Source organism: Podarcis erhardii, assembly GCF_964252035.2.
Source record: "Podarcis erhardii genome assembly, chromosome: 13".
Lineage (NCBI taxonomy): Eukaryota > Metazoa > Chordata > Lepidosauria > Squamata > Lacertidae > Podarcis > Podarcis erhardii.
Window position 1 is genome coordinate 6,388,848 of NC_138502.1, and position 144,179 is coordinate 6,533,026.

A 144,179-nucleotide genomic window follows, 5' to 3' on the forward strand; every position below is an offset into this window, starting at 1 on the left:
GCTGAAAATAAGTCAATATTGTCTTTTGCAATAAATAAATAAATGAATAAATAAATAAATAAATAAATAAATAAAAATGTCTGAACTGCTACTCCACTTTTTTTTTTTTTTACAAAGCTTTGTATATAAATATGTTATGTATTGCACATTCTGGCCTGGAAATACATTGTCTCGTCAATGTATAATGTAGGTTTTTATCTTCTATGGAAAATAGTTGATTTTTCACTTTTGTGTTTCTATATCACGGCATTACATTCAAAATCTTAATTCCCCCCACCCTTGTTTTTTAATCTTTCAATCAGCTCCACATTTACCTTCATGGCATTTCCTTTAACAATTCAGCTGGAGAAACACTGTCCTTTACTGCTAAAAAGGAAATAGGCGGTGGATTTGACATCATGAATATGGTCATATTCCCAAACAAGTCATTCCTTCGAGTCAAAGTTGGCGAGGTGGATGATAATGCTTGTGAAGAAAATAAATTCATCATTTATGAAGACATGATAGTGTGGCACCCAGGTTTTAACCAGGTCAGGATCCTAACAGTGTTTCTTGGGTTTTGGGGGGTCTGCTGTAACCTACAAATATGTCCTGCCAGAAATTTTTGTTTTTTCTGCAAACCATCTATCTTCCTATTGAAAACTTCAATAATGCTGCTGTCTAGCAGAATGAAAGCCTAGGCACAACAATGAGTTGAAAAGCAAAGTTGTATTTTCTGTCATGTTATATGTGCGTCAGGCTCTTAAAGACCCAGATAACTAGCACATTGAAAGTCAAGCTGAAACACTGAACCACCAGCAATCAGTGGTATATTTGTTGCAGATTAAAGCCTCATCTGAGGGATCTAAATGAAATGTTTAGTGAGCCAGCATTGGGTTATCTCTGTCTCCATTGCATAAATCTCAGTTGAATAAAATCTTCCTTAAAATGTGAAGTCCTGTCTGCCAATCCTTTGCATCTCTAAATACGAATAGAAAACATTAAAAACAACTTATGATAATGTTAGAAAGCAAGAGGACTTGGAGGTTGGACTGCAGATAAAGCTAGATTCTATGCAAAAATTCATTTTATAAGAAATTCAGTAAGAAAACTTCTCCAACCTGAAATTCCTTTCCTATTTGTGGATAGGTGATGCCCATTTCTGTGTGCAATGAGCACTGCCCCCCTGGTCATCAGAAGAAAAGGAAGGAAGGTGAAAAATTTTGCTGCTATGATTGTGCTGCATGTCCAGAAGGCAAGATTTCAGACAAGAATGGTACATGAGAAAGAAATCATTTTTATTTTCATCACAAAGTATTGTTACTATTCTGCTTAAGAACTAATTAGAAATGTTTACTTATGGGTTCATTGCGGTCCGTAACCCGGAAATGCACAACAGTGTTCGTAACCAGAGCTATGACTGGATGTTTATTTGCCATGCTGTGCATGTAAATAAGCTATCCTGCTCGGTATGAAGTGCAAATATATCTCTGCTGACTTCCAGTGCTTAGTAAAACCAATATTTCTTGTGCAATGCTATCTGTATGGTTTGTCAGTAAGCCTCAATGAAGACCAAATTATTTAGTTGACCATATCCAAAAAAGTAGACATATAGAAACAGTTTAAGCAAGACTATTATAACCTCAACAGACAAGTGATAATAGAAATGATGATTGTGATGACTAATTCAATCTGGTCAGATGTGAGATCTAAACTTCATTATATGCCGCAGGTTCTGGGTCTGATAGCTGTTTCACCCCAGTTCCTTCTGAAGCAGATGCCACATTAAGCACATATCAGCACAAATAATATTTAAGAGTCAAGGATAGGTCTTTGGCATATATGTAGAGAAAATAAAATTAATGTACTCAACAGAACTTTTTGACATTTATGGATGAGAAGATAAATTAGGTTAAGGAACAAGAACAGCAAAATCTAACTTACAGAAGGATAATTTAGAAACTGTAGTGAAATCATAACTACTTGGATCAGTAAGGGTAAGACTGGTAACCATGCAATGAACATCCCAAAGTTAGACCAATTAGATTCCCAAAGATGGGATAGCTATACTACATTTACTTTGAAAAATACAAATGTATATTATATAATTGCTAATTCTCTTAAATCCTCAATGTTCAGTGAAACACTATATTATTGTAACTTAACAAACCTCCCACTAACAAAAACTTTCTTCATAAGACAATATTGCTATACTTTATTTTTGCATCACATCTTTTTCAGAATGGTATGTGATTGGTTCATATAAGATGCATAATTTCAAAGATACGGGAGTATCTGTCAGTGTGATGCAGATGTTGAGTCACATGGTACATTTTATTGTAGGTGTGGATTGATTAATTCAATTTTTTAAAAATAATGCTGTGAAGTCAGTTATATCCTATTAATAATCTTAAATGCATGAGAGATTGATGTTAGTTCAAGATAGGAAATGTTTCAGTGATGATGTATGATATATCACTGAAGGACATAAAAAAAAGCAAAAAGTTTCCTTTGACCAAGTTTGATGAATTTTAAAGTGGTGCATTGGGTTATGGTAAAATAATGAAAGATATAATTAGCTGTGGGGCCTCATCCATTATCCCTTCAACAAACCTAAATTGGTGCAGCAGCAAGAATATTTGGCACATAATGGTACTGATAATAGCAATATTGAGCCTGGTGCTCTGTCAAAATACAATATTACATTGACACCTACTCACTAAGAATCAGCATGCTTATATGGAAGGCAAAAAAAGCTTATGAATTGTCTTTCGAATCTGACCTACTTCTATTCTTTTCAGACATGGATGACTGTTTCAGATGCCCAGAAGATCAATATCCAAACAAAATGAGAAGCCAATGCATCCTCAAAACTCTGAGCTTTCTTTCCTATAAAGAGCCTTTTGGGATCAGCTTAGCTTCCGTAGCTCTTTCTTTTTCTCTTCTCACAACTCTGGTGTTAGGCACTTTTGTGAAGCACAAGGATACCCCCATAGTCAAAGCCAACAACCGAGCCCTCACCTACACTCTTCTGATCTCTCTTCTGCTTTGCTTCCTATCTTCTTTGTTGTTCCTCGGCAAACCTGGGAAAGTGACATGTATTCTCAGACAACCTGCTTTTGGCATGATCTTCTCTATGGCTGTTTCTTGCATGTTGGCCAAAACAATCACTGTAGTTGTAGCTTTCATGGCCACCAAGCCAGGCTCCAGCATGAGGAAGTGGGTAGGGCAAAGACTGACCTACTCTGTTGTAATTTCCTGTTCTTTTATTCAATCTATTGTTTGTACTTTGTGGTTGATGACATCTCCCCCATTCCCTGATGTAGATATGCGCTCTGTAACCACAGAAATCATTGTGCAATGTAATGAAGGGTCCGTGATCCTGTTTTACTGTGTCCTGGGCTACATGGGCCTCCTGGCCGTTGCCAGCTTCATTGTGGCATTTCTGGCCCGCAGATTACCTGACAGTTTTAATGAAGCCAAATTCATTACCTTCAGCATGTTGCTGTTTTGCAGTGTTTGGCTTTCTTTTGTTCCAACTTATCTGAGCACCAAAGGGAAATACATGGTAGTGGTGGAGATCATCTCCATCTTGGCCTCCAGTGCTGGGATATTAGGCTGCATCTTTGCTCCTAAATGCTACATCATTGTCTTGAGGCCAAAGCTGAACAACAGAGAGCAACTAATAAGGAGAACTCATTAAAGACTCTTTGTAATGTGCCCTCATTGCTGCATTATATATGCAGCCCTATTGTTTAAGACCAAATATATGTTTCCTACCTGCCTTCTTATTGTTCCTGTTGCTGCTCCAGGTCTACTTCAACCGCATAAAATTGCCACCAGATATTATCCAATTAAATAAACCAGTTTGGGAAGTGATGGGTTGTCATGCATTCTGAGCATTTAAATCAAAAAATTTGGGGAGATTTTACACTCTGTCTCTCTCCTCCTCTCCCTTTCCTATGCTGTGTCAAAGCAACATTAGAACCATGTTATATAGTGTTTTCAAATACATCACAAAACATCGTAAAATGGCGAGTGGGAATTGTCCATCAACATTCCATATCCCTCACTAGGAAAATGATCCATGTGGTATCTGGCTTTGAGGGATTGTTTGCGGTGTTGGGTCAGAGAGAGAGAAAAGGGATGTCTAACCCACTGCTCTGCAATCCTGTATAAATGTGCCAACAGAGGTAATCTTGCATGTGGTGTTGGAGAACCCTCACACTTTGATGTTGGGGGATGTCAAAGAAGGACATCATGACCTTCATGATAACCATGGGGCTGTCTCATTACATCAGTGGTCCAACACATGTAGCTGAGCATGCCCTCAACCTGGTCTTCACCTCACCCATTGATTTACAAGCTAACTGTGAGTCTATTGCCATGAATAGATGATTGCCAGCTGAGGTATGGGCTTACTGCAGACCCTCCAAGTGTCCCTAGTTTCCAGGGAAAGTTCCAGATTTACATAAGTCATCCTGGTTTCTTATATGGAACTTGGAATGTTCCATTTTTCCTTAGGCTGACCCTATTTTGATTGCTGGATGGAGATAGCTCAGTCATATTTCAAAAAGTGAAAATCTGGACATAAAAGCTCTTTACCTTTTTTTTAATCTGAAGGGGCGGGAAGGTTTGGGCCAAAGTTTTTAAAGGAATTTTGCCAAATTCTACACTTCCGACATGGGTTGCCATACATGATAAGAGTGTCCTAGGGCTGAAACCCAGCTATGCCTGGGAAATTCTGGATGTATGTCAACCTTAGCTCAGTCAGTAGGGCATGAAAATCTCTAAATCTCTTAAGCTCTCAGGGTTGTGCATCCCAGCTCCTCACTGGGCAAAGGGGGTTCGACTAAATGACCCTGGGGTGTCCCTTCCAACTTTACAAGTTTATCATTCCATGGCAGGATGTCCCTCTTTTCATTGGAGTAATATTGGATGGTATGAAGTTATGTGACCCCTGAGACAAGGCGATATGTAACCATACAACATTTAGGAGACATCTGAAGGCAGCCCTGTATAATTTTATTATTATACCTTTATATATGTTGGAAGCTGCCCAGAGTGGCTGGGGCAACCCAGTAAGATGGGAGGGGTATAAATGATAAAATTATTATTATTATTATGGAATAGGACATCCCTATTTTCATCAGAGAAATGTTGGAGGGCATGTTAATGTAGCTACCCTACTCTAAAAGGGTGGGGGACCGATTGAGTTGGTCACTCTTGGAGAGTGAAATAAATTCCTGAATTCCTGGATGCAGTGACTGATTTTTCTGGCTGACATGCCTAGCACTCGTTTCAGGCTCTTACCTCATTATTTGATGGTGAGATGGACAGAACCATTGAAACAATGGAGATTCTGAGTATCCTCAACATCATTGTGGAGGATTATTATACCTGAATATAACACTAGCATCACCACCTACATTTATTTTGGGATATGTCTGGGTTGAGTAAGTACCTGGCTCAACTTGGGGCAGGTTAGCCTGGCACCCTGCCCCCTGAATCATAACCACATGCAGATTGGGGGTGGTGTTAGCTGTTCACAACCCTACTGATGATCTTTCAGTGCCCTGGAAGTTGTGCAGGGATCCCCCTATTGATGTAAGTGATAGGAATCCCCACCGCCGGGTTGACCCTGATGTTACTTCCAGGAATAAATACCTCCCCAATGCCTGTGCCAAACTGGTCCATCTGTAGTCAGTAAAACTGGGGCCTGATTCAATTCCATTCAACTGTGTGGTCTCCTTTATTGGTAGCTCACCTGAGCAGAGAAGGGGGAGTGCACAGGCAAGTGATTATGATGGTAAATTGTGTCCTCTTCACGGAGAGCGTGTGTTGGGGTGAGATCACCAAAATTGCTGGGGTGCGTACGTTTGGATGGTGCGTTTGGATGGTGCGTACGATCATGGTTGCTGGGGTGCGTACGTTTGGATGGCCACAACTACCTGATTGTTCCCTTGGTTGCTGGGGCAGATTCTGGCCAATGGGAATTCACAAATAGCAGCCAGGGATCTTTTACCGGATTTTTTGCTCTTTAAGACTCACTTTTTCCCTCCTAAAAAGTAAGGGGAAATGTGTGTGCATCTTATGGAGCTAATGCAGGCTGCTCAGTTATCACAGAACAGCAAGAGGGATTGTTGCTTTCACTGTGCAGCGATCCCTCTTGCTGTTCTGGCTTCTGAGATTCAGATTCCCCCCCCTTGTTTTCCTCCTCCAGAAACTTGGTGCATCTTGTGGTCTGGTGCGTCTGGTATATCCCGCTGCATGTTGCATTGAGCTTCCTCTTTTTCGCATTGTGCACCAGATCACCCTCCCACCCACCCTATATTTAAGATATTTCTGACCTTGTTATGCCATTTGGTGTCGCCTGTTTTGGAGGAGGGGCATGGGAAGAATTTTGCCATTTGGCTGATTGGCTGTTGCCTCTTGGTTTTTGCCTACCGCCTAGCAAATCATCACAACTTTGTAAGGTTTGAGTTTAGGCATTGGTTCAAGGTGTTCTTGAAGGCAAAAAGGCCTGCCCCTCCAATTCTTGCAGTGTGGGGTATTCCGTTAAAGGAATCCAGGGGCTTGCCTTTCTTTGTCTGACCTCCGAAAAGGGGATAGGGCCACACGAGAGCCCCTGGGAGCATTTTGGAGTGATCTTGGGACTGCTCCCAGACCAATCAATCCCTCAGGGTATTTACCCATGTTGACCTCTGTGCTGGCAGTTGTCAGTTCTGCTCCTGTCCTGGACAGGTTCAGATAGTTTGGAACCAATGCCTAAGCAAACCATTCACAGCCTGTAATCAAAAAAGTTGTGGCCAAAATTAAGCCAAAAACCTTAAACTAAAATCTGTGTCTATTGTGTTTTTAATTGGGGTGGTTTTGGGGGTCTTAACATGCAACAATTATGGTAGTGGTGACTAATTCATTCTGTTCAGATGTGAGATCTAAAACTTATTATATGCCACAGGTTCTGGGTCTGACAGTTATGTTTTACCCCAGTTCCCTCTGCAACATAAGCCACATTAAGAAGGAGGGTTTGCCCCATTCCATATCAGCACAAATAAAATTTAGAAGTCAATGAGAAGTCTTTGGCATATATGCTGAGAAAATAAAATTAATTTATGAAACAGATCTTCACTGACCTTTATGGATGAGAAGATAACTGACATTAAGGAATAATGACAACAAAAGATATATTACAAGATCACATTACAAACTTAAATTACTGATGAAGCATTTAGAAACCTTAGCGAAATCATACGGCTGATAGCTCACCAAGCAATGAGTCTCCCAAGGAGAAGATGACCCAAAGGAAGGGGGAGATATATGTTAATTCAAGATAGGGAATTGTTGATGATATCTGATTTATAACTGAAAGACATCAGAAACCCAAAAAGATTCCTTTTATCCCTGTTTGACAAATTGAAATGTGCGGCATTGGGTAATAATAAACTAATGAATAATATATTTAGCTATGTGGTTTAATTCATTATCTCTGCAGCCAGCACAAACAGGTGCAGGAGTTGGAACACTGGGCACATACTGGTAGTGATAATAATAATATTGAGCCTGGTTTGTTATCAAAATGCACTGTTGCATTACCATGTACTTATTAAGAATAAGCAAGCTTATTTTGAAGGTTAAAAAAGCACATTAATTGTCCCTGAGATTTGACCCACTTATATTTTTTAGATATGCATGACTGCTTCAGATGCCCAGAAGATCAATATCCAAACAAGAAGAAAAACCAATGCATCTCCAAAGTTCTGAGCTTTCTTTCCTATGAAGAACCTTTCGGGATCAGCTTAGCTTCCATTGCTCTTTCTTTTTCCCTTCTCACAACTTTGTGAAGCACAAAGATACCCCCATTGTCAAAGCCAACAACCGAGCCCTCACCTACACTCGTCTGATCTCTCTTCTGCTCTGCTTCCTATCTTCTTTGCTATTTATTGGCAAACCTGGGAAAGTGACCTGTCTTCTTAGGCAACCAGCTTTTGGCATGATCTTCTCTATGGCTGTTTCTTGCATGCTGGCCAAAACAATCACTGTAGTTGTAGCTTTCATGGCCACCAAGCCAGGCTCTAGCATGAGGAAGTGGGTAGGGAAAAGACTGGCCTACTCAGTTGTAATTTCCTGTTCTTTTATTCAATCTATTGTTTGTGCTTTGTGGTTGATGACATCTCCCACATTCCCTGATTTAGATATGCACTGTCTAACCACAGAAATCATTGTGCAATGCAATGAAGGGTCTGTGACCCTATTTTATTGTGTCCTGGGCTTCATGGGCCTCCTGGCCATTGCCAGCTTCACTGTGGCATTTCTGGACCGCAGATTACCTGACAGTTTTAATGAAGCCAAATTCATTACCTTCAGCATGTTGCTGTTTTGCAGTGTTTGGCTTTCTTTTCTTCCAACTTATCTGAGCACCAAAGGGAAATACATGGTAGTGGTGGAGATCATCTGCATCTTGGCCTCCAGTGCTGGGATATTGGGCTGCATCTTTCCTCCAAAATGCTACATCATTGCCTTGAGGCCCGAGCTGAACAATAGAGAGCAACTAATAGGGAGAAAGAATTAAATAGAACATTTGTGATTTTCCTCCATGCTTTTGTTATATATGAAAGGTCATTTTACTACAGCCTCCCCATAGTGGACCTGCTGCTATTCCAATGCCAATCCAAGTTCATGTAACTGGCTCAAGTCCTGTGATAGATCCTGGGCATGGAAACTAGCAAAAAGGAAGAACTGTATTGTGATGCAATTTGAGCAGTAAAAATTGAGCAGTTTCCAAAATATCATCAAGTTTAGAAAGATCATCTATGGTTGACCTGGTATGAAGAAAACTGAGAAATTATGTTATACAAGGAGATGGCAAAAAACAAAATGAAATGTTTATCTTTCTGGCTCTGTGGAAATTTGTTTTAGTTTTCTTTCATAAAATATACTGATTGATTGTAGCATATCTCAAAGTGTGTAGAAAACCTCAAAATGTGTGCATGCAGACAATGGTCCTTTCCATTTGACTTATATTTGCAGTTCTCGTGAAGGCAAAATGGAAAATAAATCCTCTCTTACTTCACAGGTTTATCTTAGAGTGCTGTTCGACTGACAGTGAAGATTTGGTCTCTAGGAAACTAGAATGCTGATGATGTGTAGTTTGGCAAATAAAAGCAAGGATAATAATAATTATTTTATTATTTAAATGCCACCAATCTAACTGGGCTGATATGCTCTGATATAGAGACATATTTAAGGAATTATTTCAAAGCAGTCTGTTCTTGTTTGTATTGTGCTAAATATGTAGACAAGCATATTAGATGAGTATTAGGGTGTGAGAGGGTGTGCCTGGAATGTTGGAAGTGAATAGTGATTGAATAAGAGCTAAGGAAGTTGGAGTTGGATGTGGGAGAGGGTGTCCAGTCAGTGACAGGGTGAAATAGGTTGAGAAGGATCAGAACCATTCTAGGATATGGTTTTGGGATATATGGTGAGGGACAGGGGTACCAAATATGGGGGGCAGAAAGGGCTTCAGCCCTCTCAATATTTCTGGACAGGGGGTTACGCATCCCCCAATATTGAGGCAGGCCGCCATCCCTCTCCACCCCCAAGTCAGTAATGGTATGTCTGGGTGGAGGCAGGACGGGTCATGTGACTCCAGGCCCCCTCTATGTGGGGAGAAAATTGGTGCCCCTGGTGAGGATGGATTTAGCTTCGTAGCTAAAATGCTTATGTTAACCAAAGTTATTATCTAAGATTTAACATTGTTGAAACCATGTACTTCTGTGCAGTGAATTATTGTGCATGCTTTTGCTACTTCTGTTATCAATAAAGATTTCGTATCACACAAACCTTTCTCTTGACTGGCTATACTAGAGGTGGGCTTATTTTCCTTTTGCTAGGGTTTGGGCAGCTCTGCCAACAGTAGTCAAGCTCTGAGTTTGCATCTAGTGTACTTTATCCCTGTGTGATTTAATTTTACATCAGCTTATTTTGTGTATGATTGCCCTGTAGGTCCTCTCACCTTTATGACACAACTGTATTGTGCTTCATGTCTATTCTCCTGAGAAATGTGAGCTGTCCAGTGTTTGGTAAACCTGGAATTTGGCGGTGATCTTTAATTTGGGATTTGTTGTTTTGTAATGCCCAAGAAATTTATTTCATTTTGACCTTCCCTGTGGTTTTTGCTTCCCATGGAAACTGTAAACAAATTGGCACTTTTTGTGCCACTAAGGAACAGAGGTAACATGTGCACAGACTTCAGAAAAACACACAACCCAGTGTTTTTTACAAAAAGAAATGCCCCTTTGAGTTGAAGCATTGAAGAAGTTCTCTTTCTTTGCAGTTCTCCAAATCACTATAATTTGTCCACCAATGGATGAAGCAATTAGAAATCAGACAATGAGCAAGCCTGAAATGATTATAATAAATAAGTCTCTGTACCATGAAGGGTAGGGGCAAGAGAAAGGAAGGGCTCTATCAATTTTATATGTTTCTCCTCCCTTATTTGTTGGCCAGAATTGAAATAAGAGTGTTAGCATTTTTAGGTGACATTTAAGGAATGTGTCTATAATGCTTTGGTTCTAAAATAAGACTTGTGGATTTTCCTTATGCTGCTGTATTGGCAGAGCCAGGCATCATCCACTTCAATCTGTTTAAGTCAGTCAGCTGTCACTGATAGACAAAGGGGAATCTGGATGTGGAAAGAAAATAGGCTGCCAGGATGTGGTGGCTATTGGTCTTTCTGTTTCTGTTGTTTCCTGCTATGGGAAAAGTAGATACTATGAAGTGCCCCATTCACAATCCATTTCCAATTCCACACGAGTGGTATCAGCCAGGTGACTTCATTATTGGTGGGATTGCCTCTCAGATCTGTTATACTTTCTATGAAGAGTTCTTCAAGGTTCACCCTTCAGAGAATATGTTTGAATTACCACAGTAAGCGTTTGCGCTTGCCGTCTGCGTCCTTCCATATTCCCTCAATTTTTCTGTCATGTCTTCTAAATTGTAAAGCCAGCAATAGGGAATTTCTTATCATTGACACCTAGGAGCTTGTGTAGGAAACTTTGTTTTTCTCTAAAGAGTTGTAAAATCAAAACAAAATCTTCCATGAATCTCCAATTTCACTATTCATTGTAGAATTTGGTAAGTGAACCAAAATTTCCTCATAGTTGTTCTATCTGCCTTTTTGATTACCAAAGATGAAAAAAAGTATCCTATTAAAAGAGAAAGTATTATTATTAATAATAATCAAATGGGCTGCAAAAGTCAATCAGGAGATTAACAGCAGGTATATTAGAATACAGTGTGGTATACAACTGTCCTATGGAAACACACATTTGCCATTGACAGTTTGTAGTTCCATAGCTTGGGGGGGGGGGAATATACACAATGATTCCATTTCAATCTGAAATAGTTTGAGATAGAAATGACCAATATTGATGTAGGTTGACTGGTATTGTACAGTTCTCATCTGAATTTCTCAAATTATTCACTTTATGTGCAGTATGATGACAAAATTCTACCAGCATGTCCTTGCCTTATCATTTGCTGTAGAAGAGGTAAACGAGAACCCCAAGATAATGCCCAATATCACTCTTGGGTTCCATATCTATGACAGCTACTATGATGCAAAGATGACCTATCGTACCACACTTGACTTGCTCTTCAAATCACATCATTTCATCCTGAACTACAAATGTGACACTCAGAAAAACCTCATAGCCATCATCGGTGGTCTTAGCTATGACACTTCTTTCCATATGGCTGACACCATATCCCTCTACAAGATTCCACAGGTGGGGTTTGTGAATGTGGTGACATGATGATTTCCACAATCTATACTTCTCCTGTCCATTTATGAGTTCATTTATGGGTCCAATTCATTTGTGAGTCCAATTCAAGATGCTCATTTTAGTGTCTAAGGCCTGGACAATTTTAAGCCCTGAACAACACAATATATCTAAAAGACTACACCATTCACTACAGATCGCCTCAAATGTTAAGATAGTTCCCATTTTCTGTAGTGAAAGGTGGGTCAACCTGGGAAAGGGATTTTCATAACTGTAGAAAAATTTACTAGCAAGGATGCTGGATTTAATTCACACAGAAACTACCAATTGCTTCAACTATTTGTTGAATAAACAAGCATGTGCTCACAAAGAATTCTCCTGTTTTACTTCTGTAATATCTGTACAATTTCCTTTAGCTCACTTATGGTTCATTTCCCACTGAAGAGGACAGTGATACAAGTCGCATCATTTCCTTCTACCGCACAGTGCCTAATGAAGCCCACCAATACATGGGGATTATCAACCTGCTTAAGTATTTTGGGTGGACATGGGTTGGACTCTTTGTTGTGGATGATGAGAGTGGACAAAATTTCTTGCAGACTATCGAACCTTTGCTTTCCCAAAATGGAATGTGTTCAGCCTTCACACAAAGTCTCCCAAAATTACCCCGTTTTGATATGTGGAGTGAATTGTGTGATGCATTGTCGAGTCATTATACAGATCTTACTGATGACAAGGCCAATACAATCATCATCTATGGAGAATCTATGGCAACTATATGGCTGACAGCTAATGTCATTCTGCGAGATCCTGAAAATGTGAACAGATCATCACTTAGAAAGGTTTGGATCATAACAACTCAGGTAGATTTCATATTGTTGGGGATTCAAAGGACCTGGGATCTTGATCTCTTCCAAGGTGCCATTTGCTTCACAATTCACTCAAAAACAATTATAGGGTTCAAGGAATTTCTTCAGAGCATAAAAATGGATGGTAGAGATGGAGATGGTTTTCTGAAGGATTTCTGGGAGCAAGCATTTGACTGTACTTTTCCAAACCCCAGTGTCCTCGTGGACATCAGTGAACAATGTACTGGTGAGGAGCGGCTGGAGAGCCTTCCCGATCCTCTTTTTGAAAAGCGCATGACTGGTCACAGCTACAGTATCTACAATGCTGTGCATGTGGTGGCTCATGCTTTACATGACATTTATTTAACTAGGTCCAGGCACAGAACAAGGAGGGGTCATAAAATGTTCAAACTTCAAGACCTTCAGGCTTGGCAGGTAATGTATTTTTTTAAAAAAAAAAAAAATAGCACATTGCGTCCATTAGTATAATATAAGACAATTTCCAGGTTCTCATCTGGAATGGTATGTTTTATTCACTGAAAACATCTTGCACATCCCCCCCCCCATGTTGATCTTTATTATTTTTTAAAAATATACATTTATACAACATTTATACAACACTCTGTTTTTGTTTGTAACAAAAAAGAAAATGATGGCAACTGAAGCAAAAATACCTTGTACACCTCACAATACACATAACAATGCAATTTATGAAGAAGAAGAAAACAGAATAGAAAAGACAAGAAAAGACAAGAAAAGAAAGGAAAGGAAAGGAAAGGAAAGGAAAGGAAAGGAAAGGAAAGGAAAGGAAAGGAAAGGAAAGGAAAAGGAGAATATGAAGAAAAAGTAGTTGAGGTTTTAAAATGATTTCCAAACATTCTCATTGTATGTTATCTGTTTTCATTTTTTTCCCATTACATTTCATTACATTTATTGGGATATTTAACTCTTATTTTTTATTTTTTATTGGCAATTGTAATGGTTCTAAGGGGTTGCTCGTGCGTAAGTCAGCGCCACGCTTGGATGGGGTACCTGGGTGAACCCTTTCTGTCCGGACAGCCACTAGCCCGTGGCTGTCTCAATCACTGGCAGAATCCGTCAGTGGGCGTTTCTTGAACTCCTTCCAGCAAAGAAGTTCTCTGATGCCAAGTCTCCGCCTACTCTCCCTGTGTGGAAGTCTTCTACGCAGGGAGGGTGTGGGCAGCGGAGGACCCGTGCTCTCCCCGCTGGTCTCTGGTGAGGAGTCCAGGGGCCTTTTCTCCGATTCCCCCATCTGCCCCCCTTCTCCACTGGTGCTACGCTGATTTCCTTCCCCAGCAGATGGGCTGCCTCTCTCCCTCGAGGGACCCTCTCTGGCATCCCTTTGGAGCCCTCTCTCCTCCTCTGGCTCTGATGGCAGTTCCCTGACAACAACTATTTGATTTCTTTTTAGATATTGTTCTATATCTTTATTTTCTTCTTTTTTTCTTATATAACTCTTAATAATATTTCACAAATTCCTTCATTATTGTCTTTGCGTCATCTATATATTTTTCTCCTATTTTTAGCCTATTTATCAATTTTTCGTTTTTTTGTTTTCTTTAATTTCCAAGCCAAATATTCCAAGCCTCCGCTGTGTCTTCTGTTCTTCAAAGGGACACAGACTCTGTGTGGGCACCTGAGATCCCATGCACTTTTGGCACAGCTTGGCAAAGAGAGAAACAGGTGTTGGGCTTCTGTAACAATATCAACTATAGCAGAATTGATTATTTTTCATTCTTGGTTATTGAGAAACAATACTAGTAAACAATACTAGTAAAGAACTGTGTTTCAAAATCATGGCATTATGTGCAAAATCTGCTTTACTTCCTCTCATTTCGTCTTTTTATCCTTCAATTAGCTTCATCCTTTTCTTGGTGCTATTTCCTTTAACAACTCAGCTGGAGAATCCATGACCTTCACTGCTAAAAGGGAAATGGAAGGTGGATTTGACATCATGAACATGGTCACATTCCCAAACAGGTCCTTCCTCCGAATTAAAGCTGGGCAGGTGGATGACAATGCTCATGAAGGAAAGAAATTCATCATTCATGAGGACATGATCATGTGGCACAAAGGTTTTAACCAGGTCCAGAACCTTGGTCATTCTTGTTACCCCCTGCATTAGCTACATAGATGTGGCCTGGCAGAATAATCACTTCTTTTTTACGTACAATCTGTCTTTTTTGGACAGGGTCATGGGAATAATGTGGCCATTTACTACACTGAAGGATTAGGTGCATGTAGTTGTTATCTGTACCTCATTTATATATGGCATTTCAAAATGTATTAGTGAGCCAGTAGTGGGTAGTCTCTATTTGCATTGCATAAATGGCAAATCATCCCACCCCCGCAAATTTAAATACCACATATAAAAAGTCTTTTTAAAAAATGAAGAAAGAAAATAAGAAAAGGAGAAAGGTGAACGGGGGTATAGTAAATCACTATAACAATTGTTTACAGTTAAGCAACTGCATTTTTAAAGGGGGGAGGGGATATAATGGATAATTACAACACGTTTAGTTCCACGTTTAATTACAGGTGTCTATTTAAAGTCGACATCTAGAAACAATCCACTCATACATGGTAGGCATAGTTAGGTCTTCTGTCCATTTAATAAATGGAGTCTTACATTAATCTTTCCAATGCAACAATATTCGTCTTTCGGCCATAGGAAGGGTAAGGATAATCCATTCATGTTGTCTACTTGTCAAATTCTATACACTATGCATGCAGTTAGTTCAAAATAATAGTATTCTCTGATTTTTATTGTAATTTTTTCACAATTACATTTATATAATCCAGTACTTTCTCCCAAAATCTATTAATTATAGGACATTGTAAAACCATGTGTTTTAAAGAAGCGTTATCCTTATTACACAAAATGCTGTCTTAGACAATATTTTTCTACACAAACATAAAGACAATTTAGTGTGGGAATAGGGGTCAAATATTTTTCTAGTTTGACATTGCATTACATAACTTTCTAACTGACATAATTGTTTCCAGAGATACCAGTGTTCTGGTGTATTTTGATCCTAATACTGTCCATCAAACAGAAAAGCCTCAACTCAGACTCCTTTCTTGTATATGGATAGGTGACTCCTATTTCTCTTTGCAATGAGCACTGCCTCCCTGGTTATCAGAAGAAAAGGAAGGAAGGCCAAAAATTTTGCTGTTATGATTGTGCCGCATGTCCAGAAGGCAAGATTTCAAACCAAAATGGTATATGACAATGAAATCATATTTTCTTTTTGTTAGAAAGTGTTAATATGGCTTGTTTTCTAATACTGTATTTACAAATGTTATATATATATATATATATATATATATATATATATATATATATATATATTACAGTGGTACCTTGGTTCTCAAACTTAATCCATTCCAGAAGTCCGTTCCAAAACCAAAGCATTCCAAAACCAAGGCACACTTTCCCATAGAAAGTAATGCAAAATGGATTAATCCACTCCAGACTTTTAAAAACAACTCTAAAACAGGAATTTAACATGAATTTTACTACCTCTATTGTTGTTCTGTTAATGGTTCTCTTGACTTTGCAGCTTTTATCCATTTCCACAGTCACACATGCAATAAATCAATCAGTAGCTGTACTGGGTTCTACACAGTCACAAAAACAAATGAAACGGGAAAACCACACAAACAAAAATGCAAATAAATAAATAAATAGCAAAAACAGTAGCACCAAATATAAGCTCCAAATATCTAATCAGAAGCGGGGGGCTCAAATCAGAAATGCAACACTCCAACTGGAAGAGGAACACTCTAATCGGAAGCAGAGGACTAAAAATGTAGCATGTTTGGCTTTCGAAAAAAAGTTCGCAAACCGGAACAGTTACTTCCAGGTTTGCAGCATTTGGGTTCAAAGTTGTTTGAGAACTAAGCTGTTCAAAAAACAAGGTACCACTGTACTTTGCTTGGAATGATTTTCAAATGTTTCTCTGCTGACACCATTATCCTCTCAAGAATAATTGGTTAAACAAATACTCCTGGTGCAATACTTTCTACATAGATTTGAGAGTAAGCCCCAATGAAGATAGAATAATTTAGTTTCACATTAAAGGTAAAGGTGAAGGTACCCCTGACCGTTAGGTCCAGTCGCGGATGACTCTGGGGTTGTGAGCTCATCTCGCTCTTTAGGGAGTAGGCGTTTGTCAGAAGACAGCTTCCGGGTCATCTGGCCAGCATGACTAAGCCATTTCTGGCGAACCAGAGCAGCGCACAGAAACACCGTTTACCTTTCCACCAGAGTGGAACCTATTTATCTACTTGCACTTTGACGTGCTTTCGAACTGCTAGGTTGGCAGGAGCTGGGACTGAGCAACGGGAGGTCACCCCATCATGGGGATTCGAACCGCCGTCCTTCTGATCAGCAAGCCCTAGGCTCTGTGGTTTAGACCACAGTGCCACCCATGTCCCAGTTTCACATTAAGATAACCTAAAAAGGAGAAATATTAAAGTGATTAAACTGTTATATACTCAGCAAACTCAGCATAATATAATATTGTCTTTGGAATCTGACCTACCTCTGTTTTTCAGATATGGATGACTGTTTCAGATGCCCAGAAGATCAATATCCCAACAAGAACAAAAATGGATGCATCTCCAAAACTCTAAACTTCATTTCAAATGAAGAACCATTAGGGATCAGTTTAGCCTCAACTGTTTTGTTTTTTTTCCATTGTTACAACTTTAGTGTTTAGTACTTTTGTGAAGCACAAAGATACTCCCATTGTGAAAGCCAACAACCGAGACCTCACCTACACTCTCCTCATCTCCCTTCTGTTCTGCTTTCTCTCTTCTTTTCTATTCCTTGGAAAACCTGGGATAGCGACTTGCCTTCTGAGACAAACTACCTTTGGCATGATCTTCTCTGTGGCAGTTTCCTGCATCTTGGCCAAAACTGTCACTGTTGTTGTAGTTTTCATGGCCACTAAGCCAGGGTCAAACATAAAGAAATGGGTGGGGAAAAGGTTGGCCTACTCCATTGTCCTTTCCTCTTGTCTTATTCAAGCAAATATTTGTACTTTGTGGTTGGCAACTACTCCCCCATATCCTGATTTAGATATGCACTCTGTGACCACAGAAATCATTGTGCAATGTAACGAAGGATCTGTTGCCATGTTTTATTGTGTCCTGGGCTACATGGGCCTCCTGGCCATTGCCAGCTTCATTGTGGCATTTGCAGCTCGCAAATTACCGGACAGTTTTAATGAAGCCAAGTTTATTACCTTCAGCATGTTGCTGTTCTGCAGTGTTTGGCTTTCTTTTGTTCCAACCTATCTGAGCACCAAAGGAAAATCCATGGTGCTGGTGGAGATCTTCTCCATCTTGGCCTCCAGTGCTGGGTTATTGGGCTGCATCTTTGCTCCCAAATGCTACATCATTTTGCTGAGGCCTCAGCTAAACAGTAGAGAACAACTAATAAGGAAAAGGATGTAAAAATTTCTTTTATTTCCCCCTATTTTTTAATGAAATTTTTATTCCTGCATGAATCCAAGGCTGTGGTTATGGGAGAAGCGACACTGGATTCAGTGGTGGGATATTTGTTAACTTGAGGAGGACCTGTGAGCAAGGTGTACCTAATCAAAGCCAGAGATGTTTTTTCGAAGGCACTAGAAGAGTAAAAAAACCAAGTCTGAAAGCCATTAAAAATAATCTCAAATGCCTTAGATAGCTGGAAATAGGAGCAGAGACAGCCAATTATACCTCATCAGTTTCATTTCTGACCTCCCCCACCCCCGGTATTCACCAGAATTTAAATCAGAGTTTAAGCACTCTCATCTACTATTAATAACATGTTTTTGTAATCTTTCGATTCTCAAAAAGAGTTCACAGGGGTCTCTTGTAGAGCTGTATTGGCATCACCAATAATAGCCAGCTCTAGCTCAGGATAAGCACAGGAAGATCTGCATTTTTAGAAAAGCTGGGAGGCTATGATGTTGTGGCTATTGATATTTCTGAAATCCCCGGTTGACTGCACAGAAGATACTTTGAGGTGCTCAGTGAACAATCCATTTCTTTTTCCACATGAGTGATACCAGCCAGGTGGCCTCATCATTGGTGGGATAGCTTCCCAGCTCTTTTATGTATTTTATGAAGTTTTCTTCAAAGAGCACACATCACAGAATATTTGAGGTTCCACAGAAAGAGTGTTTCCCTCTCTACATTCCTCCAAATCCCATTTCCTTTTGTGTTATGATCGCAAACCTCAGAGAAGGGAGTGTCACATTTTTAATATTTATCTGCTGGTGCGGGAGGTCTGTTTAGGTGGAGAGAGAGAGAGAGAGAGAGAGAGAGAGAGAGAGAGAGAGAGAAATGCTTGAATCTATAAATATCTGAGTTGTTAAAAAACCATCCTGGTTCACTCTGGGCACTCCTCTTTCTCAATCACATTCTTAGTCTTGTGCATTATTGGAAGCATTAGATATGCCTGTTAATCATCATCACCACCATCATCCTTTCAATGTATTCCCTGGCATCCACATCCCTCCAAATCTCCTTTCTCATTTTTAAAGGTATTTTAGTTTGTGAACCCTAGGCTTGACCCTAGATTATCACTGACATAAACTGATCTGTGAGATTTCTTTTGGCTGAAGAGTCAGATCAAAATGTGCTTCAAGAAAATAAATTTGTTGGTTCACACAGAATCATTTAAATAATAGATTAAAAAATCTTTTTAGTTCTATTTAATCACTTCCGGACTCTTGCATTTTTGGAAAATTACAGACTGTAAATATGGAGGTTAGTCTCCCATAGCGAGAATGCACAGTGATAACTAGTGCTGTGCCAAAGCCTGTCTTCCAGTTTCTAAAAGATTTTCTTCCCTTGTGGATACATATTGTTTCCTTTTATGATGATGATGATTAAAATTAAAATTAAAATAACAAACCCTGCACTGATTCATTTCATAGCAAAATGTGATGGACTTTCAAACTCCAGAATTCATGCCATCCAGAATTCCATCCAGAATTCATGCCATCCAGAATGCCATCCAGAATTCATGCCATCAGGTGCTGGGGATAAGCATTAGGGAAATAGAAAGACTTCTGAAAAAAATCTGCATTACAGAGGAGGCTTCATTGTGCACGTTGTTTCAATGGCATTTTGTTCCAAAACACTTTACCCTTTACACTGTTCCTATTAAAAATATCCCTGCTTAAATGTACTACTAGTCTCTCAAGTTCAATGGAACTTATTTGAAGTTCAGAGTGTACAGAGTTGCAGTTTTCATAGGTCTGGATACACTGATGATGAACCTAAAGAGAAAAACAACTAGCAGACTTTTAGAAGACATCTGAAGGCAGCCTTGTTTAGGGAAGCTTTTAAAGTTTAATAGACTAATGTATTTTAATATTCTGTTGGCTGCCTTCAGGTGTTGTTGTTGTTGTTGTTGTTGTTGTTGTTGTTGTTGTTGTTGTTGTAAATATGAGGATTTGAACAATTCTTAAATCAAGTGAAGTGAAAAGAAAGTTAATATACTTGAAGATATATAAATCTGAGACATGATGCCACCAATGATGAAGTCCCCAGACTGATAATATTGGTGCAGAATTGGAAGTGGATCCATAATAGAACACTGAGCAATAGGAAACTTGCACATTATCATTTAAGTATTCTTGATGAGGAAAGTCTCACTGAAATGCATGTGAAAATGTGGTCCACTTAGGGTAAGGAAATCAGTGATCAGTCTGAGAGAGCCTTGGATCCAGCATGAGCTGTGAATGGTACAGGGTCTGGAGATTGCTTCCTCCAGTTTTGCTTCAGAGTTTGCATGTGGCTATTTTCACTCCCCTGGGATGGAGAAGAGAAGCAGAAATGTTTATGATTAATTTGATGATTACACAAGAGATAATTGCCAGTTATAAGATGAAGTCTTTCTCTCAGATGGCAAAAGAAAATCATGTTTACCTTATCACAGCCAAAGTTTCATCTGGTCCTACTTAGTAGGGGGGGGGGGAGTTTTTTTTTTTTTAAATAATTTTTATTAATTTTCATAAACAAAAACACACAAAAACACATACACAAACAACACATGACTTCCCCATACCTCCCCTTCACTGCACCCTTGTTTACAATTTTTTAGCAATCCTTCATTCCATTTTTATATTTAACTTCCCTCAGGTTTTCTTAACTTAAACATTTACAGCTGTAATTCTCTGTTTCTTACCCCTTGACATTTTATCAGTCTGGAATTTTACAACAGTTCTTAAGATATATTTTGAATTTTTTCCAGTCCTCTTCCACTGTCTCTCTCCTCTGGTCACGGATTCTGCCGGTCATCTCTGCCAGTCCCATAAATTCAGTCACCTTCGTCTGCCATTCTTCCAGAGTAGGTAGTTCTTGCATCTTCCAATACTTTGCCAAAAGGATTCTTGCTGCTGTAGTTGCATACATAAAAAATGTCCTATCTTTCTTTGGTACCAATTGGCCGACCATGCCCAGGAGAAAAGCCTCCGGTTTCTTTGCAAATGTCCACTTAAGGATTTTCTTAATTTCATTATAGATCATTTCCCAGTAGGCCTTAATCTTTGGGCAGGTCCACCAAAGGTGATAGAAAGTTCCTTCACATTCGTTACATTTCCAGCATTTATTATTGGGCAAATGATATATCTTTGCAAGCTTGACTGGGGTCATGTACCACCTATAGATCATTTTCATTATGTTTTCTTTCAAGGCACTACATGCCGTAAATTTAAGTCCTGTGGTCCATAACTGTTCCCAGTCAGCAAACATAATATCATGACCTAAGTCTTGTGCCCATTTGATCATAGCTGATTTAACCGTTTCATCCTGTGTATTCCATTTCAGCAACAAGTTATACATTTTAGAAAGATTCTTAGTATTGGTCTCTAACAGTTCTGTTTCCAATTTTGACCTCTCCTTCTGAAATCCTAGTTTCCTGTCCTGCTTAAAAGTCTCGTTTATCTGATGATAGTGTAACCAATCTCGAACCTTGGATTTTAGTTTCTCAAAGCTCTGTAATTTAACCTTCTCACCATCATATTCTATAATTTCACAATATTTTGGCCAATTAGAGTCCATGTTAAGTTTTTTCACCGCTCTAGCTTCCATTGGTGACAACCATCTGGGTGTTTTACTTTCCAACAAATCCTTATATCGATTCCAAACATTATACAAAGCTTTCCTGACAATATGATTTTTAAAGCCTTTATAAACCTTTGCCTTGTCATACCATAAATATGCATGCCAGCCAAAATTATTATCATACCCTTCCAGATCCAAAATGTCTGTATCCTCAAGAAGTAGCCATTGCTTCAACCAGCAGAAAGCTGCTGCTTCATAGTAAAGTCTTAAGTCCGGCAGAGCAAAACCCCCCCTATCTTTTGCATCAGTCAAAATCTTAAATTTTATTCTGGGCTTTTTGCCCTGCCAGACAAATTTGGATATATCTTTCTGCCACTTCTTGAAACAGTCCATCTTGTCCAGGGAGGGGGGGGGAGTTTTATTGGGTCTCAGCATAGAAAAAAGCACGTTAAATAAAATAAGCCAGCCAGCAAACTGAGTCTGTGAAAATAAAATATATAACCAAAAGTGACTTATTGGAGGTAATTGTTCTTGTATGTGGAATAATATTTGCACAATTTAAAGATAGATAGTAATCCATTGTTTGGGAGTTATCAAAGATTTCTAATATTCATTTCCCTTTACAGAGATCTGCCATGAGGCCCACAAAAAATGAAACTTCTGCAAATGAACAGGAGTGTCACTGTGGACCTCTGGAAAGTGACAACCACTTGTCTATTTGGCCTACAAATTGACACAGCAGATTGTGTCAGATTGGTGGGGGTGGGAGTCCAATAAACTCTTTATGACTACAGTGGTGCCTCGCAAGATGAAAATAATCCGTTCCGCTAGTCTCTTCATCTAGCGGTTTCTTCGTCTTGCGAAGCAACCCTATTAGCGGCTTAGCAGCTTAGCGCTATTAGCGGCTTAGCGGCTTAGCGGCTATTAAAGGCTTAGCGGCTTAGCGGCTAAGAGGCTACTAGCGGCTTAGAAAAAGGGGGGAAGCAAAAAAAATCGCAAGACTCGCAAGACATTTTCGTCTTGCGAAGCAAGCCCATAGGGAAGTTCGTCTTGCGAAAACCCTTTCGTCTAGCGGGTTTTTCGTCTTGCAAGGCATTCGTTTTGCGGGGCACCAATGTAGCTGCTTTGCTTTCTTTCATTAACTCTAAGCCAGAGGAACATAGTCTGCTTGCTAGTCACCTTTTCCAAGCTGCATTTGATGGTGGTATTTGAAACCCAGTCAGATGGGCAGGGTATAAATAATAAATTATTATTATTATTATTATTATTATTATTATTATTATTATTATTATTGATTAATTCCTTCATGGTGCTCACTTCTGAGTGTGATAGTCTTCATCTTTCAAATGTGCATAGATTCAGCTCTTCAAGGGCAAGGGGGACATCCAGCTCTTCCAAGACAGAGTCTAGATGTTTTCAATTGCTGTGTGAGAGACTTTGTTTTCCCATGAGGAAGTACAGTTTCTGATAGATCTCTGCCCATCTCTTCATCTGCTTGCTGCAGTCTGTGATGATCTCTCTAGGCAAGGTTTTCAGTGGTGCAGTTTTCCTATTGCTTCTAATGCTGATTCAGTTCCTTTCTATGACAGTGTTGCCTCTCAACAGTGTTGTCCCTGTTGAGTTGAAGACTCTGACACAGCTTTAACCAGTAGTCATTGGAACGTTATCTTGCATTCTGCTAGGCATTGATCCTTTTCTTTCCCAGTACACACTTGCAGTTCATAAGAACCTTGCACTTTGCAGCGAAAACAAGCTCCATATTCTTAATGCCAGCCACAAACCAGTTAGGGATCTGCTGCTCTTTTTTGCTGACATAGATGTGTTGTTGGTTGCCTCTCTGATGTAGTTTCACCTTGCTTCAATGCACATTAATAGTGCCTGTTGAATGGAATCCCAGAAGCATTAACAAAATTCTCTGGCAGCAACCTGAAATCTACCTCAACTCCCATGTACCACCTTCTCTAGCTCTCAGACAGCTGGGTCCCCATATGTTGTTGGACCACAACTTCCATCATTCCTGACCACTGGTCCAGCTAGCTAGGGATGATGGGAGTTGTAGTTCAACAACACCCAGGAAGAAAGCCTTTCTAAGGTGTATAGCCCTGATCTGGGTTTTTATTAGGGATTTTAAAGTGTGCATGAATAAACATTGTTCTGGAACAAAAATATTGGTACAGTGGTACCTCGGGTTACAAATGCTTCGGGTTACAAATGCTTCAGGTTACAGACTCCACTAACCCAGAAATAGTACCTTGGGTTAAGAACTTTACTTCAAAATGAGAACAAAAATCACGTGGTGGCGGCAAGGCGGCAGTGGGAGGCCCCATTAGCTAAAGTGGTGCTTCAGGGTAAGAACAGTTTCAGGTTAAGAACGGATCTCTGGAACGAATTAAGTTCTTAACCCGAGGTACCACTGTATGTAATGAGTGAAGTTTTGTAGGGTGAAAGAAATGAAGAAATGTTCTGGAACAAGATGGAGACAGAATAAAATCGCAGAGTTTTGAAAAATTGAAAAATAAAGTGCGAGATTGGCTCCATTATTACCAAATAATGGAGGCATACAATTTGGACAAAAAAGTTGGGTTCCAGGTGGAAAAATCAAAATTGGAAACAGAATTGTTAGATTCAAAAATCAAGAATTTGTCAAGAATGTATAACTTGCTGTTAAAATGGAATACTCAGGATGAAATGGTGAAATCAGCTATGATTAAATGGGCACAAGATGTTGGACATATAATGATGGCTGACTGGGAACAGTTATGGACCACAGGTATGAAATTTACGGCATGTAATGTCCTAAGAGAATATTTAATGAAAATGATTTATAGGTGGTACATGACACCAGTCAAGCTTGCGAAAATTTACCATTTGCCCGACAATAAATGTTGGAAATGTAATGAGACTGAAGGTACATTCTTTCAACTTTGGTGGACATGCCCAAGGATTAAGGCATTCTGGGAGATGATTTATAATGAAATGAAAAAGGTATTCAAATATACCTTACTGAAGAAGCCAGAGGCCTTTCTCCTGGGCATGGTCGGTCAATTGGTGCCAAAGAAGGATAGAACTTTTTCATGTATGCAACAGCAGCAGCAAGAATACTCATCGCGAAGTATTGGAAGACACAAGATTTACCCACCCGGGAAGAATGGCAGGTGAAGTTGATGGACTATATGGAACTGGTGGAAATGACTGGCAGAATTCGAGACCAGGGAGAAGAGTTGGTGGAAGAAGACTGGAAAAGGTTTAAAGATTATTTATGGAAATACTGTAAAATTAATGAACGCTAGAAAAATGTTGGGATGAAGTTATATGACTTTAGTAGAAACGTTATAAGGAATTAAGTACAAATAGATTAATAGAGTATTAAAGGGGGGGGAAGTTAGAATGTGCTAAGTAATTATAGGATAGAAAACAGAGGAAGATGGAAAGGAATTGCTGAAACAATTGACAGAAGTGGAATACAAAAAGGGAAGTGTGAGGAGGTCGTGGAAATAAGTGATGAAAGATAAGATATTGAAATTATTTGATGTGTTTTAAATTGTTTTTGTTTTGTTTTGTTTGTTCAATGTGTTAGTGTTATGTAGTGTTTTTGTATTGTATTGTATTGTTTTTCTTTTTTTGTAGTGTTTAAATTGTTGGAAAAGTAATAAATATTATTTTTTAAAAAAGAAAGAAATGAAGAAAAGGTTGTAATAGGTACAAAGCTAGAAGTAATATAAATATAACACAACAATTAAAAAGATTGAAAATTTGAAGTCCCAAAACAGTGGAAGGAAGTCAAAATCTATGTATGTTTTGTTATGTATTGTGAATATTATGGGTGTTTTTGTTTTTTTCCTTTTCCTTTTTGGTTTTATATGTATAATTTATGTTGTACATAATTTTGCATTGGGGGAAAAAAGGAAATCCCATTATTATTTTTTAATTTGGAATGTATAATTGGCTTTATTGTTTGCATTAAGATGTGGCCTGATTTAATTTGATTTGATTTGTTACCAATTGGAATGTTATTAATGAAAAATTATATATATATATATATATATATATATATATATATATATATATATATATGCTTTCGTAGATTTTCACGGGTACAGGAATGCAGGTTTTGGTGTCCTCGGGTGTCTTCCCGTGTAAAAGTTGGGGTGTCTAGGCGACGTTTCGACGAGGTCTCACTCGTCATCTTCAGGCTGGTGCTTTCGGCTTCTTGTTACTGGAACAGAGCAGGATCTCAGTGTTTGAGTTCCTATAAATACTGTAGAGGGGGTGTGGTGTATAGCCTCCAATGTTCTGGGCAGAGAGGGAACTTCCTCTCTGCCCAGAACATTGGAGGCTATACACCACACCCCCTCTACAGTATTTATAGGAACTCAAACACTGAGATCCTGCTCTGTTCCAGTAACAAGAAGCCGAAAGCACCAGCCTGAAGATGACGAGTGAGACCTCGTCGAAACGTCGCCTAGACACCCCAACTTTTACACGGGAAGACACCCGAGGACACCAAAACCTGCATATATATATATATATATATATATATATATATATATATATATATATAGTTTATCCATTTTTTTCTACGAAACACCAAACAAACAAGTTCAAACCAAGTTTGTCCCTTTGTTCCCATGGATTACACCCAGTTTCTCCATCCCTCTGCTTTTAAAGATGTGGTGCTTATGATTAAAAACAGCAATAACTGGGTGTTGGATTGCTTCCATGGTTGTCTCCTCACAAAGCATTGAATTAGCATGCAATAGTGATTTGATGGCTGTCCAGCAAAGCAGTCAAACAAATATTTGACGTTCTCTATTGCTTTCCTTCCTCACCAATTTATTTATATTTATTTTACTTGTCAGATTTCTATGCCACGCAGCCGAGGATCACAGGGTGGTTTACAATGTAAAAACACATACATGCATAACATGGTAACAAACAAAAATAATACCCCCCACCCATAGTTTGCTTAATTAGTCAAAGGCCTCAGCAAAATGATGAACAACAACCAGCGTTGCCCTGCCAATGACCTTTGAATTACTCCTGTGGAGAAGAATTTGGTACAAATTATGTTCTAAATCATGAGTGCAGGTTTAGACTAATATAGAAACTCTTCAGTCAGCAAGTGGCAGCACTATTCTTGGTGGATTTAGATTTAAAAGAAAATGGCATGTTATACATCACAGCAAGCTCTTTGAAACCCTTTTATTTGTCATAAATAGATGTGTATATGTCTGTGTGCACATTGTGATTTTGATTGGAGCCAAACTACATGGGAAGGGAGTAAACTCTTTCATCAGCCCATGGTGATCATATCTGTCTACCCAGGCAGTTTCCCACTCATGCATGTGCTGATTTGATAGCCTTCTGGCCACTGCTTACAAGTGGGTTTCTAACACAGCATTTGCTTGTTTGTTTGCATTCTGTATATGTCTTGATAAAACAAATTGGTCACTCAGTGTTTCATTTATTTATTTTTAATAAGTTAGAAATGACAATGAAATAAATTTCATCGGTGCTCAATGTTAAGCCAACCCTAGACATTCTTTGAGATTAAATCTACAATTTTACCCCTATAGTCAATTCCATACTTTTTTTAGCCATTGATTTATTGCATGGATAAATTGTAGCTGCACATGGCTTTGGCAGTACAGTGGTACCTCGGGTTACAGATGCTTCAGGTTACAGATGCTTCAGGTTACAGACTCTGCTAACCCAGAAATAGGGTTAAGAACTTTGCTTCAGGATGAGAACAGAAATTGCGCAGTGGCGGCGTGGTGGCAGCAGTGGGAGGCCCCATTAGCTAAAGTAGTACCTCAGGTTAAGAACAGTTTCAGGTTAAGAATGGACCTCCAGAACGAATTAAGTTCTTAACCCGAGGTACCACTGTAGACATTATTTTTAGCATTTAGCAATGCTTTGTTTTTCCAAAGAAAATGGCCTCACTCTGACTTTCCCTTTGGCATTTGCCCTTTGGAGAAAATTGTAACCAATCCACAACTTTTTGTGCCACTGAAGAACAGAGGTAGCATATGGACCAACATGTTTTCTATCAAAAGGCCACTCAGGATCCAATCTCTGAATAAGTGATTTTCTCCCCCTGCAATTATCTAAATCACAAAAAAATGGGCACTGCCCAGAGACTGCCCAGAAGGCATCATGAAACAATCAACAAGTAAGCCTGAAAGTGCTTATAAATAATCCCCCTTGGACATAAGAGCATAAGGCAGACAGAGCTTTGTTAGCAGCCTTCCTGATGTTTCTTCTGCCCACCCCTATAATACTGGTCAGATGTCATATCAAAGTGTTTGTAATCTCAGCAGTTAATCAAGATGTTCAGAGTCAATCATTTAATAGTAAAAATACAACTGATAAATTATTCTTCTGCAGCTGTATTGACACAGTCAGACATCATTCAACAAAACCTATTTAACTAAGGCAGGTGGTATGGATGGGGAAAAGAAGGACTGTATTTAGAATGAAACTTTGTTGACAGTATGTTGCCACTATTGGTGTTGCTGTTTCTGCTTCCTCCCATGGTGTGCAGGCTAGATGATGTGACCAATCTTCTCCTTGTTCCCCATGAGTGGTACCAGCCAGGTGACCTCATCATTGGTGCAATTACTTCTCAGATATTTTACGTTTTCTCTGAAATTCTTTTCAAGGAGCACCCTTCGCAGAAAATGTTTGAGGTTCCACAGTAAGGATCAATCCCCACTCTCCATCTTCTGGGCTTGGTCAGTTCACAGGGGAATTGTCTTGGTAACTGACAGAAATCCTGTTGGCCAGCTCCTCATTCTCAATCACATTTTGAATTTTGTGCATTCTGCTAAGCTTTCAGGCAGTACATATGGACTTTATTTCAGTATATTCTCAGGCATTTAGTGTATTTATACTGCTGATATTTCATTGTTGTTGTTGTGTTTATTGAGCCTAATTGCTTTTTTTAGTGTACTGTGTTATGCTTTGAAAGTCAACTAGAAGCTGATTTTTTGTAGTAAACTAAAACAAGGAGAGATATCTGAGAGTAACACTTCTTGGAACTAATGAAATTGATTGTAATCAACAAAAGCGTATCCATATTAGGTTCATTAGTCTTCAAGGTGACAGTAGACACTTCATTTCTGTGTGTGTGTGTGTGTGTGTGTGTGTGCGCACACACACACACACACACTGATTTTTGTGCATCATTCTTAGATATTTTGCAGGATGCTTATTTGTTGCACACACACAGACACACACTTCATGTTTCTTCAACCCAAGCAGCTAGTAACAAAAAAATTAAGGCAGAAACATAAGCACTGGGTGGTATTCAGAGTAGAACCATTGAAATTAATTGCTATCACTCAATAGCCAATCATTAACCAAAAACAAGGGAAGAACCTTCTGGTACCTTAAAGATTAAGAATTGTATTCAGACTAAAACTGCCATCTTACATATTACTCATCCATGATCATAGGTCATCTGATTTAAAATTAATAGGCTTGCACTGTAAGTTTCCACCCACTAAAATGAATGGATCTTTTTAAAAAGTCAGATTAATTTATTGGGAATAAATGGGAATAAGTGTAACAAATATGATGCAGTTCCATATATGCCTGTTCCTAAGTAAACCCCACTTGTTTCCAGGGGATTGTGGTTTGCAGCAGAAAGTCAGACTCCAAGAGGTGTCAAAATACTATGCAGAATATAAATGCACTCATGCAGCCTATATTATATGTGTTCTAAGGAGGAAGGTGTCTGTTAGCTCATAAATAATACATTTATTTCCTGCATTGTAAACTTTTCTTCTGAAATGGTAAATTAATTTGCTTTGTTTGCAGAATGCTGACAAAATTCTACCAGCACACCATAGCTGTGGCATTTGCTGTGAGGGAGATCAATGAGAATCCAAAGATCTTACCCAATGTCACACTTGGGTTCCATATCCATGACAGCTACTATGATGCAAGGATGACCTATTGTAGCACTCTAGGTCTGCTCTTTAAGTTGCATAGATTTGTCCCCAACTACAAATGTGACACCCAGAAAAACCTCATAGCCATCATTGGAGGACTTGGCTCTGACACGTCTTTCCATATGGCAGACATCTTAGACTTGTACAGCATTCCACAGGTAGGATGTATTGGAGACATGGGAATTTCCATTGATAACACTGTTCCTTTGTCATTTGTCTGCCATTCCTATGCTGCAGATGGAAGCAAAAAAAGGTTCATATTGAGGGACTCTGGGGGTTTGGGGTTCCATTGATCCCTGAATACAATATTTGAACAACTGTTGATAAAAAGTGGAATTGAAGAAACCACTCCCTCTACAATTCCTGAGGGATGACAATTCCTAGAAATCGTATACTGTTTCCATATCTCTAGAAAGTTTAGCTGAAATACTCCTAGTATAATACTCACAGAACCTACAAACAACTTCAGGAAATATTTCATGGACAAACAAGCACATTCTCACATATAAACAGCCCTAACACATCTCTACCCTATTTCGTCATTTATTTTTAGCTGACATATGGTTCATTTCCTTCAGAGGAGAGCAATAAAAGACAGGTTACGTCTTTGTACCACATGGTGCCCAATGAAACCCAAGAGTACATGGGGATTATCACATTGTTGAAGCATTTTGGATGGACATGGATTGGACTCTTTACTGTGAATGATAACAGTGGAGAACATTTCTTGCGGACAATGGAGTCCTTGTTTTACCAGAATGGTATCTGCTCAGCCTTCACACGGCAAATCCCACACATACCCCATTTCAATGAAATTGGTGATGTTCTTGACCTAGCCTCAAATATTTATATACCATTCACAGATGATAAAGCCAGTACATTTATCATCTATGGAGAATCTTTGACACTGACGTGGCTGACAGTAATTATAGTTATGCGGGATCCTATAAATAATGAAATCATGTCGTTAAGAAAAGTGTGGATCTTGACAACCCAGACTGATTTTGTATTAGTAGGCTTTCAAAGAGGATGGGATCTCCAGTTCTTTCAAGGCACCATTGCGTTCTCAAGTCATTCAAAAGAACTTACAGGGTTCAAGCATTTTCTTCAAGTTGCAAAGCCTTACTGGACCTCAGGAAATGGTTTCCTCAAGGACTTCTGGGAGCAAGCATTTGACTGTACATTTCCGACTCTTTATGAGCCAGCCAAAGTAAATGAAACATGTACTGGTGAGGAGAGATTGGGGAGCCTTCCTGAGCCACTGTTTGAAATGAGTGTGGCTGGCCACAGCTACAGTATCTACAATGCTGTCTACGTTGTGGCTCATGCTTTGCAAGCCATTTACTCTACTAGAATGAAGGACCGGATAATGTTGCGCTATAAAAGATTTGAACTTCAAGAGCCACAGCCTTGGCAGGTAATGTCATGGAAAGGAAACCTTATTTCAATGAAATAATTTGTGCAAGGCGCTACTACATATGGATAGCCACTCACAACTAACTAATGTAATAATAATAATAATAATAATAATAATAATAATAATAATAATAATGGATTTGTGCCCTGCCTTCCCAAGATGATCATTAAAAAAAAAAAGCTACAATGATTTTTAAATTAGAAGAAGAAAAACAGAGTTAAGGCTTAAAAACAACAGAAAATGAACACCTAGGCAGAGATCTTTTCATCAATCTGGAAAATCACATGGAAAATAAGAATGCCTTGACTCATTTCCAGAAAGTACAGATAATGGATGCTTGTAACTTAACAATAATATTGTTGTACAGAACACGGGGAGCCCCAATGAAGTCCTACTCTGAGTTATTGTGAGCATCTGATATTTTGGAATTGTCCTACTCAAAGTAGACCCAGTAAAGTTAACAAAATTAATTTAGTTATGTCCATTAAATTCAAGAGTTCTACTATGAGTAGAACTAGTACTGAATGCCCGCAATAGTGTTGTATTTTTCATTCACAGATGAAGTTTTCTGAGTATATTGGGCCTGGATTTTTAATTTTAATTTTTAGTTTTCAACCAATGTTTAAAACATTTTACATTTGCAGCATATATTTTTCCTTGGTCTTTGCAAAATAGCTCTTTTTATGTATTGATCTTTGTTGGATGAAGCTATTTAAACAATATTGGTTAAGGTGGGTTTTTGTAAATGTTCACTATGTTATTATGCTGTGTCTCTTTCTCTTTCAATTAGCTCCACTCTTTTCTTCAAAGAATTTATTTTAATAACTCAGCTGGAGAAACAGTTTCATTTAATGATAAAAGAGAAATGGGGGGTGGATTTGACATCATGAATTTTTTCACATCCCCAAACAAGTCCTTCCGTCAAGTGAAAGTTGGATGGGTGGATTCTGAAGCTCTTGAAGGAAAAGAATTCATCATTCATGAGGACATGATTGTGTGGTACAATGGTATTCACCAGGTTTGGATTCTAGGGTATTCTTTGGCTTCCCTTCATTTTCCAGATGTGTCATTTGGATACATGAAAATCCCCTTTTCTGTACAATCATTTCTGTTTCTACTGGATAGGACCATAGAGAATATGAAAGGGGACGTAGGCAGCACTGTGGTCTGAACCACTGAGCCTCTTGGGCTTGCCAGTTGGAAGGTGGGCAGTTTGAATCCCCGTGACGGCGTGAGCTCCCGTTGCTCCGTCCCAGCTGCTGCCAACCTAGCAGTTCGAAAGCATCCCAGTGCAATAGATAAATAGGTGAAAAGGTAAGGATAAAGGACCCCTGGGAGGTTGAGTCCAGTCAAAAGCATATACAGGGTGCGGCACTCATCTTGATTCAGGCCAAGGGAGCCAGAGTTTGTCCAAAGACAGCTTTCTGACTCATTTGGCCAGCATGACTAAACTGCTACAGGCACATGGAGGACCGTGACAAGTGTCAGAGCACACGGAAATGCTGTTCACCTTCCCACCACAGCAGTACCTATTTATTTACTTGCACTGGTATGCTTTCGAACTGCTAGGTTGGAAGAAGCTGAGACAAAGCAATGGGAGCTCACCCCATCACATGGATTTGAACTGCCAACTTCCTGATTAGCAAGCCCAAGAGGCTCTTTGGTTTAGACAACAGCACCACCTGCATCCCTGGATAAATAGGTACCACTGTGACGGGAAGGTAAACGACGCTTCCATGTGCTCCGAAGTGAGATGACCGCTGCACGCCATAGGCACCTTTGACTGAACTTAACCAACCAGGTGTCCTTTACCTTTACCTAGAGAATCTCACTGCCCTCCACATCCAAAATTCAGATGCAACATTTTGCTTTGCCAAAACAATGCTGTATTTTTGGCAGGTGACGTGTTCGTGTTGTGTCTTTCTTAAATATGGGAGGGTTCTCTGAAATTCAGAACAAAGTTGTTCTGATGCCACAAGTTGGCCATCACAATTTTTACTGGGTTGTGGTCACCAGAACAAATGCTTTGAATGGGAAAAGAATGTCAATCCCTTGCATATCCAGGGCTTGAAGCTACACTTTCTGACTTTGTGTGTGGAGAACCTCAGTACCAGAGGCTAATGCAGACCAGATCTGTTTGGTCCTCAAATACCTACCAGGCCATGCCCCCTCTCCTTGGTGTATGCATGTGTACTTAGCTGGACCGCAAGTTACAAAGGTAAGCGTTACAATTTTGCAGTTAGTATGAAAGTCCCACATTTTTACATATGACTGCTGGAAAAAAATTCCTTACCCCTGAAGAGGAACAGGGCAATATCAAGGCTATATCCTGATGATGATGATGATGATGATGATGATGATGATAATAATAATAATAATAATAATAATAATAATAATAATAATAATAATTTATTATTTATAGCCTGCCCATCCGGCTATAAATGGCTGGGAGCTGCCCATTTTCCCAGCCACTCTGGGCAGCTCCCAGCAGATTAAAAGCAGAATAAAACATCAAACATTAAAAACTTCCCTAAACAGGGCTGCCTTCAGATTTCTTCTAAAAGTCAGATAGTTGCTAATTTCCTTGACATCTGATGGGAGGGCGTGCCACAGGGCAGGCGCCACCACTGAGAAGACCCTCAGCCTGGTTCCCTTTAACCTCAGTTCTCGCAGGAAGGGAACCGCCAGAAGACCCTCGGTGCTGGACCTCAGTGTCCGGGCAGAACAATGCAGGTGGAGAAGCTCCTTCAGGTATACTGGACTGATGCCGTTTAGGGTGCATTACTGACCTGAGTATTCAATTTCTTTGTTTGAACAGCAGAACTTTTTATATTATTATTTTAAAAAATCTTCTCTGTTTGTGGACAGGTGGTACCTATTTCTGTGTGCAATGACTACTGTCACCCTGGCAATCAGAAGAAAAGGAAGGAAGAGGAAAAATTTTGCTGCTATGATTGTGTCCCATGCCCAGAAGGGAAGATTTCAAACCAGAGTGGTATGTTATGAACATAAAGAAAGAATAAATGTCTGTTAGGCAATGAAGTTATTCATCACCTTTCGATATGTTGATTTTTGCCTAATTTCATGGTTGGAGTGCCAGAATGCACCAAAAAGGATGTTATGCAGCTTCCCGTCACTCCCAGTATTCCATTTGTTAATACAACTCTTACATGCTGTACATCACTATAATAGATACATTCTATTCCAATACGCTAACCCTTGAACAAATGGATTCAAATTAATAGGAGCAGTAGCTACCATGTGAGAGGCAGAGAAATTCACCATGAATCTTAAATAAATTGCCACTGGAATGTGAACTTGTTCTATTTTTTCCCCCTTTCAGATATGGACGACTGTTTCATGTGCCCAGAAGATCAGTATCCAAACAAGAACAAAAACAGATGTGTTGCCAAAACTCTGAACTTTCTTTCTTATGAAGAACCATTAGGGATCAGCTTAGCCTCAATTGCTATTTCTTTTTCTCTAGTCACAACTTTTGTGCTAGCAATATTCATTAAGCATAGAAACACCCCCATTGTCAAAGCAAACAACCGGGACCTCACGTACACTCTCCTTGTCTCCCTCCTACTCTGCTTTCTCTCTTCTTTCCTATTCTTTGGCCAACCTGGCAAAGTGACTTGCTTGCTCCGACAACCAACTTTTGGCATCATCTTCTCAGTGGCCATTTCTTGTGTGTTGGCCAAAACCAACACTGTGGTTGTAGCTTTCATGGCCACCGAACCAGGTTCCAGTATGAGGAAGTGGGTAGGGAAAAGACTGTCTCATTCCATTGTCCTTTTCTGTTGTGTTATCCAAGTAAGTATTTGTATTGTGTGGTTAGCAACCTCGCCCTCATTCCCTGATTTAGACATGCACTCAGTAACTGAAGAAATCATTCTGCAATGTAATGAGGGGTCCATTGCGATGTTTTATTGTGGCCTGGGATACATGGGTCTCCTGGCTTTTACCAGCTTCATTGTGGCCTTTATAGCCCGCAGGCTACCTGATAGCTTTAATGAAGCCAAGTTTATTACTTTCAGCATGTTGCTATTTTGCAGTGTTTGGTTGTCCTTTATCCCAACTTTTCTGAGCACAAAAGGGAAATACATGGTGGCTGTGGAGATCTTCTCCATCTTGGTCTCCAGTGCTGGGTTATTGGGTTGCATCTTTGCCCCTAAATGCTATATCATTGTTCTGAAGCCAGAACTGAACAGCAGAGAACAACTAAGGAGAAGAAAGAATTAAAGTTAACTCTTGATTCTCCCACCTTTTGTATTGTTTGTGTTGTTTCATATGAAGGGTACTGATTTTGGGAAGGGCTTTTGGTTGGTTGTCCAGCCAGAACTTGCCAGAACTCAGTTTGGGCACCTCCCTGGTGGGTGCCATTGCCATTGTAAGGAAACAACAGAGGCATTTATGGTGTGTTCCAGCACCTCTTTTCTAGAAAAATAACACTAAATTTAGGAGAAAATAGATTAATATTAATCAGTGAAATTTATTTAAATGGTCTACTTTGGGTGCCTTCAAGCAAAGTGGTTATTGAGAATTCGTTCTTCACCAAGCTTGTGGAGAGGTTATATAATGCCCTTTGTTTATTGAGCATTCACCCTTATTTGCTTGGAGAGAGATTTTATGATTTACCAGCAATTATGACTAGCAATTATTATTCCACGCGTTTGAATGTATCCCCCCCCCCACACACTCCTTATTCCATTTTTTTAATTCACTTTAATTTCAAATAGCTAAATTTGCCAGTATGGAATTTATTCCCTTCTTCAAAATAGCAACAGTCTGGAGGGGACTCTGGGCTTTCCATCATTTCTTTTGCTGTTCCCATTCCCTCTCAGCCAGCTTATGAACTGCTAGGTAAAAGCCACAAAGCCTGGCTTCCTGTTTCTGGCGGTGAGAAATGGCTTACTCCCACACAATCGGACCCCAGCTGTGCCGGTAATTCAGGGTTGATATGGGGGTAATTAGCCCTGGCAGACTCCCCAGGCTGGGGGAGGACTGTCTTGTAGACCTGCAGATTGTCTAAGATTGTCAGCTTGCATCAAGGTGCAAGTGGCAGGACGCTGGGTCCCAGAGCACAAATCAGTTGGCACTCTCCGAAGTCACTCTCATAAGCCGGAAATATCTGTTTGATAAAATAATTAGATTTGGACAATAAACAGACATAGTCTGGACTGAAGAAGACTGAGAAAAAACCAGAAAACGGCACATTCCCTGGTGTATAAGCTCAGACTTCAAAAGAGATTTTCATCATGGTGTTTGGATTACGGAGGTGATTGATATGTCCTTTTTTTTCTCTTCTTAATATCTACAATTGTTTTTCTATGCCAAGGCTCACCAAGAAACCTATTTTTTTGAAAAGTACAGATGGACTTCTATTTATAATTAAGTACTCAATTGTGCCGCTTTACTCAGACTTGAAAGACTTGATAAAGATAAAAGAAGAAACAAGATGGCGCTTGTTAATACGACGCAGCATGGAAAAATGAGAATTCCTCCCTTTTTCGAGGGAAGTGGGAAATACCTGCTAGCTGACTTTATAATGACTTGAGACAACAATTTGGAATAACAGACAGTGCATCTGTTTGCAGAATTTCTTCATTATGAGCGAGAGAGAAAGCTAAATGGATGTCTAGCAACCCCGCTTCTAGGGCCTGGGGGGGATTGTGTGGTTTCTGGGAAGGCTGATTGATCGCCAAATAACTTATTCTGTGGAATACAGTTCATTTACATTGCAATATTGCAAACAGTATGCTTAACAATTTGACAATGGGAAATCATTGAGTACAGCAACAATTTAACAACGTATAAATTTCAAACGACAAGCTTGGATAACAGATCGGATTGGAATGATTTAACTACTTGTTGATGTGTCATTAAAATTCAAATGATAGACTTGGACAACAGCCTGGATTGGAATATTGGAATAAAGACAGGAAAAGCTGCACTGGGAAATAGAGAGTTGAATACACACACACACACACACACACACACACACACACACACACACAAATAAAGCTGTATTCGATGGATGAAAGGATATATGATTTCTGACATGATTGAGAATTGCACAGCCAGGGATGGGGAACCTTAAAGCAATAAGATCGGAATGTGGAAAATATGAGAACAACAAGAAGAAGGCAGGCATGAAGATATTGGAGATATACTTCAGAGGTCCAGACTATGGGAAACCCGGAAAAATTAATAATTTGGACTGCAATTTGGTTGTTTTTTTATCTTAGTTTATTTTTAATTGGGTTATGATTATGGATATGTTAATTGGCTGTTTTATTGGAAACTGATAAAAATGATCTAAAACCAAAACAAATGACAAAGCCCAGGCTCCATGATGGATTCTGCAAATTTCCAGTGTAATATGTTCAGTGTTCTGTGTCACACCCTCAAGTTTATCGTTAATAAAGTAGTGACAGTTTATGTCTCATGAGACTCATTTCCAGGTGTGCTGGCAATATGCATAACTTTTTACTAAGAGATTGCTATTGATAACATTGATAAAGGTTATCCTATTTTCCTGTCAGCCACAATCTCAGTTTGCATTAAAGGAGCTTGTACTAGATGACTCTTGAGGTCTCTCCCAACTCTAAAATTCTACGATGCCCAAGAATGGAAGCCAGCTTCTCCATTTGCTGCTTTTAAAGGGGTCCATATTACAAAAAAAAAAAAGGCACACTAGAGTAGTTTTTAAAAAATAAATATAATAATAATAATAATAATAATAATAATAATAATAATAATAATAATAATAATACGAATAGATACTCTATCTGGAACATGACTGATGGCATTCCTTAAAATTAAAATTTATTATTGCCCCTCATTTACTCTCTCCCTCAGATTTATTTCTTGGAGGAGAGATAAGGAAATTACCCCCCCCCCCAAAAAAATCAGCCACTCCCAACATGGTCAGTGGTGGGAAATGGTGTAAGCTGTATCCCAGCAGCACCTGGAACCCCACAGGCTCTCCATTCTTGGCAAAAAGAAATTGTAGCTTCACGTTTCTTTGATAAAACTGCAGTTGACCAGCCTCTTTTCATCAAAGCCAAAAGTTTCACTCTCAATTTTCCTTTGTTGTTTGCTCACCATGGAAAATTGTATATGTCACTTTTTCTGCCCCTACGGAGCAGATGATGGAAGGGAGGGGGGCAGTTCAGCATGTTTGTTAGCAAAACTGCTACTTACAGCCAAAGCAATGAAAACGTAATTATCTCACCCAGCAATTATCCAAATCACTATACTTTGTTCACCTCTCTGAACCTTTCCAGGCTTTCTCAACAAGCAAACCTCAAAGTGGTTATAAAGAAACCCCGTGCTATTGGGAGTAGGAAATTGGAATAAGAGGCAGTAAAGGTTCTGTCTGCTCATGTGTCGTCTTTATATATATATATAAAATATTGATCAGATTTAGCATCACAGTGTTGGCAGTCTCCGCTAATAGGGTATATAGTTGCAACCCTTTGATTCTCAAATGCTGGTTGTAAACCATTCTTCTAAAGCTGTATTGACAGAGCTAGGAGTTACCCAATGTAGCCTGATCAAGTCATGCAGCTGCTCTGAATGGAAACAGGAGGTGTGTGCTTAGAGAAAAGTCTGACCACGAGGATGCTGTGGCTATTGATGTTATCTCTTCTCCCTTCTGCTGTGTGCAAAGTAGATACTCTTAGGTGTCCCATGAATTACCCATTCCCTGCTCCACATCAGTGGTACCAACCAGGTGGCTTCATCATCGGTGGGATTGCTTCTCAGATCTTTTATGTCTTCTATGAAGTTTTCTTCAAGGAGCACCCTTCACAGAATATGTTTGATGTTCCATAGTAAGAGCCTTCCCCCTCTTTGCATCTTTCCAAATCTCCTTTGCTTTTCTGTCATGCTTTTTATATTGCAAACCTGAAGATAGATATTGTCTTAGATATTTTTTTCAGGTGCTGTGGTAGATGTGTAGCTGAAGAGAGGCATTTAAAAATGCTTGAATCAATACATCTATCATTCCTTAAGGAATCATTTTTAATTATTGACAAAATCTTTTGGACAAGCCCCTGGGATTGGTAATCCTGATTTACTTTATAAAGGAATGTCCTTCATTTTGCCTAAATTAAAAATTCCTCCCCTTTAGAGAAATAAATAAAAAGACTTTAAAATATGTAACAATTGATAGCTTTCAGGATTAGAGTGTCTCCCAAGATTCTGACTGGGGAACCAAGAGAAATGAGAGGGTCAAGAAAAAGATTAATAGCAGGTGATTCAAATCTTAGGCATGCCCTGAGAGAGCATAATTTTTATATGAAGTGAACTGAGTTAATTAGCTTAGAAACATCAATGAAAAGTAAAATAATTTCATGTCAATCTAAATCAATTTGATCTAAAAAAGGCTTTGTGGCATGTTGATTTCCTATTCCAAAGTTGTTCATTTATGAACTTTGCTTGCAGTGTGGTAACAAAATTCTACCAGCACATTCTTGCCTTGGCATTTGCCGTGAAAGAGATAAACGAGAACCCCAAGTTTTGCCCAAATATCACTCTTGGCTTCCACATCTATGACAGCTACTATGATGCCAGAATGACCTATCGTACCACTCTTGACCTGCTCTTCAAATCACATCGATTTGTTCCCAACTACAAATGTGACACCCAGAAAAATCTCATAGCCATCATTGGGGGACTTAGCGCTGACACCTCCTTCCATATGGCTGACACATTAGGCCTCTACAAGATTCCACAGGTAGGATCTATGAAAGGGTATCTCAAAATAAACTTACCTTTCTGGGAGACATTATGAACTTCTGAAAGAGGAAGAGTTTATGACTGACATTTAAATCTGAAGAAGTAGTAGTAGTAGTTGTTGTTGTTACAAACCGCAGTGTGTTAAGCTGAGCTGAGCTCTCTGCAACTCTTCCCCATCTGGTTTAAAGCTGGCCTAGTACATCTCTGTACATCCTCCTACAAGAGCCATTTCCCTGGCATTCCATTTCTAACAAATCCATTCTCATCTTCATGTTGGTCATAAGGAGGACACAGTCAAGCCACCCCCAACATGCTTGCTCCTTGAACAAACCTTCTCACAGCCTTCTAACATCCTTCTGTCACATGCACTTCCTATCTCAATTATTTCAAAGTCCTTGCTGCTTCTTCAATATCATCCCTGGCACTTTCCCCCTTCCTTCTCTGCTAATATCCCTTCCTCGTCTACTTTAGTTGTCTGTCTTTCTTCATTCATTTGTATTTTCAATTCCACCTTTTCCTTTCAGTTACAAAAACCTTGTGGTAGGGAGGTCATTGTTTTGTTTTGTTTTGTTTTGTTTTGTTATTGTTATTGTTTATATAATGTGTTTTTATTTGACATTTTTATGCTGAGAACACCCCAAAATATTTAGATGAAGGGCAACATACAAATTAAACAAATAGATACATACATACTTGGATTTAATTCATAAGTTGCTTAAACAAGTGTTTCTTGAATAAACAGGCATCTGCTGCTAACCAATCTCTTTAATGTATGTACATTTTCTTTTAGCTCACATATGGATCATTTCCCCCAGATAAAAATTATGGAAGCCAAGTACCTTCATTTTACCGCATGGTGCCCAATGAAGCCCATCAGCATATGGGGATTATCAGTTTGATTAAGCATTTTGGATGGACTTGGGTTGGGCTCTTCACTGTCGATGATAATAGTGGAGAACATTTCTTGCAGACCCTGGAGCCATTACTTTCCCATAATGGAATCTGTTTAGCCTTCACACAAAGAATCAAACAAACAGCCCGTTTTGATAACTTGGATGGATTTCATGATATAGTCTTAAATATTTATGTTCATTTAACAGATGACAAAGCCAATGCTTTTATGATGTATGGAGAATCTATGCTAATTATATGGCTCAGAAGTATTATATTTCTAAGAGATCCTGAAAATAGGGAAATATCATCATTTAAAAAGGTGTGGATTGTAACAACTCAGATTGATTTCATATTAACAGGATTTCAAAGGAGTTGGGGCCTTCAGATCTTCCAAGGTGCTATTTCCTTCACAATTCATTCACAAAATCTCCCACAGTTCCAAGAATTTCTTCAGGGAATAAAACTTTACTGGACGCAGGGAGATGGGTTTTTCAAGGACTTTTGGGAGCAAGCATTTGATTGTACATTTCCAAATCCCAGTGTGACAACGGAGGTCAATGACATGTGTACTGGGGAAGAGAGCTTGCAGAGTCTTCCAGGGTCTCTATTTGAACTGAGCATGACTGGCCACAGCTACAGCATCTACAAGGCTGTTTATGTTGTGGCTCGTGTTTTGCAACACATATACTTGACTAGTTTCAAGAAAAGAGCTACAGGAAACAGTGGAATATTAAAATTTCAGGATCTGCAGCCTTGGCAGGTAATGCATTGCAATTGAAGAGTAGCAAAATATAGGACAATTTCAATGAACAGATTAGTAAAAAGTAAATGGTTGATCACAATTGCCAGAAACAAGTAGCCGCTGAAATGCTATTGCATCTCTAATTCACTGAAAAATATTTAATATCAAACAACTGATTCATGCTTGGTCTTTGTTAGATGATGCTACATAAGTATAGGTAAATAATACACCTAAAGAATGGTGGCAGAAAATCATGGCATTTTATCAAAAACTCTGTTGTGTTATTTTCCATTCATGTATTTCGTCTCTTTCCTTAGCTGCACCATTTTTTGCATGACATTTCATTTAACAACTCAGCTGGAGAAACAGTATCATTTACTGATAAGAGAGAAATGCGAGGTGGATTTGACATTATGAACATGGTCACATTCCCAAATAAGTCTTTCATTCAATTGAAAATAGGATCGGTGAATCCCTATGCTCTTGATGGAAAAGAATTCATTATTCTTGAGGACAAGATTATGTGGCACAAAGGTTTTAAACAGGTCTGGTATCTGGGGTCATTCAGGTGTCTTCAGATGGGTCATTCAGGTGTCTCAACATAAGCATCACTGATTTCTTTCATAAACGCATGAAAATAATTTTGGTACTAGCTGGATGCAATTATGAGCTTCCAAAACAAAACTAATCTTTTGTTTTAATAGTGTTTACTATGCCACATTTATACATGGCAGTGCTTACATTAGATAGACAAAAAAAAAAAAAAAAGAGGCGAAAATAGTTGATATCCCTTTTAAATGGTAAGTGGGCATAGCACTTTGGAAGGGCACGTTTTAATATCTAGGTAGTGCTGTAACTTTCCATTGGTTTGACTTCACCCCGAAGGTCCACTCTTCCATTGTCTCCTGACACAGATCAGTGCTGAAAAAACCCTAACCATTTCTGTATTGCTAAAGTGTTATTACCGCTCACCTAGTCTGGCTTAGAAAAGTGACTTGGGCTATGTTTTCGATGTGTATCAGCATTAGAGATGCACTGCCATATAATGTAGATTGTCTATCATTTGCCCCCATCCTTCTTCTTCACCATATGCATTTTTAGGTAAAGTGATCACCATTGTTTAGGCCAAGTAGGTTTTTTCTCTCCTATGATTGTCTTCATGGTTTGGGTGGGGGAGGGATTTTCCAACTTCATTGGAAACCTTACAAGCAGAACTGAAAAGCTGCAGTTAGTTGAGGCAGTCTGGTAAGTGCTTCTCAGATGAATTCTGGTTCCAGAGACTTTTCCAAAGGCTCTGTGACCTGTGTGGATGACTTTTACATTAACTCGTATCATTAGCTTGTTGGTGTTAGCCTCAAAGGGTCTGTGAAACATGAATTCCTCACTCTATCATGACAGGCTTAGGAGCTTGATGAAAATTTTAAATATTTCCCACACATGGTCTTTTCTCTATGCAATTTTCTCTGTGCCAAAACTCTTCCTGGGTCTTATAGATATACAGTTAGAAAATGACCATGGAACTTTGCTACAATATGGGATTATGGCTGCAAGACTTTTATATGGACAAAGACGGTATGATCCATTATTCTAACAATGAAATAGCTGTTAAAACTAATTATAACATTTTGATTTGAGGATAGAAGTTAATGTTTGTGTACAGAAAGTGGCTTTCTAGGTGTTTTATTGGAGTGGATAAAGTGAATATTGTTTATTTATAGCAGACAGAGGAGGAACCAGAAGTCACTTACATACTGAATTTTATTTCTCTCTCTCGTTTAACCTCTTTTTAATTTCTTTTTCTTTGTTTCTCTCTTTCTCTTTCTTTATCCCTTTCTTCCTCCCACACCTCTTTATGTTTTTACTGTATTCAGATCAAAGTCTTAGTTTGGACAAAAAAAGAGAGGAAAATATTTGATATTAAGTTTTGTATTTTTATCTATAAACCCTCATAAAGTTCATTTAAAAACCCCTCTCCAAAAAAATAAGATAATTTCCTGTTGACAGGTAGTGCCTGTTTCTGCGTGCAATGACTACTGCCACCCTGGTAATCAGAAGAAAAGGAAGGAAGGGCAGAAATTTTGCTGCTACGATTGTGTTCCATGTCCAGAAGGGAAGATTTCAAATCAGAAGGGTAAATGACATTTTTCATCGTATAAGACTAGTAATGATTAAAGAGTCATATTGATTTAAAAGAACTTACATACTATTTTATTTATGCATGTAGCCACGCTATCCTTAGAGTGGCATGAACATTTTTTCTGCTGCCTTCCAGAAAGTTTATAAAACCTTTCAAAAATGAATATTAATCAAAATGTTTTAAGCAAGGCTACAATATGTTCAGCTCAAAAGGTAATTCAGATAATATTACATGACCACCAATTACCTTGATTTCGGATGATTGAGATAAACAGGTGCAGGGACTGGACTGAAGGGAACGATATTGAGGAGGAGGAAAATGGTGGAAGTTGCCCTCCCTTCTCCTGAAACTTCCAGAGGAGAGGAAGGCAGTACAGTGGTACCTCAAGTTACAGACACTTCAGGTTACAGACTCCACTAACCCAGAAATAGTACCTCGGGTTAAGAACTTTGCTTCAGGATGAGAACAGAAATTGCACAGCAGCCACAAGGCAGCAGCAGGAGGCCCCATTAGCTAAAGTGGTACCTCAGGTTAAAAACAGTTTCAGGTTAAGAATGGACCTCCAGAATGAATTAAGTTCTTAACTAGAGGTCCCACTGTATTGAATAACACTGGTTGGTTTAGGGAAGTCACACCTCAGAGACAGATGAACAGAAGACTTGGGAGCTGTTGGGAGAAGAGCCAGGCGAGACAGAGCAGCCAGCTGACACGTCATCACTGGAGAGCATTTCTGACCCTCTTATCCAAGAACTCAGTGTTCACTGGGGGTGCAAGAGCAAAGGACTCAGAGACAGCTAGCTCCTGGCAGCTACCATGAGGGGACGTGCTGTTGCTAGGAAGGGAGGCAGGAAGAGCTCATTCGGAGCAACACCATTAATGGGGAGGCAGACTGATTCCTTTGTCTCGCGCTGTGATGATTTAACAAACTCATTAGTAAGAACTCTTTCTTGCCTTTCTCTGATCCTTGCATCCACTGGAGGAGGGAGAGAATTACCTGGATTCTGAGAAAAGGATGATTACTTAGATGTAGGAGGCAAAGGACACTCATGAAAACAATAGGAGTTTGGCCTTATGCTATTTTTCAGATATGGATGACTGCTTCAGATGCCCAGAAGACCAGTATGCAAACAAGAACAAAAATGGATGCATTCCCAAGTTAATAACCTTTCTTTCTTATAAGGAACCTTTAGGGATTGGCTTAACATCAGTTGCTGTTCTTTTTGCCCTAATTACAGTTTTGGTGCTGGGAACTTTTATTAAACACAAAGACACTCCCATTGTCAAAGCCAACAACAGGGATCTCACCTATGCTCTTCTCATTGCCCTCCTACTCTGCTTCCTCTCATCCTTTCTATTCATTGGACATCCGGGCAAAATGACCTGCCTTCTTCGACAACCCACTTTTGGCATCATTTTCTCTGTGGCTGTTTCTTGTGTGTTGGCCAAAACCATCACTGTAGTTGCAGCTTTCATGGCCACCAAGCCTGGGACCAAGATGAGGAAGTGGGTGGGAAAAAGACTGAGCAACTGCGTTGTCCTTTCCGGCTCACTCATTCAAGTGAGTATTTGTACTGGGTGGTTGATGACCTCTCCCCCATTCCCTGCTCTAGACATGCACTCACTAACAGAAGAAACCATTGTGCAATGTAATGAAGGCTCAGTGACCATGTTTTACTGTGTCCTGGGTTACATGGGCCTCCTGGCCATTGCCAGCTTCATTGTGGCATTTGCAGCTCGCAAATTACCTGACAGTTTTAATGAAGCCAAGTTTATTACCTTCAGCATGTTGCTGTTCTGCAGTGTTTGGCTTTCTTTTGTTCCAACCTATCTGAGCACCAAAGGAAAATCCATGGTGGTGGTGGAGATCTTCTCTATCTTGTCCTCCAGTGCTGGACTGCTGGGATGCATCTTTGTCCCCAAATGGTACATCATTGTTCTGAAGCCTGAGCTGAACAGCAGGGAGCAACTAATAAGGAGAAAGATGTAAAGATTTCTCCTCAAGATTGCATCTTAGTTCTTCATTCTATTGTACTCTTATATATTAAGGAGTTTAGTATAAAGTTGTTACTATAGGTACCTCTGGTCTCTAACTCTTTTGTGGGAGAAGTACAAGCATGTACTAAAAAGTTCAGATTTGTGAAATTAAATGTTACAACAACCTAGCACAGGGGAAGGGAACCTCTGGCTGGTGGGCCAAATTTCTTCTAGGAATGATTCTCATTGCTGGACCATTCCTGACCATCAACAACCATTTACCCCTCATCTGACTATATCATTGACAGTAAGTGTGGCAAAGGTACCAGTTATTTCAGGGGAATATCCAGGAGCTTAAATGAGTTCCTGATTGTGCATTTGCCGTAAGTAGCAGCAACTGCTAGAGAGATGGATGCAAAGGCACAATTTTGCTGTGGAAGACACTATCTGCTCCAAGAGAATGCATCTGTGGAAATGTGCCTTCAAAAAGACTCATCGCCTGGCATTGCGACACCAAGTGATTGAAAGGTGGAGCCCTCCAGATGCTGATAAACTACAACTCCTTTTATCTCCAGCAGGTCTGGCTAGTGGCTAGGGACCATGGGAGTTATAGGTCAGCAAAATTTGGAGGGTCAAATGTTCCCCTCCACCTGCATTATATAACACATAAATGATATTTAGATTAAAACACCTGCATTTAGAATATTTATTTTAGCATTGTTGTTTAATTTATTGTTCAGTGTTCTATGTCACACCCTCAAGTTTATTGTTAATAAAGTTCAGACAGTTTATGTCTCATGAAATTCATTTCCAGGTGTGCTGGCAATATGCGTAACTTTTTTTAAAAAAATAAATATGTTATTGATAACATTGACAAAGGTTATGCTATATTCCTGTTAGCCACAATCTCAGTTTGCATTAAAGGAGGTTGTACTAAATGACTCTTGAGGTCTCTCCCAACTCTAGAATTCTGTGATGCCCAAGAATGGAAGGCAGCTTCTCCATTTCCTGCTTTTAAATGGGTCCAAATCAAACCAATGGAGACCAGTTGTTTCCGCCTCAAAACATATTGTCCATAGCAAGACATTTTGGTTTGTTGGTTGACCAGCAAAGTGGTCAAACTTGTGGTTTCCTCTATAGTTCTCCTCTAGCCACCTTCCCACAGCTGAACTACCAAACACATTTTAATTACCACTGTGGGGAATTAGGTAGGATATACATTTTAAATGATGGTTGCAGCTTTAGTTTACAGATTAAAGAGATTTACTATTCATTCATATATATTTATACCCCACTCTCCCTCCCAGAGCAGCAAATAAGCAAGAACAACATCTTGAAAACATTTCTGGGCAATTGTAAACTGATTCTATTAATTTATAGATGTCGTACATAGAGAAACCGCTTTGTGGCATCAAGTGAGGAACAAACTGCCCATTACACATGAATACAAAATCCCTGAAACTTTTTCTTATTGTTATAAAAACAGTGGTACCTCTGGTTACGTACTTCATTTGTTCCGGATGTCCGTACTTCACCTGAAACTGTTCTTAACCTGAAGCACCACTTTAGCAAATGGGGCCTCCTGTTGCCGCCGTGCCGCAGGAGCACGATTTCTGTTCTCTTCCTAAAGCAAAGTTCTTAACCTGAAGCACTATTTCTGGGTTAGCAGAGTCTGTAACCTGAAGCGTATGTAACCTGAAGCATCTGTAACCCGAGGTAGCACTGAGGCTCTGAAAAAATAGCATAAGGCCAAACTCCAGTTGAAATTCATGTGTGTTCTTTGCCTCTTACATCTAAGTTATCATTCCTCTTGTCAGAATCCAGGTAATTCTCTCCCTCCTCTGGTGGATGCAAGGAGCAGAGAAAAACAAGATAGAGTTCTTACTAATGAGTTTGTTAAATCATCACAGCATGAGACAAAGGAATCAGTCTGGCTCCCGATTAATGGTTTTTCTCCAAATGAGCTCCTCCTGCCTCCCTTCCTAGCAACAGCACTTCCCCTGCCAGGAGCTGTCCCTGAGTCCTTTGCTCTTGCACACTCAATGAACGCTGAGCTCTTGGAGAAGAGGGGCAGAAATGCTCTCCAGTGATGACATGTCAGTTGGCTGCTCTGTCTCACCTGGCTCTTCCCCCAACAGCTCCCAAGTCTTCTGTTCATCTGTCTCTGAGCTGTTACTTTCCAAAACTAACAATTGTTATTCAATACAGTGGTACCTCGGGTTAAGAACTTAATTCATTCTGGAGGTCCATTCTTAACCTGAAACTGTTCTTAACTTTAGCTAATGGGGCTTGCTGGTGGTGGTGCACCACCACTGCATGATTTCTGTTCTCATCCTGAGGCAAAGTTCTTAACTCGAGGTACTATTCCTGGGTTAATGGAGTCTGTAACCTGAAGTGTCTGTAACCTGAGGTACCACTGTACTGCCTTCCTCTCCACTGGAAGCTTCAGGAGAAGGGAGGGCAACCTCCACTATTTCCCTCAATCTTGTTCCCTCAAACAGCCCCTGCACCTGTTTATCTCAATCTTCTGAAATTAAGGAAATTGGTGGTCATGTAATATTATCTGAATTACCTTTTGAGCTGAACATATTGTAGCATTTTGTAAAACATTTTAATTAATATTCATTTTTGAAAGTTTTTATAAACTTTCTGGAAGGCATCAGAAAAAATGTTCATGCCACTCTAAGGAGGATAGTGGCTACATGCACAACATAGTATGTAAGTTCTTTTAAGTCAATATGACTCATTAATCATTACTAGTCTTGTACGATGAAAAATGTCATTTACCCTTCTGGTTTGAAATCTTCCCTTCTGGAAGGCCAAATGTTCCCCACCACCTGCTTTATATAACAAATAAATGATATTTAGTTGAAAACACTTGCATTTATTTTAACATTATTGTTTAATTTATTGTTCAGTGTTCTATGTCACAACCTCCAGTTTATTGCTAATAAAGTGGCAGGTTATGTCTCATGAGATTCATTTCCAGGTGTGCTGGCAATATGCGTAACTTTTTTTTTAAAAAAAAAATGTTATTGATAACATTGATAAAGGTTATCCTATTTTCCTGTCAGCCACAATCTCAGTTTGCATTAAAGAAGCTTGTACTAGATGACACTTGAGGTCTGTCCCAACTCTAGAATTCTATGATGCCCAAGAATGGAAGGCAGCTTCTCCATTTCCTGCTTTTAACGGGGTCCAAATCAAACAAATGGAGACCGGGTGTTTCCTCCTCAAAACGTATTATCCATAGCAAGTCATATTGGTTTGTCGGTTGAAAGGCAAAGTTGTCAAACTTGTGGTTTCCTCTATAGGTTTTCTTCCACACTGAGTCACCTCCAGCCACCTTCCCACAGCTGAACTGCCAAACACATTTAAGCAAGAAAACATATTGAAAACACTTCTGGGAAATCGTAAACTGATTCCATTAATTTAGAAATGCCGCACTAGAGAAACCGCTTTGTGGCATCTTGAGGGTTTCAGCAGAGGATCAAAGTGCACGTTACACATCAATTCAGAATCCTTGAAACCATTTTTATTGTTATAAATAGCTCTGTGAGAGATGGGTGGACATTTGGATTGGGAACACGCTTCACAGAAAGGGAGTAAACTCTTTTGTCAACCCATGATGATGATGCCAGTATATTGGGGCAATTTCCCATTCAGATATATTATTATTATTATTATTATGTATTTTATTTTTATACCGCCCTATACCCGAAGGTCCTAGGGTGGTTCACATTAAGTCACTTACATAAAATCAAAATAGAAAGCAGATTTACTCCATCACCACCCATGAAAAAGTCAGCATTTTAAAAAGGGTATAGGTCAGGCAAAAGCCTGGTTGAAGAGGAAAAGGCCCCTTCTTGTTTTGCCACACTCCTGACCTATTGAGGAGGACGCACATGAAGAAAGGCCTCAGAGGATTATCTCAGGGTCCGGGTAGGTTCATATGGGAAGAGGCGTTCCTTAAGGTATTTTGGTCCTGTGCCATTTAAGGCTTTATAGGTCACTTTGAATGGGGCCCAGAAACTAATCGGTAGCCAGTGCAGTTGGAGCAGGATCAGTGTAATATGGTCAAACCGTCTAGTTCTGGTGATCAACCTGGCTGCTGAGTTCTGCACCAGTTGGAGTTTCCGAACCATCTTCAGAGGCAACCCTACGTATTGCAGTAATCTAACGTTGGGATTACCAGGGCATAGACAACAGTAGTTAGGTGATCCCTGTCCAGAAAGGGGTGTAGTTGGGCTACCAGCCAAAGCTGATGGAAGGCACTCTGGGCCATTGGGGCCACCTGGGCCTCAAGTGACAGCAAGGGATCCAGGAATACCCACAAGCTACGAACTTGCTCCTTCAGAAGAAGTGCATCCTCATCAAGAGCAGGGAATCTCCCACCCATCTGGTCTGAGTAATAACACTTTAGGAATCAGCCCCTGCCTACATGGTCTGTGGTCGGAAATGATGGAAGCTGTATTCCAGCAGGACCTGGAACCCCACGGGCTCTCCATTCTTGGCAAAAAGAAATTGTAGCTTCACATTTCTTTGAAAAAACTGCAGTTGTCCAGCCTCCTTTCATTTCAGGATCATCTACTACAGTACTTCTCTGAGTCATCAAAGTCGAAAGTTTCAGTCTTACTTTTCTTTTGGTGTTTGCTCACCATGGAAAATTGTATTTGTCACTTTTTCTGCCCCTAAGGAGCAGATGATAGAAGGGGGGGGGGCAGTTCGGCATGTTTGTTAGCATAACTGATACTTACAGCCAAAGCAATGTAAATGTTATTATCTCACCCAGCAATTATCCAAATCACTATAATTTGCTCACTTCTCTGAACCTTCCCAGGCTTTCTAGGACGCAAGAAATCAGTCAATAAGCAAATCTCAAAGTGGTTATAAAGAAACCACATGCTATTGAAAGCAGGAAATAGGGATAATGCTCATGTGTCTCACACACACACACACACACACACACACACACACACATATAATATTGATCAGATTTAGCATCAAAGTGCTGGCAATCTTGGCTAATAGGGTATATAGTTGTAACCCTTTGATTCTCAAATGCTGGTTGTGAACCATTCTTCTAAAGCTGTAATGACAGAGTTAGGAATTACCCAATGTAGCCTGATCAAGTCATGCAGCTGCTCTGAATGGAAACAGGAGGTGTGTGTTTAGAGAAGAGTCTGACCACTAGGATGCTGTGGCTATTGATGTTATCTCTTCTCCTTCCTGCTGTGAGCAAAGTAGATACTCTTAGGTGTCCCATGAATTATCCATTCCCTCCTCCACATCAGTGGTACCAATCGGGTGACCTCATCATTGGTGGGATTGCTTCTCAGGTCTATTATGTCTTCTTTGAAGTTTCCTTCAGGGAGCACCCTTCACAGAATATGTTTGATGTTCCATAGTAAGAGCCTTCCACCTCTTTGCTTCATTCCAAATCTCATTTGCTTTTGTGTCATGTGTTTTAGATTGCAAATCTGAAGATAGAGAATGTCTTAGTTATTTTTTCAGGTGCTGTGGGAGAGAGCTGATGAGAGCCACTAAAAATGCTTGAATCAATACATCTACCATTCCTCAAGGAGTCATTTATAATTATTGATAGAAAATCTTTTGAACAAGCCCCTGGGATTGGTGATCCTGATTTCTTTATAAAGGAATGTCCTTCATTTTGCCTAAATAAAAATTGAGAGAAAATCTCTTGGACAAGCCCTGTGATTGCTGGTCTTCCTGATTTACTTTATAAAGGAAGGTCCTTCATTTTGCCTAAATAAACAATTTCCCCCCTTTAGAGAAATAAAGAAAAAGACTTTTAAATATGTAACAGTCGACAGCTTTCAGGAGTATAGTAGACTGTATCCCAAGATTCCCTCTGATGAACCAAGAGAACTGAGGTCAAGAAAGAAATTGATAGCATGTGTTTCAAAGTGTTAGGCATGCCATGAGAGAGGATAATCTTTATATGAACTGCACTGAGCTTAATCGCTTAGAAACATCAATGACATTTAAAATAATTTCACGTCAATCTAAATCAATTTGAGCTAAAAATGACATTGTTGCATGTTTATTTTCACATTCCAAAGTTGTACATGAATTATCTTTGCTTACAGTGTAGTAACAAAATTCTACCAGCACATTCTTGCCTTGGCATTTGCCGTGAAAGAGATAAACGAGAACTCCAAGTTTTGTCCTAATATCACTCTCGGCTTCCACATCTATGACAGCTACTATGATGCCAGAATGACCTATCGTACCACTCTTGACCTGCTCTTCAAATCACATCGATTTGTTCCCAACTACAAATGTGACACCCAGAAAAATCTCATAGCCATCATTGGGGGACTTAGCGCTGACACCTCCTTCCATATGGCAGACACAATAAGCCTCTACAAGATTCCACAGGTAGGATCTCTGAAAAATTATCACAAAATATACTCTTGCCTTACCATTTTGGGAGTCATTTTGAACTTTAGAAAAAGGAAGTATTTTTGACTGACATTTAAATCTGATTTTTTTTAACTGACATTATGGTGGTTGTTGTTGTTGTTGTTGTTGTTGTTATAACAGATTGCAGTGCTTTAAGTTGACCTGAGCTTTCTGCAACTTCACCCCATCTGGTTTAAAGTGGGTCAAGTACATCTCTGTGCATTCCCCTTCAAGCGCCATTTCCCTAGCATTTCCTTTCTAGCCAATGCATTTCCCATCTCCATTTCAGCCATAAGGAGGACACTTGCCTGCTCCATGAACAAACCTGGGCCTGGAAATTACAGCTCCCAACCTCACTCCCTGCCAAACTCACTGAAACAAAAGGGAAATCACTGCCTTCTAACATCCTTCTGTCACATGCACTTACTACCTCAATTCTTTCAAAGTTGTTGCTCCTTCAACTTCATCCCAAGCATCCTGGCCCTTTTTTCCTTCCTGGCCTTTGGCCCTTCCTTGTCAACTCCTGTTATCTGTCTGCCTCCATTCATTTATTTTTCAATTTCCCTTTCCTTTCACTTATAAAACCTTTTGGGAGTGAGTAGGGGCCATTGTTTTGTTCTTGTTCTTGTTCTTGTTCTTGTTTATATTTGCTATTTTGTGTCCCCCCCCCCCACATTTCTATGCTGAAAACACCCCAAGATCCTCAGATGAAGGACAATACGCTAACTAACTACCTAACTACCTAACTACCTAACTACCTAACTTACTAACTTATTGGATTTAACCCATAAATTCCTTAAAATGTATTTTTTTTAATAAACAGGCATCTGCTGCTAACCAATATCTATAATGTACTTACATTTTCTTTTAGCTCACATATGGATCATTTCCCACAGACAAAAAATATGGAAGCCAAGTACCATTTTACCGCATGGTGCCCAATGAAGCCCATCAGCATATGGGGATTATCAGTTTGCTTAGTGGAGAACATTTCTTGCAGACCCTGGAGCCATTACTTTCCCATAATGGAATCTGTTTAGCCTTCACACAAAGAATCCCACAAATACCCCGTTTTGATGACTTGGAGGAAGTTCGTGATATAGTCTTAAATATTTATGTTCATTTAACAGATGACAAAGCCAATGCATTTATGATGTATGGAGAATCTATGACAATTATATGGCTCAGAAGTATTCTATTTCTAAGCGATCCTGAAAATAGGGAAATATCATCATTTAAAAAGGTGTGGATTATAACAACTCAGATTGATTTCATATCAACAGGATTTCAAAGGAGTTGGGGCCTTCAGATCTTTCAAGGTGCTATTTCCTTCACAATTCATTCACAAAATCTCCCACAGTTCCAAGAATTTCTTCAGGGAATAAAAATTTTCTGGACACAGGGAGATGGGTTTTTCAAGGACTTCTGGGAGCAAGCATTTGATTGTACATTTCCAAATCCCGGTGTGCCAATAGAGGTCAATGACATGTGTACTGGGGAGGAAAGGTTGCAGGGTCTTCCAGGGTCTGTATTTGAAATGAGCATGACCGGCCACAGCTACAGTATCTACCAGGCTGTTTACATTGTGGCTCATGTTTTGCAACACATATACTTGACTAGCTTAAAGAAAAGAGCAACAGGAAACAGTGGAATATTAAATTTTCAAGATCTGAAGCCTTGGAAGGTAATGTGTTGCAATTGAAGAGTATCAAAATATTGTACAATTTCAATGAACAGATTAGTAAAAAGTAAAAGGTTGATCACAATTGCCAGAAACAAGTAGATGCCGAAATGTTATTGAATGTATCATTCACTGAAAAATATTTAATATCAAACAACTGATTCATGCTTGGTCTTTGTTAGAAGATGCTACATAAGTATAGGTAAATAATATCCCTAAAGAATGGTGGCAGAAAATCATTGCATTTTATCAAAAACTCTGTTGTGTTATTTTCCATTCATGTGTTTTGTCTCTTTCCGTAGCTGCACCATTTTTTCCATGACATTTCATTTAACAACTCAGCTGGAGAAACAGTAACATTTACTGATAAGAGAGAAATGCGAGGTGGATTTGACATAATGAACATGGTCACATTTCCAAATAAGTCCTTCATTCAATTAAAAATAGGATCGGTGAATCCCTATGCTCTTGATGGAAAGGAATTCATCATTCATGAGGACATGATTATGTGGCCCAAAGGTTTTAAACAGGTCTGGCATCTGGGGTCATTCAGATGTCGTCAGATGGGTTATTCAGGTGTCTCAACATAACCATTACTGATTTCTTTCATAAACACATGAAAGTAATTTTGGTACCAGCTGGATGCAATTATGAACTTCCCAAACAAAACTAATATTTTGTTTTAATAATGTTTACTATGCCTCATTTATACATGGCAGTGCTTACATTAGATAGATAAAAAAAGAGAGGCAAAAATAGGTGATATCCCTTTTAAATGGTAAGTGGGCATAGCACTTTGGAAGGGCACGTTTTAATATCTAGGTAGTGCTGTAACTTTCCATTAGTTTGACTTCATCCCGAAGGTCCACTCTTCCAATGTCTCCTGAGACAGATCTGTGCTGACAAAACCCTAACCATTCCTGTATTCCTAAAGTGTTATTACCGATCCCCCAGACTTGCTTAGAAAAGTCACTTGGGCTATGTTTTTGATGTTTACCAGCATTAGAGATGCACTGCCATATAATGTAGATTGTCTATCATTTGCCTCCCCCCCCCCATCCTTCTTCTTCACCATATGCAATTTGAGGTAAAGTTTAGGCCAAGTAGGTTTTCTCTCTCCTATGATTGTCTCGATGGTTTGGGTGGGGGAGGGATTTTCCAACTTCATTGGAAACCTTACAAGCAGAACTGAAAAGCTGCAGTTAGTGGAGGCAGTCTGGTAAGTGCTTCTCAGATGAATTCTGGTTCCAGAGAATTTTCCAAAGGCTCTGTGACCTGTGAGGATGACTTTTACATTAACTCGTGCCATTAGCTTGCTGGTGTTGGCCTCAAAGGGTGTGTGAATCATTAATTGTGGTTGTTTAGTCGTTTAGTCGTTTAGTCTTTTCCGACTATTCGTGACCCCCATGGACCAGAGAACGCCAGGCACTCCGGTTTTCCCTTGCCTCCCACGGTTTGGTTATGTTGGTAGCTTCGAAAACACTGTCCAACCATCTTGTCCTCTGTCCCCTTTTCCTTGTGCCCTTCATCTTTCCCAACATCAGGGTCTTTTCCAGGGAGTTTTCTCTTCTCATGAGGTGGCCAAAGTATTGGAGCCTCAGCCTCAGGATCTCTCCTTCCAGTGACCACTCAGGGCTGATTTCCTTAAGAATGGATAGGTTTGTTCTTCTTGCAGTCCATGGGACTCTCAAGAGTCTCCTCCAGCACCATAATTCAAAAGCATCAGTTCTTCGCCGATCAGCCTTCTTTATGGTCCTGCTCTCACTTCCATACATCACTACTGGGAAAACCATAGCTTTAACTATACAGACCTTTGTCAGCAAGGTGATGTCTCTGCTTTTTAAGATGCTGCCTAGGTTTGTCATTGCTTTTCTCCCAAGAAGCAGACGTCTTTTAATTTCATGAATCATGAATACCTCACCCTATCATGACAGGCTTAGGAGCTTATGAATTTTTTAAATATTTCCTACACATGGTCTTTTCTCTATGCAATTTTCTCTGTGCCAGAACTCTTCCTGGGTCTTTGGACATACAATTAGAAAATGACTATGGAACTTTGCTACAATATAGGATTATGGCTGCAAGACTTTTATTTGGACAAAGATGGAAGATCCTTTATTCTAACAATGGAATAGGTGTTAAAACTTATGGACCTAGCTGAGATGGCAAAATTGACATGTTTGTTCAGAGAAAAGTCATTCTTAAAATTTGTTGAAGACTGGAACCCTCTCATAGAAACTTTGCGTGAAAAAGAAAAAGAAATAATTACACTTTGATTTGAGGACTGAAGATAATGTTTTTGTATAGAACGTGGCTTTCTGGGTGTTATATTGGAGTGGATAAAGTGAATATTGTTTATTTATAGCAGACAGAGGAAGAACCAGAAGTCAGTTACATTCTGAATTTTATTTCTCTCTTTCGTTTAACCTCTTTTCTATTTCTTTTTCTTTGTTTCTTTCTTTATCCCTTTTTTCCTCCCATATCTCTTTATGTTTTTATTGTATTCAGATCAAAGTCTTAGTTTGGACAAAACAAAGAGGGAAAATATTTGATATTAAGTTTTGTATTTTTATCTATAAACCCTCATAAAGTGTATTCAAAAACCCCTCTCCCAAAAAATAAGATAATTTCCTGTTGACAGGTGCTGCCTATTTCTGTGTGCAATAACTACTGCCACCCCGGTAATCGGAAGAAAAGGAAGGAAGGGCAGAAATTTTGCTGCTACGATTGTGTTCCATGTCCAGAAGGGAAGATTTCAAATCAGAATGGTAAATGACGTTTTTCATCGTACAAGACTAGTAATGATTAATGAGTCCTATTGATTTAAAAGAACTTAAATACTATGTTGTGCATGTGGCCACACTATCCTCCTTGTTGTTGTTGTTTAGTCATTTCGTTGTGTCCGACTCTTCGTGACCCCATGGACCAGAGCACGCCAGGCACTGCTGTCTTCCACTGGATCCCACAGTTTGGTCAAACGCATATTAGTAGCTTCGAGAATACTGTCCAGCCATCTCGTCTTCTGTTCCCTTTTCCTTGTGCCCGCCATCTTTCCCAACATCAGGGTCTTTTTCAGGGAGTCTTCTCTTCTCATGAGGTGGCCAAAGTATTGGAGCCTCAGCTTCACGATCTGTCCTTCCAGTGACCACTCAGGGCTGATTTCCTTAAGAATGGATAGGTTTGTTCTTCTTGCAGTCCCTGGGACTCTAAAGAGTCTCCTCCAGCTCCATAATTCAAAAGCATCAATTCTTCGGCGATTAGCCTTCTTTATGGTCCAGCTCTCACTTCCATACATCACTACTGGGAAAACCATAGCTTTAACTATATGGACCTTTGTTGGCAAGGTGATGTCTCTGCTTTTTAAGATGCTGTCTAGGTTTGTTCTTGGTATGAGCTTTCGTGTGCATGCACACTTCTTCAGATACGAAGAAGTATCTGAAGAAGTGTGCATGCACACGAAAGCTCATACCAAGAACTGACTTAGTTGGTCTTTAAGGTGCTACTGGAAGGAATTTGATTTGTTTTGACTATGGCAGACCAACACGGCTACCTATCTGTAACTGTCTAGGTTTGTCATTGCTTTTCTCCCAAGAAGCTGGTGTCTTTTAATTTCGTGACTGCTGTCAGCATCTGCAGTGATCATGGCACCCAAGAAAGTAAAATCTTTTACAGCCTCCATTTATTCCCCTTCTATTTGCCAGGAGATGATGGGCCCAGTGGCCCTGATCTTCATTTTTTTGATGTTGAGCTTCAGACCATATTTTACACTCTCCTCTTTCCTCCTCATTAAAAGGTTCTTTAATTCCCCCTCCCTTTCTGCCATCAAGGTTGTGTCATCTGCATATCTGAGGTTGTTGATATTTCTTGTGGTTTGGTTGAGTTCTTAATTCCGGCTTGGGATTCATCCAGCCCAGCCTTTCACATGATGAATTCTGCATATAAGTTAAATAAGCAGGGAGACAATATACAGCCTTGATGTACTCTTTTCCCAAATTTGAACCAATCAGTTGTTCCACATCCAGTTCTAACTGTAGCTTCTTGTCCCACAGAGAGATTTCTCAGGAGACAGATGAGGTGATCAGACACTCCCATTTCTTTAAGAAGTTGCCATAGTTTGCTGTGGTCGACAAAGTCAAAGGCTTTTGCATAGTCAATGAAGCAGAAGTAGATATCTTTCTGGAACTCTCTAGCTTTATCCATAATCCAGTGCATGTTTGCAATTTGGTCTCTGGTTCCTCTGCCTCTTCAAAATCCAGCTTGCACTTCTGGGAGTTCTCGGTCCACATACTGCTTAAGTCTGCCTTGTAGAATTTTAAGCATAACCTTGCTAGCGTGTGAAATGAGTGCAATTGTGCAGTAGTTGAAGCATTCTTTGGCACTGCCCTTCTTTGGGATTGGGATGTAGACTGATCTTCTCCAATCCTCTGGCCACTGCTGAGTTTTCCACATTTGCTGGCATTTTGAGTGTAGCACCTTAACAGTATCATCTTTTTAAATTTTAAATAGTTCAGCTGGAATATCATCACTTCCACTGGCCTTGTTATTAGCAGGTCTTTCTAAGGCCCGTTTGACTTCACTCTCCAGGATGTCTGGATCAAGGTCAGCAACCACACTACCTGGGGTGTAGTATCCTTCTTAGAGTGGCAGGAAGATTTTTTCTGCTGCCTTCCAGTAAGTTCTTATAAAAACTTTCAAAAATGAATATTAATTAAAATGTTTTAAACAAGGCTATAATATCAGCTCAAAAGGTAATTCAGATAATATTACATGACCACCAATTACCTTGATTTCGGATGATTGAGATAAACAGGTGCAGGGACTGGACTGAAGGGAACGATATTGAGGAGGAGGAAAATGGTGGAAGTTGCCCTCCCTTCTCCTGAAGCTTCCAGAGGAGAAGAAGGCAGTATAGTAGTACCTCGGGTTACAGACACTTCAGGTTACAGGCGCTTCATGTTACAGACTCCACTAACCCAGAAATAGTACCTTGGGTAAGAACTTTGCTTCAGGATGAGAACAGAAATCATGCAGTGGTGATGCACCACCAGCAGCAAGCCCCATTAGCTAAAGTTAAGAACAGTTTCAGGTTAAGAATGGACCTCCAGAACGAATTAAGTTCTTAACCCGAGGTACCACTGTATTGAATAACACTTGTTGGTTTAGGAAAGCCACAGCTCAGAGACAGATGAACAGAAGACTTGGGAGCTGTAGGGAGAAGAGACGGGAGAGACAGCGTCATCACTGGAGAGCATTTCTGACTCTCTTCTGCAAGAACTCAGAGTTCATTGAGGGTGCAAGAGCAAAGAACTCAGAGACAGTTCGCTCCTGACAGCCACCATCAGGGGAAGTGCTCTTGCTATGAGGGGAGGCAAGAGGAGCTCATTTGGAGCAACATTATTAATCAGGAGGCAGACTGATTCCTTTGTCTCGTGCTGTGATGATTTAACAAACTCATTAGTAAGAACTCTTTCTTGTTTTTCTATGCTCCTTGTGGTCACCGGGGGAGGGAAAGAATTGCCCGGAGTCTGACAAGAGGAATGATAACTTATATGTAAGAGGCAAAGAACACTCATGAATTGCAACTGGAGTTTGGCTTTATGCTATTTTTTCAGATATGGACGACTGCTTCAGATGCCCAGAAGATCAGTATGCAAACAAGAACAAAAATGGATGCATTCCCAAGTTAATAACCTTTCTTTCCTATAAGGAACCTGTAGGGATCGGCTTAACATCAGTTGCTGTTCTTTTTGCCCTAATTACAATTCTGGTGCTGGGAACTTTTATTAAACACAAAGACACTCCCATTGTCAAAGCCAACAACAGGGATCTCACCTATGCTCTTCTCATTGCCCTCCTGCTCTGCTTCCTCTCATCGTTTCTATTCATTGGACACCCTGGCAAAATGACCTGCCTTCTTCGACAACCCACTTTTGGCATCATCTTCTCCATGGCTGTTTCTTGTGTGTTGGCCAAAACCATCACTGTAGTTGCAGCTTTCATGGCCACCAAGCCTGGGTCCAAGATGAGGAAGTGGGTGGGGAAAAGACTGAGCAACTGCGTTGTCCTTTCCGGCTCACTCATTCAAGCGAGTATTTGTACTGGGTGGTTGATGACCTCCCCCCCATTCCCTGATCTAGACATGAACTCAGTAACAGAGGAAACCATTGTGCAATGTAATGAAGGCTCAGTGACCATGTTTTACTGTGTCCTGGGCTACATGGGCCTCCTGGCTATTGCCAGCTTCATTGTGGCATTTGCAGCTCGCAAATTACCTGACAGTTTTAATGAAGCCAAGTTCATTACCTTCAGCATGTTGCTGTTCTGCAGTGTTTGGCTTTCTTTTGTTCCAACCTATCTGAGCACCAAAGGAAAATCCATGGTGCTGGTGGAGATCTTCTCCATCTTGTCCTCCAGTGCTGGACTGCTGGGCTGCATCTTTGCCCCAAAATGCTACATCATTGTTCTGAAGCCTGAGCTGAACAGCAGGGAGCAACTAATAAGGAGAAAGATGTAAAGATTTCTTCTAAAGATTGCATCTTAGTTCTTTATTTTATTGTGATCTTACATATTAAGGAGTTTAGTGTAAAGTTGTTTCTATAAGTACCTCTGGTCTCTAACTCTTTTGTGGAAGCAGTACATCATGTACTAAAAAGTTCGGATTTGTGAAATTAAAGTGGATTAAATGTTATGTCAACCTAGCACAAGCGTAGGGGACCTCTGACTGGTGGGCCAAATTTAATCTAGGAATGATTCCAATTGCCAGATCATTCCTGACAATCCACACTCATCTGACTATACAGTTGACAGTATGTGTATCACAGGTACCAATGTTTTCAGAGGAACAATCCGGAGCTTAAAGTGAGTTCCTGATTGTGCATTTGCCATAAGAAGCAGCAACTGCTAGAAAGATGGATGCAAAGACTCAGTTCTGCAGTGGAAGACACTATCTGCTCCAAGAGGATGCATCTGTGGAAATGTGCATTCAAATAGACTCATTGCTGGGCATTGCGACACCAAGTGATTGAAAGGTGCAGCCCTCCAGATGCTGATAAACTACAACTCCTTTTATCTCAAGCAGGTCTGGCTAGTGGCTAGGGGTGAGGGAAGTTATAGGTCAGCATAATTTGGAGGGCCAAATGTTCCCCACAACCTGCATTATATAATACATAAATGATATTTAGATTATAACACCTGCATTTAGAATATTTATTTTAACATTATTGTTTAATTTATTGTTCAGTGCTCTATGTCACACCCTCAAGTTTATTGTTAATAAAGTGACAGTTTATGTCTCATGAGATTCATTTCCATGTTTGCTGTCAATATGCGTAACTTTTTTTTAAAAAATGTTATTGATAACATTGATAAAGGTTATCCTATTTTCCTGTCAGCCACAATCTCAGTTTGCATTAAAGAAGCTTGTACTAGATGATTCTTGAGGACTTTCCCAACTCTAGAATTCTATGATGCCCAAGAATGGAAGGCAGCTTTGTCACGCTGGCCACGTGACCCGGAAGTGTCTCCGGACAGCGCTGGCCCCCAGCCTCTTGAGTGAGATGGGCGCATCAACCCCAGAGTCTGTCAAGACTGGCCCGCACGGGCAGGGGTACCTTTACCTTTACTAAATCCAACAAATGGAGACCGGGTGTTTCCTCCTCAAAAAATATTATCCATAGCAAGGCATATTGGTTTGTCGGTTGACAGGCAATGTGGTTAAACTTGTGGTTTCCTCTATAGGTCCCCTCTGGCCACCTTCCCACAGCTGAACTGCCAAACACATTTTAATTACTACTGTGGTAAATTAGGTAGGATATACATTTTAAATGATGGATGCAGATTTAGTTTACAGATTAAAGAGATTTACTATTCATTCATATATATTTATACCCAACTCTTCCTCCAAGAGCAGCAAATAAGCAAGAACAACATCTTGAAAACACTTCTGGGCAATTGTAAACTGATTCTATCAATTTAGAAATGCCGCACATAGAGAAACCGCTTTGTGGCATCTTGAGGGTTTCAAGTGAGGAACAAACTGCACATTACACATCAATACAAAATCCTTGAAACCTTTTTATTGTTATAAATAGCTCGGTGAGAGATGGGTGGACATTTGGATTGGGAACACGCTGCACAGAAAACGAGTAAACTCTTTGTCAGCCCATGATGCTGCTGCTAGTATAGTGGGTCAGTTTCCCATTCAGATATATTATTATTATTATTATTATTATTATTTATTTTATTTCTAAATCGCCCTATACCTAAGGGTATCAGGGTGGTTCACATTAAAAATCACTTACATAAAATCAAAGCAGAAAGCAGTTTTACTTCCCCACCTCCCGTGAAAAGAGCCAGCATTTTAAAAAGGGTATAGAATGTCTGGTCAGGCAAAGGCCTGGTTGAAGAGGAATGTTTTTGCCTGATGCCTAAAGATGTAGAGTAAAGGTGCAAGGTGAATTTCCCTGGGGAGAGCATTCCACAGATGGGGAACCACCACAGAAAAGGCTCCTTCTTGTGTTGCCACCCTCCTAACCTCTCGAGGAGGAGGCACATGAAGAAGGGCCTCAGAGGATGGTCTCAGGGCCCGGGCAGGTTCATATGGGGAGAGGCGGTCCTTAAGGTATTGTGGTCCTGAGCTGTTTAAGGCTTCATAGGTCAATTGAATTGGGACCAGAACATATCAGTAGACAGTGCAGTTGTACCAGGATCAGTGTAATATGCTCAAACCGTTTAGTTCCAGTGAGCAACCCGGCCACTGAGTTCTGCACCAGTTGAAGTTTCCAAACCATCTTCAGAGGCAACCCTGCATATAACACATTATAACACATTGCAGTAATCTAATTTTGAGATTACCAGAGCATAGACGACAGTAGTTGGGTGAACCCTGTCCAGATAGGGCCGTAGCTGGGCTACCAGCCGAAGCTGATGGAAGGCACTCTGGGCCATTGGGGCCACCTGGGCCTCAAGTGACAGCAAGGGATCCAGGAATACCCCCAAGCTACGAACTTGCTCCTTCAGAAGAAGCGCATCCTCATCAAGAGCAGGGAATCTCCCACCCATCTGGTCTGAGTAATAACACTTTAGGAATCAGCCCCTGCCTACATGGTCAGTGGTCGGAAATGATGGAAGCTGTATTCCAGCAGCACCTGGAACCCCACAGGTTCTCCATTCTTGGAGCTTTACATTTATCTGATAAAACTGCAGTTGACCAGCCGCCTTTCATTTCAGGATCATCTACTACTTCTCTGAGTCATCAAAGCTGAAAGTTTCAGTCTTACTTTTTTTTTGGTGTTTGCTCACCATGGAAAATTGTATTTGTCACCTTTTCTGCCCCTAAGGAGCAAATGATTGAAAGTGGGGGCAGTTCAGCATGTTTGTTAGCAAAACTTCTACTTACAGCCAAAGCAATGAAAAAGTAACCATCTCACCCAGCAATTATCCAAATCACTATAATTTGCTCACTTCTCTGAACCTTTTGAGGCTTCCTAGAACTCAAGAAATCAGTCAATAAACAAACCTCAAAGTGGTTATAAAGAAACGGCATACTATTGGGAGCAGGAAACAGGGATAAGAAGCAGTCAGGGTTCTGTCGGTTTCAATGCTCACGTGTCACACACACACACACACACACACACACACACACACAATATTGATCAGATTTAGCATCACAGTGTTGGCAATATTGGCTAATAAGGTATACAGTTGTAACCCTTTGATTCTCAAATGCTGGTTGTAAACCATTCTTCTAAAGCTGTATTGAAAGAGCTAGGAATTACCCAATGTAACCTGTTCAAGTCGTGCAGCTACGCTGAATGGAAACAGGAGATGTGTGTTTAGAGAAAAGTCTGACCGCAAGGATGCTGTGGTGGCTGATGTTGTCTCTTCTCCCTCCTGCTGTGTGCAAAGTAGATACACTTAGGTGTCCCATGAATTATCCATTCCCTGCTCCACATCAGTGGTACCAACCAGGTGGCTTCATCATTGGTGGGATTGCTTCTCAGGTCTATTATGTCTTCTATGAAGTTTCCTTCAAGGAGCACCCTTCACAGAATATGTTTGATGTTCCATAGTAAGAGCCTTCCCCCTCTTTGCATCATTCTAAATCTCCTTTGCTTTTGTGTCATGTGTTTTAGATTGCAAATCTGAAGATAGAGATTGTCTTAGTTATTTTTTCAGGTGCTGTGGGAGACTTGTAGCTGAAGAGAGGCAATTAAACCATGCTTGAATCAATACATCTACCATTCCTCAAGGAGTCATTTTTAATTATTGACAGAAAATCTTTTGGACAATTTCTGGCCACTCCTCATTCTCTGTCACATTATTTATCTTGGGCAATGTAGACAATAGTAGTTTGGTTTACCATATTGAGAATGCTTTCCATTCTGTAAAGCAAAATGAGGAAAAGGATTTTGATTTTTTGTTGCAAACAATTATTGCACCAAACAATTGAAATTGTTCTACCATTCAGACATTTATGAGGATAAAGTTGAAAATGTGTGTGTGGGGGGGGGGGTAAATCTGGGGAAGAAATTCAAATGATAAGACTAGAGTCATGTCTAAAATTGTCTTTCAATTTCTCAAATGTTTTGTTCCCACATTAAAGAATCCTGAGTATTTCTGCATTTGCAGGGAACTTTAGTAATTTTTCAAGGTATGAGTTGAAGCTTATTTCATTTTTGTGCAGTGGACGATATGGGTGTATATATTTTACTTACAAAACTATTTTAAATATATAACTATATATCATTCTTTTATATAAAAAAAATCAAAGTAGCTTACATCAGAAATACATAAAACCAAGCCGTAAACCAAGTTAAAAGCCATATTAAAAAGCTAAAAATGTGCATGTTTTTCTTTCAATTAAACATTTATACAATGCTTTCAAATTGCCTCCTCTGTGGAAGGAGATAACTCATTTTGCACTTCCCTGAGTTTTAATATAAATGTTGGGAGATAGTAAGTCTGGCTGGTAAGCCCCTGCGATTAGTGGTCTGGCTGATTTTCTTTATAAAGGAATGTCCTTCATTTTGCCTAAATAAAAAAATTCTCCCCTTTAGAAAAATAAAGAAAAGGACTTTAAAATGTGTAGCAATTGACAACTTTCAGGAGTATAGTAGACTGTATCCCAAGATTCCCTCTGGGGAATCAAGAGAACTGAGAAGGCCAAGAAAAAAATTGATAGCATGTGTTTCAAAGTGTTAGGCATGCCATGAGAGAGGATAATCTTTATATGAACTGCACTGAGTTTAACAGCTTAGAAAAATCAATGACATTTAAAATAATGTTATGTCAATCTTAATCAGTTTGAGCTAAAAATGACATTGTTGCATGTTTATTTTCACATTCCAAAGTTGTACATTAATTATCTTTGCTTACAGTGTAGTAACAAAATTCTACCAGCACATTCTTGCCTTGGCATTTGCCGTGAAAGAGATAAACGAGAACTCCAAGTTTTGTCCTAATATCACTCTCGGCTTCCACATCTATGACAGCTACTATGATGCCAGAATGACCTATCGTACCACTCTTGACCTGCTCTTCAAATCACATCGATTTGTTCCCAACTACAAATGTGACACCCAGAAAAATCTCATAGCCATCATTGGGGGACTTAGCGCTGACACCTCCTTCCATATGGCTGACACAATCGGCCTCTACAAGATTCCACAGGTAGGATCTCTGAAAAGGTATCACAAAATACACTCTTGCCTTACCATTTTGGGAGTCATTTTGAACTTTAGAAAAAGGAAGGGTTTTTGACTGATATTTAAATCTGATTTATTTTTAAAAAATTGACGCTACGGTTATTATTATTATTATTATTATTATTATTATTATTACTACTACTACTACTACTACATATTACAGTCCTTTAAGTTGACCTGAGCTCTCTGCAACTTCACCCCATCTGGTTTAAAGTGGGACTAGTACATCTCTTTGCATCCCCCTACAAGCGCCATTTCCCTAGCATTCCATTCCTAGAAAATCCATTCCCATCTCCATGTGAGCCATAAGGAGGACACTTGCTTGCTCCATGAACAAACCTGGGCCTGGAAATTACAGCTCCCAACCTCACTCCCTGCCAAACTCACTGAAACAAAAGGGAAATCATTGCCTTCTAACATCCTTCTGTCACATGCGCTTACGATCTCAATTCTTTCAAAGTCGTTGCTCCTTCTTCAACTTCATCCCAAGCTATCTGGCCCCTTTTTCCTTCCTGGCCCTTTGTCCCTTCCTTGTCTATTCTAGTTATCTGTCTTTCTCCATTCATTTACTTTTTCAATTTTCCCCTTTCCTTTCAGTGTTAAAAACCTTTTGGGATTGAGTAGTGGTCATTGTTTTCTTTTGTATTGTTCCTGTTCTTGTTTATATTTGGTATTTTGTGCTTTTATTTCACATTTCTATGCTGAAAACACCTTGAGATCTTCAGATGAAGAGCAATACACTAACTAACTACCTAAGAACCTAACAACCTAACTACCTACCTAACTAACTAACTAACTACCTACCTAACTTTTTGGATTTAACCCATAAATTGCTTAAACATGTATTTTTTTTTTAAATAAACTGGCATCTGCTGCTAAGCAATCTCTTTAACATACATACATTTTCTTTTAGCTCACATATGGGTCATTTCCCCCAGACAAAAATTATGGAAGCCAAGTACCATTTTACCGCATGGTGCCCAATGAAGACCATCAGAATATGGGGATTATCAGTTTGCTTAAGCATTTCAGATGGACCTGGGTTGGGCTCTTCACTGTTGATGATAATAGTGGAGAACATTTCTTGCAGACCCTGGAGCCATTACTTTCCCATAATGGAATCTGTTTAACCTTCATGCAAAGAATCCCACAAATACCCCGTTTTGATAACTTGGATGGATTTCATGATATAGTCTTGAATATTTATGTTCATTTAACAGATGACAAAGCCCATGTATTTATGATGTATGGAGAATCTATGACAATTATATGGCTCAGAAGTATTCTATTTCTAAGCGATCCTGAAAATAGGGAAACATCATCATTTAAAAAGGTGTGGATTGTAACATCTCAGATTGATTTCATATTAACAGGATTTCAAAGGAGTTGGGGCCTTCAGATCTTCCAAGGTGCTATTTCCTTCAAAATTCATTCACAAAATCTCCCACAGTTCCAAGAATTTCTTCAGGGAATAAAACTTGACTGGACACAGGGAGATGGGTTTTTCAAGGACTTCTGGGAGCAAGTATTTGATTGTACATTTCCAAATCCCAGTGTACCAATAGAGGTCATTGATCTGTGTACTGGGGAGGAGAGCTTGCAGAGTCTTCCAGGGTCTCTATTTGAAATGAGCATGACTGGCCACAGCTACAGTATCTACAAGGCTGTTTACGTTGTGGCTCATATTTTGCAAGGGATATACTTGACTGGTTTCAAGAAAAGAGCCATAGGAAACAGTGGAATATTAAAATTTCAAGATCTACAGCCTTGGCAGGTAATGGATTGCAATTGAAGAGTAGCAAAATATCAGACAATTTCAATGAATAGATTTGTAAAAGTAAAAGGTTGATCACAATTGGAAGAAACAAGCTGCTGCTGAAATGCCACTATGGGTCTCATTCACTGAAGAATATTTAATATCAAGCAGCTGATTAATGCTGGATCTTTGTTAGAAGAAGTTACATAAATATAGGTAATTAATATTCCTAAAGAATATTGGTAGAAAATCATGGCATTTTATTAAAAGCTCTATTGCATTATTTTCCTTTCATGTATTTTGTCTCTTTCCACTAGCTGCACCATTTTTTCCATGACATTTCATTTAACAACTCAGCTGGAGAAACAGTAACATTTACTGATAAGAGAGAAATGCGAGGTGGATTTGACATAATGAACATGGTCACATTCCCAAATAAGTCTTTCATTCAATTGAAAATAGGATGTGTGAATCCCTATGCTCTTGATGGAAAAGAATTCATCATTCATGAGGACAAGATTATGTGGCACAAAGGTTTTAAACAGGTCTGGTGTCTGGGGTCATTCAGGTGTCTTCAGATGGGTCATTTAGGTGTCTCAACATAACCATCACTTATTTCTTTCATAAACGCATGAAAATAATTTTGGCAGCAGCTGGATGCAATTATGAGCTTCCAAAACCAAACTATTCTTTTGTTTTAATAATGTTTACTATGCCACATTTATCGGTGTGGGTTAAACCACAGATCCTAGGACTTGCCGATCAGAAGGTTGGTGGTTCGAATCCCCGCGACAGGGTGAGCTCCTGTTGCTCGGTCCCAGCTCCTGCCAACCTAGCAGTTCAAAAGCACGTCAAAGTGCAAGTAGGTAAATGGCGGGAAGGTAAATGGTGTTTCCATGCACTGCTCTGGTTCGCCAGAAGCGGCTTAGTCATGCTGGCCACATGACCCAGAAGCTGTACGCTGGCTCCCGCGGCCAATAAAGCGAGATGAGCGCTGCAACCCCAGAGTCAGTCACGACTCGACCTAATGGTCAGGGGTCCCTTTACCTTTACCATTTATGCCACATTTATACATGGCAGTGCTCACATTATATAGCTAAAAAAACTGAGGTGCAAATAGGTGACTCTTTTAAATGGTAGGTTGGTATAGCACTTTTGAAGGGCACGTTTTAATATCTAGGTAGTGCTGTAACTTTCCATTGGTTTGACTTCACCCCGAAGGTCCACTCTTCCATTTTCTCCTGAGACAGATCAGTGCTGACAACACCCTAACCATTTCTGTATTCATAAAGTGTTATTACCGCTCCCCCAGTCTGGCTTAGAAAAGTGGCTTGGGCTATGTTTTCGATGTGTATCAGCATTAGAGATGCACTGCCATATAATGTAGATTGTCTGTCATTTGCCGGCGCCCCCCCCCCCATCCTTCTTCTTCACCATATGCAATTTGAGGTAAAGTGATCACCATTGTTTAGGCCAAGTAGGTTTTTTCTCTCCTATGATTGTCTTGATGGTTTGGGGTAGGGGATGGATTTGCCAACTTCATTGTAAACCGTACAAGCAGAACTGGGAAGGTGCAGTTAGTGGAGGCAGTCTGATAAGTGTTTCTCAGATGAATTCTGGTTCCAGAAACTTTTCCAAAGGCTCTGCGACCTGTGTGGATGAATTTTACATCAACTCGTGTCATTAGCTTGCTGGTGTTGGCCTCAAAGGGTGTGTGAATCATGAATACATCATCCTATCATGACAGATGCTTAGGAGCTTGATGAAAGTTTTAAATATTTCCCTCACATGGTCTTTTCCCTATGCAATTTTCTCTGTGCCAAAACTCTTCCTGGGTCTTACGGATACACAGTTAGAAAATGACTATGGAACTTTCCTACAATATAGGATTATGTCTGCAAGACTTTTATATGGACAAAGACGGAAGGATCCATTATTCTAACAATGGAATAGCTGTTAAAATTAATTATAACATTTTGATTTGAGGACTGAAGGTAATGTTTGTGTATAGAAAGTGGCATTCTAGGTGTTATATTGGAGTGGATAAAGTGAATATTGTTTATTTATAGCGAACAGAGGAAGAACCAGAAGTCAGTTACATTCTGAATTTTATTTCTCTCTCTCGTTTAACCTCTTTTCTATTTCTATTTCTTTGTTTTTCTCTTTCTCTTTCTTTGTCCCTTTCTTTCGCCCACATCTCTTTATGTCTTATTGTATTCAGATCAAAGTTTTAGTTTGGACACAAAAAAGAAGGGAAAATATTTGATATTAAGTTTTGTATTTTTATCTATAAACCCTCATAAAGTTCATTTAAAAACCCCTCTCCCAAAAAACAAGATAATTTCCTGTTGACAGGTGGTGCCTATTTCTGTGTGCAATGACTACTGCCACCCCGGTAATCGGAAGAAAAGGAAGGAAGGGCAGAAATTTTGCTGCTATGATTGTGTTCCATGTCCAGAAGGGAAGATTTCAAACCAGAATGGTAAAAGACATTTTTCAGCGTACAAGACTAGTAATGATTAATGAGTCCTATTGATTTAAAAGAACTTAATTACTACATTATGCATGTAGCCACACTGTCCTCCTTAGAGTGGCATGAACATTTTTTCTGCTGCCTTCAAGTAACTTCTTATAAAAACTTTCAAAAATGAATATTAATTAAAATGTTTTAAACAAGGCTATAATATGTTCAGCTCAAAGGGTAATTCAGATAATATTAGATGACCACCAATTACCTTAATATCGGAAGATTGAGATAAACAGGTGCAGAGACTGGACTGAAGGGAATGAGACTGAGGAGGAGGAAAATGGTGGAGGTTGCCCTCCTTTCTCCCAGAGCTTCCAGAGGAGAAGAAGGCAGTACAGTGGTACCTCGGGTTCCAGACACTTCAGGTTACAGACACTTTAGGTTACAGACTCCACTAACCCAGAAATAGTACCTCGGGTTAAGAACTTTGCTTCAGGATGAGAACAGAAATTGCACTGCGGCCACGCGGCGGCAGCAGCAGGAGGCCCCATTAGCGAAAGTGGTACCTCAGGTTAAGAACAGTTTAAGGTTAAGAATGGACCTCCAGAACGAATTAAGTTCTTAACCCGAGGTACCACTGTATTGAATAACATTGGTTGATTTAGGAAAGTCTCAGTTCAGAGACAGAAAAACAGAAGACTTGGGAGCTGTTGGGAGAAGAGCCAGTTGAGACAGAGCAGCCAGCTGACACCTCATCACTGGAGAGCATTTCTGACACTCTTCTCGAAGAACTCAGCATTCGTTGAGGGTTCATTGAGCAAAGGACTCAGAGACAGTTAGCTCCTGGCAGCCACCATCAGGGGAAGTGCTGTTGCTAGGAAGGGAGGCAGGAAGAACTCATTTGGAGCAACACCATTGATGGGGAGGCAGACTAATTCTGTTGTCTCGCGCTGTGATGATTTAACAAACTCACTAGTAAGAACTCTTTCTTATTTTTCTATGCTCCTTGCATCCATTGGAGGAGGGAGAGAATTACCCGGATTCCGACAAGAGGAATGATAACATAGATTTAAGAGGCAAAGCATACTCATGAATTGCAATTGGCCTTTGGCCTTATTCTCTTTTTTTCAGATTTGGACAACTGCTTCAGATGCCCAGAAGATCAGTATGCAAACAAGAACAAAAATGGATGCATTCCCAAGTTAATAACCTTTCTTTCCTATAAGGAACCTGTAGGGATCGGCTTAACATCAGTTGCTGTTCTTTTTGCCCTAATTACAATTCTGGTGCTGGGAACTTTTATTAAACACAAAGACACTCCCATTGTCAAAGCCAACAACAGGGATCTCACCTATGCTCTTCTCATTGCCCTCCTACTCTGCTTCCTCTCATCGTTTCTATTCATTGGATACCCTGGCAAAATGACCTGCCTTCTTCGACAACCCACTTTTGGAATCATTTTCTCTGTGGCTGTTTCTTGTGTGTTGGCCAAAACCATCACTGTAGTTGCAGCTTTCATGGCCACCAAGCCTGGGTCCAAGATGAGGAAGTGGGTGGGAAAAAGACTGAGCAACTGCGTTGTCCTTTCCGGCTCACTCATTCAAGTGAGTGTTTGTACTGGGTGGTTCATGACCTCCCCCCCATTCCCTGATCTAGACATGAACTCAGTAACAGAGGAAACCATTGTGCAATGTAATGAAGGCTCAGTGACCATGTTTTACTGTGTCCTGGGCTACATGGGCCTCCTGGCTATTGCCAGCTTCATTGTGGCATTTGCAGCTCGCAAATTACCTGACAGTTTTAATGAAGCCAAGTTTATTACCTTCAGCATGTTGCTGTTCTGCAGTGTTTGGCTTTCTTTTGTTCCAACCTATCTGAGCACCAAAGGAAAATCCATGGTGCTGGTGGAGATCTTCTCCATCTTGTCCTCCAGTGCTGGATTGTTGGGATGCATCTTTGCCCCCAAATGCTTCATCATTGTTCTGAAGCCTGAGCTGAACAACAGGGAGCAACTTATAAGGAGAAAGATGTAAAGATTTCTTCTAAAGATTGCATCTTAGTTCTTTATTCTATTAAAGAGTTTAGTATAAAGTTGTTACTATAAGTACCTCTGCTCTCACTCTTTTGTGGGAAAAGTACATGTACTAAAAAGTTCAAATTTGTGAAATTAAAGTGGATTAAATGTTATGTCAACCTAGCACATTGGTAGGGGACATCTGGCTGGTGGGCCAACTTTCATCTAGGAATGATTCCAATTGCCAGATCATTCCTGACAATCCACACTCATCTAACCCTCATCTGACTATACAATTTACAGTAAGTGTGGCAAAGGTACCAATTATTTCAGAGGAACAATCCAGAGCTTAAAGTGAGTTCCTGATTGTGCATTTTCCATAAGAAGCAGCAACTGCTAGAAAGATGGATGCAAAGGCTCAATTTTGCTGTGGAAGACACTATCTGCTTCAAGAGGATGCATCTGTGGAAATGTGCATTCAAATAGACTCATTGCTGGGCATTGCGACACCAAGTGATTGAAAGGTGCAGCCCTCCAGATGCTGATAAACTACAACTCCTTTTATCTCAAGCAGATATGGCTAGTGGCTAGTGGCTAGGGGGAATGGGAATTATAGGTCAGCAAAATTTTGAGGGACAAATGTTCCCCACCACCTGCTTTATATAACAAATAAATGATATTTAGTTGAAAACACTTGCATTTATTTTAACATTATTGTTTAATTTATTGTTCAGTGTTCTATGTCACAACCTCCAGTTTATTGCTAATAAAGTGACAGGGCATGTCTCATGAGATTCATTTCCAGGTGTGCTGACAATATGCGTAACTTTTTTTAAAAAAAAAAAATATGTTATTGATAACATTGATAAAGGTTATCCTATTTTCCTGTCAGCCACAATCTCAGTTTGCATTAAAGAAGCTTGTACTAGATGACACTTGAGGTCTTTCCCAACTCTAGAATTCTATGATGCCCAAGAATGGAAGGCAGCTTCTCCATTCCCTGCTTTTAAAGGGGTCCAAATCAAACAAATGGAGACCAGGTGTTTCCTCCTCAAAACATATTATCCATAGCAAGGCATATTGGTTTGTCGATTGACAGGCAAAGTGGTCAAACTTGTGGTTGGTTTCCTCTATAGGTCCCCTCCGGCCACCTTCCCACAGCTGAACTGCCAAACACATTTTAATTATTTAATATTATTATATAAATGTATATCCTACCTAATTACCACTGTGGGGAATTAGGTAGGATATACATTTTAAATGATGGGTGTAGATTTAGTTTACAGATTAAAGAGATTTACTATTCATTCATCTATTTTTATGCCCCCCTCTCCCTCCCAGAGCAGCAAATAAGAAAGAACAACATCTTGAAAACATTTCTGGGCAATTGTAAACTGATTCCATTAATTTAGAAATGCCGTACATAGAGAAACTGCTTTGTGGCACCAAGTGAGGAACAAACTGCCCATTACACACGAATACAAAATCCTTGAAACTTTTTCTTATTGTTATAAAAACAGTGGTACCTCTGGTTACGTACTTCATTTGTTCCGGAGGTCCGTACTTCACCTGAAACTGTTCTTAACCTGAAGCACCACTTTAGCTAATGGGGCCTCCTGTTGCTGACACGTCTCAGGAGCACGATTTCTGTTCTCATCCTGAAGCAAAGTTCTTAACCTGAAGCACTATTTCTGGGTTAGCAGAGTCTGTAATCTGAAGCGTATGTAACCTGAAGCATCTGTAACCCGAGGTAGCACTGTAGCTCTGTGAGTGATAGGTGGACATTTGGATTGGAAAAATGGAGGAAAGAAAAGGAAAGAAATGGAGTAAATTCTTTTGTCTGCCCATGATGATGATGCCACTATATTGGGATAATTTCCCATTCAGATATATTATATATTTATTTATTTATTTGTTTATTTAGTCATTTATTTATTTATTTTATTTCTATACCACCCTATACCCGAAGTTCTCAGGGTTTTTCACATTAAAAATCACGCACATAAATTCAAAACAGAAAGCAGATTTACTGCCCTCCCCATGAAAAGAGCCAGCATTTTAAAAAGGATTTATGATGTCAGATCAGGCAAAGGTCTGGTTGAAGAGGAATGCTTTTGCCTGGTGCCTAACGATGTAGAGTGAAGGTGCCAGGCTAATTTCCCTGGGGAGAGCATTTCACAGATGGGGAGTCACTGCAGAAAAGGCCCTTTCTTTTGTTGCCACCCTCCTGACCTCTCAAGGAGGAGGCACATGAAGAAGGGCCTCAGAGGATGATCTCAGGGCCCGGGTAGGTTCATATGGGAAGAGGCAGACCTTAAGGTATTCTGGTCCTGAGCCATTAAAGGCTTTATAGGTGAAAACCAGCACTTTGAATTGGGCCCGGAAACTAATCAGTAGCCAGTGCAGTTGGAGCAGGATCAGTGTAATATGGTCGAACCTTCTAGTTCCAGTGATCAACCTGACTGCTGAGTTCTGCACCAGTTGGAGTTTCCGAACCATCTTCAGAGGCAACCCTACATACTGCAGTAATCTAATTTTGAGATTACCAGGGCATAGACAACAGTAGTTAGGTGATCCCTGTCCAGATAGGGGTGTAGTTGGGCTACCAGCCGAAGCTGATGGAAGGCACTCTGGGCCATTGGGGCCACCTGGGCCTCAAGTGACAGCAAGGGATCCAGGAATACCCCCAAGCTACGAACCTGCTCCTTCAGAAGAAGTGCATCCTCATCAAGAGCAGGGAATCTCCCACCCATCTGGTCTGAGTAATAACACTTTAGGAATCAGCCCCTGCCTACATGGTCAGTGGTCGGAAATGATGGAAGCTGTATTCCAGCAGCACCTGGAACCCCACAGACTCTCCATTCTTGGCAAAAAAAAATATGTAGCTTTACATTTCTTTGATAAAACTGCAGTTGCCCAGCCTCCTTTCATTTCAGGATCATCTACTACATCTCTGAGTCATCAAAGCCGAAAGTTTCAGTCTTACTTTTCTTTTGGTGTGTGCTCACCATGGAAAATTTTATTTGCCACTTTTTCTGTCCCTAAGGAGCAAATGATTGAAAGTGGGGGCAGTTCAGCATGTTTGTTAGCAAAACTTCTACTTACAGCCAAAGCAATGAAAAAGTAACTATCTCACCCAGCAATTATCCAAATCACTATAATTTGCTCCCTTCTCTGAACCTTTTGAGGCTTTCTAGAACTCAAGAAATCAGTCAATAAACAAACCTCAAAGTAGTTATAAAGAAACCCCATGGTATTGGGAGCAGGAAACAGGGATAAGAAGCAGTCAGGGTTCTGTCGGTTTCAATGCTCACTTGTTACACACACACACACACACACACACACACACACACACAAAAAAAATATTGATCAGATTTAGCCTCACAGTGCTGGCAATCTTGGCTAATAAGATATACAGTTGTAACCCTTTGATTCTCAAATGCTGGTTGTAAATCATTCTTCTAAAACTGTATTGACAGAGCTAAGAATTAGCCTGTTCAAGTCATGCAGCTGTTCTGAATGGAAACAGGAGGTGTGTGTTTAGAGAAAAGTCTGACCACTAGGATGCTGTGGCTGTTGATGTTATCTCTTTTCCCTCCTGCTGTGTGCAAAGTAGATACTCTTAGGTGTCCCATGAATTATCCATTCCCTGCTCCACATCAGTGGTACCAACCAGGTGACCTCATCATTGGTGGCATTGCTTCTCAGGTCTATTATGTCTTCTATGAAGTTTCCTTCAAGGAGCACCCTTCACAGAACATGTTTGATGTTCCATAGTAAGAGCATTTCTCCTCTTTGCATCATTCCAAATCTCATTTGCTTTTGTGTCATGTGTTTTAGATTGCAAATCTGAAGATAGAGATTTTCTTAGTTATTTTTTCAGGTGCTGTGGGAGACTTGTAGCTGACAAGAGGAATTAAAACAATGCTTGAATCAATACAACTACCATTCCTCAAGGAGTCATTTTTAATCATTGACAGAAAATCTTCTGGACAATCTCTGGCCACTCCTCATTCTCTGTTACATTATTTATCTTGGGCAATGTAGACAATAGAAGTTTGGTCTACTGTATTGAGAATGCTTTCCATTCTGTAAAGCAAAATGAGGAAAAGGATTTTGAATTTTTGTTGTGAAAAATGATTGCACCAAACAATCAAAATTATTCTACAATTCAGACTTTTGTGAGGATAAAGTTGAAAATGGGGGGGGGGGGTAATCTGGGGAAGAAATTCAAATGATAAGACTAGTGCCATGTCTAAAGTTGTCTTTCAATTTCTCAAAGGTTTTCTTCCCACATTAAAGAATCCTAAATTTTTCTGCATTTGCAGGGAACTTTAGTAATTGTTGTATGTATATATTTTACTTACAAATCTATTTTAAATATATATTTATATATCATATATAATTGCCTCCTCTGTGGAAGGAGATCTCATGTTGTATTTCCTTGAGTTTTAATATAAATGTTGGGAGATGGTGAGTCTGGCTGGTAAGCCCCTGGGATTAGTGTTCTTGCTGATTTTCTTTATAAAGGAATGTCCTTCATTTTGCCTAAATAAACAATTACTGCACTTTAGAAAAATAAAGAAAAAGACTTTTAAATTGACAACTTTCAGGAGTATAGTAGATTCATTACATTAATCATCTTTGCTTGCTTTGTACATTAATCATCTTTGCTTGCAGTGTAGTAACAAAATTCTACCAGCACATTCTTGCCTTGGCATTTGCTGTGAAAGAGATAAACGAGAACCCCAAGTTTTGTCCTAATATCACTCTCGGCTTCCACATCTATGATAGCTACTATGATGCCAGAATGACCTATCGTACCACTCTTGACCTGCTCTTCAAATCACATCGATTTGTTCCCAACTACAAATGTGACACCCAGAAAAATCTCATAGCCATCATTGGGGGACTTAGTGCTGACACCTCCTTCCATATAGCTGACACAATTGGCCTCTACAAGATTCCACAGGTAGGATCTATGAAAAGGTATCACAAAATACACTCTTGCCTTACCATTCTGGGAGTCATTTTGAACTTTAGAAAAAGGAAGGGTTTTTGACTGACATTTGAATCTGATTTTTTTTAATTGACACTACGGTTGTTGTTGTTGTTGTTGTTGTTGTTGTTGTTGTTGTTATAACAGATTTCAGTGCTTTAAGTTGACCTAAGCTTTCTGCAACTCCACCTCATCTGGTTTAAAGTGTGTCTAGTATATCTCTGTGCATTCCCCTTCAAGCGCCATTTCCCTAGCATTTCATTTCTAGCCAATCCATTCCCATCTCCATGTCAGCCATAAGGAGGACACTTGCTTGCTCCATGAACAAACCTGGGGCTGGAAATTACAGCTCCCAACCTCCTCCCCTGCCACACTCACTGAATCAAAAGGGAAATCACTGCCTTCCAACATCCTTCTGTCACAGGAAACTTTATGCCTCAATTCTTTCAAAGTGCTTCCTGGCCCTTTTTGATTCCTTCTCTCTTAATGTCCCTTCCTTTTTTTAAAAAAATGTCTACTCTAATCTGTCTTTCTCCATTCATTTGCATTTTCATTTCTCCCTTTCAGTTCACTTACAAAAATCATGTGGGAGGGAGTAGGGGACATTGCTTTGTTTTGTTCTTGTTCTATTTTTATATTAGGTATCTTGTGTTTTTAGTTGATTTTTTAATGCTGAGAACACGCAGATGAAGGGCAATATACATAACAAACAAACAAACAAATCCATCATCCATCCATCCATCCTTGAATTTAACCCATAAATTGCTTAAACAAGTGTTTCTTGAATAACCAATATCTATAATGAACTTCCATTTTCTTTTAGCTCACATATGGATCATTTCCCCCAGACAAAAATTATGGAAGCCAAGTACCTTCATTTTACCGCATGGTGCCCAATGAAACCCATCAGTATATGGGGATTATCAGTTTGCTTAAGCATTTTGGATGGACCTGGGTTGGAGTCTTTACTGTCGATGATAATAGTGGAGAACATTTCTTGCAAACCCTGGAGCCATTACTTTCCCGTAATGGAATCTGTTTAGCCTTCACAAAAAGAATGCCACAAATGGCCCGTTTTGATAACTTGGATGGATTTCATAATATAGCCTTCAATATTTATGTTCATTTAACAGATGACAAAGCCAATGCATTTATAATGTATGGAGAATCTATTACAATTATATGGCTCAGAAGTATTATATTTCTAAGAGATCCTGAAAATAGGGAAACATCATCATTTAAAAAGGTGTGGATTATAACAACTCAGATTGATTTCGTATTAACAGGATTTCAAAGGAGTTGGGGCCTTCAGATCTTTCAAGGTGCTATTTCCTTCACAATTCATTCACAAAATGTCCCACAGTTTCAAGAATTTCTTCAGGGAATAAAACTTTACTGGACACAGGGAGATGGGTTTTTCAAGGACTTCTGGGAGCAAGCATTTGATTGTACATTTCCAAATCCCGGTGTGCCAATAGAGGTCAATGACATGTGTACTGGGGAGGAGAGCTTGCAGAGTCTTCCAGGGTCTCTATTTGAACTGAGCATGACTGGCCACAGCTACAGTATCTACAAGGCTGTTCATGTTGTGGCTCATGTTTTGCAAGGTATATACTTGACTAGTTTCAAGAAAAGAGCCATGGGAAACAGTGGAATATTAAAAATTCATGATCTGCAGCCTTGGCAGGTAATGCATTGCAAGTGAAGAATTTCAAAATATCTGAAAATTTCAATGAACAGATTAGTAAAAAGTAAAAGGTTGATCAAAATTGTCATTCATAAGAAGCTGCTGAAATACTATTATGGGTCTCATTCACTGAAGAATATTTAATATCAAGCAGCTGATTAATGCTGGATCTTTGTTAGATGAAGTTACATAACTACAGGGTAAATAATATTCCTAAAGAATGTTGGTAGAAAATCATGGCATTTTATCAAAAGCTCCACTGCATTATTTTGATTTCATGTCTTTTGACCCTTTCCACTAGCTGCACCATTATTTCCATGACATTTCATTTAACAACTCAGCTGGAGAAACAGTATCATTTACTGATAAGAGAGAAATGCGAGGCGGATTTGACATTATGAACATGGTCACATTCCCAAATAAGTCCTTCATTCAATTGAAAATAGGATCGGTGAATCCCTATGCTCTTGATGGAAAAGAATTCATCATTCATGAGGACATAATTATGTGGCATGAAGGTTTTAACCAGGTCTGGCATGAGGAGTATTCCTCCTCCCTCTCCTCCTCCTCTTCCTCCTCCTCCTCCTTCGTTTTCATAATATTTTTTATTAGTTTTCAATTGCAATCGGTTAATAGCCTCATTATAACAATACCAATTTATAATGCAATTATTAATACCAATTGTTGAAATACTGAATTATATAATTTAGATAAAATGGCCCCCTCATGCTAGATTTGATCAATTGTTTATTTGCTTAATTTCTGCCTTCCAAAATCTTATTGATTTCCATTACATTCTAGTCATAATAATAATCCCATATAAAACAACTGCAATATTAATAACTTTTATTTGTGTTGACACATTAAATGATTTATAAATCTACAAGTGAGGAACTCAATCTATATCCTTGTTCTTCCTGTGTGTGGCAATTATTCTGTCCATGGTGTTTCTTCCTTTCCTTGTAGGATGTTATGTCTGTCTTTCCCCCGGTTGTTGCTGTTATCCATCATGCCTTGGGTGTAGCTGATATCCCATTGTTGTTACAGAAATTTCTCCCCTGCTCTGTCCCATGCTTCATTATTTTGCAGATTTAACAACAGCTGCAAATGTCACTCTGTCCCAATAAATAAGCTGTTTTCACCATTTTCCATCTCAGTCTGGTAAGAAGAGTTCACTCCATAAATAATAAAGGGTGGGGGAAAGTCAGTTCAAAGTTTCCATTGTAAACCTTTTGCAAAATAGAGCTTCCCTCCCTTTTTCCTTCTTTTTACACACACAGTTCCGTTTGATGTTATATTCCATAATTATAATCCAATTTCTTCAATCCTTGCTTGTACAAATATAATTTGAACTAACATTCAAAGGTGGGTTGGCAAATCATAAACTTAGAGAATAATACTTTAAATAAAGAAACCATAGACTCCCCTCCCCACACCATGTTTTGCACCAAATGAAATCTTATCTCAAATTCAAACCTGAAAGTCCTTGCAGTTGGTTTTGTTCCACAGTTTGCAATCTCATCTCTTCTAGCAGGTGTTTATTTTGAAGATTTATTTTGAACCTCAGCCAGAACTCTTCCTGCTGGGACTTATGGATATACAGTTAGAAAATGACCATGGAACTTTGCTACAATATAGGATTATGGCTGCAAGACTTTAATAATAATAATAATAATAATAATAATAATAATAATAATTTTTATTTATACCCCGCCCTCCCCAGCCAAGGCCAGGCTCAGAGCAGCTTACAAGCAATAATAAAAACAAGTTGAATGATTACAACTTAAAAACAAAATTAAAATACAACAGTAAAATATTGAAACATTAAAATATTAAAATGTAGCCTCATCGCAGGAGGAGAAGGAAAGGAAAAAAGAAAGAGAGGGAGGGAATCAAATTGGCTCCAAGCGAAAGGCCAGGTGGAACAACTCTGTCTTACAGGCCCTGTGGAAAGAAATCAGATCCTGCAGATCCTGGTCTCATGAGGCAGTGTTCCATCAGGCCGGAGCCAGAGTTGAAAAGGCCCTGGCTCTGGTTGAAGCCAATCTAACTTCCTTAGGGCCCGGGACCACAAGGGTGTTGCTATTTATGGACCTTGAGGCTCTCCGTGGGGTATACCGGGAGAGGCAGTCCCGTAGGTACGAGGGTCCTAGGCCGTGAAGGGCTTTAAAGATCAAAAGCAGCACCTTAAATCTGACCCTGTACTCTACCGGGAGCCAATGCAGTTTGAAAAGCACTGAGTGAATATGCTCCCATGGCAGAGACCCCGTGAGGAGCCTCGCTGCAGCATTCTGCACCCTCTGGAGTTTCTGAGTCAGCTTCAAGGGCAGCCCCGCGTAGAGCGAATTACAGTAGTCAAGCCTGGAGATGACCATCACATGGATCACTGTGGCCAGGTCGGGGCAGGAAAGGTAAGGGACCAACTGCTTGATGCGGCGAAGGTGGGAAAATGTCGCCTTGGCTGTTGCTGTAACCTGTGCCTCCATGGAAAGGGAGGCATCAAGGATTACACCCAAACTCTTAACGGAAGGCAATGACACTAATTGGGCCCCCACAAGAGAAGGAAGTTGGTCTCTCATCCCCATGCCATCCCAACCCAGCCATGGGACCTCTGTCTTCGAAGGATTTAGTTTCAATCAGCTCCCACGAAACCATCCAGCCACAGCTTCCAAGCATCTGGTCAGTGTGTTCGGGGCCGAGTTGGTGTGGCCATCCATCAGCAGATAGAGTTGAGTGTCATCAGCATACTGGTGACAGCCCAGCCCAAAGCTCCGGATAATCTGGGCAAGGGGGCGCATAAAGATGTTAAAAAGCATTGGGGAGAGAATAGCTTCCTGCGGCACTCCACACACCAAGGAATGGCGCGATGACATTTCCCTTCCTAGTGCCACCCTCTGTCCCCGACCAGAGATAAAAGAGTACAGCCAGTTACGGGCTATGCCCTGTATCCCCACGTCTGCGAGGCGGTGGTCCAGAAGATCATGATTGACCATGTCAAAGGCTGCTGACAAATCTAAAAGGATCAGCAGTCCTGACCCGCCTCAATCCAGTTGTCTACGGAGATCATCTGTTAGGGCAACCAGAGCCATCTCGGTCCCAAAACCAGGACGGAAACCGGACTGAAATGGATCTAAAGCCGATGTTTCCTCCAGAAGCCTACCAAGCTGTTCAGCAACCGCTCTCTCAATTACCTTACCCAGATATGGAAGATTTGAAACTGGGCGGTAATTGGATAGGTCTAAGGGATCTAATGAAGTTTTCTTTAAGAGTGGACACACTACTGCTTCCTTCAGTTTCCCTGGGAATGTCCCCGTGTCAAGGGACAAATTGAAAATATCCAAGATGGGCACAGATCAAGGAGTCAGGTGGTGGGCCTACCAACTTGGAGGAATCTATCCACATCAGCACGGAGTATCCGATCAAAATGGTCCAATACTGGACCTGAAGTCAGTCGAGGGGCCTCCAGTTCAGTCACTGTATCTAAATTGGCAGGGAGGTCACGACGGAGTAACAGGACTTTCTCCGCAAAAAAGCTCGTGAATGCCTCACAGCTGTGGGTCGAATTTGTGCTTAAATTTGGTTGTCCTCCTAAGGACGTTATTGACCTAATTATTCTAAAAAGTTGTGCCGGGCGAGAGCTAGCGGATGCAATGGAAGCTGCAAAGTAAGATTTCTTAGCAGCTTTCATAGCCATCTCATAGGCTTTCATAAGCATCCTATAAGATTTTCTTGAGGCTCTGTCACGAGTCGGTCGCCATACTCGCTCCAGCCATCTGAGATCCCGCTTCATTTTCTGGAGCTCCTCAGTAAACCAAGGGGCCCGGTTTCGACGGGGTCGCAGGGGGCGCTTAGGCATGAACTCATCAATGGCTGCCAAGAGCCGGTTATTCCAGTCCTCAACAAGGTCATCTAATGAGTCACCAGGAGGAGCAGGGTCCCGCAAGGCTTGTCGGAATCTATCAGGATCCATCTGTTTTCGCGGACGAGCCCAAATACGTTCGCCACCCGAGCAGGGGAGGAGCGGGAAGTCAATCTTGGCTTTCAGAGAGTAGTGATCAGACCATGGCACTTCCACAGCAGGGAGCATGATCACATCTATGCCAGCCCCAAAGATCAGATCCAGCGTGTGGCCTGCTTGATGAGTGGGGCCCAAAACAAACTGGGAGAGCCCTAGTGTTGCCATGGAAGTCACTAGGCCCAGAGCCTGTGAGGAGGGAGCGGCATCGGCATGGACATTGAAGTCTCCCTCTCATTGAAGAGAGCCAGTGTGGTGTAGTGGTTAAGAGTGGTAGTCTCGTAATCTGGGGAACCGGGTTCGCGTCTCCGCTCCTCCACATGCAGCTGCTGGGTGACCTTGGGCCAGTCACACTTCTCTGAAGTCTCTCAGCCTCACTCACCTCACAGAGTGCTTGTTGTGGGGGAGGAAGGGAAAGGAGAATGTTAGCCGCTTTGAGACTCCTTAAAGGGAGTGAAAGGCGGGATACTCTTCTTCTTCTTCTTCTTCTTCCCAAAACCAGTAGGTTTGCAGCAGGTCTGACAGGGTGGCTGCCGGTGTGCTGGGTGGTCGGTACACCAGGGAGACAGCCAAGCTCTCCTTGGTGCCCCACACGAGACCAACACATTCAATGCCGGAGATCGCCAGTGATGGCAGAGCTCTGAAAGGGCAATCCTCCCAGATTAAGAATGCTACTCCTCCCCCCCCAACCCACAGTCCGAGATTGATGGAGGACAGAGAAACCTGGGGGTGTAATCTCATGTAGGGAGACTACTTCACCTTCCTGTACCCAGGTCTCTGTCACGCAAAGACGGAAGGATCCATTATACTAACAATGGAATAGCTGATAAAACTAACGGATTTAGCAAAGATGGCAAATCTGACATGTTTATTCAGAGAAAAGTCATTGTTAACATTTGTTAAAGATTGGAAACTTCTCATAGACGTTTCACGTGAAAAACAAAATAATAATAATAATGATATTTGCATTTGAGGATTGAAGATAATGTTTTTGTATACTGTAGAAAGTGGCTTTCTGGGTGTTAAATTGGAGTGGATAAAGGGAATATTGTTTATTTTATAGTGGACAGAGGAAGAATCTTAGCTTCTGAATTTTATTTCTCTCTCTCGTTTATCCTCTTTTCTATTTCTTTCTCTTTCTCTCTCTCTCTTTCTCTTTCTTTATCCCTTTCTTCCTCCCACATCTTTTTATGTTTTTATTGTATTCAGATCAAAGTCATAGTTTGGACAAAAAAAAGAGAGGGAAAATATTTGATACTATGTTTTGTATTTTTGTCTATAAACCCTAATAAAAGTTTATTCAACAACCCTCTCCCAAAAATGAAACACTTTCCTGTTGACAGGTGGTGCCCATTTCTGTGTGCAATGACTACTGTCACCCTGGTAATCAGAAGAAAAGGAAGGAAGGGCGTAAATTTTGCTGCTATGATTGTACTCCATGTCCAGAAGGGAAGATTTCAAACCAGAATGGTAAATGACATTTTACTACAAGACTAGTAATGATTAATGAGTCACATTGATTTATAAGAATTTAAATACCATACTATCCTCCTTAGAGTGGCATGAACATTTTTTATGTTGCCTTCCAGTAAGGTCTTATAAAAACTTTCAAAAATAACTATTAATTAAAATGTTTTAAACAAAGCAATTATAAATTAAGCTCAAAAGGTAATTCAGATAATATTACATGACTAAGTAGCTAAATTTCTGATGATTGAAATAAACAGGAATGATAACTTTTACGTTACATGAATTATCATTGTTATTTGATAATATGAATTGACAATTTTTCAGACATGATTAACTGCTTCAGATGCCCAGAAGATCAGTATGCGAATAAGAAGAAAAATAGATGCATTCCCAAATTAATAACCTTTCTATCCTATAAGGAACCTGTAGGGATCAGCTTAACCACAGTTGCAGCTGCTTTTTCCCTGATCACAATTTTGGTGCTAGGAACTTTTATCCAACACAAAGACACTCCCATTGTCAAAGCCAACAACAGGGATCTCACCTATGCTCTCCTTATTGCCCTTCTACTCTGCTTCCTCTCATCCTTTCTATTCATTGGATACCCTGGCAAAATGACCTGCCTTCTTCGACAACCCACTTTTGGCCTCATCTTCTCCGTAGCTGTTTCTTGTGTGTTGGCCAAAACCATCACTGTAGTTGCAGCTTTCATGGCCACCAAGCCTGGGTCCAAGATGAGGAAGTGGGTGGGGAAAAGACTGTCCAACACCATTGTCCTTTCCTGCTCCCTCGTTCAAGCAATTATTTGTACTGTGTGGTTGATGATCTCTCCCCCATTCCCTGATCTAGACATGCACTCTCTAACAGAAGAAACCATTGTACAATGTAATGAAGGCTCGGTGACCATGTTTTATTGTGTCCTGGGCTACATGGGCCTCCTGGCCATTGCCAGCTTCATTGTGGCATTTGCAGCTCGCAAACTACCAAACAGTTTCAATGAAGCCAAGTTCATTACTTTCAGTATGTTGCTGTTCTGCAGTGTTTGGCTGTCTTTTGTTCCAACCTTTCTGAGCACCAAAGGAAAATCCATGGTGGTGGTGGAGATCTTCTCCATCTTGTCCTCCAGTGCTGGATTGTTGCTCTGCATCTTTGCCCCTAAATGTTACATCATTGTTCTGAAGCCTGAGCTGAACAACAGGGAGCAACTGATAAGGAAAAAGATGTAAATTGTATCTTCTTTTTTTATTCTATTGTACTGTTATAAAGGGGTTTGGTATAAAGTTGTTACTACAGTGGTACCTCTGGTTACAAATGTAATGCGTTCTGGAGGTCTGTTCTCAAGCTGAAACCATTCTTAACCTGAGGTACCACTTTAGCTAATGGGGCTTCCTGCTGCCGCTGCGCCGCCACCATGCGATTTCTGTTCTCATCCTGAAGCAAAGTTCTTAACCCAAGGTACTACCAAGTTAGCAGAGTCTGTAACCTGAAGTGTTTGTAACCTGAGGTGTTTGTAACCCAAGGTACCACTGTATATGTACCTCTAGTGAAATTGTGGAATTAAATTGGATTATTATGTTATGTCAACCCAGCACAGGGGTAGGGAACCTCTGGCTGGTAGGCCAAATTTCATCTAGGAATGATTCCAATTGCCAGACCATTCCTGACCATCCACACCCATCTACCCCTCATCAGACTATATAATTGACATTAAGTGTGTCATAGTTACCAATTATTTCAGAGGAATGACCAGGGGCTTAAAGTGAGTTCTCAATTTTTCATTTGCAGTAAGAAGGTGGCACAGCAGCAACTGTCAGGGACTGGGCAGAGGAGGAATGGTGGCTGACCCTCCCAGGGAGGAGGAAGTCAGTCAGAATTACAAGAGGGGGTTTAAGAAGGTCACAGCTCAGAGGCAGAGGAGGGGGAAAGTTGGGAAATAATGGGAGAGGAGGAGGATAAAGAGGAAGCACCCAGGGGGCGACAGCAGATGGACACAATGTCTTTAGAAAGCATTCCAATCTCCCAGAACATGGTGAGTCTTGAAAGTAGGAGATCACAGAGCTCAAAGGCAAAGGGCACTTATCAGCACCCAAGGAGGTGATGAGAATGACAAATGAGGAAATGGGAGAGATGGTGGGTGAAGATTCATTTGGGGCAACATCATTATCTAAGAGGTTGGGTTCTCTCTGTAAATACTGAATAAAAAGTGGATAGTTAGAAACATTTCCTTGTGTTTGTATGTTCCTGGGCACCCAGTCGTGGGAGTTGCTGGCAGCAGCCTGACAGCAACTGCTACTAAGATGCAGACAAAAACTCAATTTTGCAGCAGAAGACACTTCCTACTCCAAGATGATGTTTCTGTGGAAATGTGCCTTCAAATAAACTAATTACCTGGCATTGCGGCACCAAGTCATTGGAAGGTGGGGCCCTCCAGTGTGGTGTAGCGGTTAAGAGCGGTAGTCTCATAATCTGGTGAACCAGGTTTGCGTCTCTGCTCCTCCACATGCAGCTGCTGGGTGACCTTGGGCTAGTCACACTTCTCTGAAGTCTCTTAGCCCCACTCACCTCACAGAGTGTTTGTGAGGGAGGAAGGGAAAGGAGAATGTTAGCCACTTTGCGACTCCTTCGGGTAGTGATAAAGCAGGATATCAAATCCAAACTCTTTTTCTCTTTTTCTTCTCCAGGTACTGAGAAACTGCAACTCCCTTTATAGGGAGTTATAGGTCAGCAAAATTTGGTGGGCCAAATGTTCCCCACCACCTGCTTTATATAACAAATAAATTATATTTAGATTAAAACATTTGCATATAGAATACTGATACTAAAAATATTGCTTTATTTAAATATATATACACACATGCTACAAAATTTAGAGTTTAAAATATATTTCAATTGTTTTATGATAGTGTTATGTTTCCAAGGGGTTGCTCGGGAGCAAGCAGGCAAATATCTCCCTACTTGGCTGTAAAGACTTGGCTTAGCTACCAAAATAAACTTTATCTGTCCGGAGCGCCACTCTCCCGTGGCTGACTCAATCGCTGGCAGAATCCTTGAGTGGGCGGTTCTTAAACTTTTTCCAACAAAGCAGCTCCTTGATGTCCAGTCTGCGCCTCCCCTCTCTGCGCGAATGCTTTCTGCGCAAAGAGGGTGTCGGCAGTGGAGGACCCCTTCCCTCCCCGCTTCTCCCAGGCAAGGAGTCCTGGGACCTTCTCGCCACTTCCGACTCCTGCACCTCCTCCCCACTGGAGCCGCGTTTATTCTCTTCTGTTGAAGAGGAGCTACTTCCCACGATCCCTGGAGGCTCTCTATAATCCATCTGGCTTTTGCTCTCTCCATCCTGCACTGATGGCAGTTCCCTGACAGATAGAATGTTCTTCAAAGGAGAGATGGAGTATAAATATTGCTATCTTTTTGGTACTAAGTCAGTCTTTCCTTGCTGAGAGACTGAAGTTGGCACCAACGTAATTAAGTATATTAGCCACAATTCTTCAATTCAATAGCTTTGATTTACAGTGGTGCCCCACAAGACGAAATTAATTCGTTCCGCAATTTTTGTCGTCTAGCGAATTTTTCGTCTTGCGAAGCACGAAATCCCATAGGAATGCATTGAAAATCAATTAATGCGTTCCTATGGTCAAAAAAAGTCCAAACAAAGCCAAATTTGGTACAACAACAGTTTATTAACTGCTCTTTAAAGTCACACATACTGTAAAGAGCAGTTCAAAAATTGAAGGGAAAATAAATTAACTTTATAAACATGACAGAAAAACATTTAAAAATCAACAAAGTGTACAGTACATTTTCTAAGACTCTGGGGGACCACTCGAAGAAGGCTCCTCTTCCACTCTTTGCTTCTTGGTCAAGAACCTGTCCATAGTCTGCTGCTTTATCCGCCTTTTCAGCAGCTCCCTGAAAGACGACATGACCCTCGTATCATAAAAGTTCCCAGCGTCATGTGCCACGTGCTTCTCATGGTGGTGTAGATCTGCAAAAGTCTGCACCTCCTTCCACTTCTGGCAAATGTCCCTCAGTCTTTCGGAGGACAGCCGTTCCTCAGTTGCTTCCTCCTCTTCCAGTGAGGCCTGCTCCTCCTGAGAACTGGCAGCCTCTCCATGCCTGACCACGCTGTGGATGCCAGATCTTGTCTTGAACCGGTCAAACCAACCTCTGCTAGCCTTGAAGACGTCTGGCTCGGCTGAGGTTCCTGGCTGTTCCCGGATGAGGTCAGCGTGCAAGGCCTTGGCCTTCTCACAAATGACGGCCTCAGACACTGTGTCCCCTGCACGCTGCTTCTCTTCTATCCAGATGAGCAGCAACTTCTCGACCTCCTCCAGGACAGCTGGGCGGTTCTTCACGATCCTGGTGACTCCCTTGGCTGCATCAGTCACCAGGATCTTCTCCCTCATCTTCAGGATGGTCCCGATGGTCGATGGGTTCCTGCCGTACTCCCTGGCGATGTCCGTCACACGCATTCCGCCGTCGTGCTTCCAGATGATCTCCTTCTTCATTTCCAGCGTCACCTTCTCCTTCTTCCTCTCGCCGGCCACCGCAGCAGCAGTCTTCTTGGGTCCCATGGCAGCACAGCTCCTACCTTCGTAAACTCAGAAACAGAAAAAAAAAATCAGTGATGTGCTTCAAACCCAAAAAATACAAAAGCAGCCAGCCACCCACCACACAGAAATTAAAACCCAGAACCAAGGCCTTGAATCCCAAGCACCCCAACCCCAACCCCAAATCCAAAATCCAAAACCCCCAAAAAAAGTTTTAAAAGTTTAGCTTACCAAATGGATGAAAGAGAAGTTCTGGAAAAGCTTCAACAATCAACCACCGAAGTCCTCAGAAACCTCAAATGGCTGCAAAATAAGTTTAGGAAAAGCTTCAAAAATCACCAATGTCTTCAAAAACCTCAATTGCTCCCACAGACACGCACCAACCCACCCACAACACAGAAATTGCAAACCCCTCCCCAACTGCTCCCCCAGCCCCTCCCCAACTGCTGCAAACCCCTCCCCAACTGCTTCCCCACCCAGACAAAAAAAAATTTCAAAAAATAACAACATGGCCAGCACTCAGAAATTCAAACTCAGAAATTTTTTTCAAAACTAAACAACCATGCCTAGTGGTCACAGAAAATCATAAAAATTCCCCAAAAAACCCCACATGGTCCCAGATTTCTGCAGAAACCTCCCCAACTGTTCCCCTAGCCAGCCAGCACTCAGAAATTCAAACTCAGGAAAAAAAAATGAAAATAAACAACCATGCCTAGTGGTCACAGAAAATCATAAAAATTCCCCAAAAAACCCCACATGGTCCCAGATTTCTGCAGAAACCTCCCCAACTGTTCCCCTAGCCAGCCAGCACTCAGAAATTCAAACTCAGAAAAATTTTCAAAAAAAAAACAACCTGGCCCAGTGGTCACAGAAAATCATAAAAATTCCCAAAAAAGGCCCACAAGCCCCCAGATTATCGCAAACCCCTTCCCAACACCAAGTCCTTGAATCCCAAACACCCCAACCCAAAATCCAAACCCCCCCAAAAAAGTTTTAAAAGTTTAACTTACCAAATGGATGAAAGAGAAGTTCTGGAAAAGTTTTGGAAAATCTTCAAAAGTGAGCAAAGTCTGAGAAAAGGCTACCAAACCACGTGCTAACAGTTGCTCCTCGAAGTCAAGTCGCAACTGCAGCTGCTCAAGCTAAGCACCCTTGGTTTTAACGGTTTTTACACAAAGGAAACAAAGTCGCGAGACGTTTTCGTTTTGTGAAGCAAGCCCATAGGGGAATTCGTCTTGCGAGGCAAATCGCGGATGAAAAAACCTTTCGTCTAGCGAGTTTTTTGTCTTGCGAGGCATTCGTCTTGCGGGGCACTACTGTATTTGCTGCCCACAGTGGCTGGCGAAACCCAGCTAGATGGGTGGGGTATAAATAATAATAAAATTATTATTAGTAGTAGTAGCAATAGTATTTACCATATTTTTCCGTGTATAAGACTAGGGTTTTTTTTACAAAAAAAAAAAAAGTTTTAAAATTGGGCCTCATCTTATACACGGGTAGTGCTGAGGGGTGTTTTCTTAATTTGGAGTCCCGAAAAATAGGGGGCGTCTTATACATGGGAGCATCATATACACTGAAAAATATGGTAATTTATTCATTATATTTCCTGTATATTGTTGATTAACCTTATATTTTATCTTATTTAACTCTGAACTGCATTTGCTTAAGTAAACAAACATGCTAATTAAATTAAGAGACTAATATTTTTCTCTGAACCCTAATTATTTGGGATGCTGATATGAAGAGGGTGTCTAAACTTTCCTCTCAATATGGTGTCTGTTTCTGTGATAATCTAAGGTGCTGCTTTAACAGATGAATGAATTTTTGGATGCATAAAAGACACACTTAATATTTTACCCTGAGAAGGGAATGCAAACTGAAGAACAGATGCAACCAAGTTCTGTGTCTAGAAAGGCCCCAGAAAACAGAAAATTATCCAGCAGGTATCTAAAAGAGTACAGTGAATGTGAATGCTTAGTGTCAGTTCCAAGGGACAGGTTCTGCCACATTTAAGGCACTACGCCTTAAAAAGGCACATTAGATGTTACATGGGACTTGTAGAAGTGTAGAAATTAGACACTGTACAAATATACCATTTCCAGTAGGTGCTCCACCCACTATCACCTCTGGTCCCACCCACCACTGGCATAGCTCCCCTGGAAGGTTAGTAAAGGTAAAGGGACCCGTGACCATTAGGTCCAGTTGTGACCAACTCTGGGGTTGCGGCGCTCATCTCGCTTTATTGGCCGAGGGAGGTGGCATACAGCTTCCAGGTCATGTGTCCAGCATGACTAAGCCACTTTTGGCGAGCCAGAGCAGTGCACGGAAACGCCGTTTACCTTCCCGCCGGAGCGGTACCTATTGATCTACTTGCACTTTGAACTGATAGGTTGGCAGGAGCAGGGACCGAGCAACGGGAGCTCACCCCATCGCAGGGATTCGAACCACCGACCTTCTGATTGGCAAGTCCTAGGCTCTGTGGGTTAAACCACAGTGCCACCCGCGTCCCTCTTGGAAGGTTACTCAGAAGTAAATTTGGTGGTCAGGCTAACCCCCCCCCCCCATGAATACAGCAACAGATTGTGTTGGTTGACGCAGGTGTTTTTAAACTATTGCTGAGCTGCAATGAAAAATTCTGAGCTGCAATGAAAACTTGGATTCCTTCAGAAACATTAGACTAGGCAGTGGCCATAATCTCAAAATGTGGTGCTACTGTTTGCATCCTAAAGCCGATGGTTTCATTCTGAGTTTCCTGTTGGTGTTTGCTCACTATGGAAAATTGTACCTGCCACTTTTTGTGTCTCTAAGGGGCGGAGGAGAGGAATGGTGGTTGTGGGGAGGGGGGTCACTCAGAGCCAAACTCTGAAGCAATAATCCCCCCAGATGCACACACATTTATCCAAATCACTGTAATTGGTTCACCTGATCAACCCTCCAGAGACTTTCTAGGCAAGCCTGAAAGTGGTTATAAATAAACCTATGTGCTATGGAAAGCTAGGGTAGGGGCAAGAGGTAGGCAGGGCAAGATCAATTTAATTTCTAACACCATAATATCTGGTAGTACTCGAGTCATGCATTTGTAACCCTTGGAACCCAAGATGCACCTCCGAGATCTCAAAGAGCTGTATTGGAAGAACCATGCATGATCCAATGTGGACTCTTCTATCGATGGATGGACACAGCAGAGTTTGTATTTAGAGAAAAGCTTGGGTCTCAGGATGTTGTGTCTATTTGTGCTCTTGTTTCTAATGCCTGCTGTTGTGTGTAAAACACCCATGTGTCTGAAGAATAATCCTTTTCCTGTTCCACATGAGTGGTACCAGCCGGGTGACCTCATCATTGGTGGGATTGCTTCTCAGATCTGTTATGTTTTCTATGAAGTTTTCTTCAATGAACAACCAGCAAAGAATTTGTTTGGTGTTACATAGTAAGAGCTTCTCTACCTCCTACTCCAGCACCAATCCACATCCATTTTTCCTTTTGGCTCATGTCACTTAAGTTGGGGACTGTCTCAACACTCACATTTATTAGCATGCTATTAGCTGCCATGCAAGACTTTGCTCGCCAGAAGTGTAAGATAATAAATAATCCTTCAAGTAAAAACAAACAGGGAATCCCTTAAACAATTGAAAACAATCCAACTGATGCTCCCCAGGACACTCCCCATTTTTAACTCCTTTCTGATTCTTGTGCAGTCGAGAGCCAATGTGGTGTAGTGGTTAAGAGCGGTAGTCTCGCAATCTGGGGAACCGGGTTCACATCTCCGCTCCTCCACATGCAGGCACACTTGGGCCAGTCACACTTCTTTGAAGTCTCTCAGCCCCACTCACCTCACAGAGTGTTTGTTGTGGGGGAGGAAGGGAAAGGAGAATGTTAGCCACTTTGAGACTCCTTAAAGGGAGTGAAAGGCAGGATATCAAATCCAAACTCTTCTTCTTCTGCTAAGCTTACAGACAAGTGGCAGGACTGTTGTTCACTCATAATGCTTTCTGTTTTGTAAAGGGATGGGTACAGCTATTGGTTGTGGAGGTTCATGAAAATGAAAATAAATGACTCAATAGAGTATAATGGGGAAGAAATTCATAACATAAAGCTAGAGATGTGCCAAATCAGCTTTCATCCCCTTTTAAAAATTACTGTGTTTTTGGCCTCTTTTTCACAGTGTGTTAAAGTTTCAATGTTTGGGGGGCTTGAGGTTATCTTTGGTGGCTGACATCAGTGAGGGTGTTTTTCTTTACATTATGCATAGACTCTGGAGGTAGAATGTCTCGCCGTACATGTTGCATCAAAGTTGCTAGCTGCTTTGGAAATGCCCTTCCTGTAGTTGCTGGGCATTAAACTTGGGATCTTCTGCATGAAAATCAGACAGTCTGCTACAGAGCTATGGCCTTCTCCCAACTGCCTAGTGACACATAAGCCCCACTGACTCCAATGGGACTTATTTCCAGTTAAGCAAGTATGGGATTGCAGTTTTCATGGTCTAGACCAAGCTTCTTCCGATATACGAAATGGTCACATACTTAAAGAGAAACAGAGGTGATTTATTATTTTGACTAAATGAACTGAGAAGGTCAAACAAAAAGATGAACAGAAGGTGAAGTGAAACTACTACGCAAAATAGAAGTGCTACCATCCACCATTCATTTTTGACTGTATGGTGTTTATTAGCTTAGAAACGTTAAGGATAAACAAAATACTTTGATTTTGGTCCAAAGCAGTTTGAGACAGAACAGAATTGATATTGTGGTACATTTTGTTTCTAAAAGATTAACTTTATTTGCAGCATGATGACCAAATTCTACCAGCATATCCTTGTCTTGGCTTTTGCTGAGAAAGAAATCAATGAGAACCCAAACATCTTGCCCAATGTCACACTTGGCTTCCACATCTATGATAGCTATTATGATGCAAGGATGACCTTTCGGACCACGCTGGACCTGCTCTTCAAATCAAACAGCTTTGTCCCCAACTACAAATGTGACACCCAGAAAAACCTCCTAGCTACTATTGGGGGACTTGGCTCTGACACCTCCTTCCACATGGCAGATGCATTGAGAATCTACAAGATCCCACAGGTAAGATGTATGAACAAGGGCATCAGGATTAAATTTTTGCTTCTTCCATGGATTTCTGTCCATGCATTTCAGTAGAATACACACCTAAATCTTAATCTCATGTTTCCCATCTATACAACCAATCTGTCCAAATCCCAAATCAAAATATGCAATTGGAAAAAAGAACCTTAAATATGCCCTGGCTGGAATAGTCCTTGAATTTAATCTATAAATTGACTGAAGAAATATTTGTTGAAAGAAACTCGCATAGTCACAGAATGAATGCTCTTCACATAACTTGTCAATATCTGTACATTTTTTCTCAGCTCACATATGGTTCATTTCCCCCAGAAGAGAGGGATTCAAGTCAGGTTCCTTCTTTTTACCGCATGGTGCCTAATGAAGTCCACCAGTACATGGGTATTATCAGTTTGCTTAAGCATTTTGGATGGACGTGGGTTGGACTATTTGCTGTGAATGATAACAGTGGGGAATATTTCCTCAAGACTCTGGAGCCCCTGCTTTCTCAAAATGGAATTTGTTCAGCCTTCACACAAAGAATCCCCAAACTACTCTATTTTGATAACTTGAATGAAATGTATGATTTAGCCTCAAATATGTATGCACTATTTATGGATGCTAAAGCCACAACATTTATCGTTTATGGAGAATCTCAGACAATTACAGGACTGAGAGCTATTATATTTATGCGAGATCCTACAAATAAGGAAAAGGCATCACTTAAAAAGGTGTGGATTTTGACAGCCCAGACTGACTTCATATCTATGGGTCTTCTTAAGGTTTGGAATGTTCTTCTCTTCCAAGGTGCCATTGCCCTCACAATTCACTCACAGAAACTTCTAGCATTCCAAGATTTTCTTCAAAACATAAAGCCTTCTTGGACTCAGGGAAATGGTTTTTCCAAAGTCTTCTGGGAGCAAGCATTTGACTGTATATTTCCAAATCTTGATGCACCAATGGAGGTCAATGACCTGTGTACTGGGGAGGAGAGGTTGCAGAGCCTTCCAGGGTCTCTTTTTGAAATGAGTATGACTGGCCACAGTTACTGCATTTACAATGCTGTATATGTTGTGGCTCATGCTTTGCATGCACTTTATTCATCTAGATCCAAACAGAGAGCAAATGAGAGCAGTAAAAGATTAAAATTTCAAGATTTCCAGCCTTGGCAGGTAATATTTTGAAAATGAAGACCAACAAAATATATTATTATTCCAATAATCAGATTAGTGCAACAAATGACTGTATCACAATTTTCATCCACAAGTACAGGTACTTTGCCATTGCAAAGATTTATGTGTGCATTTTAAGTTGTCTACATTTTGATTGAAATTTTGTTTTGTGTTCAGTGAATGCATGATAGAGTTCCTATCTGTTGTGTCAAAAGAGCTGATTTTTCACACTTTGTCTTCATTAAATTAAGCTACATAGGTATACTTAAATAATACTAATAAAGTAAGGTATTGGTAAATCATGACATTTTGTTCAAAGTCTGCATTACATTCTTTTCCCATTATGTTTCCCTCCTGCTCTTTCAATTAGCTCCACCATTTTATCCATGCCATTTCATTTAACAACTCAGTTGGAGAAACAGTGTCCTTTACTGATAAGAGAGAAATGCAAGGTGGATTTGACATTATGAACATGATCACATTCCCAAATAAGTCTTTCATCCGTTTGAAAATAGGATGGGTGAATCCTAATGCTCTTGATGGAAAAGAATTCAACATCCATGAGGACATAATTGTGTGGCACAATGGTTTTAACCAGGTCTGAATTTTGGGGTATTCTTGTGGGCTCCACACTCTCCAGATGAGTTATTCAGATGCTCAATATAGCTATCATTCTTCTCTTGGCCAGGGTCATGGCAAGAATCTGGATATCTAGCTGTTTGTAACTATGCTGTGGTCTTAATTGAAATGAACTTCTAATATTTACTGTGCCATATTTATATATGGCAGGATTCCAGATGATCCAGATGAAATTGACTCCTGAACCAAAAATGGATGCGTATCTGTTTACATTGAAAAGTGGCCATAGATCAGTTGAAGATTCCACATCAATTTTTTTCTTGTTTAAGTGAACCTCATCTGTATTTCTAGAGAGCTAATATTGCTCCCCCTATCTGGTCCCAAAGGGGTCCAGTTGAAAGTATATTTGCGAGAGGTGCCAGAAGCCAGGAAAGTATTCACTTCTGGTTTATATCCTGGAGGTCCACCAGTACAGGGGAGCCATGTCAATGTAGGGCTGAAAACCCCAAGCATTTCTATATTGCACCACTAGTCTGATCCCAGTCTGGGTGGGGCAAGAAGCTTATCAAGTGTGCACTTCCAGCTCAGTCCTTAGCCTTGTCCTTGTGCTTATGCTGTGGAGGAGATGGTTTAGGATATAAAATTCCTTCCACCTTCCTCTTTGCCTTTTCCTCTTCAGATCACTCCCAGGGTGCTGGTTGGCACAGTTGGGGACAAGTAGGAACTTTGTTATGTTTGTTATGGGACGCGGGTGGCGCTGTGGGTTAAACCACTGAGCCTAGGACTTGCTGATCAGAAGGTCGGTGGTTTGAATTCCTGGGACGGGGTGAGCTCCCGTTGCTCGGTCCCTGCTCCTGCCAACCTAGCAGTTTGAAAGCACGTCAAAGTGCAAGTAGATAAATAGGTACTGCTCTGGCAGGAAGGTAAACGGTGTTTCCATGTGCTGCTCTGGTTCGCCAGAAGCGGCTTTGTCATGCTGGCTACATGACCCGGAAGCTGTACGCAGGCTCCCTCAGCCAATAAAGCGAAATGAGTGCTGCAACCCCAGAGTCGGCCATGACTGGACCTAATGGTCAGGGGTCCTTTTACCCTTACTAGGAACTTTGTGTTTGGTGGACCAGGGATAGCCTGATTGACCTTTTCCACCCACTTCCTACTCCTACCCAGCAGTGCCACATAAATGCAGTTACTGCTGGCAGACATGTAATTGTAAGAATTGGCTTTCTCATTACTTGCCAGGTATGTGCAAAAAAATGAAATAAATGTAGAGGTTGTAAAAAATGTTGAGTATCCTGAGCTATTCCTTAGGTAAACTCTGATTCCAGAAATGGGTACACAGGATTCTGTGACCCATGGAGCAGAGTATGGCTGACTTTTTAGGTTAACTTGTGTCATTTGCTTAGAGTTTGAGGCCTCAAACAGGGTGTGAATCTTTCCCCCCATTATACAAACCCCAAAATTTTTGTGATGAGTGGCCCACTAACCTATTTTAAATTCAATGAATGAAGCTTTTTTTGGGGAAAAAAATTTCCCTTCTGAAATTGTTTCCTGTTTTTGGATAGATGATGCCCGTCTCTATTTGCAGTGAATCCTGCCACCCTGGTAGTCAGAAGAAAATGATGGAAGGACAGAAATTTTGCTGCTACGATTGTACTCCATGTCTAGAGGGGAAGATTTCAAACCAGAATGGTACATGACATTTCTTGCCATACAAGATTGGTAAAAAAATATTGTTTCAGTGTTGTGCATGTTGTCACACTATCCTGCTTGGAGTAGTGTGAAAATGTTTCTGCTGCTTTCCATTAATTTTTTAATGGTTCCTCGTCATCCTGGGGGGAAAGTGACAAGTGGGGTGCCATGGGGTTCTGTCCTGGGCCCATTGTTGTTCAACGACTTTTATAAATGACTTGGATGAAAGAATTGAGGGGATGCTCATCAAATTTGCAGATGACACCAAACTGGGAGGGGTAGCTAATGCCGCTAATTCAAAATGACCTTAACAGATTGGAGAACTGGGCACAAGCTAACAAAATGAATTTCAATAGGGAGAAATGTAAGATTCTGCACTTAGGCAGCGCTTGTTAAAATTGTATTCCATTTGATGGTTGGGATGTACTCAACACCCTTCAGAGCTTGCCAGGGTTGGACCATAGGGTGTGGCAAAACAAGAATCCACACACCCGCTAGGCAAACATGGTAGGGATTTATGCAAGGCTGAATCCAATCCAAACTAGAGCCATGTCTTGATCAACGTCCTACCGGGACATCCTGTTATCTCCACAAACTACTCCTTCTGTGTCCCTAAATAGGGAGTCACCTACCACCACCACACATCTCTTCCTCCTCGGGGAGTGGCATAAATTATTCTATACACTGTAACTTCCAAAGCCACGTCAGAGCATTCTAAGCTCTGCAACTGCTGTTCTTGGTCCTCTGGCCCAAAACTGGGAAATATATTGGTAGCAGGATAGGAGTTGAGAGTCTCTAACCTGAGCACATTGTTTCTAACCCCTTCATTCACACCAGTACAATGAATCTTCCCTTCTTCCCTATTGGAGTTTAGCTGGATATTATTAGGATAGGTTATGAAGATAGGAGCCTTATAGCTCGAGTACTTTCTGCTCCTTCCTCTTCAGTTGCCTTTTCTAGACTACAATTACATTATTGTCGCAGTTAACTGGCAACCCCAAGCATCAAATGAAACCTAGAGTTCTGACCCCTCTGCCATCGTGGATCCTTCTGCCTGCAGTGAGTACCGCGTGGCCACTTAAAATGGTTGAAACAAACCTATGTCAGATTCGGCAGAAAACTCAAATGGTAATTCAGATATACAAAATGCTCTCTAATATTCAGAAGCATAAGATTAACAGGAACAAAACACACACACAAATTGTCAAGGGAGTTTGTCATTCTTCTGTTTTTCAGACATGGATGACTGCTTCAGATGCCCAGAAGATCAGTATGCAAACAAGAAGAAAGATGGATGCATCCCTAAAACTATCAGCTTTCTTTCTTATGATGAACCTTTAGGGCTCAGCCTGGCCTCACTTGCTCTTTCTTTTTCCCTGATCACAACTTTGGTGCTTGCAACGTTTATTCAGCACAAAGACACTCCCATTGTCAAAGCCAACAACAGGGATCTCACCTATGCTCTCCTCATTGCCCTTCTGCTATGTTTCCTCTCATCTCTTCTATTCATTGGACACCCTGGCAAAGTGACCTGCCTTCTTCGACAACCCACTTTTGGCATCGTCTTCTCTGTGGCAGTTTCCTGTGTGTTGGCCAAAACCATCACTGTAGTTGCAGCTTTCATGGCCACCAAGCCAGGCTCCAGTATGAGGAAGTGGGTGGGAAAAAGACTGAGCAACTCCATTGTCCTTTCTGGCTCACTCATTCAAACAAGCATTTGTGCTGTATGGTTGAAGTGGTCTCCCCCATTCCCTGCTCTAGACATGGACTCAGTAACAGAGGAAACCATTGTGCACTGTAATGAAGGCTCAGTGACCATGTTTTACTGTGTCCTGGGCTACATGGGCCTCCTGGCCATTGCCAGCTTCATTGTGGCATTTGCAGCTCGCAAATTACCAGACACTTTCAATGAAGCCAAGTTCATTACTTTCAGTATGTTGCTGTTTTGCAGTGTTTGGCTGTCTTTTTTCCCAACCTATCTGAGCACCAAAGGGAAATCCATGGTGCTGGTGGAGATCTTCTCCATCTTGTCCTCCAGTGTTGGGTTACTGGGCTGCATCTTTGCCCCGAAATGCTACATCATTGTTCTAAAGCCTGAGCTTAACAGAAAGGAGCAACTAATAAGGAGAATGAAGTGAAGGTATTGACATGACCTCACAGAAATAAGCAGCAGCTTGAATGTATTTCCTGATGGTTCTTTTGCTGGAGGAACGTCCCCTTCCCAGCAGCTGAAGGGAGGGATCTTTCCTGCTACCCCTCCCACTGCTTTTGGAAGCCTTATAAGAAGCTGCTGAAGGAGCAGGACTGTGAGCAATGTATCTAAGAGCAAGCATACTCTGCTGTTTCCAGATTCTGTGATGTTGCTAATGAAGCATTTCATTTATAGTACAGAAATGTTGTTGTTTTTGTAGGTTGTTACATTTGCTATTACAACATTGTTCTTTTAAGTTATAATAAAATTATTCTCAACTCATTTTGAAACATATCCCCCCTCTCTTTTTGTAAGCCACATGATTACATTTTGTGGAAAGGTGGCATAGAAATGAAGTGATGATGATGGGGAATGGGAGCACATCTTGCTCCAGGTGAAGAAAGCTGCTACCACTGAAACAGGTGCTAAAATGGATGGGGGAGGAGCTACTTATGAAGAAAGCTTTTGTTCGATATGTCCCTTCAAAAAGCACATCACCATAAAATCTGCTGACTGACAGATTAATGGTCCCATTCACTTATCAATAATTTGGCCCATGTAATAATAATAATAATAATAATAATAATAATAATAATAATAATAAGTAGTAGTAGTAGTAGTAGTTATTTATATCCCGCCCTCCCCAGCCGAAGCTGGGCTCAGAGCGGCTAACAACAATAAATTAACACAACATTCTAAAATCAATTCAAAATCAAATTAATGGCAACCATTAGGCTAGAGTTCTATGAGGATTACCAAAGGAGGGGGTCAGACTGTGCCTTGGCCAAAGGCCTGGTGGAACAGCTTTGTCTTGCAGGCCCTGCAGAAAGATGTCAAGTCCCGCAGGGCCCTAGTCTCTTGTGACAGAGTGTTCCACCAGATTGGAACAACAGCCGGAAAAGCCCTGTCTCTGGTTGAGGGCAGCTGAACCTCCCTGTGACCCAGGACCTCCAAGATGTTGGGTAGTGCAGATGGAGATGTGGCCAACTGGAGGGGAACAATTCTTGAGCACTGTCAAGCACAACAACCCCTTTTTAAAAATAAATAAAAAATGTGTTTTTGTGGTTAGAACAGTAACTGGGAAATAAGGAAACTGTGGAATGAGAATGTGTGAATTGGAAAGTCTGGAAAGAATGAATGATGGCCTTTATTTTGTATTGCCTTATTAGATTATATATGGACCTCAGAACTCTCTACAGGTTATATCATTTCCTAGGTCTGCTTGATTTCGGGGTGGGTTTTTTGGTTGCCTGGAATTTCCCTGAACTTGGATAATGCCTCTTGTTGATCAGAGAGCGGTCTATGTGTGAGTGTAGAAACTAGCCCCCATGCAGTAGTAAAATTTACATTATACACTTTCACTTTTGGTCCCACTCACAAGTGGCCTTCAGAAGCTCACTCAGAAGGGAATTCAGTTTTCAGGGTGAAAAAGATTGCTCAACCCTCCAATACAGGAATATTCTCTGTTAGTTCATGCAAGTGAGTCAAACAAACGGTTTTTAAACTATAGTCTTGAGAACTATAGTCAGAGAAGTCTTGAACCCCATTCCCTTGGAGAGAACTGGAGCTGGGAAGTGGCCATTATCTCAAAATTCTTCACTTCTCCTTTGTAATGACTTCATTCTGAGTTTCCTGTTGGTCTGTCACTTTTTCTGCCTCTAAGGTGCAGAAGAGACTTGTGGTTAGAACTGGGAGTTGAAAAACAAACAAAAACCAAAGTGCCACTTAGACACCAAAACTCAGAGGAAGTAATTAATGATCCTACCCTGAAATTACTCAAGTGACTGCAATTTCTTCACCAGGTCAAACCTCCAGGTGTTTTCTAGAAGGAAATAGAAAAAGATGAGTAAGCAAACCTGAAAATGGTTATAAATAATTTCATGTGCTATGGAGAACAAGGGCAAGTGGCAGGCAGGGCTTGGTCAGTGTAATTTCTGACATTATAATCTCTCTTAGTACTCAAGAGATGCAATGCTTTGATTAAATACAGCCCGTAATGTCTCTCATAAGAGTGGCTTGACTGAGCCATGTATCATTCACTGTAGCCTATTCAAACGTAGCTACTATGGATGCACAAAGCAAAATCTGCACTCAGAGAGAAGCTAGGCTGCCAGGATGTTGCTGCTATTGTTGTTGCTGTTTCTAATGCCCCCTGTTTCTAATAGCTCTAAATCTATCTGGTGCCCCAGGAATAATCCTTTCCCTGTTCCACATGAGTGGTACCAGCCGGGGGACCTAATAATTGGGGGGATTGCCTCTCAAAACTATTACATTTTCTATGAAGTTTTATTCAAGGAACACCCATCACAGAACCTGTTTGATGTTTCATAGTAAGAAACTTCTATTCCCCCTCTGGATTGCCTTTCCCTTTGTCTCATGCCTTTCTGACAGGAATCTTGGGGAGAGGGGCTATCTTATCTTCTGCATTTGCAAGCTGCAACCGGGGTCACTTTTTGGCTGAAAGGTGGATTAAAAAAAGATGTTTCCATTGTTTAAAAGCTACCAGCTCACAAAGAATGATTTGAATAACTGTCAATAATTCTCCTGTTTATGCATCTCTGAGAAACCCATTGGTTTCAGACACCTCCTGAACCTTTCACAACCTTCTCGACAGGAAAAACATTTTTTCTTCTCACATAATAAATACTTTCAATTTTGTAAATGAATATTTTATTTTATTTACACCAAGTGTATTCACAACTGCTCTGCAGCATGAATATTGCGAGGAGCAAGGAAGAGAAGGGTGAAAGTGAAAATAAATTTTAAAAAGCTTACATGGTGGGGAAATTATGTTTCATTAGCTCATTTTCAAATTGATTGAAAGTTTCAATGTGTGCTGGGTTGAGCTTACGTCTTGGGTGTGATGTTGCTGACATTCCTGAGGGTACTTTTCTCTCCATTAAACATTTCTTCTCCATGGGAGAAGTTACATGATGGTGAAACTCCCTGGGCTGTAATCAAAGTTCCATTACTAGGGATATTTGGAGTTATCTGTGGATGGTTGAGTTGAATTGAGGCAAACAGGGATTGCTAAGGTTCAGGTTGGACAGAGAGACCAAAGGCTGTCAGGATGGGACATTAGGTCAGAAAGAAAGGCAGGCATTGGGCAGGAAAACCTGAGACAAATTTTACCACCAGCTATGTCTTCCAGTGAGAAGATAAATCCAGTGCTACCTGACTCCCCTTTCTGTCTGATGCCTCACAGGATCAATGACTGTGCTTGACTACTGAGGTCTGCACACCTCAGACCTGTGATTCTGATTTACAAGCATCTTGCCTAACCCTACTCCAACTTTATACAGAGACGTAAGCCCCACTGAATTCAATGGGACTTTCATATAAGGAAGAATTAGTGTCATGAGTGTGGTTCCTTAGAAATAGGATGTGGTCACCTACGTAAGGAGAAACAGAAAGTTTGCTTTTGTTTTCCTATCATAGAATCATAGAATCATAGAGTTGGAAGAGACCACAAGGGCCATCGAGTCCAACCCCCTGCCAAGCAGGAAACACCATCAGAGCACTCCTGACATATGGTTGTCAAGCCTCTGCTTAAAGACCTCCAAAGAAGGAGACTCCACCACACTCCTTGGCAGCAAATTCCACTGTCGAACAGCTCTTACTGTCAGGAAGTTCTTCCTAATGTTTAGGTGGAATCTTCTTTCTTGTAGTTTGGAACCATTGCTCTGTGTCTGCTTCTCTGGAGCAGCAGAAAACAACCTTTCTCCATCCTCTATGTGACATCCTTTTATATATTTGAACATGGCTATCATATCACCCCTTAACCTCCTCTTCTCCAGGCTAAACATGCCCAGCTCCCTTAGCCATTCCTTATCAACTGAGATGAGAAGGACAAGCAATAAATGAACAGCAGGTGTTTGAAAGTACTATACACAGCAGTAATGCCCTAATCAGCCATGGGTTTTCTGTGACGGTATGGTGTTGATTAGTTTAGATGCATTAATCACAAATAAAACAATTTCCCTTCGGTTTGAAACAGAAGATGTCCAATATTGTAGTATATTCATATTTGTACCTAATTTACTTTATTTGTAGTATGGTGCCAAAATTTTATCAGCACATCCTAGCATTGGCATTTGCTGTGAAAGAAATCAATGAGAATCCCAACATCTTGCCCAATATCACACTTGGCTTCCACATCTATGACAGCTATTATGATGCTAGGATGACCTACCGTACGACTCTAGACCTCCTCTTCAAGATGCATAGATTTGTCCCCAACTACAAATGTGACACACAGAAAAACCTCATAGCCATCATTGGAGGACTTGGCTATGATACGACTTTCCATATGGCAGATACATTAGGTCTCTACAAGATACCACAGGTAGGATGATTAAATGAGGATATGGGGATATCTCACCCCACCCACCTTATATTTTGTTTTTATCCTATATTTGTTCTACACAGAGCAGATCTGTTCGGAAGTATTCTACTCAGTAGTTTACTCAGAGCTGACTCATCAAAATTAATGGACCTATCTTAGTTATGATCCTTGATTTAAACTTAAATTGGATACCAGCTTACATCTTTCCACCATGCTCCCTGCACATTGCTTTTTCTCTGTTATTTTTAGGGATGTGAGACTGATCTGTTCAAATATTAAATCAAAATGTGCAATCAGAAATAAAGCTGAGAATAAGCCTTGACTGGAAGGGTTCTTGATTTAATTTATATATTACTTCAACATAGAACAAATCTTTGTTATGGTCATATACCAACATAAGGAGGGAGTGGTACAATCATTTAAAATCTAAAAAAAAGTTTTAAAAACAACAACTAAAAAGCGTTCAACGTATATTTGTTCAATAAAATGTCATATGGTACAGGATGAATGCTTTCTGCTTAATTAGATTTTTTTTTTTTGTAAATTTTCTTTTAGTTTGCATATGGTTCATTTCCCCCAGTGGAGAGTGATACAAGTCACATTCCTTCTTTTTACCACATGGTGCCCAATGAAGCCCACCAGTACATGGGTATTATCAGTTTGCTTAAGCATTTTGGATGGATGTGGGTTGGACTTTTTGCTCTGAATGATAACAGTGGAGAACATTTTTTGCAAACCCTGGAGCCACTGCTTTCTCAGAATGGAATTTGTTCAGCCTTTGCACAAAGAATCCCAAAACAAGTCTATCTTGATGACTTGGATGAAATGCATGATATAGCCTTAAATATGCATGTACCATTCACAGATAATAAGGTCACTGCATTTATTGTCTATGGAGAATCCCTAACAATTATAGCACTGAGAGCTCTTATATTTCTGCAATATCCTACAAATAAAGAAAACACATCATTTAAAAAGGTTTGGATTTTTACAGCACAGACTGATTTCATATCTATGGGTCTTCTTAAGGCTTGGAATGTTCTGCTCTTCCAAGGTGCCATTTCCTTCACAATTCATTCACAAATTCTTCTAGCATTCCCAGAATTTCTTCAGAGCATAAAGCCTTCCCAGAGCCAGGGAGATGGTTTCATCAAAGGCTTCTGGGAGCAAGCATTTGACTGTATTCTTCCCAATTTCAATACGGCAATGGAGGTCAATGGTATGTGTACTGGAGAGGAGAGGTTGCAGAGTCTTCCAAGGTCTCTATTTGAAATGAGCATGACTGGTCACAGCTACAGTATCTATAATGGTGTCTACACTGTGGCTCATGCCTTGCATAACATTTACTCACCTAAATCCAAGCAAACAGCTATGGGGAGAAGTAAAAGTTTACTTCAAGATCTACAGCCTTGGCAGGTAATGTTTTGAAAATGAATTGGTCCCTATGGCTGCCCCTATGGATCTTGTCACCAAAGGAGGTTGCCTTATTTTATCTCATGGGTGGGCTGGGTATGCTTATAAAGAAGGGTTTCTGTAAATCATGGCATTTGTTATTTTTGCTTCATCTCTCCCCCCCTTTCCCCCTTAGCTCCACTCTTATCTTCATAGTATTTCATTTAACAACTCAGCTGGAGAATCAGTGACTTTTACTGATCAAAGAGAAATGGGAGGTGGATTTGACATCATGAATATGATCATGTTCCTGAACAGGTCCTTCATTCGAGTGCAAGTTGGATGGATTGATCCTGATGCAATAAATGGAAGAGAATTCATCCTTTTTGAGGACATGATTCAGTGGCACAATGGTTTTAATCAGGTCTGGAATCTAGGGGTTTATTATCTCGCTATATTCTCCAGATTAGGCAATAACCATCACTGTTCTCCTGGATAGGTTGATTGAAAATTTTTGAATAGCTAGTTGGATGAAACGATGAACTTTCCAATCAAAGATTACCTTTCGTATTTGAAGTTCAGTGGCTATTTCTCCCTTCTGAAATTATTTCCTGTTTGTATAAAGGTGATGCCCATATCTGTGTGCAATGACTACTGTCGCCCAGGTAATAGGAAGAAAAAGAAGGAAGGGCATAAATTTTGCTGCTACGATTGTACTCCATGTCCAGAAGGGGAGATTTCAAACCAGAATGGTAAATGACATTTTTTTCATTGTACAAGGTTAGCAAGTATCCATTGAAAGGAATTTAAACATTACCTTGTGCATGTAACCACACTGCTTGGAGTGGTGTGAATATTTCATTGCTACTTTCCAGTAAATTTTCAGTGAAACATTCAAAGACTGTTAAGCCTGGTGAAATCCCATACACATGGATTTGAAAGGAAGCCCCAGAAAACAGAATTAATGATTTCATTGTGCACATAATTTAAGAGAACCTGTCAAGTACTACAATTGTACAGAAGTTGCAGATTTGTGAAACATGTCTGTGGCAAGAATGAAACACACTAGACACCCATTGTGGGTGAAATTGGCCCAGAACTTTATTCATTACATTTCAGGATGGAGGGGATGGCATGACACTAGAGTGAAGATAGGGTCATGATTCCAGCCAGCACTTGCTGTTCAAATGATATTCCACTTGAATGTGCAGATGCACTCAACACCCTTCAGAGTTTAATAATGCTGGACTTTTTTGTGTTGGCAAAACAAGCATTCAGGTTCCCAGTCGCAACTGTGGGAGGGGTTTGGGCAATTCTGGGCTCCAACTGACCTCAGGGCATGGCTTGATACTATCTGTTGCTAGGCCCTATATGGTCCACAATAATGATGTATTTCTGCCTAATGGCTTTTTGGCCCAGCTTTTCAACAAAAGTTTTAGATCAACTAACAAAGGTTGCTTCCACTTCCTGAGGGAAAGGTGAAAACCCCTCAACCCAGAGAAAATTAAGTATGGGAGTAATATATATATATATATATATATATATATATATATATATATATATATTGTTCCAATTAACTGGTGACCCAAAGATTCAAGATTCCATACCTTCTGCCATTCTGGTGCATCAAGTGGCAATTTTAAATGTTTAAACAAAACTATGTCAAATTAAGCAGACAAATCAAAGAGTAGTTCAGATATTATACGATAATTGGCTGACACATAATCAGACGATTCACACGAAAAACAGCAAAAACTGTTATATGGGGGGCAAACGTCAAACACAAATTGTCAATGGAATTTGGCATTCTTTTGTTTTTCAGATATGGCTGACTGCTTCAGATGCCCAGAAGATCAGTATGCAAATAAGAACAAAAATGGATGCATTCCCAAAATAATAACCTTTCTTTCTTATGAGGAAGCTTTAGGGATCAGCTTAATGGCAGTTGCAATTGCTTTTTCCCTAATTACAATTTTGGTGCTGGGAACTTTTATTAAACACAAAGACACTCCCATTGTCAAAGCTAACAACAGGGATCTCACCTACGCTCTCCTAATTGCCCTTCTGCTCTGCTTCCTCTCATCTTTACTGTTTATTGGACACCCTGGCAAAGTGACCTGTCTTCTTCGACAACCAACTTTTGGCATCATCTTCTCCATGGCTGTTTCTTCTGTGTTGGCCAAAACCATCACCGTAGTTGCAGCTTTCATGGCCACCAAGCCTGGGTCTAGTATGAGGAAGTGGGTAGGGAAAAAGCTGTCCAACACCATTGTCCTTTCCTGCTCCCTCGTTCAAGCAATTATTTGTACTGGGTGGTTGATGACCTCTCCCCCATTCCCTGATCTAGACATGCACTCGGTAATGGAAGAAACCATTGTGCAATGTAATGAAGGCTCAGTGACCATGTTTTACTGTGTCTTGGGCTACATGGGCCTACTGGCCATTGCCAGCTTCATTGTGGCATTTGCAGCTCGCAAACTACCAGACAGTTTTAATGAAGCCAAATTCATTACTTTCAGTATGTTGCTGTTTTGCAGTGTTTGGTTGTCTTTTGTCCCAACATACCTGAGCACCAAAGGGAAATCCATGGTGGTGGTGGAGATCTTCTCCATCTTGTCCTCCGGTGCTGGATTGTTGGTCTGCATATTTGCCCCTAAATGCTACATCATTGCTCTGAAGCCTGAGCTGAACAACAGGGAGCAACTAATAAAGAGAAAAATGTAAATTGTACCTTATTTTTTTATTCTGTTGCAATGTTATATGTTAAGGGTTTTGGTATAAAAGTAGGAAGTAGGAAGTAAAACACATATTGGAAAGTTTAAGTTTATGGATTTAAAAGCAGGTTATAATGCTCTCTTACCTTAGCTCAGGGGTGAGGAATCTGGCTGGTGGATTCAATTTTGCCCAACTAAGATTCTTACTGGCAGATCAATCCCAACAAACCACATCCACCTGCCTCACAGGCACAAAGACACAATCAGGAGGTTAAAGTGAGTTCCCAGTTCTTTCCTTGCTGAAGGAAGTTTTCCCTGGAGCAATGTTCTCATTTATTCCAGTGAATACTTTTGAATATCTGATAATAACCTGCTGCAGGAAAAGAATGCAAGAAAGATCATGGGGCAGCTGTTTCTGGGATCATGTGAAACCATTGTGTTCCCTTCTTAAGTTTGCTGTTGTCAGGAAGTATAATGTTGATCATGTAGTTTTTGTTGCATCTATAGTACTCTGATGGGGTTTTTTTGGGGGGGCATATTTTATATTTGCTATCACATTGTTTTGTTACTTTACTTTTGTGACTGGGGGGGATATGTTCCTTTACAGGGGTCAGCAAACTTTTTCAGCTGGGGGCCGGTCCACGGTCCCTCAGACCTTGGGGGGGCGGCACAGATTGTATTTCAGAAAAATAAATAAATGAACGAATTCCTATGCCCCACAAATAACACAGAGATGCATTTTAAATAAAAGGACACATTCTACTCATTTAAAAACACGCTGATTCCCAGACTGTCCGCGGGCCGGATTTAGAAGGAAATTGGGCCAGATCCGGCCCCTATCTTCTTTTACTATTGGTTTAAGCCACTTTAATTAATTTGTGGGAGGGGGATTGGCATTCAAATACGATGATGATGATGGGTAATGGGAGCCCACTTTGCTTATGGGGGGGGCAGCTTTCATTGAAACTGCAACAAAAACAGATGAAGGACTCCATTTCTGCAGGATAAATTTATTTCACCTTCTATAGCAAGCCTGCTTGTAGATGTGCCTTTAAAGGACTCGTTGCATTTTGGCATTCTGTGAGTGACAGGTTTGTGGCCCCAACCACCTATCAACCTTTGGCTCAAAAGGGATAGAGGGAAGAGCAATCAGGCTGACTGCTGTGGAACAAGTTCTAATCTCTGCCCTAGATTACATACCAATTATAAAAATTAAGTTTTTATGGGTAAGAAAGAAATAGGGAAATGCATTGGACAGTGTGGGATGAATTACTTCAATTTTATTGAATGAATCACTTTCAAATGAATTCGATTGTATTGACTTATTAATATATATTTCTTTCATGGGATTGAGTAATCTTATATCATTCTCTTCAGAAATGCTGAACCACATTTGCTTAAGTAAATAAATCGATTGCCTAAGATTAAGGGACTGAGACTCCTACCTACTTTGTAGGATAATACGGAGGAGTATATACTCCCTACAATGTTGTGGCTCTTACTGGGATAATCTACAATGGTACTTCCATCACTGAACATTGATTTTGATGCACCAGAGGCAGTCTTTATATTTTTACCCTGAGTAGGGCAATAAAGGTCACACAAATTTAAGAACAGAACAAATCAAATGTCTGGGTATGCCCACAAAACATATAGGTTTTCAGCAGGTATCCTTTAGCTAAAGTGGTACCTCAGGTTAAGAACAGTTTCAGGTAAAGAATGGACCTCCAGAAGGAATTAAGTTCTTAACCCAAGGTACCAGGGTAGTCTGCAGGAGGCAGTGGAAGACAGAGGTGCCTGGCGTGCTCTGGTCCATGGGGTCATGAAGAGTTGGACACGACTAAACGACTAAACAACAACAACAACCACTGTAGTCCAGTTCTGTAGTGGCCAATGACTTCACCACTTTTGACAATCTGTCTCTTTTCTGGAGCCATCAGAGGAAAGTGATGTGCCTTCTCTGACAATCAACTTTTGGTATTGTTTTCTCAGTGGCTCTTTCTTGCATGCTGGCCAAAACCATCACTGTGGTTATAGCTTTCATGGCCAAAAACCTGGGTAAGTGTGTAGGAAAAAGACTGACCAACTCTGTTGTTCTTTCTTGCTCCTTTATTCAAGCAGGCATCTGTACGCTGTGGTTGTCAACCTCTCCCCCATTCTCAGAAAGAAATTGTAGTGCAATGTAATGAAGAGTCAGTCACCATGTTTAACTGTGTCCTGAGTTACATGGGCCTCCTGGCTGCCACCAATTTCAGTGTGGCATTCCTTGTTCGCAAATTACCTGACAGTTTTAACGAAGCCAAGTTCATTACATTCAGCATGTTGTTGTTTTGTGGTGTTTGGCTTTCTTTTCTTCCAGCCTTTCTGAGCACCAAAAGGAAAGACATGGTGGCTGTGGAGATCTTCTCCACCTTGGCTTCCAGTGCTGGGTTATTGGGCTATATCTTTGTCCCTAAATGTTACATCATTATACTAAGGCCTGAACTGAACAACAGAGAGTAACTGATTAGAAGAAAAGTTAGTGAATCTCTCTCTATGTTTTCGGTCTGTTTTATGTGAACATTAATTGTTTTAGGAGAATATATGTTTTTAATTCATTTATTACAAATATTTGTTTAAAATTATCGACAGATGTTACATTTCTCTATTAACTCCCCTCATCCCCTCTCATTACCTCACATCCAAAGTAACTGACACCCATTTAGGTTGCCGTGGTGAATTCTGGGCATTTAAATGAGCTATTCTGTACAGAGCTTCAGCATTTTGTTTTATGGGTACCAGCCATAAAGAAGTCAAAGTTTTCTTCACTGAAACATACCTTCCTTCCCCATCCACATGAGTAAATGTCACAGTTCCAGGACTGTGCTGCTGCTGCTGCCCTGTGAGTTGGGAAGGCCGCTCCCTCCTCAGGCTAATTTCCATCGGGCCCAGGGAGCGGGGCCTAGACTGACTCACCACCGCCACAGCTTAAGAGGCCTCATGAGGCACAGGGACATCGCTGCTGCTGCACCGTGGGTGTTGAGGAAGGCCACTCCCTCCTGTAGGCCCACTCCACCAGGCCCCCCACATCCGCTATGGCTACAGCTTTAAGGACACTGGTGCTGCTGCAGCAAATGTTTAAAATGTTTTTATATGTTTTAAAGTATTTTAAAGGGGTTTTTACTTTTTACTTTGTTGTACCACTGTGAACGGTGGTTTTTATTGATGTATTTCTATTTTGTTCCGTTTTATTTTGGTGGGGTTGGATATTGAGTGGGGTAGGGATTGGGTTTTTTTGGTATAAATTGTTTTTGGTTCGGTTTGTTTTTCTATTTTGTAAATGGAGGTTGGTATGAGGCTTGGGATTGCTACCGTGGTGGGGCGAGGGAGGTATGACGGTGGGGGCAGATGTCATAGGCGAAGGGGATCGAGATATGGATGTGCTCGTACCCCTTCCAATCTGCGCCCCATCCCGAGGGACAAGGGTAGGGTGAGCAAGGATTACTCACCTCCGTCACTGGTGTTGTGCAATGCCAGGTCCATAGGCAACAAAACCGCCACCCTGCGAGATTTCTTCACCTCGCAGGGGGTTGACCTGGCTTGTGTGACGGAGACCTGGGTGCGCGAAGGGGATACTGTTACCTTACGAGAGATGGCGCCCCCGGGTTTCTCCGTCCTCCACCAGTCGCGAACTGTGGGCCGGGGGGGTGGCATTATTAATCCGGGAAGATTGTTCTTTCAGGGCTCTACCATCGCCATCGATCCCCGGCATTGAATGTGTTGGCCTAGTGTGGGGCTCCGAGGTGAGCTTGGCTGTCTGGCTGGTGTACCGGCCACCTAGCGCACCAGCAGCCACCCTGTCAGGCCTGCTAGAGGTGGTGGCCGACTGGGCCTTGGAGTTCCCTAACCTACTGGTATTGGGGGACTTCAACGTCCATGCTGACGCCACTCCCTCCTCACAGGCTCTGGACCTGGTGTCTTCCATGGCGACACTAGGGTTCTCCCAGTTTGTTTCGGGCCCCACACATCAAGCAGGCCACACGCTGGATCTGATCTTTGGCGTCGGTATAGATGTGATCATGTCTCCTTCGATGAAGGTGCCATGGTCTGATCACTACGCTCTGAAAGCCAGGATTGATTTTCCACCCCCACCCTGCTTAGGTGGCGAACCAATTTGGGCTCGCCCGCTGAGGCTGATGGACCCTGATAGATTCCGTCAGGCCTTGCGGGACCTTGCTTCCCCTGGCGACTGATTGACTGAGCTTGTTGAGGGCTGGAATATCCAGCTCCTGGCAGCCATCGATGAGATTGCACCTAAGCGCCCTCTGCGACCCCGCAGAAACCGGGCTCCCTGGTTTACCGAGGAGCTCCAGAAAATGAAGCGGGACCACAGATGGCTAGAGCGAGTATGGCAGGGTGCCCGTGACGGAGCCTCAAGAACATCTTATAGGGTTTTTATGAAAACCTATGAGATGGCAGTGAAGGCCGCTAAGAAGTCCTACTTCTCGGCCTCTATTGCCTCCGCTAGCTCTCGCCCAGTGCAATTATTTAGTATAATTAGGTCTTTAACGTCCCTTGAAGGACAGCCAAATTTAAATAACAATTTGACACACAGCTGTGAGGCATTTGCGAGCTTTTTTGTGGAGAAGGTCCTGTTGCTCCGCCATGACCTCCCTGCCAATTTGGATACAATAAAGGAACTGGAGGCCCCTCAACTGTCCTCGGGTCCAGTATTGGACCACTTTGACCGGATATCCCCAGCCGATGTGGACAGACTCCTCCGAGCTGGAAAGCTCACCACCTGTCCTCTTGACCCGTGCCCGTCTTGGCTGATTAGAGCGTGTCCAGACGAGGTGCGGGTCCCCCTGGGTGATATCATCAATTTGTCCCTTGGCACCGGGATATTCCCAGGGGAACTGAAGGAGGCAGTGGTGCACCCGCTCTTAAAGAAAACATCATTAGATCCCTTAGATCTGTCCAATTACCACCCAGTTTCGAATCTTCCATTCCTGGGAAGGTGATTGAGAGAGCGGTTGCTGAACAGCTTGGTAGGTTTCTGGATGAAACATCGGCCCTGGATCCATTCCAGTCCGGCTTCCGCGCTGGTCATGGGACCGAGACGGCTCTGGTCGCCCTAACAGATGATCTCCGTAGGCAGCTGGATCGAGGCGGGTCGGGACTACTGATTCTTTTAGACCTGTCAGCAGCCTTCAACATGGTCGATCATGAACTCCTGGACCACCGCCTTGCCGACGTTGGGATTCAGGGCACAGCCCTTCAATGGCTGCACTCGTTTCTCTCTGGTCGGGGACAGAGGGTGGCGCTTGGGGGAGAATTGTCATCACACCACTCCTTGGTGTGTGGAGTGCCTCAGGGTGCGATTCTCTCCCCGATGCTTTTTAACATCTTTATGCGCCCCCTCGCCCAGCTTGTCCAGAGTTTTGGGCTGGGTTGCCATCAGTATGCCGATGACACCCAACTCTATCTGTTGATGGATGGCCATCCTGACTCGGCCCCAGACACACTGACCAGATGTCTGGAAGCTGTGGCTGGATGGTTACGTGGGAGCCGGTTGAAGTTAAATCCTTCGAAGACAGAGGTCCTCTGGCTGGGACGGGGCGATATGGGATTGAGGGGGCAACTCCCATCTCTTGCGGGGGTGCAATTAGTGCCAGCACCGTCCGTTAAGAGTTTGGGTGTAATCTTCGATACCTCCCTCTCTATGGAGGCGCAGATTACAGCTATAACAAAGGCAGCATTTTTTCATCTCTGCCAAGCTAAGCAGTTGGCTCCTTATCTCTCTCGCCCTGACCTAGCCACTGTGATCCACGCGACGGTCACCTCCAGACTGGATTATTGTAACTCGCTCTACGTGGGGCTACCCTTGAGACTGACCCAGAAACTCCAGCGGGTGCAGAATGCCGCGGCGAGACTCCTTATGGGGTCTTCGCTGCGAGATCACATTCATCCGGTACTATACCAGCTGCACTGGCTCCCGGTGGAGTACAGGATCAGGTTTAAGGTGCTGGTTTTAACCTTTAAAGCCCTATACGGCCTAGGACCCTCGTACCTACGGGACCGCCTCTCCTGGTATGTCCCACAGAGGAACTTACGGTCTGCAAATAAAAACATCTTGAAGATCCCAGGCCACAGAGAGGTTAGGCTGGCCTCAACTAGAGCCAGGGCCTTTTCGGCCGCGGCTCCAACCTGGTGGAACGCTCTGTCACAAGAGACCAGGGCCCTGCGGGACTTGACATCTTTCCGCAGGGCCTGCAAAACAGAGCTGTTCCACCAGGCCTTTGGTCAGGGCGCAGCCTGACTCCCTCCTCTGTCAACCTGCACAGAATTTTGCTTATTGGTTGCCATAAATTTGATTTTAATTAATTTTTATAATGAAATGCTTTTAGAAGCGTTGGATTATTTCGATTGTTGTTAGCCGCCCTGAGCCCAGCTTCGGCTGGGGAGGGCGGGATATAAATAAAATTTATTATTATTATTATTACATATTCCCAACATTAAGAAGAGCTCGAGGCAGAACTGCATTGAAGTGGCATTAGGATGGCCACAGTCTAGAGAAAGTCTTAATGGACACGTAGAGAAGCCTGGGGAGACATATTGGGCCCTCTCAGGTTCCACATCTCTGATCTAGCCTAAGGAATTCAAAAGCAGAGGGCAAACTATTAAACTACCTTAGGCTTTAAAGGTCAGCACCAACACTTGGAATTGTTGGGTTCCCAGAATTATTATTGGATGTGGTGTGCATTTTTTAAACATAGCTACAGGTAAAGGCAAATGTAAGTTGGGCCCTAAGGGCAAAGGAAAGGCACCTGCACCCTTGAGAAAGCATGCACAGTCAAACCCCACCTCCTCTGAAGATGAAGAGCAAGACAGGAGGACTATATTGGTGTGCCTTTATAGAAATCAGCCCCTGCTGCAATTGCAACTCCCAAGTTATCATCATCAGTGCATGGCATGGTACAAACTGGAAGTTGTGTTGAAGGTCTTGCGAGGTCTTGGGCATGAACTTTGAGGCTCTGCAAGACCTCGGATATGACATCCTAGGCCCTTCCAGGCCTCAGAAACACCACTGCAGTGTGTTGCTGTGACGTGACATCATGACGTCACAACACTATGGTGTCACATTACGTCACGGGTGCCATTGGTCACCCATAACCTGGGGCCCAAGTTGCCTCCCCCCCGATGAAGGTATGAGTTTCACGGGAAGAACCAGCTACGGACATCACACAGGAGGTGGGCATGGCTGCTGATTTTCCTATGGCTCCAGCCTTTGGAGTAGCATTTTATATACTGTAGTTAATGGCTCCTTTGCTGTGTCTCTCTGTTGTTAGGATGTTTTTCAAAGTTAGTCCATGATCTGATGGTTGCTGTTTTTGCTACTGCATTGTTTATGAAAGCTTGTGGTTGGTGGTGGGTCAGCCAGGGAATTAGAGTGTTCCCCTAATTTGTCCTGTGTTTCTCATATTGATATGTGGTTGTCATTTTTGCCCTAGTAAATCATACATTTTCCTGATCTTCTTCTTCTTCTTCTTCTTCTTCTTCTTCTTCTTCTTCTTCTTCTTCGCTTGGAGACATCCATTAAGAATAAAACACTGACATTTAAATCCCAAAAAGTTTGAGACAGAAATGCACAATATTTTGATATGCTGATTTAATTCATCATAGAATTCTCCTCTGAAACTGTAAATTGATCAACTTCATTTGCAGTATGGTGACAAAATTCTACCAGCACAGACTTGCCTTCACATTTGCTGTGAAAGAGATCAATAACAATCACACAATCTTGCTGAATATCACTTTGGGGTTCAACATCAATGATGTATTATTGCTATGATTATGATTAATAATTACCATAAATAATAACACCACCAACAGCTAGATATCCCTCCCATGCTCCACTTTATATTCTACTTATGCAAAACATGACCTTGAACTCTGATAATGTCTCGTGAAACTCTGAATGGGGAACAGAGCCATGGGAATGTGTGAGAGAGTATAAAGTAGACATGATACACTGTTAAGGTTTAGATAAGGTGTTCTCTGCTCTTTCATTTCTGGTCCCACTCACCAATGGCATATAGCTTATTTAAGGTTAGCAAGAAGTGAATTCATTAGTCAGGCTGAAAATGAAAGCCCACCCCTCCAATATACCAATACCTTCTGCCAGTGCTTTTTTTCTTTAAAAAAAAAAATTAAAATGTTTAGGGTACTCTCATTTTGACTCAAGAAAACCACAATTTTATAGCCCAAACCGGGAAAAATAAATACAGTAAATGGACAAAAGGCCACCATCGGGGGGTAGCAATGAAACTGATGATTCACCATGCTAGAAAAATAAAATAAAAAATAGTTTCTTCTCCCGTTAGGTTCACAAAATGTATAGGGGTATGCGTACCACTGCATCCCCCCATTAAAAAAACCAGTGCCTTCTGCTGTTTATTGCAAATGAATCAGGCCATCCATTTTTAAACTATAGCTTGATCTTATTGAGAAGTGCTGAGTCCCATTTCCTTGCAGAGAACTGGAGTTGAGAAGTGGTCTAAATCTCAAAATTTAGAACTTCTGCCACTTTTTTCTTTTATCTAAGCAGCAGGATTGTGAGTAAAAAAGCAAAAGTGTTACTCAAACTCTAAAATCTGAATAAGCAAATAATATTCCTATTCTGCAATTACTCAAATCACTGCAATTTCTTCACCAGGTCAAATCCCCAGATGCCTTCCTGAAGGGAAGAAAACAATCAACAAGCAAGCCTGAAAGTACTTAAAAATAAGGTCATATGTTATAGAGAGCAAGTGTAGAGGTGAGAGTCAGAAAGGGCTCTATCAGCTCAATTTAGGACAATATAATTTCTGTTACTTCTCAAGGAATGTATTTGCAACCTTTCAATTAAATGTATACCATAAGCTAGGCAGCCAGGATGGTGTTGCTATGGGTGTTGCTGAATCTAATAACTCCTGTTGCTAATACCTCTAATTCTATCCGCTGCCCTAGGAATAATCCTTTTCCTGTTCCACACGAGTGGTACCAGCCAGGTGAACTCATCATTGGGGGAGTTGTTACTCAGAGCTATTACATTTTCTATGAAGTTTTCTTTAAGGAACACCCATCAAAGAACCTGTTTGATGTTTCATAGTAAGACTTTTTCATTGCCCCTTCGAATTGCCTTTCCCTTTGTCTCATGCTTTACAGACATGAATCCTAAAGAGAGGGATAATTTTATCACTGGCATTTTCAAGCTGCAATTGGAGCAACATTTTGCCTGGAAAAATGTTATTTCAATTAAAAAAAATTAAAGCCTACCAGCTCTCAAAAAATGATTTGAATAAAAAGGTGTATTTACAATTGCTCTGCAGTATACTGATTGTGAGGAGTGAGGAAGAGAAGGGTGAAAATGTAAATAAAAAGATAAGGTTACGTTACAGATTAATTCAAAACATAAAACCACACACCATCCTTCAATATTCCCAAAGCTTCCTTGAAGTTTGAAAGAGTATTAGATTTTACTACCACATATTGAAGGTCTTTTAAAGTTTCAGTGTGTGCTGAGTTGAAATGATTGCTTAGGTAAATTGTATTGCTGCTGACATTCATGAATAAATTTGCCTTTCCATTAAATATTTCTTTCGTGGCTCCTGATCTGAAAAACCTCCATGGGAGGAGTTACATCATGGTGAAAGTTATCCTATATGGATGGATATGGAAATTGGTTGAATTGTGTTGAGGCAGACAGGGATTGCGACAGTTCAGGTTAGATAGCACAGGGAAACCTGAGACTGTCAGAATGGGGCATTAGCCCAGAGAGGCTGACATTGGGCTAGAAAACCTAAAGAATTAGGAGACGAATTTTGCCATCAGCTGTGTCTTCCAGTGTAAAGGTAAGTCCTTTGCCACCTGTATCCCCTTTCCAACTGATGCACCGCAGGATCAATGACTGGCCTTAGCTACAGTAGCCTGCACACCTCAAGCCTGTGGTTCTAATGTGCAAGCAACCTTCCTGCCCAAACCACAGCTGTATACTGAGAAACAAAGCTATCTGAATCCAATGGGACTTTCATGTAAGTCTGTATAACATTGCAGCTTTCAGTTAAATGAAGTTGTCGCCTACTTAAGGAGAAACAGATTTGTTTTATTTTTTTCTTGATCAACTGTGACGGAAATGTCAAGCAATAGAATAACAGCAGGTGTGTGAAAATGTCATGCAAAACAGTAATACCCCGATCATTGCACAGTATGGAATTTATTAGCATAGATGTGCTAATTACAAATGCAATCTTTTCATTTCAGTTTGAAACAGAAGATGTCCAATATTGTAGTATGTTCATATCTGTAACTAATTTACTTTATTTGCAGTATGGTGCCAAAATTTTATCAGCACGTCCTAACCTTGGCTTTTGCTGTCAAAGAAGTCAATGAGAATCCCAACATCTTGCCCAATATCACACTTGGCTTCCACATCTATGACAGCTATTATGATGCAAGGATGACTTACCGTACGACTCTAGACCTCCTCTTCAAAATGAGGACATTTGTCCCCAACTACAAATGTGACACCCAGAAAACCCTCATATCCACCATTGGGGGACTTGGCCATGATACCACCATCCATATGGCAGACACATTAGGTCTCTACAAGATACCACAGGTAAGATGCATAAATGAGGATATGGGGATATCCCACCCCCCTTATATTTGGTTTTTATCCAATATTTGTTCTACACAGAGCAGATCTGTAAGAGGTATGAAGGGGTGAATGATAATTTTTTCTTCCTGCCTCTATGGGTTGCTTCCATGTTTGTTTTACACAGGGCGGTCCTATTGGGAAGTATTCTAGCCAGTAGTTCTACTCAGAACAGACTTATCAAAATTAATGCATCTAGCTTAGCCATGATCCTTAATTTAAAATTTAGATCTATACAAGCCTGCATCTTTATCCCATATTCCTTGTAGATTGCCTTTTCTGTTTTATATCTAGGGATGTGAGATTGAACTGCTCACAGCTTAAATCAAATGTGCAATTAGAAAAAAGAAAGCTTAGAATTTGTGGAATAAAAAGCCAAATGGTACAGAGAGAATGTTTTCCATACGATTTGAGATTATATTCACATTTTCTTTCAGTTTGCATATGGTTCATATCCCTCAGCAGAGAGTGATACAAGACAGGTTCCTTCTTTTTATCGCATGGTGCCCAATGAAGCCCACCAGTTTCTTGGGATTATCCGCTTGCTTAAGCATTTTGGATGGACATGGATCGGACTCTTTGCTCTGAATGACAACAGTGGGGAACATTTCTTGCAGATCCTCGAACCATTGCTTTCTGAAAATGGAATTTGCTCAGCCTTCACACAAAAAATCCCAAAACAAGTCCACTATGATAATGTGGACGAAATGCATGATATAGCCTTGAATATCTATGCACAAATCAGAAATAATAAAGTCACTACATTTATTGTTTATGGAGAATCTCTGGCAATTATAGCACTGAGAATTATTATATTTCTGCCAGATCCTACAAATAAGAAAAACACATCATTTAAAAAGGTATGGATCTTTACAGCACAGACTGATTTCATAACTATGGGTTTTAGTAGGGTTTGGGGTGTCCTGCTCTTCCAGGGTTCCCTTTCCTTCACAATCCACTCACAAAATATTCCAGCATTCAAGGAATTTCTTCACAACATAAAGCCTTCCTTTGCACAAGGAGATGGTTTCATCAAAGTCTTCTGGGAGCAAGCATTTGACTGTGTATTTCCAAATCTTGATGTGCCAATGGAGTTCAGTGGCATGTGCACTGGAGAAGAGAGGTTGCAGAGTCTTCCAAGGTCTCTGTTTGAAATGAGCATGACTGGTCACAGCTACAGCATCTATAATGGTGTCTATGCTGTGGCTCATGCCTTGCATAACATTTACTCCCCTAGATCCAAACAGAGAGCAATGGGAAAAAGTGAAAGATTAAAACTTCAGGATCTGGAGCCTTGGCAGGTATTGTTCTGAGAATGAAGAGAAAAAAATATTAGCATTATCTGCATGACTTTATCTACCACTGGAACCTAAGACATTTCTGCTTGGTTATCTGATAAAACTATTATTATTTAGAAGTCATCTAAAGGCAGCCCTGTATCAGGAAGTTATTAATGTTTGATTATATTTTAATATGTGTTAGTAGCCTCCCAGAGTGGATGGAGCGACTTTGCCAAATGGTTGGGGTAGATATAATAATTGATGATAATGATTATAAGATAGTGTTCCAGAAAATTATCAAGAAATTTAATTCAGATTCAGAAACAGCTCCTAAGACTACAGTAGCTAAGAATATCTGAATGAATTGAGCAAATTTGGTCCATAGTAACTATGATTAAACCAACTTATAAAAGAATACATATAAATAAGCCTAACAACTCGATGAAAAAAAAATCATTATGTTTTGGCATAACAAGTTCAGTTATAATGCCCAAGCTTATGCTGCTTTCAACCTGTAGTAATAGTATTTATTTAGGCTGTCTTTAATTTCTTTTATTTATTGTTAAAATATTTTTTTTAAAAAAAGGACTTTATCACATTAGGATTCAGAAGTGCTGTTTAAATGGCATTGCAAATTGTATTCACTGAAAAAAATTAATCTTTGCATCTTAAATTGTGTACTTCTTTTTGCCAAATAATATTTTTCTTAGAGTTTTTCACTATACAATAATACAACAGCTACAAAATCTACAGTGAAAACAGGAAGAATACTGAGTCCTTTCCTAGAGGAAATTCTCAGCTCTCACCTGAGATCCCTTCGATTTCCTCCCTATCTCTCATTTTGGGAGGCTAATGCTTCCCTGTCTCCCGCCAAGGGCCTGCCATGACCAACCCTATGAATAGTTAATCCCTGGCCCTTAACAAGGGCCCCAAATCTAGGACCTCAAAAGAAAAAAAGAAGAAAAGAGGGAAAGGAGAAAATAAACGGAAAGAAATATTAGAGATGAATAAAAAGGGCTTCCGATGCATAATAAAGTCTCCATCTGTTGTGTCAAAATCACAGATATTTCTCACATGTTCTTTGTTAACTGAAGCTATGTTACTATAGCTAAATAAGCTTCATGAAGAAATGTTTCTGTAAACCATGGCATTTTATTCAAAATCTCATTTATGCCGATTCCCATTCAACTTCATTTTCTCTTTCTATTAGCTGCATCCTATTCTTCATGACATTTCATTTAACAACTCAGCTGGAGAAACCGTGTCCTTTACTGATCAAAGAGAAGTTGAAGGGGGATTTGACATCATGAACATAGTCACGTTCCCAAACAGGTCCTTCCTTCGATTGAAGATTGGATGGGTTGATTCTGATGCAGCTGATGGAAAAGAATTCAGCATTGATGAGGACATGATTATATGGCACAATGATTTTAACCAGGTCTGGAATCTAGGCAACTTGAATAATATATTGGGGGGGGGGAGGTAAGCCCTGCACCAATTAATCAGTTGTAAGACGTGGCTCATGCACACACCTCTAGGAGACAGTTGGCCCCTCAATTATTTTACTGAGGGAGTATGTGAAGGGACCTTGGCCCCTAGAAGTTGGCTCCTATGACTGTATTGTAGGCCCCACATTCTGCTACTGATGAGCATACTGATATACTCCTCCACTGAATTCTTGTTTAAGCTACTTGTAAAATAGTCTCTTAAGCCTGTGGGGCAGAGTATGGATGACGTTGAGTTTGCGGCCTCAAAGGCAGTGTGAATTTTAAAAAGGCTTACCAAATACTGACAGGTTTAGGAGAGTGATACAAGTTTTTTTTAAAAAAAATAATTTTTATTAACCGGCCAATCAAATCAAATTAAATCACATCACATAAATTGCGAATTGCAAAGCCGAATTTTAAATTTTGTTGGGGGAACCCATATTTCAAGATCCGAAGGGGAATTCTGATCATCTTCTTGCTACTGTGTTAATGTCCAAATCAGTCCAAATCAATCCAAACAGAGTTCATAATTCTATCCAGTCTTATCTTGCTGTTTCCACATCACATCTTGTTCATATATTTTCTTTTTTCTTTATGATCTCTTCTGATAGTCTCCTTAAACCGATAAACACCAATAATAATCCTGTGTGAATTTTTCCGTTCTTACAATCCTCTAATCGAGATGGTTTCCATATATCATCGCCTTCATAGATAACATTGCTCTTTCCATCATTAATCTCGCAAAACTGTCGCTCTTAAGTCCCACTGAGGAGTTTCACCCACAATATAAAAACAGCTCTATTTCTCTATTTTTCCTCTCAGACTTAAGTCCTCCCACAGAACTTCCCAATATGGTGACGGCGTTTTTAACTGCGTCATTCCAAAGCTCTTATACATTTCACGCTCTTCTTAAAACATGCTTTGGTTCGAAAGTTTATCTCCACACAGCCTTAAATCCACAGCTTAAGTCCTTAAAACGACATTTCTGACTCGTGAGGGGAGGGAATTCTTGTTTAATCACATAAGGAAAGGAAAGAAAGTTTTTTCCCCCTCCCCCATCAGTCATTTGCCATACCGAGTCTTGGCGGAACTTCTCATGATTTCTCTTGTTCCTCTGACTCGTCTTATTTTATCAGAGATCTCTTCTGTTAGCAGTCTTTACTCCCCCTTCTTCCTTGAGATATGTGCATTCCTTCATCCAAATTGTTTCTTTTGAAGTTCTTGCAGCTAGTGGTGCGGATCAGGGACGGTGTCCAGGAGCAGCAGAATCCCACAGGAGGGCTTTGTGCCTAGTGCCCCCATCCCCACAAATTTGGGGGTGGTATAGGGCACAGCAGGCAAGGCAGTCCCCCCCACCATCCTGGGGGGGGGTAGGGAGGAATAACTCCCATCATAGCCTCCAAATTACCTTGTGTGGGTTGGAGAGATGTTATTGTCAGCTATCTTCTGATGCGCCCCTAGTGGCCCCCCAGGAGAGTGATAGAAGTTTTGAATATCTGCCACATATGGTATTTCCACTATAAAGTTTCTGATTTCTGAAAGTTAGTTAAGAAAATGATCCTAGATTTATCTGTATTTTGTATTTTGCCTCTTTCATTCCAGTGTCTTAACAAAAATGGGCTGATGGTTGGACCATGTATGAAGCAGCAGTCCTATGCCAATGTTTCTGGGATGAGAGATCCCCTTTTTATTTGAACTGCAGAAGCTGAAATATTCTTTCAAGTATTTACCCCTTCTGAATTGATTTCCTGTTTATTAATAGGGGATGCCAATTTCTGTGTGCAATGACTACTGTCGTGCGGGCTATCAGAAGAAAAGTAAGGAAGGACAGAAATTTTGCTGTTATGATTGTACTCCATGTCCAGAAGGGAAGATTTCAAACCAGAATGGTATGTGACAATTTTCATTGTACAAGATTAGCAAGTTTCTATTGAAAACCACACTATCCTGCTTTGAGTGGTGTGAATATTTTATTGCTACTTTCCAGTAACACGTCATCAATACATTCAAAAATAAAAGAGCCTGGTGAAATCCCAAGTTGGTGGATCTGAAATTAATCCCCCCATCCCCAAAAATGATTTCACTGTGCACATAATTTAAGTGAAGCCAGTGCTTATTTTCCCAGTGTGCTTTCCTCTAAACATTTTGTGTATCAAAGTTTGGCCTCAGTGAGGAGCAATATTTCAATATGAGTAGGAAAAGATGAGTACCCCTAAACATTTCTTTTTTTAGAAAAAAAAAGCACTGAGTGAACCTATCAAGTAGTAAAATGGTACAGAAGTTGTAGATTTGCAAATGATGTGTGTAGTCAGAATGAAACATGCTAGACATCTGAAAGATAAGATACTGAAATTATCTGATGTTTTTTAAATTGTTTTTTGTTTTGTTAGTTTAAATGTGTTGGTGTTGTGTAGTGTTTTTGTGTTGTATTGTATTGTTCTTCTTTTTTGTAGTGTTTAAATTGTTGGGAAAGTAATAAATATTTATTTATTTATTTAAAAAAGGAAACATGCTAGACATCATCCATGGTGTTATTAGGCCAGAACTTTATTCATTATGCTTCAGGGAAGAGGAAATGTCATGGCACTAATTCCAACCAGCATTTGCTTTTTGAATGGCATTGCACTTGATGGTGTATGTGCATTCGACATCCTTCATAGTTGAACAAGGTTGGAGCTTTGTACTTGGCAAGACAGGCATTCAGGTTCCCAGGAGGGAACTGTATATGTATGGGGGGGAGAGAGATAGGCAACACTGGGCCTCATCTGACCTCATTGCATGCCTTGCTCTTATCAATTTATAGACCCTTTACAGTCCACCCTATTGCCTAACAATGGCTACTGGCACTTACTGAAGGAAAGGCAAAAACATCCTCACCTAGAGACAATTAAATATGGGAGCAAAATATGTTTTGGTTTCTTTTGGTCTCAGTTAACTGTCCTCCCAAAAAAACCAAGGTTCCACTCACTATGCCATCTTGGTGAAACAGCATGGCCACTTACAAAGATGTAAAAAAACAAAACAAAACCTGTTTCAGATTCAGCAGGAATGTAGTGAGTAATTCAAATATACAACCTGCTCTCTGACAATAAAGAAGGTTCCAAATAGATCAACAGAATCAATAACGGCTACATAGTAGATAAAAATCACTGATGAATTGCAAATGGAGTTTGACTTTCTTCTGTTTGTCAGATATGGCTGACTGCTTCAGATGCCCAGAAGATCAGTATGCAAACAAGAAGAAAAATGGATGCATCCCTAAAACTATCAACTTTCTTTCATATGAAGACCCTTTAGGGATCATTTTGGCCTCACTGTCTCTTTCTTTTTCCCTGATCACAACTTTGGTGCTTGCAGTGTTTATTCAACACAAAGACACTCCAATTGTCAAAGCCAACAACAGGGATCTCACCTATGCTCTCCTCATCGCCCTCCAATTCTGCTTCCTTTCATCTCTTCTATTCATTGGACACCCTGGCAAAATGACCTGCCTTTTTCGCCAAACAACTTTCGGCATTGTCTTCTCTGTGGCTGTTTCCTGTGTGCTGGCCAAAACTGTCACTGTAGTTGCAGCTTTCATGGCCACCAAGCCTGGGTCCAGTATGAGGAAGTGGGTAGGGAAAAAACTGTCCAACTCCGTTGTCCTTTCCTGCTCCCTTGTTCAAGCGATTATTTGTTCTGGGTGGTTGATGACCTGTTCCCCATTTCCAGATCAAGACATGCACTCAATAATGAAAGAAATCATTGTGCAATGTAACGAAGGTTCAGTGACCATGTTTTACTGTGTCCTCGGCTACATGGGCTTCCTGGCCATTGCTAGCTTCATTGTGGCATTTGCAGCTCGCAAATTACCTAACAGTTTTAATGAAGCCAAGTTCATTACCTTCAGCATGTTGCTGTTTTGCAGTGTTTGGCTGTCTTTTGTCCCAACTTACCTAAGCACTAAAGGGAAATCCATGGTGGTGGTGGAGATCTTCTCTATCTTGTCCTCCAGTGCTGGATTGTTGGTCTGCATCTTTGCCCCTAAATGCTACATCATTGTGCTGAGGCCTGAGCTGAACAACAGGGAGCAAATGATAAGGAGAAGGATGTGAATTCAGCCTTACTTCTTCTTTCTATTCTATTGTATTGTTGTATATAAGGGAGTAAAAGTGGTTACTTTGATGTGATACTCTTTCGTAGGATCAATTTGGAATATTTAGGGTTTTCAAATTCAAGCAGATTAAAATGCTCTGTCACCTTAGCTCAGGAGTGAGGAACAACTTGCTGGTGGGCCCTGTTTTGCCCAAGCCACACCCACCTTATTCTCAGCTGACATCATGTGGGACTTCATAGGTAAAGGTAAAGGTACCCCTGCCCGTTCGGGACAGTCTTGCCAGACTCTAGGGTTGTGCACTCATCTCACTCTATAGGCCGGGAGCCAGCGCTGCCCGCAGACACTTCCAGGTCACGTGGCCAGCGTGAGAAGCTGCATCTGGCGAGCCAGCGCAGCACACGGAACGCCGTTTACCTTCCCGCTGGTAAGCGGTCCCTATTTATCTACTTGCACCCGGAGGTGCTTTTGAACTGCTAGGTTGGCAGGCGCTGGGACCGAACGACGGGAGTGCACCCCGCCGCGGGGATTCGAACCGCCAACCATGCGATCGGCAAGTCCTAGGCGCTGAGGTTTTACCCACAGTGCCACCCGCGTCCCTGTGGGACTTCATAGGAACTATCAAAAGCAGAAGGTGAGTTCCCAGATTGTCTCTTCCCAGGAGGGATGCTTCCAGCCTTCCCAGCCTCTCAATTTAAAAGTCTTATAAGAAGATTCTGCAGTAGAAGGACTTTGAGGAACATCATGAGAGAGATCTTTCTAGGAGCATGTGAAACTCCTATCATACCTTGTTAAGTTGTCTGTTGCTCATGAAACCTTGTTGTATTTATTGGACTCAGATGCAGCTTTTTAGTATGTTTTTATATTTGCCATCATATTGTTCTATTATCCTGTTCTGATACTATATTTGTGATGTTTGATTTTAAAAGGTGTCCATTTATCCTTTGTTTATGGCATTTTGCCCACCATTATAAAATCATAGCACTGTATGGTTGGAGGAGTCCCTCAGAGTCATCTGTTCCAGCCCTTTAAATGATTGAACCTCAATTAAGCATGATAATAATAATAATAATAATAATAATAATAATAATAATAATAATAATTTATTTATACTCCGCCCATCTGGCTGAGTTTCCCCAGCCACTCTGGGCAGCTCCCAATCAAGTGTTAAAAACAGTACAGCGTTACATGTTAAAAACTTCCCTGAACAGGGCTGCCTTAAGATGTCTTCTGAATGTCAGGTAGTTGTTTATCTCTTTGACAGCTGATGGGAGGGCGTTCCACAGGGTGGGCGCCACTACCGAGAAGGCCCTCTCTCTGGTTCCCTGTAGCCTCACTTCTCGCCATGAGGGAACCGCCAGAAGGCCCTCGGCACTGGATCTCAGTGTCCAGGCTGAGTGATGGGGGTGGAGACGCTCCTTCAGGTATACAGGACCGAGGCCATTTAGGGCTTTAAAGGTCAGCACCAACACTTTGAATTGTGCTCGGAAACGTACTGGGAGCCAATGCATCCACGACAGATGACTATTCGACCGCTGCTTAAAAACCTTCAATGAGGGAGAGTACACCACCTTCTGGGGAAGTCTATTCCACTGTTGAACAGTACTTATAATTAGAAAGTTGATCCTGATGTTTAGCTGGAATCTCTTTTCTAATAACTTGCATCCATTGGTTGCAGCTCTACCCTCTCAATGAAGATAATGATGATGATGTTGATAATGATGATGGGTAATGGGAGCCCATGGTGCTCCAGGAGGGGGAGATAGCTTCCATTGAAAGTGATAATAAAATGGGTGAAGGGGAGGGGAGCTTGGTTTTTGCTAGAGAAACTGCTTCCACCTCACTGATCAAGCCACTTTGTAACTGTCCATTTAAAAGACTCATTGCCTTCTGAATCCCAGTGGCAGACAAGTTGGTTGTCCCATCCACCTATCAAACATTGTCCATCGAGGACTGGGAGAATGATCAATCTGGCCAAATGTGGGGAAATGTTACTGACTCCTGCTTTAGGACAATAAACTTAATAATAAAAACGAACTTTTGTGGATAGAAAAGCAGTAGGGAAAGGCATTGAAAAGTGTGGAATGAATGGTAGCTTGATTTACGTTCAATTCACTTATAAAAATGTATTTCTTATATGGGACTGATTTACCATATATTACTTTGTTCTGTAATACTGAATTATATGTCTTTCAGTAAAGAAACATGCTAACTGAAATTAAGTATCTGAGTGTCTTCCTTGAACCTTAAATGCTTTGCTTGCTAATATTGAGCAGGAGTATATACTCTCCTCAATGAGGTGGCGCTTTCTGAGATAATCTAAGATGGTACTGTAATTGCTGAACAATAACTTTGATACATCAAAGGCATCCTCAATATTTACATTATGTAGGGCAATATATACCACTCAGATTTAAGAACAGGACAGAACAAATCATATGTTTGAATGTTCTAATAATAGTAATAATAATAATAATAATAATAATAATAATAATAATAATCAACTTTTATTTATATCCTATCCTCCCCGGCTGAAGCCGGGCTCAGGGCAGCTAACATAAAATATATAACACGGGTATAAAATCAAACAGTAATTAAATCACCTCCTAAAAACAGGTCAGGATCAAATTAAAATCTAATTAGATGGCTTTCCACAGGATTAGGGTTGGGATCAGTAAATGCTCATCAGGTCCTACTGTTTTCAACAGGTATCTAAAAGCACAAACTTATTGTGAATGCCTAAAGTTATTAGGAGTTCCAAAAGTGTTGCCACATCTTAAAGGGAAATGGCATTGGAAGTAGCCTTATTCTCAAAATTTAGCACTCCTGTTTACCCAGTGAAATCACTCTGAATTTCCTCTTGTCATTAGCTTACCAAGGAAAAGTCATTACTGTTATTCTAAAGCAGCAATGCTGCAGCAAGCAAAGGCTCTAGCAGTTCAGTCAGCTGCTTGTGGCTGCAAAGCCAGACAGGATGTTTGTGACTGTTGCCATGGAAACAAAGGGGCAGTCCATTCTCCTTATTGAGCACAGGATGTGAGCTCAGGATGTGTCATATGACCTGTACAGGATGTACATGGGTGGAGTTTGGAGTTTCTCTCTGTTTGTTGAAGAGAGCAGACATCTTTTACTGTATGACTGCCAAAGACAGGAATAAAAGCATGTAGTTACATTTCTGTCTGTGTCTGATTCCCCTCCCTGGGGATATGCAGGGAGGAGGAGAAGGAGGAGAAGCAGTTGGTGTGTTTTTCTCACAGCCTGAGGAAAATCGCCGGAACGGACCTCGTGTGTTTTTCCTGCCGGGAGTTGCCGGAGGGAGGTCAAAGGAATTCAGCCGGTGCCTCAACAGATAGGCACATACCTCTGACCGGGCTAGAATTCCAACAATTACGTCACTGTGGTTTGTTGATTTCATTAATTAGAAAATTCTCCTCTGAAACTGTAAATTGATTAACGTCCTTTGCAGTATGGTGACAAAATTCTACCAGCACAGACTTGCCTTGGCAATGAGAACCCCATGATCTTACCCAATATCACTTGAGGGTTAGAAATCTGTGATGTATTATTATTATTATTAATAATAATAATCATTATCCTCAATAATAACCCCAATAACTACTAGATATGCCTCCCATGCTCTGCTTCATATTTTCAGTGTTTTTGCTTACCCAGAATATGACATTGAATTCTGATAATGTTTCTTGATGCTCTGAATAGGGAACAGAGCAATGTGAATGTGTCGGACAGTATAAATTAGACATGAAACCCTCTTAAAATGTAGACTACGTGTTCTGTGCTCTTTTGTTTCTGGTCCCACTCACCAAAGGCTTAAACTTTATGGAAGGTTATCCAGAAGAGAATTCCCATTTCCTTGAAGATAACTGATGCTGAGAAATGGTCTTAATCTCAAAATTTAGAACTGCTACTTTATATCCTGATGACAGAGTCTTCAGTCAGAGTTTCTTGTTGTTCTTAGCACCTCAAGGAAAAACCCTTCTGCCATTTTATTATTATTATTATTTAAGCAGCAGGATTGGGAGTAAAAAAAGTAAAAGTCTGACTCAGACTCTAAACTCTTAATAAGTAAATAATGTTCCTATTCCGCAATTACTCAAATCACTGCAATTTCTTTACCAGGTCAAATCCCCAGTTGGCTTCCTGAAGGGAAGAAAAAAATCAACAAGCAAGTCTAAAAGTGTTTAAAAAATAAGCTCATATGTTATGGAGAGCTAGTGTAGAGGTGAGAGACAGACAGGGCTCTATGAGTTCAATTTAGGACAACATAATTTCTGTTATTTCTCAAGGAATATATTTGCAACCCATTGATTAAATGTATATCTTAAGCTAGGCTGTCAGGATGTTGCTATTGGTGTTGCTGTTTCTGATAACTCCTGTTTCTATTACCTCTAATTCTATCCACTGCCCCAGGAATAATCCTTTTCCTGTTCAACATGAGTGGTACCAGCCAGGTGAATTCATCATTGGTGGAGTTCTTTCTCAGAGCTTTTACAATTTCTATGAAATTTTGTATAAGGATCACCCATCACAGGACGTTTTTGATGTTTCATAGTAAGAATCTTCCATTCCCCCTCTGGATTGCCCTTTCCTTTATTTCATGCCCTTCAGACAGGAATCCTAAAGGAATCCTTTTTTATCACTGACATTTTCAAGCTGCAGTGGGAGCCATAATTTGCCTGAATATTTGAATAAAAAAACCTTTCTGTATTTTTTTTAAAAAAGAATCTAGCCATTGTTACAGTTAATTTGAATCAAATGGTGTATTTACAATGGGGAAGAGAAGGGTAAAAATGTAATAAATAGTTAAGGTTACATTACAGCTATAGGTAGGTAGCCGTGTTGGTCTGACGCAGTTTGTTCTTGGTATAAGCTTTCATGTGCATGCTAGTATCTGAAAAAGTGTGCATGCACACGAAAGCGTATACCAAGAACAAACTTATTTGGTCTCCAAGGCGCTACTGGATACTTTTTATTTTATATATATATTTTTATTACAGATATATTCAAAGGATAAAATTATACACCATTCTTCGATCTCCCAAAGCTTCCTTGCCTTTTGAAGGAGTATTTTAATTTACTACCTCATATTCAAGGTCCTTTACAGACTTGAATTTCTTAGGTTAGTTGTATTGCCGCTGACATTCATGAGGGTATTTGTCTTTCCATTATTCCATTTATTTTGTGGCTCCTGATCTGGGAGGGGGGGGACTCCATGGGAGGAGTTACATCATGGTGAAACTCCCTGGGCCAAAATGTAAGTTCAGAAAGTTACGGAGGGATATGGAAATTGGTTGAAATTTGTTGAGGTAGGCAGGGACTGCTACAGTTCACGTTAGATAGCACAGAGAAACCTGATATTGTCAGAATGGGGCATTATCCCAGAAAGAGAGGCTGACATTGGGCTAGAAAACCTAAAGAAATAGGAGACAAATTTTGCCATCAGCTATGTCTTCCAGTGTGAAGGTAAAACCAGTGACATCTGACTCCCCTTTCTGCAATATCAATGACTGTCCTTAGCTACAGTAGCCTGCACACCTGAAACCTGTAGTTCTAATTTGGAAGAAACTTTCCTGACTCTACCACAAATGTATACAGTGGTACCTCGGGTTACATATGCTTAGAGTTACATATGCTTCAGGTTACACACTCTACTAACCCAGAAACAGTACCTCAGGTTAACAACTTTGCTTCAGGATAAGAACAGAAATCGTGCTCCGGTGGCGCGGTGGCAGCAGGAGGCCCCATGAGCTAAAGTGGTGCTTCAGGTTAAGAACAGTTTCAGGTTAAGTACGGGCCTCAGGACCGAATGAAGTACTTAACCTGAGCTATCACTGTACTGAGAAAAAAGGCTATCTGAATTCATAGGGACATTTGCATAAGGGTGTATAAAACTGCAGCTTTCAGTTAAATGAAGTGGTGAGCTATTTAAGGAGAAATAGATTCACATTTTTGTTTTTCTTGATCAACTGAGATAGAAATGTCATGCAATAGCAGAGCATCAGGTATGTGAAACTATCATGCAAAGTAGTAATGTCCTGATCATTGGACAGTATCGATTTTATTAGCTTAGATGTATCAATTACATATTCATGTTTGTACCTAATTTATATTCATGTTTGTACCTAATTTACTTTATTTACAGTATGGTGCCAAAATTTTATCAGCACGTCCTTGCATTGGCATTTGCTGTGAAAGAAGTCAATGAGAATCCCAACATCTTGCCCAATATCACACTTGGCTTCCACATCTATGACAGCTATTATGATTCAAGGATGACCTACCGTACGACTCTAGACCTCCTCTTCAAAATGAGGACATTTGTCCCCAACTACAAATGTGACACCCAGAAAACCCTCATATCCACCATTGGGGGACTTGGCCATGATACCACCTTCCATATGGCAGACACAGTAGGTCTCTACAAGATTCCACAGGTAAGAGGTATGAAGGGGTCAATGAGAATTTTTCCTTCCTGCTTCTATGGGTTGCTTCCCATAGGTTGTTTGTTCTAGACGGAGCGGACCTATTGGGAAGTATTCTAGTCAGTAGTTTTACTGAGAACAGACTCATGAAAATTAATGCATCCATCTTAGTTATGATCAATAACTTAAAATTTAGTTATATACAAGCCTTATATATCGTTATCCCATATTCCTTGTAGATTGCTTTTTCTGCTTTATTTCTAGGGATATGCGATTGATCTGGTCACAGCTCAAATCAAAATGTGCAATTAGAAAGTTTAGAATCTGTTGAATAAAAAGCCAAAAGGTACAGGATGAATGTTTTCCATATAACCTGTACATTATCTTTTAGTTTGCGTATGGTTCATTTCCCCCAGCGAAGAGTGATGCAAGTCAGGTTCCTTCCTTTTACCGCATGGTGCCCAGTGAAGCCCACCAGTTTCTTGGGATTATCCGCTTGCTTAAGCATTTTGGATGGAAGTGGATCGGACTCTTTGCTCTGAATGATAACAGTGGAGAACATTTCTTGCAGACCCTGGAGCCATTGCTTTCTCAAAATGGAATTTGCTCAGCCTTCACACAAAAAATTCCAAAAGAAGTCCACTTTGATAATGTGGATGAAATGCATCATATAGCTTTACATATGTATATACAAATCAGAGATAATAAGGTCACTACATTTATTGTTTACGGAGAATCTTTGGCAATTATATCACTGAGAATTATTATATTTCTGCCAGATCCTACAAATAAGAAAAACACATCATTTAAAAAGGTATGGATCTTTACAGCAAGGACTGATTTCGTATCTATGGGTCTTCTTAAGGTTTGGAATGTTCTGCTCTTCCAGGGTTCCCTTTCCTTCACAATCCACTCACAAAATCTTCCAGCATTCAAGGAATTTCTTCAGAGCATAAAGCCTTCCCGGAGCCAGGGAGATGGTTTCATTAAAGGCTTCTGGGAGCAAGCATTTGACTGTATTCTTCCCAATTTCAATGCACCAATGGAGGTATATGGTATGTGCACTGGAGAGGAGAGGTTGCAGAGTCTTCCAAGGTCTCTGTTTGAAATGAGCATGACTGGTCACAGCTACAGCATCTATAATGGTGTCTATGCTGTGGCTCATGCCTTGCATAACATTTACTCACCTAGATCCAAACAGAGAGCAATGGCAAAAAGTGAAAGATTAAAACTTCAGAATCTGGAGCCTTGGCAGGTATTGTTCTGAGAATGAAGAGAAAAAAATATTAGCATTATCTGCATGACTTTATCTACCACTGGAACCTAAGACATTTCTGCTTGTTTATCTGATAAAATTATTATTATTTAGAAGTCATCTGAAGGCAGCCATGTATCGGGAATTTATTAATGTTTGATTATATTTTAATATGTGTTGGAAGTCTCCCAGAGTGAATGGGGCGACCCTGCCAGATGGCTGGAGTATATATAATAAATGATGATTATGATTATGATTAGATAGTATTCCAGAATATTATCAAGAAATTTAGTTCAGACTCATAAACTGCTGCTAAGACTACAATAGCTAAGAATATCTGAATGGTTGGAGATATTATAAAAGAATACATATAAACCACCCTAACAGCTCTATGGGAAAAAAACATATTTTTTTGTTATATTTTGGAAAAATAAGTTCAGTTATAATGTCCAAGCTTATGCTGCTTTCAACCTGTAGTAATAGTATTTATTTAGGCTGTCTTTAATTTCTTTTATTTATTGTTAAAAGAAAAAAAATAAGGACTTTATCAAATTAGGAATCAGAAGTTCTGTTTAAATGGTATTGCAAATTGTATTCACTGAAAAAAAATAATGTTTGCATCTTAAATTGTGTACTTCTTTTCGCCAAATAATATTTTTCTTAGAGTTCTTCACCATACAATAATATAATAGCTACATAAGCTACAGTCAAAACAGGAAGAATACAAAGTCCTTTCCGAGAGGAAATTCACAGCTCTCACATGAGATCCCTCCTATTTCCTCCCTACCTCTCACTCTGTGGGGGGGGCAATGCTTCCCTGTCTTCTGTCAAGGGCCTGCCATGACCACCCCTATGAATGGTTAATCCCTGGACCTTAACAAGGGCCCCAAATATAGGACCTCACAAGAAGAAAAGAGGGAAAGGAGAAAATAAAGGGAAAGGAATATTAGAGATAAATAAAAAGGGCTTCCAAAGCATAATAAAGTCTCCATCTTTTGTGTCAAAATCACATATATTTCACACATGTTCTTTGTTAACTGAAGCTACGTTATTATACCTAAATAAGCTTCATAAGAAATATTTCTGTAAACCATGGCATTTTATTCAAAATCTCATTTATGCCGATACCCATTCAACTTCATTTTCTCTTTCTATTAGCTGCATCCTATTCTTCATGACATTTCATTTAACAACTCAGCTGGAGAAACCGTGTCCTTTACTGATCAAAGAGAAGTGGGAGGGGGATTTGACATCATGAACATAGTCACGTTCCCAAACAGGTCCTTCCTTCGATTGAAGATTGGATGGGTTGATTCTGATGCAGCTGATGGAAAAGAATTCATCATTAATGAGGACATGATTATATGGCACAATGATTTTAACCAGGTCTGGAATCTAAGCAGGGGTGCCAACTTGAATAAAATATTGGGGTGGGGGGGAGGTAAGCCCTGCGTCGATTAATCAGTTGCAAGACGTGGCTCATGCACACATTTGGAATGACAATGCCCATCACATCGGGGAGAGGGTAGGCGCCTCAATGATTTTATTGAGGGTGTATGTGAAGGGACCTTGGCCCCTAGAAGTTTGCTCCTATGATTCTGGAGTTTACTTGTAGGTCCCACATTCTCCTACTTATGAGCATAGTGATATACTCCTCCACTCAATTCTTGTTTAAGCTACTTGTACAATGGCCTCTTAAGCCTGTGGGGCAGAGTATGTATGATGTTTCAGGTTAACTTGTTTCATTCACTTTGAGTTTGCGGCCTCTAAGGCTTACCAAATACTGACAGGTTTAGGAGAGTGACAGAAGATTTGAATATCTGCCACATATGGTATTTCCACTATAAAGTTTCTGATTTCTGAAAGTTAGTTAAGAAAATGATCCTAGATTTATCTGTATTTTGTCTTTTGCCTCTTTCATTCCAGTGTCTTAACAAAAATGGGCTGATGGTTGGACCATGTATGAAGCAGCAGTCCTATGCCAATGTTTCTGGGATGAGAGATCCCCTTTTTATTTGAACTTCAGAAGCTGAAATATTCTTTCAAATATTTATCCCTTCTGAAATGATTTCCTGTTTATTAATAGGTAACGCCCATTTCTGTGTGCAATGAATACTGTCGTGCAGGCTATCAGAAGAAAAGTAAGGAAGGACAGAAATTTTGCTGTTATGATTGTACTCCATGTCCAGAAGGGAAGATTTCAAACCAGAATGGTATGTGACAGTTTTCATTGTACAAGATTAGCAAGTCTCTGTTGAAAACCACACTTTCCTGCTTGGAGTGGTGTGAATATTTTATTGCTACTTTCCAGTAACACGTCATCAATACGGTCAAAAACAAAAGAGCCTGGTGAAATCCCAAGCTGGTGGATCTGAAAGTAATCCCCCCATCCCCCAAAATGATTTCACTGTGCACATAATTTAAGTGAAGCCAGTGCTTATTTTCCCAGTGTGCCTTCCTCTAAACATTTTGTGTATCTAAGTTTGGCCTCAGTGAGGAGCAATACTGAAATATAAGTAGGAAAAGAAGAGTACCCCTAAACCTTTGTTTAGGAAAAAAACAACACTGAGTGAATCTATCAAGTAGTAAAATGGTACAGAAGTTGTAGATTTGTAAATGATGTGTATAGTCAGAATGAAGCATGCTAGATATCATCCATGTTGTAATTAGGCCAGAACTTTATTCATTATGCTTCAGGGAAGAGAAAATGTCATGGCACTAATTCCAACCAGCATTTGCTATTTGAATGGCATTCCACTTGATAGTGTAGCTGCTTTTGACATCCTTCATAGTTGAACAAGGTTGGAGCTTTGTATTTGGCTAGACAGGCATTCAGGTTCCCAGGAGGCAACTGCATATATATGGGGGGGGGGGGGAGATAGACAACACTGGGCTCCATCTGTCCAAGTGGCATGCCTTGATCTTTTCACTCTTTACAATCCACCCTATTGATGTGACTTTCTGTCCATCATTTTGACCAAGGCTTTAGAATGCCTAGCAATGGCTACTGGCACTTACTGAAGGAAAGGCAAAAACATTCTAACCTGGAGACAAATGAATATGGGAGCAAAATACATTTTCGGGGGGGTGGGTCTCTGTTAACTGCCCACCCAAAAAACCAAGGTACCACTCACTATGTAATCTTGGTGCCACAGCATGGCCACTTAAATATATATATATATATAAAAACCAGAAAACCTCTGTCAGATTCAGCAGCAATGTAATGAGTAATTCAAATATACAACCAGCTCTCTGACAATAAAGAAGGTTTGAAATAGATCAACAGGATCAATAATGGCTACATAGTCAGCACAAAACACAGATGAATTGCAAATGGAGTTTGGCTTTCTTCTGTTTGTCAGATATGGCTGACTGCTTCAGATGCCCAGAGGATCAGTATGCAAACAAGAAGAAAGATGGATGCATCCCTAAAACTATCAACTTTCTTTCTTATGAAGAACCTTTAGGGATCAGCTTGGCCTCACTTGCTCTTTCTTTTTCCCTGATCACAACTTCGGTGCTTGCAGCGTTTATTCAGCACAAAGACACTCCAATTGTCAAAGCCAACAACAGGGATCTCACCTACACTCTCCTCATCGCCCTCCAGTTCTGCTTCCTTTCATCTCTTCTCTTCATTGGACACCCTGGCAAAATGACCTGCCTTCTTCGCCAAACAACCTTTGGCATTGTCTTCTCTGTGGCTGTTTCCTGTGTGTTGGCCAAAACTATCACGGTAGTTGTAGCTTTCATGGCCACCAAGCCTGGGTCCAGTATGAGGAAGTGGGTAGGGAAAAAACTGTCCAACTCCGTTGTCCTTTCCTGCTCCCTCGTTCAAGCAATTATTTGTACTGCATGGTTGATAACCTCTCCACCATTTCCAGATCAAGACATGCACTCGGTAATGGAAGAAACCATTGTGCAATGTAACGAAGGCTCGGTGACCATGTTTTACTGTGTCTTGGGCTACATGGGCCTCCTGGCCATTGCCAGCTTCATTGTGGCATTTGCAGCTCGCAAATTGCCAGACAGTTTTAATGAAGCCAAGTTCATTACCTTCAGCATGTTGCTGTTCTGCAGTGTTTGGTTGTCTTTTGTCCCAACTTACCTAAGTACTAAAGGGAAATCCATGGTGGTGGTGGAGATCTTCTCCATCTTGTCCTCCTGTGCTGGATTGTTGGTCTGCATCTTTGCCCCTAAATGCTACATCATTATTCTGAAGCCAGAGCTGAACAACAGGGAGCAACTGATAAGGAGAAGGATGTAAATTCAGCCTTACTTCTTCTTTCTATTCTATTGTATTGTTATATATAAGGGAGTTTTCCGTAAAAGTGGTTACCTTGAATACATCCTGTGAAGTGATACTCTTTCGTAGGATCAATTTGGGATATTTAGGGTTTTGAAATTAAAGCAAATTAAAATGCTCTGTCACCTTAGCTCAGGAGTGAAGAACAACTTGCTGGTGGGCCCTGTTTTGCCCAAACCACACCCACCTTATTCTCAGCTGATATCCTATGGGACATCATAGGAACTATCAGGAGCTGAAGGTGAGTTTCCAGATTGTCTCTTCCCAGAAGATCCCACTGGAGGGATGCTTCCAGCCTTCCCAGCCCCTCAATTTGAAAGTCTTATAAGAAGATTCTGCAGGAGAAGGACTTTGAGGAACATCATGAGACAGGTCTTTCTAGGAGCATGTGAAAATCCTATTTTACTTTGTAAAGCTGTCTGTTGCTCATGAAACCTTGTTGTATTTATTGGACTCAGGTGCAGCTTTTTGGTATGTTTTTATATTTGCCATCATATTGTTCTATTATCCTGTTCTGATACTATATTTGTGAGGTGTCCATTTTAAAAGGTGTCCATTCATCCTTTGTTTATGGTATTTTGCCCACCATTATAAAATCATAGCATTGTATGGTTGGAGGAGTCCCTCAGGGTCATCTGTTCCAGCCCTTTAAATGATTGAACCTCAATTAAAGCATCTATGACAGATGACAGACAGGTTAGTTGTCCCATCCACCTTTCAAAGACTCATTGCCTTCTGAATCCCAGTGACAGACAGGTTGGTTGTCCCTTCCACCTCTCAAACTTTGTCCATCAAGGACTGGGAGAATGATCAATCTGGCCAAATGTGGGGAAATGTTACTGACTTCTGCTTTAGGACAAGAAACTTAATAATAAAAATGAACTTTTGTGGATAGAAAAGCTGTAGGGAAAGGCATTGAAAAGTGTGGAATTAATAGTAGCTTGATTTACTTTCTATTCACTTATAAAAATGTATTTCTTATATGGGACTGATTTACCTTATATTATTCTGTTCTGTAATACTGAATTATATTTCTTTCAATAAAGAAACATGCTAACTAAAATTAAGTTTCTGAGTGTCTTCCTTGAACCTTAAATGCATTGTTTGCTAATATCAAGCAGGAGTATATACTCTCCTCAATGTGGTGGCGCTGTCTGGGATAATCTAAGATGGTACTGTAATTGCTGAACAATAACTTTGATACATCAAAGGCATCCTCAATATTTACATTATGTAGGGCAACATATGCCCCACAGATTTAAGAACAGGACAGAACAAATAAATATGTTTGGATGGTCCCAGAAGAAGAAGAAGAAGAGGAAGAAGAGGAAGAGGAAGAGGAAGAGGAAGAGGAAGAAGAAGAAGAAGAAGAAGAAGAAGAAGAAGAAGATATGCCGCCCTCCCCGGTCGAAGCCGGCCTCAGGGCTGCTAACATAAAATATATAACATTGGTATAAAATCAAACAGTAATGAAATTACCTCCTAAAAACAGGTCTGGATCAAATTAAAATCTAATTAGATGGCTTTCCACAGGATTAGGGTTGAGAACAGTAAATGCTCATCAGGCCCAACTGTTTTCAACAGGCATCTAAAAGAACAAACTTATTGTGAATGCCTAAAGTTATTAGGAGTTCCAAAAGCACTGCCACATCTTAAAGGGAAATGGCATTGGAAGTGGCCTTAATCTCAAAATTTAGCACTCTGAATTTCCTGTGTCATTAGCTTACCAAGGAAAAGTCATTCGGTCACTGTTGTTGAGTTCATTCATTAGAAATTCTCCTCTGAAACTGTGAATTGATTAACATCCTTTGCAGTATGGTGACAAAATTCTACCAGCACAGACTTGCCTTGGCAATGAGAATCCCATGATCTTACCCAATATCACTCTGGGGTTAGATATATATGATGTATTATTATTATTATTAAAGGTAAAGGGACCCCTGACCATTAGGTCCAGTCGTGGCCGACTCTGGGGTTGCGGTGCTCATCTTGCTTTATTGGTCAAGGGAGCCGGCATACAGCTTCTGGGTCATGTGGCCGGCATGACTAAGCTGCTTCTGGCGAACCAGAGCAGCGCATGGAAATGCCGTTTACTTTCCCACTGGAGCAGTACCTATTTATCTACTTGCACTTTGATGTGCTTTTGAACTGCTAGGTTGGCAGGAGCAGGGACTGAACAACGGGAGCTCACCCCATCACAGGGATTCAAACCGCTGACCTTCTGATCAGCATGTTCAAGGCTCTGTGGTTTAACCCACAGCGCCACCCACGTCCCTATTATTATTAATAATAAGTATAATAATAATTATTATCATCATCATCAATAATAACCCCAACAACAACAACCACTAGCTATGCCTCCCATGCTCTGCTTCATATTTTCAGTGTTTTTTCTTACCCAGAATATGACCTTGAATTCTGATAATGTTTCGTGATAATCTGAATAGGGAACAGAGCAACGTGAATGTGTCAGACAGTATAAAGTAGACATGAAACCCTATTAAAATTTAGATTACGTGTTCTGTGGCCTTCCCTCTCTGGTCCCACCTACCAAAGTCTTAAAGTTTATGGAAGGTTACCCAGAAGAGAATTCATTAGTCAGGCTGAAAATAAAAGCCCACCCCTCCAATATACCAATAGCTCCTGTTGGTTCTTGCAACTGAATTGTGCTATTCGTTTTTAAACTATAGCTTGATCTTATTGAGAAGTGCTGAGTCCCATTTCCCTGAAGACAACTGGAGTTGAGAAGTGGTCTTAATCTCAAAATTTAGAACTGCTACTTTATATCCTGATGACAATGTCTTCACTCAAGTGTTTTCTGTTGTTCTTAGCACACCAAGAAAAAACCCTTCTGCCACTTTTTTCTTTCATCTAAGCAGCAGGATTGGGAGTAAAAAAAGTAAAAGTCTTACTCAGACTCTAAACTCTGAATAAGTAATTAATATTCCTATTCGGCAATTACTCAAATCACTGTAATTTCCTATCCAGGCCAAATCCCCAGTTGGCTTCCTGGAGGGAAGAAAAAAAAATCAACAAGCAAGCCTAAAAGTGTTTAAAAAATAAGCTCATATGTTATGGAGAGCTAGTGTAGGGGGAGAGACAGACAGGGCTCTATCAGCTCAATTTAGGACAATATAATTTCTGTTACTTCTAAAGGAATGTATTTGCAACCCGCTAATGAAATGTATATCTTAAGCTAGGCTGTCAGGATGTTGCTGCTATTGGTGTTGCTGTTTTTAATAACTCCTGTTTCTATTACCTCTAATTCTATCCCCTGCCCCGGGAATAATCCTTTTCTGGTTCCACACGAGTGGTACCAGCCAGGTGAAGTCATCATCGGTGGCATTCTTTCTCAGAGCTTTTACAATTTCTATGAAATTTTGTATAAGGAACAACCATCAAAGAATGTGTTTGATGTTTCATAGTAAGACTTTTCCATTCCTCTTCTGGATTGCCCTTTCCTTTCTTTAATGTCTTTAAGACAGGAATCCCAAAGAGGGATTCTTTTATTACTGACATTTTCAAGTTGAAATGGGACCCATAATTTGCCCGAATACTGGAATAATAAAAAAAACATTTTTTCTTTTTATTTATTTATAAACCTAGTCACTGTATCAGTTTATTTGAAGGAAATCGTGTATTTACAATTGCTTTGAGTATACTTATTGTCAGGAGTGGGGAAGAGAAGGGTGAAAATGTAAACAAATATACAGTGGTGCCTCAGGTTACAGACGCTTCAGGTTACAGACGCTTCAGGTTACAAAATCTGCTAACCCAGAAATAGTACCTCAGGTTAAGAACTTTGCTTCAGGGTGAGAACAGAAATCGTGCTCCGGCAGCATGGCAGCAGCCGGAGGCCCCATGAGCTAAAGTGGGGCTTCAGGTTAAGAAGAGTTTCAGGTTAAGAACTGACCTCCAGAACGAATTAAGTTCTTAACCCGAGGTACCATTGTACTACCACATATTCACAGGCAAGGTCCTTTAAAGTTTCGGTATGTGCTGACTTGAATTGATTTCTTGAGTAAATTGTTACATCATGGTGAAAATTATCCTATATGGAGGGATATGGAAATTGGTTGAATTGTGTTGAAGCAGACAGGGATTGTGACAGTTCAGGTTAGATACCACAAGGAAACCTGAGATTGTCAGAATGGGGCATTAGCCCAGAGAGGCTGACATTGGGCTGGAAAACCTAAAGAATCAGGAGACTAATTTTGCCACCAGCTGCGTCTTCCAGTGTGAAGGTACGGTACGTCCATTGCTACCTGACTCCCCTTTCCATCTGATGCACCACAGGATCAATGACTGGCCTTAGCTACATTAGCCTGCACATCTCAAACCTGTGGTTCTAACATGCAAGCAACATTCCTACCGCAACCACAGCTGTATACTGAGAAAAAATTCAGAATTCAATGGGACTTTCAAGTAAGCCTGTATAACATTGCAGCTTTCAGTTAAATGAAGTTGTTGTCTACTGAAGGAGAAACAGATTTGTTTTATTTTTTTCTTGATCATCTGTGAGGGAAATGTAAAGCAATAGAATAACAGCAGGTACATGAAAGTATCATGCAAAACAGTAATGCCCTGATCATTAGACAGTATGGATTTTATTAGCATAGATGTGCAATTACAAATTACAAATGCAATCTTTTCATTTCAGTTTGAAACAGAAGATGTCTAATGTTGTAGTATATTCATATTTGTAATTAATTTGGTTTACTTGCAGTATGGTGCCTAAATTTTATCAGCATGTCCTAACATTGGCATTTGCTGTCAAAGAAGTCAATGAGAATCCCAACATCTTGCCCAATATCACACTTGGCTTCCACATCTATGACAGCTATTATGATGCAAAGATGACCTACCGTACGACTCTAGACCTCCTCTTCAAAATGAGGACATTTGTCCCCAACTACAAATGTGACACCCAGAAAACCCTCATATCCACCATTGGGGGACTTGGCCATGATACCACCTTCCATATGGCAGACACATTAGATCTCTACAAGATTCCACAGGTAAGAGGTATGAAGGGGTCAATGAGAATCTTTTCTTCCTGTCTCTATGGGTTGTTTTCATATTTTTTTCTACATAGCAAATGTATTGGGAAGTATTCTAGTCAGTAATTTTACTCAGAGCAGACAGATCAAATTAATGGATCTACCACGATCAATAATGAAAAATTTAGTTTTATACAAGCCTGCATCTTTACCCCATATTCTTTGTAGATTGCTTTTTCTGTTTTATTTCTAGGGATGTGAGACTGATCTGGTCACAGTTCAAATCAAAATGTGCAATTAGAAAAAAGAAAGCTTGTGGGGGGGGGGGAACGGACCCAAATGGTACAGGATGAATGTTTTCCATATGATTTGAGATTATATTCACATTTTCTTTCAGTTTGCATATGGTTCATTTCCTGCAGTGGAGAGTGATACAAGTCAGGTTCCTTCTTTTTACCGTATGGTGCCCAATGAAGCCCACCAGTTTCTTGGGATTATCCGCTTGCTTAAGCATTTTGGATGGACGTGGATCGGACTCATTGCTCTGAACGATAACAGTGGAGAACATTTTTTGCAGACCCTGGAGCCATTGCTTTCTCAAAATGGGATTTGCTCTGCCTTCACACAAATAATTGCAATACAACTCCACTTTGATAATGTGGATGAAATGCATGATATAGCTTTAAATATGTATGTGAAAATAAGAGATAATAAAGTCACTACACTTATTGTTTATGGGGAATCTCTGGCAATTATAGCACTGAGACTTACTGTATTTCTACCAGATCCTACAAATAAAGAAAACACATCATTTAAAAAGGTATGGATCTTTACAGCACAGACTGATTTCATATCTATGGGTCTTCTTAAGGTTTGGAATGTTCTGCTCTTCCAGGGTTCCCTCTCCTTCACAATCCACTCACAAAATCTTCTAGCATTCAAGGAATTTCTTCAGAGCATAAAGCCTTCCCAGAGCCAGGGAGATGGTTTCATCAAAGGCTTCTGGGAGCAAGCATTTGACTGTATTCTTCCCAATTTCAATGCACCAATGGAGGTCTATGGTATGTGTACTGGAGAGGAGAGGTTGCAGAGTCTTCCAAGGTCTCTGTTTGAAATGAGCATGACTGGTCACAGCTACAGCATCTATAATGGTGTCTATGCTGTGGCTCATGCCTTGCATAACATTTACTCCCCTAGATCCAAGCAGAGAGCAGTGGGAAAAAGTGAAAGATTAAAACTTCAGGATCTGGAGCCTTGGCAGGTAATGTTCTGAGAATGAATGGAAACAAATCTTACCATTATCTGCATGACCAGAGTCATGTAACAGAAAACTTTATATACAATTGCGACTTAAAACATTATTGCTTGGTTATACAATAAAACTATTGCTATTTAGAAGTCATCTGAGGGCAGCCCTGTATTGAGAAGTTTTTAATGTTTGATTACATTTTTATAAGTGTTGGAAGACTCCCAGGGTGGATGGCGCAACCCTGCCAGACGGCTGTGGTATATATAATATACAATGATTATGATAATGATAATGATAAGATGGTATGCCAGAAAATAATCAAGAAATAATGTTCAACCTCATAACTGCTGCTGAGACTACAAAAGCTAATAATATCTGAATGGTTGGAGAAAATCTGGTGCATAGTAGCTTTGATTACACCAACTTATACATATAAACCAGCCTACAGCTCTATGCAAAAATTCATTTTTTTGTTATGTTTTGGAATAACAAGTTCAATTATAATGTCCAAATGTGTCCTGCTTTCAACCTGTCATAATAGTATTTATTTTGGCTGTCTTTATTTTACTTATTTTTTTAAATAAGATTTTTTTTTACAAAAATAGGACTTTAATACATTAGGATCCAGAGGTGCTGTATAAATAGTATGGAAAATTATATTCACTGAAAAAGACAAATATGTGCATTTTATGTACTTAATTCTGCCAAAAAAATTTTTGTTATAGTTTTTCATCATACTATAACAACTTCAAAAACTACATACAAAACAGGTAGAAATCGGAGTCCTCTCCTAGAGGCAATTCATAGATAGCTCTCACCTGAGATCCCTACTTTTCCGTCCCTGCCTCTCACTCGGGGTGGGGGGCAAATACTTCCCGCTTTTGCACCTAGGGTCCGCAATGACCAAGC

General features: G+C 40.5%; 4 protein-coding genes across 4 annotated transcripts in view; 3 read left to right on the forward strand and 1 right to left on the reverse strand.

Moving 5' to 3' along the window:
* Nucleotides 1–30,352: 30,352 nt before the first annotated feature.
* On the forward strand, nt 30,353–60,699 carry LOC309328521 (vomeronasal type-2 receptor 26-like; the record flags this gene model as incomplete). Its single annotated transcript, XM_081838517.1, has 6 exons — nt 30,353–31,072; nt 31,863–32,104; nt 33,941–34,067; nt 56,316–56,442; nt 59,287–59,952; nt 60,563–60,699. Exons 1-6 carry the CDS (start codon nt 30,392–30,394, stop codon nt 60,697–60,699), a joined length of 1,980 nt encoding a protein of 659 aa, XP_081694643.1. The 5' UTR covers nt 30,353–30,391.
* Nucleotides 60,700–83,097: 22,398 nt separating this feature from the next.
* Nucleotides 83,098–89,653, reverse strand: LOC309328522 (putative CENPB DNA-binding domain-containing protein 1; the record flags this gene model as incomplete). The annotated part of the gene is made up of 3 exons (XM_081838518.1): nt 89,345–89,653; nt 87,901–88,637; nt 83,098–83,176 (listed from the first exon to the last, which is right to left on the reverse strand). Exons 2-3 carry the CDS (start codon nt 88,356–88,358, stop codon nt 83,098–83,100), a joined length of 537 nt encoding a protein of 178 aa, XP_081694644.1. The 5' UTR covers nt 88,359–88,637; nt 89,345–89,653.
* Nucleotides 89,654–114,643: 24,990 nt separating this feature from the next.
* On the forward strand, nt 114,644–126,755 carry LOC309328523 (vomeronasal type-2 receptor 26-like; the record flags this gene model as incomplete). Its single annotated transcript, XM_081838519.1, has 8 exons — nt 114,644–114,718; nt 116,184–116,285; nt 117,836–118,127; nt 119,401–119,464; nt 120,654–120,881; nt 122,693–122,819; nt 124,123–124,544; nt 126,702–126,755. The coding sequence occupies exons 4-8, from the start codon at nt 119,417–119,419 to the stop codon at nt 126,753–126,755; spliced, it is 879 nt and encodes a 292-aa protein (XP_081694645.1). The 5' UTR covers nt 114,644–114,718; nt 116,184–116,285; nt 117,836–118,127; nt 119,401–119,416.
* A 7,828-nt stretch (nt 126,756–134,583) lies between these two features.
* LOC309326651 (vomeronasal type-2 receptor 26-like) overlaps nt 134,584–144,179 on the forward strand; it is a 10,052-nt gene continuing 456 nt past the window's right edge. Inside the window, exons 1-3 of the mRNA XM_081835535.1 lie at nt 134,584–134,931; nt 141,748–142,039; nt 143,219–143,282. Coding sequence (XP_081691661.1) covers nt 134,900–134,931; nt 141,748–142,039; nt 143,219–143,248 — 354 coding nt within the window. The 5' untranslated portion in view covers nt 134,584–134,899 and the 3' untranslated portion in view covers nt 143,249–143,282. The remainder of the gene's footprint in view (nt 134,932–141,747; nt 142,040–143,218; nt 143,283–144,179) is intronic.